Raw genomic sequence first — 144,179 nt, 5'->3', positions numbered from 1 at the left:
ATAAGAATATGTATATGTATAGGTATTCAGTATTCAAGACAGTCATTCATTTCCCTGGGACGCGCCGACTTTGGTACTGACTGGCTTACAGGAGTTGCAGCGATATGGGAAGTTGTGGCAGGCTTATCCCATAAAAAATGTATAAGTATAGGTATAAGAATTATTTAATATATTTTAGAGGTTAAGCTCAATGATATAGACGTATAAAAAACAATGAATGTTATTTCAGTTCAGTCAACACATTGTAATTAGAAAAGTTTATGTATAACGATATTATAACTTTGTTTGTTTACGAATAGTTTTCTATAGAAACTAGATAAGTTGATACAAAGCACACAAAATATTAAGTTTGACGCTCCGTATGAAATATTACTAGTTTGCTGCAACTTTGCTAGCATTTTTTGTTTTAGAAAAAAACTGTTTCTGAAAAATAAATGTAACTTTTAGACTGCATCATCAATATTCATAAAATTTCCAAATAAAAATGGTATGACGATTTTTTTTTTCATATCATATTTATAAAGAATTTGAAATATTGTATTTTAAATAAACGATTTATGTTTATTTTCATACAATATTGCTTCTATTCAAAATCAAAGTGAAAGTCACAATTATTTATTTCAAATAGACTTTTACGGTAAAGCAAATATTACAATATTAGTGAAGCTATTTGCTCATTCCAAAATGTAGATTCCTACAGAGAAGAACGAGCAAGACACTTCATAGGTTATCATCTCCAATCTTACCGACTCTCGATCGACCGTCTCAGAAAAAATTAGATAAATAGAAGTTCAGTGATATGTTACACGTGTAATGTTATTAATACATAGATACCTCCTAAATACTAAAACCAAAACAGCCCAACATTTAACTAATTGCCTTCCAATCGAATGCCATCTGATGAATCTTCATTACGAATAAGCTCATTGAGGAGGTACCTTACTCAACCCACGGCTATTAGATGGGTAAAACCCTTCTTAGTTAAGGATTATACGACCATGACAACATCACCATTTTAAGGGGGGTGGCCACGACAAAAACTGCCTTAGGCCATCTGAGATAAGGCCCTTATTTTTTTAATCCCTTTTTTGAGTGACAAATTATTCGTCGTAAAAGGATCCCCTCTAATATTAGCAGGGACGGTGTTCGAGAAATGGTCGAAAGAATATTAAAATTTAATATTTTTGGTGTATCTTACAGATATTTATAGCAGGGATTAGAAATTAGATATGAGATTAAGGAACAAAAGTTGTAGTCCAAAAATAGATGAAGATATGTACGCGCATAATCATTGAATGACTCTATTTAATTACGATTTTTTGGATAAGGTTTACTTACAAAAAAGATACCATGAAACTCCTATAATAGCACTCGACCAAAGCCAGAACCTTGTCGTTAGTCTAAATAAATATATAAATTAAAAAAAAAACAGAACATGACGTAGACGTCCATAGAAATCTTACAATGAACCGAAACCCACGCAATACTGTATACCAATTACATTGTTCATGTTCTATTTCAGTGGTTCCCAAACAGTGGTCCGTGGACTGCTAGAGGTTCGCAGAAGACATAAAATAGTCCGTGAAATGAAAAAGAACTATACAAGACTATACCTCTGTTGAATAAATGCCACGGGTAAAGCTTAAATTAAATTTATATTTAAGGAGAAAACTGAGAGGAGCAACTGATTTCATTAATTCAAATGTCACAATTTTTACGAGTCGATGAGAAAAACATGAAAATAGAGATAGTAATTAGGATCACTAACTTTACAGTAATTATAAAAGTGATCTTTGATCAGAAAAAAGGTTGGAAATCTTTGTTCTATTCCATTCCATGTGACCTATAAAGAATTCTAAAAGTCCTAACAATAGATCAGCAGTGTCTTGTTCAAACTTCAAGGCAAAAAGAAATTAGATTTTACAGAACATCCTTGTAAAAGGACTTGTTCTCTGAAAATTAGTTCTTAGAATTTAAATATAACGATGTGACAAAAAAATGTCGTTCCCCAAACTTCTAGTAGTCAGAAAGTACACTATACATTTTTTAGTTAAGAAAAATCCGTCTAATAGGGGGTGATCTTATTGTTAGTTATGGCGTAGCAATATCAATTTACCTAAACAGGCAATCAAATTTCGGGCCTCTTGGTAAGCAGCCACAAGGCTATGGTATGAGAATTCAGAACTTTATTGCACAAAAAAAAGACAGACAATTTTTATTTGTCGTAGAAAAAATAACACTAAATCAAGTCCATACTATGCGACCCGGTGACATTTCCGCGCACTGCATTTATTCACTACAGTAATGAGGGCAGGCTTCTATCAAAATACAATGTAATAGTGTTTTTTTTTTCTCAAGATATTCTTCCCCAAGACATTATTACGTAACAAAAGCCATTAAGATTCTCACAATCGTTATAATTAAAACGAGTCTTTTTACCTTTAAAAGGTAGCATTTTCGGCCGTTTTTATTACGAAGTAATATTAAAAATGCTTCCAAACGATTTATTTCAAATAGAGGGATTAAGAATCAATTAAGGGACAGTGTTTTTCCAATGTTTTCACTTTGTATTGCAAAGTATTTTGGGAATAAAATTGGGAAATAAAACCGAAGTTTTCAAGTTGTATTCATTGAATATGTTTCGATTAAATTATTGTGTACATATCTTCGTGTATGTGTATTATACAGTTAATTATGTGTACACATACATTTAATTTTATTATATTTACGAATAAATTTTATAAATATGAACTGGAATTCACATTATTTTCATGAGTTATATTGTTATTTCCATGCAATGTGGCGGACTGATTGTCGAAAAACGATATAAATCTGGACTGTGTAAAATATGCGAATGTACTATTAATCTTAAATACTTTAAATTAATATTAATTTAAGCTTTAGTATTATATTTTAATTATATGACTTCTTTACATAATGAGCTTTACCACCTGTCCTGGCCACCGGCATAATTATGATGTCAGTATTATGGTTCTTCGTACGGTTTTCATAAACATTTCACGGGCCTTCGTCCAGTTAATCTGGAGGTCTTAAAGTTGACGTCCCTATGTACATTACACATACATTTTAAAATAGTGACACCTTTACCTATACATCTTTTTTATTGTATAAGCAGGTAAACGATTGGACGGATCACCTAATGGTAAGCAATTGCCACCGACCATGGATACCTGATACACCAGAGGCGTTACAAATGCGATACTGGCTGTTTGAGGATTAAGAAATTAAGGGGTTTTGGAGAATCGGGGTTGGAAGAATTGGGTTTTCTGCTGCTGCAGGCAACTGCTGACAAAGCTAGTTGTAAGTAATAATAAGCACATTACAGTTCAATAACAGCTAATTAATTTACTAGTTTCTAGCTCAGATCATTTACCGATAAATTACTTAGCATATGTAGTACTCAATAACTTCATGTTAACTAGTATTACGTAAACTAATTTAATAGACGATAATTTGTACTTAGTTGTAGACAAGTCGCCGGATTGATCGGTGCTTGTTTGCTAGCCTAAGTACTAGATTATCAATATACTTTTGGGATTTCTTACCACCAGGTGATCCATCTACTCGTTTACTGGCTTATATCATAAAAAATACTATTTTGTTTTAACCACAAAATCTCTTGAGGGTGCTTTTTCACCAGTGATGTGCTATGTAGCAATGCTACGAAGATACAAGATGTTAGGTGGTAGGTGCAAGTAAGATGTGCTATGAAGATGCGCCGCCGTAAAGTAGCTGTGTGAGGAAGATGCGCAGCTAGAGTATGCAATGTATCGATAGTATATAGGGAAGCCATCTATAGCTCACATCCATAGCACGCATTTATGGTACGCATCTTTCTGCTGAGTCGGTTTCCATCAATGCTAAGCTATGTATGTACCAATGAATATGATTGGTGGAAGCCAAGCGCATCTACAGCAACGTAGCACAGCACATATCTGGTGGAAAAGCAACCTAAATAGCTGGATATGTAAATGAAACTACTTTACACTGAATTCAAAAGCTAGAACTTTTTGGAAAGGGAATGAGAGAGATAATATAAAACAGCCCTCAAATTGTAGCCTAAAATAAAATAGTACTAAACTTAACCAAACAGAATTTCAGCTACCGGCAAATAAACGAACAAAAAATCCGGGTTTAGAGGCACACATCTCTAAAAAAGTAATTACACATTTTTCCATGCATGAAAACAAAAGTATTTTTATTCATGTAAAATAAAATAATATTGTGTCATATATTCAGGGATTACGTAAATTGTATTGCAAATCATATTTATGGTACAAGTACGACGTTATGAGTGTTCAATTCATTTTCCATTACTGACGAAACCGTAGGGTAGACAACTGTTTTTATATTTTGAATTTATGTGGAGTTGAAATATTATAAAATTGTTTATTTGTAGACTTTGCTCTACCCATCTGAAATTAAAAAGATTTAGAGAACAGAGAGTAAAGTTCCCTAAGAAAAGGAGGATCCTCCGACCAGGCGAGGTGATCATGCCTGGCGGGCTTTCTGCCCAACTGTTGTTCGTTGGGATTTTCTATCCGAGTTAATTCGCATGTAAACTTCATATGTGCGATGCAGGATATTTGTGACGTCATCCATTGATTTGCTCGTCGATAGTCTATGTGCGACTTCTGTCATCTGTCATCTGTCACTTGTCAGTGTCGCCACATCACTCCCCCCCAAGACCGGAGGTCGATCCTGTTGAGACGGCTGTCGATGCTTGAGATGAGCGGTGCCAGAGCCAGTGTAGAATGTCCCTTAGTTCCAGTGAGTCGGAACTGTGCCGCTGAATGCCCAGTGAGTCGGGTGAGCGGTGCAGGGTGATACTCCAGTGAGTCGGAGTAGTGAGGCTCGCAGTGTCCCACGGTGAGTCGGGGAATTAATGCTGCGAGGGTAGGTGCGTAGTGGCTGGCGTCTGCGTTGACGGGAGGAAGACGTCCTCAGACCGTGTGCAGAGTGCTGTGCCTAGACGCTGATGAGGCCGTAGGGAAGAACCAGGCTGCATATCTTCGATGTAGCGTGTGGTGGTCCCAGATGAGGCCGAGGATGCTGGTTGGCTGCGACTTGATTACCGCTCAGCGGAGAAGTGATGGGTGAGGGGGAAGTGGCGATGAGGATGACGGTGCTGATCTGCTCCGTGAAGGTTGCTTTCAATCACGTCGGGGTCACCACTTTAGAGAACAGAGAGTAAAGTTCCCTAAGAAAAGGAGGATCCTCCGACCAGGCGAGGTGATCATGCCTGGCGGGCTTTCTGCCCAACTGTTGTTCGTTGGGATTTTCTATCCGAGTTAATTCGCATGTAAACTTCATATGTGCGATGCAGGATATTTGTGACGTCATCCATTGATTTGCTCGTCGATAGTCTATGTGCGACTTCTGTCATCTGTCATCTGTCACTTGTCAGTGTCGCCACAAAGACATTATGTAATGGCTGTAATAATGACATAACATGATTAATATTATTATAAACTTATGGTAGGAGAAACTAATTCATAGTTGTGGTTGATTTACATAGTATTCTTCTCCTTATACGCATTATTATTATATATACTTATGATTTTTGACATAGATTAACAGTAAAAATGATTCGTATTTTCTTACCACAAGCAATAGATAGAGTACCATCACATCTTTTATCCCCAATGAGGTAGATAGATATCCACATTATAACACGTAATACCACTGTACAACGTACAACCAATTTTCACCCGTTGTGTTATGCGCCCCATATAATATAGGGTTAGGTACCAGCCTATAAAAATTATGTTCAACTAGTTTCATCTCTAACAAATCCAACTATTGAAATTCGCTGCTTATTAACAGATAGAAAATAAAAAGAAAATGTTAACAACCCTATTGTATCGTTCACACAATAACTCTGTAAACAATAAAACAATGCAAGATTGCTACATACTCGTAGTACTGCTTGTAAATCAACTGAAATGTATGGAAACAAATGCTTTCGTTGTATAAATGTATGAATGTTATTATGTGGTACATGTATTGTGTATGTGTTTGAATTTTTACTGCGATTGATTTCTATTACGTGTGTTGCTTTATTTGATTGGAAATAATAAAAAAAATGGGTTTATGAAAATAGATGAAAATTATTATTGAGAAACTTGTTTTGTTTTATCAATGTGGTTATTTATCTTGAAGGATTGAGCCAAACTAAATCAGTTTTTACATGTGAATAAATTAATGGTTTGAGATTTTTTAACAGTAACTTACGACTATTTAATGACTACTATAAAATTGATTACAACACAGACTTATACACAGTAAAAAAATTAAACAATTTTTTTGCAAATCATTACATTTTTACCTTTTTTTTTTGAGGGGAGAAAATTATCCAATGTTTTCTCCAGCTTTGTGGGAGGCGAGAGGGAGTATCAGATTCTTACTGACTAAAAACCACCCCGTTCCTACTCCTGCTTTTTAAGCCGATGCCCTAATAACCCGTTAGGCAGTCCGCAGCTTCGGAATTTTTCCCATACATCATTAAAACTCCTTATTACTAAACCACTCCATCATATTTTTTTTTTTTTGGGACAAGCCCGCCACAACCTCCCACACCGCTGCAACTCCTGTAAGCCAGGATCTACAGTAGATACAACCATGAAAACACCGGAACATTGAAGTCCGGCGCGTCCCAGGGACATGAATGACTGTCTTGGATCCCGCAACGAAATAAATCAGAAGATATTATTAGAGGAGAAGAAAAGAAAACGATAGTTTCCACTTCCCTCGGTGAATTTAATGCAGGAGACAGAATGACTTAAGCCTTAAGGCACAAAGAGACTCCACAACTGGGAGAAGCCCAGTCGCCAAGCACCACGGAAATTTGACTTAAAACTAAGTGGGTCCTATGTGTGAGCTGTTATACTTGCTTCCAATAATAGGTATGGCAAAAACGCCTAAACGCACGGAAATTCGTTCTAGACTCCACAAGGTCCGTATAATAGACTACACCTGATGAAACAATTAAATTATCTAACATAGTGTTACGCTCAGATTGCCAGAGACCACACTCCCAGAGTATGTGATGGGCGGATTGCTCATGTTGCAACTCCGCTGTCGAACATTGGCACCATGGTGAATCAACGAGTTTAAATGAGAACAATTTGCTTTTAAAGTTGCCATGGCAAGTAAGAAACTGGGCAACACAGTGATGATGACCACTCCATCATATAATTAGCACCCAATCTAAAACCTCAAACCGTTTTTAGTGCTCAAACCGCACTATCTATTATGAATAATTAGTTCTGTCATCACATCCGATAATTAGGCTGGTTACAAACTTCCTGGGCATTATCATGACAAATGAGACTTCACTGTGCCCGACTATTGAAACGCGTGTAGCCGGTATTAGCATAATATGTGTTAATTTATGACGTCACTAATACACGTCGATCTAACGAACGGTAACTGTCCCACTTCTAATGGAAGTTGGGCATTTAGATTGGCTTGCCTTTGTTATAGTGTTACTTTGCCACTAGTCATATTCAATGGATGATTATGTTGGAACGTAATGATAGTTTTAAAAACAATTAATTGTACGAAATGGTACGTTGGGACATTATATTTTTTTGTGTGGAATAGCTTACTTATATTACTTACAGAGACATTGACAGACAAATAATTGCTAAGGTATGAATTAAATAACCATTAAATGGCTCTAAGTATAGCAGGTAAACCATTTCCCATCACCTTTTTTTTAAGCTATCGGCAATGTAAAGCTATTTTTGGATGTGTAATGTATGTGATTCCTCTACTACAAGTTTATAAATGAAAACATGCGAGTTTTAAATGAGGAAACAACTCAAATGTTTCGAGTTAGGTTAGTATTTCTTTAAACAACAACATAATGTGAAATTCCTCCATACACACGGTTAAAGAGACACATTTCTTCTACCATCGAACGAAGGTAATAAACTTAAAGCAATTTAACAGCGAGTAGGCCTTAAAAGTTTCCCAGAAATGCAAAGAAGGATGCAAAGAGTAAACTGAACAGTTCCACTAGTGAATTTAAAAGGAGTTCGTCAAGTTTTTTATCGGTAGCTCCAGTTGTAAGGCACGGGGAATGTTAGTCTTGCAGCCTTTAAAGTTTTAAGTATTCCGTGTGTACCGATAGCGTTTTAAACTTCGATTACCTTCGGAAGAGCTTTGACGACAGACAGATTTTGAAATTTTTGTTTAATTTCTTCTTACGAAGTTTTTAAGATTGGTGTGTGTAGTTTTGTTTGGTTAGAAAAGATCGGTCTTGATAGATCGATCTTGTTTGTTTCCAGGTATTCGTATTAAGACGTTTTTATAGAAGATAGTATAGAAGTGACTAGTGCAATATCGAGACTTTTGTGGCAATTGTCAACAGTGCTATTCATATATTTTCTTGAAAAATGAGTAATGTGTAGTGTGTGTGACACCTCGCCCTAATAAGTAGTGTAAATTAGTTCAATGAGACACTTAATTAAAGGCAATCTTAAGAATCAGACGTGTCCTCATTACGCTCCTTAAGTCTGAATATTATACTAGACCCTATAATTTACATACAATTTTAATCAACAAAGTTCATTGCCCCCAAAATATAACATGTCACCGTACCGTCGTTAGAATATTTAACTTGCAAATAAATATAACAAATCAATTACAGAAGTTAGTAAATTATGAACGATCGGTTTTCTAAGAAATTGTTGACTTTTAATTAACGTTAATATATCACTCGTTAACTTTTAGGGAAGGAGTCTCAGAACAAACGGTTGTAACATTGTAATTGTTTGTAAGGAAATTATGCTGTTGTCACATAATTAAACTTTGAGCAAAGGATATTTTATTTCTAGATTACTCTCAATTGAAGTGAGATTTTAATAGATATTTGTACTTACTAAATTCTCGTATAGTCAACATTTGTTGAAGATATGATTTGTAGTAAATTATGATAAATTATCTAATTAAAGAACTAATTAATAAGCATTACTCAACTTCCCATAGCTTAATTTATGATCTCGTAGCTCTTTGCTACAACGCCTACGCCGTAGCACGCGTAGGCATAGTTACTACGCTCGTAGACACGACGAAGTAGAATAATTTTGTAGATGTCTAATACTAATAATCTTCCTCAATTTGTGGATAATTTATAATATAAATGATAATTATAACATAAAGATGACTGTGATCTAATTAATGAAACGTTTCATTAATAATTAGCTTCATAATTTTAACCAAAACAGATCCCTAATGCTAGTTATAGCTGTATAATATTATTATATCTTGGCCATTTCTTTCGAGGGTGGTAAGTTACAACGTTTATATAATATTATGTGACTGTAACAAGTTTAATTCCCAGATTAGTAAGGTTTAATGGGACTTGGAGGTTAGTTTACAAAAGTTTTTATGACTTTTTTCGTCCTTTTCCTGGTACTTCTTTTACCCGGAGTTTCCCTCGAATTCAATGGGAAAAGAAAGTAGTAATTTTCTTTTAGAAACAATTATCAGATTGTTTTTCTTCTGAAGTTATTTTCGTGTTTGTAAATTCGATTTAACTGTAGTGATAATGGATTTTCTGGAATTAATTAGCAATAATTTTGTTTTAGTCGTATTTTATTGTGTGATTAATTAGTAGGATAACTGTACTATATTATATTTATATTAAAGGGCGTAAGTATTTAAGTACCGTAGTTTTCGTTTTATAACTAGGCAGCTTAAGTTTCCAATGTGATATTTTGTAGGGCAATAGAGAAAATGTACTCCTTATCCAAATTCTTGAATAACTCACAACTCAAATCTGTCTTATAACAATTCACAACTTCCACAATATTGTTGTGTCACAGTTGTAAAGTTTCAACGCAACGGTATCACGTTTTTTATTTGTCAAAAATAAGATATTCCGCTAGTGATGTCACACCAAAATAAAACTGAATAGTTCGTTCGAAAACGGTAAATAAATTCCCGGGGTGTGACTTTTTATTCCTGCAACGTGTAGTCCCGGATATGTTTGTTATTGAAACATAATCTCATTTCCCTTTTGAGTGCAAAATAAATTTTAGTGTGACCCGATACGGCTGCGGGCGAACCCGGAATACAAAGCATGTATGGAGCTGATTTTTAATACGACCGCTTTATGTAATACCTTCCATAAACTAGTTGTTTATCACGGTTCGCGGCTGTTTGCCCCTCCAATGGATAGGAAAGTCATTGTATGACGCCATTTTTCTTTATGTTTTTAATGTCAACATGGGTTTTGGGAATTGCTTAATACGTGCTGTGATGTAAGATGTTTTGTGTTGGTTGTAATATATGGTTTATGATACTTTTATGTTTTAATTTTTGATATATTTTGGAATAACATCATTTTGTTCTTTTTAAATTAGGAAAAAATCGAAACTCAAGCTTAACAAATGACTCAAATACTCGACCAACGAAGTCACCCTTACCAGCAGACCCCATACGTCTACAATTCAGTCCACGTTTAACTGAATTAAAGTAACCTTAACAAACTCTTAAAGCGACAACTCCCTATACACCAACAAGTTACAACCAGGTGTCCAAATTCCGTCCGGTGGCGCTCCTTAAGTCCCACTTAAGACAGACTGCAAACTGCAACACAAGAGTTGACTCTGACACTAATTTCTGTGCTATTCATACTTGAATTAATGAGCGAGACGGAGTATGTTAGACGTATATAGACATAAATATGTACATATGCTTGCTTGTATGCAGATGTTGTAATGTAAACTAGCTTTGTTTGCTATCGCCTAAGTATTCTCCTGTGCCGTGCAGCTCAGGGCTTCTACGTAAGTTTGTAGTGATTATTGTAAATTGGTTATACCTTGCTTTGCTTTTGAAATATACAGGTTGTTGTTTATATATTGACTTTAGAGAAAATTGGTTTGAATTTCACGGTATAACTTAACTTAATAGACCCAGAATGTAATCGATTGAAGGTTGATGTGACAAATTGATAAGCCTTCAAGTTAGTAAAAGTAATATAACCTTATAAATATGCAGCACTTGCCAAAGATTAGTAAATTATCTTTCTAAAATATCTATGCGACTTAACACAACTTGAGTAAAACCAGCCCAATCGAATGAATAAATTGCTATTTGTCGAAGTAGCTGAAAATTTCAACCAATAGACTTTAGGTAGCAGTTTCTCGAGTGATTCGAGAATTTTATGGCGGTTCTAAATTTTATGTGTCGCCTGAGGTAATTGCTTTGATGTAGATTAAAACAAAGATACTTCGATTTATACAAGAGTTTCTGAACTTTTATGCTGTGGGTTGGAATCTGAAATTAAAAAAGGGAAATTCTGTTTCTTGTTGTATGGGAACAAGACTTAAAGACTTCTCCCACTGCCCCTCTGAAGGGAAACGGCCGGATATAATTTAAAGACAAAAGTTCGGTCATTTTCCTCAGTCGAGTACTTTTTATACCCGAGGGGGAGGCACAATAGTTGTTCACAAAAAAGAATAATAAATCTATTTCCGAGTTGTAAATCTCTGTGACAAAGTGGTCCGTTGGTTCGTGTTTCACGTAAATGTTTTTACCTGTGACCAAATGAGACTGTCGTTCGTAAAGGGCGGGTGAAATTGGATTCATCATTGATTCAGAAAGGTCAACCCACCGATATCCTACCCGTGTATTTGTGGATCGAGCCGTTTATGTGCAAATACGAGTTTTTATTCAATACGGGATCTGATTGTGGGGCCGGCGCAGTATGCTAAATTTAGGTTGCTACGGATGTCCGCAAATGGTAGCGGTGTGGCACGTTTAGGGTTATGCTCGTGAATAAACTGTAACTGACGGTTTAAAATAAAAATGGGAGATTAAACCCCAACGTTTAGATTGCCACGAAATATTCGTTCCCCGCAAAATCCATATACCAATTTTTTATGCTAGAAAACAATTTTCTACGCAAGTATTTTTTATGTAAGCACAAGTGTCTTAGCCGAGAAAATATTTAGTCATTCCTACTAGTTACAGAAAAGTTTATCCGTTATTTTAATTAGTCTACAGTTGCAAACTAAATTATTCTCGTAGGTACAGGCGAAATGAGGGCGGGATACAATATCTACATATTTATGAGTATTATTTCTGCAAGGAGTAACTTACATATGAAATATTGCTCACTTTTATTTTATAGATAATGTTGCTGCAAGCAAAATATAAATTAATTTCACATAATAATATAATTTCTAAAACATATATCGCGTTCATTACTTAACCGTAGAAGATATTCATTAACTAAAATGTAATATGGTTCTTGCTGACAAATTGTTGAAATTTCAGCATATACTTAAATGTAAATAATATTTTAAATAATATTGTAAATTTGTGCAACAAAATTTACCACTTCTTGGTTTAAGAAGGTTGTAAACATGTATACGGTAAAATACGTACGAAATACTTACGTTTTCACAGTAACCTACATATGTTTGTACAACCGATTAACAGCGCAATACTCGAAAAATATGAAACCACCAACCAGTAATAATCACATCCAAACACCCAGGTCAGGTAACCATACATCTAAATGCAAACCAGATTGACCAGAAAAGATATAGAAAGTGGAATAACAATAAAATAAAACGGTACAGTTCATATTGCGTACATGGGACCATTGGGTTTTATGAGAGGCCAGACGTTAATGTGATCACGAACTTGGTACATATGTGTACATACCTACGGAACGATTGTACAATGTACAGTCAACTAAGTTGTTTCATATACAGGAAAGAAAGTAAAGTTTGATTCAGTTCAGAGACAGTTACTATTGGAAGGCTACTAAGCCGGCCAATGGCTACGAGAGTTTTAATATAACGAGAGCTACTTACTGTCTTTGTGTGTGTATTTTTTAATCTTTTTTGAGGAATATTTCAGAGTATTTTATAAAGTACTCGTCAAACGGTACCGCCTCAAACATTTTTTTCTCACCTTTTAGTCCTACCCTGGACTTCCACAAATAATTTAAGACCAAAAATTAGCCAAATCGGTCCAGCCGTTTTCAAGTTTTAGCGAGACTAACGAACAGTAATTGATTTTTATATTTACACTTAACCATGCCATCCTCATCATACAGTCTATGTACTGAATAAATCTTTATTTTCTTACCTGCATACTGCTTAGGTACCAATTAACTTTGCTGATTGTACGTAGGTACGCGGATGCACGTTTGCCAAAATCAGGACGGCCCCTAACCTGTTTTGGACTTAATAGAGCCGACATACGTGATAGTTTTGTGTAATCTCATTTTCTGATATGTGATTTGAGTATCTAATTTGATGTCTTTGATGAAACATATCCTATAAGCTATTCTTTCGTAGATTTTGTGTAATAATATAAGTGTGGGCGAACGTTTTAAATAAAGAAAAGAAGAATCATTGTTAAGGCTGTTTTCGTCACTTGCTTTTTTAATCTTGTCTAGACTGATAAATTAAATTGGAGTGTCGGTTTGTAATTTTGAGATATCCGCCTTTTACTTCATGCATACGAATATACTTACGACACATTTACCAATATAGCATTCTTTTTTATTTTTTGCCAGTCTGTCTATCTCTTTGTTCCGGCTAATTTCTGGAACGGTTGGACCGATTTGGCAGATAGCTGATGCAGTAAGGAGTAAGTTAGGCTACGTTTATTTTGGAATATTTTTTTATTATTTCGAAGGTTAGTCACAAAACTCATTATCGTGCGTATTAGCTAGTGGACTATAAGAATATGTTGTTAGAATATAAAGGTTGTTAAAAAATCCTAGTCGTTAAATTTAGATTACTAATTAGCCTTTTTCCGGCTAATCTCTGAAACGGCTGAAGACAATTCGATGTACAAGTATGTGACGAAATTGTGTTCTATTTTATGTTTATGTAAGACTTAAGCACAATTTAAATATTTTATTAACGTACATACGAGTAGTAAACAAAGAGAGGTGTTAAAAGTTAATAAATAAAATATTAAATAATTCCACAGTTTCATTTCCCAAAAGGGGTAAGCAGAGGCATAAAGAGAACCACTTTTTGCCAATTTAATGTTATTAGTCCCATATAATAGCCGGTGAGCATATTGCCGTACACCGGACAACCATTCATATGACTATTTTATAAGGAAATTCAGCCCACGGCCTCAGGTGGGCAAGACCCGTGCGTTAACTACTAACCATCGATTCACACCGTATTAATAGAAATGTGGTGACTTTATGAATCCATGCTTTCGATGAGATATACAATAGGGTTCTATAATAATGTAACGATCACAATTATCTAGTTTAAACTTTAAACTAGCCGATAATTTAGGGAGAAGCCCAAAACCTACTGAAAGTCGTTACAGTCGCAACAGACTGAATTTATTTTTTAAACCAAAGAGAATATAATAATATTATGAATTACTTGTTGTTGTCGTGTTGCCACACACGGTTTGTTTATCCAGAAACAATATTTAACTCATAATTAATAGACAAAAAATTGTATTTAAACATAATTATAATAATTAAATCCCGTTCTCGTACTAATACCATGGAAGGGTCATGTATACTTGACCAGCCACTAAGAGCCTGGCTTGTATTGAAATCTAACCATAAAAACCAATATAAAATTTTCAATTTAATCCAAAATGTTGTACATTATGACACTTTCATTGACATAAAGAAAGAAGGTAAGTGTGATATCAAAACTACGTAAAACAAACTCCGAACGAAAACAAGTGCTAATATTAAACAGAAACAGAGAGAGCAAAAAGAAGCAATTTCCTTAGGATTACTCGTTCGTACCAAAGGAAAATAAAGGAACTAATATTTATTTTTGAAATATTCCCCCAACAGTTTCTGTAAATTAAATTGAAACTGAAATTCAATTTCGACGGCTGATATACTATCGGTATTCTATAAATTGAGTAAACAGTAGTATTGTATGGTTTATTGTTTCTTAGTTTTATTTTTAAAAGGCACTATTAGAATGCCTCTAGCAATACGAAGTGCTGAACGGCTAATGTAAGATGACCTACCTCCCGTCCCCCTAAGTCGTATAGAATGTATGTGAGAGGGGTTAAAAATAAAATAAAGGGAGGTCTGTCTTCCTGGTTTCGTTGTTGTCTGATCGCATTGCGTCTGGTCGGTCGATAAGATCGCTTTGTTTGCACTTCTATCACTGTTCCAATGATATATTGTACGGTTTTGAACATGTGTGCACCAATCACAAACGACACTATTTGTGGTAGAAATGAACATTTTATCCGACATTTCTATTTTACTTTCTTAAGAAAGTTTTAATAGAAATACTCTATACATCGATATTTTAAACATTTTTCAAAATTACATATCATTTGTCTGGATTTTGTTTTACATAATTTGAATAATTCATTTACGTAAAATAACATAACCTAATTTTTAATACTTTTTAATCTAAACTAAACCTCATTACCGTAGGTAAATTGTAAAACTTCATGCAATATTGTTTTAATACTGTGTATTGCATTAAATTTAATAACAGGCGCTTTATATTAATTTAATGAGAGAAGCTTTAATAATAGTGTGCAGTTGTCAACAGCAGGCGCCGTATTCCTGGAAAATAAACATATCATTGTACAGAATTATAACATATGTTTGTCTCTTCCTCTATTCTGAATATCAAATTACTAAATCAAAATATTGGATTGTCTTCCACGTACCTACTAATAATTATGTGATGAAGTAAACTAAATGTTTCAGGCCTTCAGCAATAATAATAATATAAAGTAAGACTATCAGCATCTACTGAAATCGAGTAATATTCTTTAAAACTGGCCTTAGAGTCGAGAACAAATAGCAAATATGAAGTAATGACAATGCCTTAATATTAATAACAACATGAAGAGTTAAATAGAACTTTATTAAAAAAGAAATATACAAGTGATACAGAGGTGTTGTGTCTTACAGAAATCCTTTTCGTTCTGGCGGGAGCGGTGTGAGTGATGGTGTACTCGGCGTGATGAGCAGGGGTTCGCTTGTAATTTAAGGCGGGAAGCGCCGCGATTGGCAGATAACGCGCCAGGTGTGCCACCCGCGCGCAGGCCTACCAACTCATGAACACTAAAAACAATAATTAGTCTTTGGCCTTTGCCATAGATTATACAAAGTAAATTAGGAGGCGCCTTACAAACTTAATGAATTTAGAATGTCATCGATCAAATATTTTGACAAGTCACTTTTAAAAATAGAGTTCTACGTTCCATTACATAACTTTCAGTATTTTTTTTATTTATTCAATGGTACCTGTTGGTTTATTCAGTGGCAAATTGGAAATAAAATTATAGTCAAATAAATTGTTTGTTATTTATTAACCTCTTGTTTGTAGTGAAACCGCTTTTACCACATTGGTTATTTTAATTTATTGTTTTACTCCATTATTTTGTTGTTATACAAAAAATGTACAAAGTTTATTAATTTTACAGTGCCCCATAATATATAATGTTTTATTTACTTTTTAATAAATAGAAGTGACAATCATAATATGTATGTGGAGCGACGACAATCGTGTCTAACTTAAAGAGCATATAATTCTCTAACTGGCTCGCTGAAGCTGGAAACTTTAAAGGGTTATTTGTAAGTACAATTTTACAGTGTAACTTTTGATAATGTCCTTTTTTCTTCTTACTTTGGACTTGTTTTAAACTAGTTCTACAGAATTTCATATTAATTAATATCTTTATATGTCCAGAGCATTATGGTGATCGAGCAGGTTCCATCTCATGTGGTTTGTTACTCTGAGTATTGCACAAGCAAATAAAAACATTGCTTCTTATTTCTATAAGGAAAAAGCCATGGAAATCCTAACCATTGAATTACAATAACTTAAAAAAGAAAAGTCAGTACCCAAAAAAATGTAACCACTAATTACCACACAGAATTACCACATCGATTTGTTTTTCCATTTCTCGAAACTCATCAAACAGAATTGGCTTATACACCAGTGCTCCAATGCGTACAATTTCGTATGCCGTAACTTGAGTTCTCATCTAGTCGACTCCGAAATATTCACATTAGGGTAGGCGCTCACTGCCGGTAAGGTCACGGCATGACATGGCAACATATTTTATTTTATCAAGCTAATTTGAATTTCTTTTCAACGAGTTTAAAAGTCATATTACTTTATTTCGATGTCACGATACCACGGCATGTCATCTACTTGCGAGACGTATAGGTCACTTTGTGTGGAGGATTTAGCATTGAAATAGCTTCATGACAGAGTGGCTGGGTTACAGCAGACTGTCACGCGATACCATGGGGTGCTGCGGTAAAATTTGTCGTGTTATGCGGGCGGTGAGCGCCGACCCTTACTAGGCGCGTTGTTTCGGCACCCGTGTTAATTCTCGGCTCGAAGTAATCAAGTTAGCGAAACTTCGCGACTTATTCCCGGCTGGCTAATGAACGAACTCGTTGCAAGTGCACAGGAGACTTCGGACGTGTCTCAAATTACATATTCAAGACGCTGATGAGCAGGAATTGTATATTGTTTTTGTTGTTATGTACATATGTACCAGTATGCGTGGTTGGAGTTTTAAATTAAATGCATGTTGTTATTTATTGCTGCTTAGGTATGTAATTTGATGCTTAGGTACAAAAAAAAATATAAAAAAAAATATTTTATAATTATTTTCAGGAAAATTCTGATTGAAATTTATTGATGAACTTGAGTAGTTTTTAAAATGCCCAATTGCCCCCTGCCCAACTTTTCTAATTCCTGATTCCCCAACAACGCTTAAATTCCTGCCCAAAAAAGGCCGGTAACTCACTTGTAACGCCTCTGGTGTTTCGCATGTCCATTGGCGGCAACGATTGCTTACCATCAGGTGATCTGTCTGCTCTTTTACTTTATACTATAAAAAAGATAAATTGTTGAGAAAAAATCATCTGCGAACTTTTGTTCAAAGACCCATTGAGAGTTAGTAGAGAAGTTTGTTCTTCAACATGTTCTCAGACGATTAAGTTTTATTTGCTTTTTACAGTCGTGGTCGAATTCTATATTGTAGAAGAAAATCTACTATTTCAACTTGTCACATAAACAAAATCTTAAGTTCGAATCGGCTAGAAACTTTTTGATTCTAAGATATGTTTGGTTCTTTATGTGAACTTGTGGTACTGTTTACATAGAAATGTTTGAACATAGTTAAAATAAATTACATAATAGACAAATGTATGTTGTTTTAGGCTCCAAAAAATAAAAAATACTAATAAATAACATTGGAGTGTCTCTTTGTGATGTTGATATAACCTCTTTTTACTACTTGCATATGAATTTTTATTTTATTTTTTATTTTTAGCCGTGGTCGTCCCTCTGCAGGGTAAAGGCCTCATATGAATATACCAAAATAATATGTTTTTAAAATTTTTGTCTGTTTTTCTGTTTGTTCTAGCTTATCTCTGAAATGGCTGAACCGTACACTATAGAATAACGTTGGCTACATTTTTTAGAAAATTAATTTATTAAGTCCGTAATCCACGCGAGCCAAATCGCACATCAGCTAGTAACTAATAAAAATCAAGTTTTCATAATATAACATTTACATCTTTTCATTGAATACTAATTCTTTTTCAGGTGAACAGGTTTTGAAAAAGAAAATTCCTCGCACATCAGCTTCAATAAATGGCTCGCGATGTTCGTGTAGGAGCCCCATGCCATGCAAAGTCGCGTGCGCTACTTCTGCGGGCATCGCACATGTTGGAGTTATAAGTACCATCTGAAATAAAAAGTCCCACATGATATAATATTTATTTTGTCTACACATACATACTAATATTTATACCTATCTTTTTTAATAGAGTTGAAGAGTTCGTTTGTTCGTTTGCCTGAACGCGCTGATCTCCGGAACTGCTGGTCCACTTTGGATAATTATTTTTGTGTAGGATAGTGCATTTATCTAGAAACGCGATAAAATAGGCGTAGCTAGTTTTAGTCGTGGGTGCGTTTACAAACATACAAGTTCACATACATATCACACCCAGACCTGTATAAGCCTGTTAAACAAGCTGACGGATCACCTGATGATAAGCAAATGCGAGATAAAATTTGTATAAAACGTCTGTAATAACACATAGACTACTTTTGATCCCATGGGAACGCGGGTAAAACCGCTGGTAGAGCCTAGTAAGCTATAAATAAGACACATACCCGCCGCCCATAAGGTTTGCTAAAATAGAGCAAACAGCAACTTTCTAGCACTCCGGAAAAGTTGTAATACAAAACTGTAAAGTTACTCTGACTTGATGCGTATTTCGGATCATATTCTTTAAACTTCAAACAGGATCGATTCTCGATGTAATTGTGTCCTTTTTTCACTAAGCTTATTAGCCGTTTAACACCTGAAAGAAAAGTATTTTTTTTTATTATTACATTTTTTTTATATTTCGAAAAAATATTATTAAAGTCCCTGTGGTGGTTGGATTAGGTTGAAATAAGGAAGAGAGAATAGAGAATAGATACTTAGTTTTTACCAAATTACTCAAAGTCAAAGCCAAAGTCAAATTCAAAATAATTTTGAATTGGAACTTTTACAAGTCAAAGCAAATATTATGATATTAAAAAAAGGCCTGTCTGTCGATCAGTGCTCTCGTGAAGCTACGAGTTAATGGTTATTTTAAACCATGGAGATATTTTTTATTGAGTCAAAAAGATTAACTGACAAAGTCTACCACCCACACTTTTTTAATAGGTAAATCCAAAAAATAAAACCTATCCAACCAACCTACCTACACACGGTTTCCTATTTATACGCAAAATAACAATAGAAATTTCCTAGTATTCCCTTGGGACACTTAAAATATTCACCTAGGTACAAAAACGAATCAAACAATCGAGTAAATGTTTCACCTAACCGAACCGCTTCTAGTTTACAAGAGATACGACGTACCGCAAATCTATGGGGATTACATCTTGTTTAGATGTAAAATACGTTACGAATATAGCTTACGTAGTACACTATGTTCTGTACTTAGAAATTTAGGTTGTTTTAGGGAATATGTATGTAAAGGTAAGTGATAGAAGAAAATGTGACATGTAAAGTTTGTGTATTAAATTTTGATTGCAAACGCATCGCGATTTTCAAATGAAAATCTTAGAGTGAAGAAACGTATAAAAAGCCCTTTCAATATTAGTATAGCTACATAGTTCTTTATCAGTATATTCTTTACCAATATGTGTATATATGTATATGTGTTAAAGCGTGACGATACGTGTATCGTCACGCTTTTTATCGAAGGGGAAGGCAGAGACGCACATTACGGCACTTTCCACCATTTGTGTTATAAGTCCCATGTAATAGAGGGTAAACCTATTGCTATAGGTACCGTATACTGGCACAACTTCAGACTCCGTGCTATTACTGAGAAATTTGCGACCTAAAAAGACCCCAGTAATACTTTGCCCGACCCGAGAATCGAAACTTTTGCCTGGCAGTCGCACTTAACCGTTAGACCAACGAGGCAGTTGTTATAAATAGCTGTTGTCACAATTTTGCACCTTAAGAAACTGTATTTATCATTAAATATTACTAATAATAATCAACCTAAACTCACCAATAGAATAAAAGTTAAACACGTAAGGTATTTCTCCAGAGTTCCAATTGGAAGGCCAATTTTTCGGCAAGCGAAGTGGTGACGAACGGGTAGCTAAAAATATAATAAACACAAATTTATTTCCAAAGAATCTAAGACTATATTATCTGACAGCACGCTTTTTTATCCCTCATGGAATAAGCTATAACACCTACTTTTCACTACTTTTAAGAGAAGAACCCTAACCCTATTAAATAAAGATCACGGTTTACTCAGGTAAATTAATTTAAAAAAACTATACTAGTTTCTCTCTTTAAATTATCGTAAGCACCGTGCGCAGACGCGGCGACATCACGCAGCCTATTCTAGGCTACTAGTAGAGCTTTTCTCAATAAATTTACGTGAGTAAACCGTGATTTTTAGTTAATTTAGTATGTCTCACTATAGTTATTATAAAAGATAACCCTATTCCGACCTGCTATAAACCGACCATAATTTATTGGAATATTTTTTTAGAAATAATATTGAAAAAAAAATAAAGAATTGCTTTCACCAGTATCGTTGTTTGGATTGTAAGATTTCGAAATAATTATGTTTAAATTACAAAGTATAACACAGAGATTTATTATCCAATTTCCGTTATGGCGTCGCGTTATGTATATTCGGTCCATGCTTCGAATCCAACAATGAAAACTTATCGATCTCATTATTTTTCTACTATAAAATATGATGTCGTATATCAAGGCATGGCTATGAATCACGAATGTACACCATGAATATTGGTAATACATTTTTCGCGTGTCCCGACTTTGTGGTGGTTATGTAAAAAGGTGTATTTAAAATATTGGAGCATATTGTGAAGTGATGTGTGAATATTGTGGTGTTTTTCTGATACAAAAGATAAGAACAAAAATCAATTTTAGGTGGTGCCATGTGAAGGTTAGGGTTCTGTATCGAACTAGACCCAGTGTTCATTGAATACAATTAATGTTGGGTGGCGCAATGTGAAAGTAAGGGTCCTACAACGAACTAGAACTAGTGTCTATATGATTTACTACTTGCTAATCTCGCACGGTTTCACCCGCTCTGCTCGGCTCCTATGATCGCTGGCTTTATAGCTTATAGCCTGCTTTTATAAACGGACTATCCAACACAAAAAGAAATATTCAAATCGGACTGATAGTTTCAGAGATTAGTGCATTTAAACAAACAATCGTTTTAGCTTTATATCTTTAAACTTCAAATAGTGATTGAATCATATAATCTCAAGCTCCCAATTGTATTTCCTTTATTTATTTCCAATTCAAGAATCCCGGGTACCGAAAGAAACGCATGAATGTTTACACTCAAAGGAAGCGAATAAGTGTGAAATTTTCTACCAAATTATGACTAATAAAACAATGTTTTCGCAAAACACCAGCTACAGCTCTGGTAATTACGGAGAATATGGACGTATAGAAGGCTCGTCTCGGCTCTTTGCCGCAAAGCTAATGAATAATTTCTTGTACCAAAGAGTTCCTACTTTGACTGTACATTCTACAAAGAACGCGGTGTTTAAACTTCGCGGTCTTCACTACAACGGTTGGCGGCCATTTTAACAGAGTATTTTTTAAAAAAGGAATCTTGAATCCGCCCGCAGAAATGCAATTAGTGGCATCGGTCAAGTTCAAATTGGATCTTTACCAACTTTGCATTAAATGAAATCTCAAGAAAATCGTGTTCTAGATTTTATAAAGCTCCACATTTCAGTTTGAAACTATGCTCGGTAGTGAATCCTTTGGTAGGTACTGTTTTAATGGATTTCGGAACCGCACTCGTAATAAACCACATTCAGTAATGAATAGATAAAATGGTTGGAATAGATTTTGAGAATTATATATAATGATGTTTCTGTTTTAGTTATAAATTCCTTATTTACGGAATTACTGCAATATATTACATCAAATTTAATTTAATGTATTACCGTTATCCGGAGCTTGAAGAGCAGGAGTAGAAACGGGGTGGTTTTTTGTCAGTAAGAGTCTGGCACGCAGATGATTTTCTCCCCTTAAAAATTATTACAGTTGTCTTACTCAATATTTTGTGTAAGAGGCAAAAGAATTTTCTCTATAATAACATACTCGTACATTGATGCAGAGGTACATTAAATAATCCCTGAAACCATGAATAGAGACAAAAACTCGGATACGTTTCTCGTTTAAAAGAACAGTACAGGAAAACACACCAGTTTCACAAGTTTCGGACAAAGAAGTTTCTCTTGAAATTCGATTAAAGGGTACCGCAAGCCTTTTACCTAAAGTTCTGAGTAAAAGTGCTGTAGGTACTTATTATGGAGTAGTTCGTGCAAACGGAATACCAGCTTTTTAAGTAGAATTTGGTTAAATACTACCAAAAATATTTATAATGAATGAAAGGCTTCATTGACTTACTTCATTGAAGGAAGCCGGTTTTAAAATAATAAAAGCTCCTATACTAGAATTCATTCAAATTGGTTCAGCATTTTTGAGTATGAGTCAAATTAAACTTAATTACTGTGTTATCAACTTACTCACGTAACTGATTGACGAGGAACTCGATTAGTTTCAAGCCATGCTAGAGGCTCATATTCATGCGCAGCATTCCGCGACACACGGCGCGGTTGTCGCATTACTACGCATGTTGCTACCGCATAGCATGGCTTGAAACTAGTCGAGTTCCTCGTCATAATAATTAATTTAGTATGTCTCACGAAATTTATAATCAAATTAAAATTATTCTGACTTAGGTAATATTACTCTATTCGCAATATAGCTAATTAGTATACATTGAATATTCGTCTTGACGTAACACCAATAGCACAATTCTAATAAATAGAAATGTAATAAGAAATAATTACGAACTAATCTCGGAACAAATTAACACCTAACAAGGAACGTATCACAAAAAATACTGAGCAAGTTTTCACATTAACAGTTTTAGTTGGGGCACCGCGACAAAATGTGGTAAGAAATATCTTAGCAAAGCGCAAACCCGGTATTTATTACCCTCACTAACTTATTTCTAATCTACTAAGTTCGTTACCAAATTAAATGTGCGGAAATGTAATGGGAAAAAAGAAAATAAGTCTAGATCTGATTACTTTGGTGTTGCTTGGCTTTTCATTGAAATAGCAATTCTATTTCAATAAAATCAGAGTGTATTTTAGAGTACTCGTATGTATTCTATATAATTATGATTATGATTATAGTTTTAATTTGTATTGTTTATGTTCGAGGAAAACAGAATCATTTTATTGTTTTGCATCAACGTGGTAGTCGTGCGTGCTGCTCATCATTACGGATCCTGGGTTTGGCACGAAACCAGTCGAGAAACTTCGTCGAATAACCTGACTAAGCTTATTCATACTGAAAGACTCGTCTAGTACTTTTTTTCATATCATTTCATGACTTTTGCTTAAGTATTTGACATATATCTATACATACATATAGGTACGGTACTTAACAATTATATTAAACTACATTAACTAAATAATAATAATAGCTATCTAAGTGCACACTAACACAATACGAGTACAAAGCAAGAAACCCTTTACTCAGTTACCATAACAGAACCACAATGCACTCCTCTTTGTTACACAGAAATTACCTTTTGAAATTCAATTTTCCTATTACAAGTTCCAATTCAAAGTTGGTACGGTCCACGAATGCATAATCGTACATCAGGTTTATTACATTAGTGTCGCGAGCAATATTAAGATGATTAGAAGTGCAACTGCGGCTGTGGTCGGGCAACACGCCAAGCCTACTACTTTATTATTTGCATTCGCAAATTCACGCCATCCCGCCATTGTGACAATTTTCGAACAACTGTCTCATATATTTTACACAGCCGGACATTATTAAGTGAAACGCTTATGGAAATATTTCTTTTTTGTTTTTTTTTGAGACTGATTTATATGTTCGATTGAGCGCAGGACTTGTCAATATTTGTTTAATTTTATAGAGATAGAAAGATAAAAGTTTTTAATTTCATGCAGAAATTATTTCAGCATTTTTTAAACCATATTGATAAAACTTTTATTTCTATTATAAGTTTCGTGAGACATACTAAATTAATTCGTTGTCAACAATCGCCGCGTCGTATGTCGCGGAATACTGCTCATGAATATGAGCCTCTAGCATGGCTTGAAACTAGTCGAGTTCCTCACCAAACAGTTACGTGAGTAAGCCAATAACATAATAATTAACTTTTATTTCAATTGTAAGTCAAAGTAACTTTTTTATCCTTTTCATGTTTATTGAGTGGTCAAATTCGGTACAGTGAGAATCATCAATGAAATTTCCTTCATCATTCACAGAATCATTCGTAATTCGCTTGCCCTAATCTTTCAAAGAATATATGTTATCTTAATAATTATTTCTAAGTTGCATCCTTAAAAATGTCCGCAGGTGTACACTGCTTCGCGTGGGGTTTTCTCTAGTCTATTGTCTGGAAAATTCAAGACCTTAATCTTCTGAGCATTTCACGTACGCGAGTTTATGATGTCTACGCTCGCAAGCAGTATGTAAGCTGATCTAACGCTGTACAAAGACTGGATAAGCGTCGTGTAAGCTTCGTATTATAAACTTTACTGAGATGAAACATGATTTTTTTAAATAAATACCTTCTAGTGAAAAACTTTAAGGTATTAGCAATAAATGTTTTTTGATAAAAATGTTGTGTGATACTGATGGTATCACACAACAATTTACACGGTCGTAAACACAACTCCAAGAGAATTATTTTCGTCAATAAGGACGTCTCGCTGCTAATAAAGAAATCCAGTAATTCATTTCAAAGTTCATAAACCTCAACATCTCAATTAACTTGTCAGAAATATTAAAAAAGACAGCCTGACGTTGTAAACAACAGCGAATAAAAATACACAAAAGTAAATTATATTCCTCTGTATTTAACTTCCTCGAAATTAATTTACTGTATTCATCACTGCTTAGCGGGTAATTTAAAGCATTTTTACCGCGACTGTGTGATTAAAAAGGGAAGGTAATTTAGAAGTATTTAATTCGCAAGCAGGCCAAATCCCGACAAAAATGGGCCTTGCGACAAGGGTCGGATCGCAGGCTTGTAACGGAGTGACAGAATGTTATAGGATGATGAAAAACGGATAACCCCCGCCTTTTTTTTAATAATTGCGAGCAAGGGCATGCTATTTTGGTTAGGAACAATTTTGGCCCCTCACAATGTCATGTGGTGGCATTTTTTACACAAATGCGCCCCCAATTGTGTTTTGGGTTTAGAACCATGCCTTTTTTTGGGACCTAAAAGAGAGTAGTTTATTTTTAAATGAACGCAAGTAATGAGTTTAATTGAAATTGATATGGCAAATTTCAACCGAGATCTAAATTTGAAATACAATTAGGACGCATTTGTGTAAATAATGCGCCCACACATTATATACTGTTTTGAAACTTATAGTGAACAATTTTGTAACTTGATATTGTTAATATAATACGAAGTTTTGTCATTAAAACACAAGTTCTATTCAACAAAAATAAACCGAAAACCTAACATCAGGCTTCCAGTGTGTAAACAAAATTCTTAGCTTAGGTCTCATTTGATTAAAAAATTCCTTCGTAGGTACCCAAACTTTGAATAATGTCTGCTGGAAAACAATAGGCCCTCCCTTTATTACTTGACTCTTACAGTGTGAAATGTGGCCATAAGACCCTTGTTTCAAAATCTAACTAAAGACTAAAAAAATAGTACCTAGATAATTTTAACCCAGTTTTAAGGTCTTTATTTTTATAAGAACTATCGTGAGACATACTAAGTTAACTAAAAATACATTACACATTAACTGAGAAAAGCTCGACTACTTTCGAGTCAGAGGGACTCTTCATCATACAGCGTGTGCAGAGTCGGAGATGTCGCCGCGTCTCGATTAATGGACATAAGTAAACCGTGATTTTTAATTAATTTTTAGGACTTTATTAGGTAGTAAGTTATATCATCATCACATTTAATTTTGAACCTACCTATAAAAGTAATAAATAAAAAACTCATAAACAACACTTCAAAAGTGAAAAAGCCGTTAAATTCCACGAAAAATAATTACATTTTTTCGGTCAAATCTATCAAAATAAAGGTGTAATATTAAGGGGCATGTAAACTCAAATAAACCCTTTTAAAATGATCCACGCCCAAACGGCCTCACTGACCATTTTATCAATTCAAATGATATTCAACCGCGAAGGCCATACGACGTAATTCAATTACCATTTTTTCTCCTACCCACAAAATAAATACATTTACAGCCCCCATGATTCGCAGCTTTTTCATTTTTATGGTATTTTTTTTTTGCTTATTCATTAAGACCACCATTAATTTTAACGTATTTGCTTCAAAGAGGAGGAATTTCGCAATTTGACTTTTTGCATCTAACTTTTTTAGGGAGAGCGTTGTTTATAATTGTTTGTTGGCTTAATATTTAAGATTTATATGTTGTACAGGTACAAAAATGGTTTGTCATTAGGCACTTGCAATTTTACAACTTACTTACTTACTTAAACGTCCAATATAGTCATCTATATTAAAAACTTTGTCTACCTCTAAATAAACAAGATGCAAGAAAACGTCGATTTACCAAGAAATCTTCATTAAGTCTCAAATGCAATAGTTTTAATTAACAACATAATATCTAAAGGTATCGAGAACTTCACAGAATGTAGATAAAACAGATCCGTATCATGGTCATCGAGCTGCGATAGTTGTCAATAAAGGAAACTCCTGCCGCTTCCTATCCGATGCCAAGCTTGAGATAGAAATGGAACTATTTATACGTACATATATTTTTATGTTTATTTATCTATTAGTGGCATTGTGGGTTTCTAGTGGTCTGTGTAGTGAAGATTTTAGTTAACTACAGTTGTGGTGGTTGAGAATAGGTGGAGTTGTATTGAATACAAAATATTTGTGATAATATGTTTATATTATAACTTTCATGAGACGTTTTTCGGCTTTCTCACGTAACTCGAATCGCTAGTAGCAGCGCGACAGTTGCCACGTCGTGTGTCGCAAAATGCTAAACATGAATATGAGCCCCTAGCATGGCTTGAAACTAGTCAAGTTCTTCCTCAAATAATTACGTGAGCAATCCGAAAAACATAATAATTAATCTGTAATAATGTTAAAATATGTATTATAAAGTTACGTGATTAACTTTGTGCTTACGATTTATGATCATACATTCCATCTTAAAAAACCTACAGTATTTTTAACAAACTAGGAACAATTTACTCAGTTATTTAAACCGTGCCTTTCAACGACGCCACAAAAATGCGATATTCTTAAATTTTTCGACCATAAAAATTCCCTACACTTCGACGAATATTTTTTAAACAATTGAACAACAGAAATTGATCGCAGTTATCAGATTTTTCAATTAACAACATACCAACTTTACTATGCGTTGTTGTAAAAATATATATGAAGATAAAAAACATACTCTATTTTTTGCAGTTTATTAAAAAGTTAACGTTCACTTGTGTAATAATAATTCAACGACACACAAACACTGATAATGGCTATCAATCATCCTCGGTACACGAAGACAGTTACTATCATCAGCCAGTTTAATAAAACCATTATGCAAGTCTTGACGGAACTTCTAAACAATATTCTAACTATGATTAGTTTGTGGTAAGTCTATCGTAAAGTTAGATTGCGATGATCATCGTTAATACCAAGTGTCTACTGTTTTAAGTTGACTTAAGGACTAGTTCAAAACTTATGGATTCTGAATTTAGGATTGAGGGATTGGATACAAGTAATTTTGTTAAACTTTCCGTTTGTTTCATTGGTGTTTAAGGCTGGTAAGTGGTTTGTGGATTTGTATTGGAATGGTAGTGAATGTTTAAATGTTGAGTGTAGTATTGGAACGTAGTTCCCTATCGTGCGGCACGCTGGGTAAAGGGGCTAGGCAAGCGTTCGAAAAATTCGCACGACACTTTTCACGTTCTAAAAATTTAAATTTGAAAATTCCAAAAGTGACAGCAAGCGGCCTTATATTTATTTGCTTTTTTGGAGAGGCTGTAAGGTGATAATGTGATCCGGTTCTACCTAGATTATTATCAAATCCATTTGACAAAAACGATTATAAATATATTGAAAATAAACAGGTATTGTTTAACAGAAAAAAATAATAATAAAAAATTGTCCTACACGTGACACCTCACTTTTTTATATGATAGTATCGCATCAACAGCGCGTGACAGTTTAGTACTGGGTTATGGGCTTCCTTTAAATAATGGGAATGCGAATTTCCGTTTATTTTACGCTTCGCAGATGACTTGGAGATCGTTGCCCAGTCTCTGTTAAATGTGCAATAGCTCCCATGTCTCTCACAAAAATAGTAGGAGTTGTAAGCAAATATATGCGATTTTGCCGTCACACACACCACATAAGAACCTACTCCAATTCCTTATAAACTTTGCTAGCTCCTTGGCTATTCAATCACCTGTGCTACACCACAACACAGAATTACAAAACACAAGTATCAAAATCCTAATTTCGAACAGATTTTGATCTCAAACTGCTCTTTAAAGTACAAACAGGAATCATTTTAAGCCCTCGAAGCCGATTAAGATGCCAAGAAGTGGACAGACAGTCTTCAGTGACGACCCTCAAGCCCACTTCCTATTAGGACACCCTTCTGCATTGCGTCGAGGGTCCTTGATTCTTCACAAACCCGGATTTTTACGGGCTAGTGAATTTCAACCGAGTGCCCACTTGAGTATCAGCGTTTCGCTTGTTATCCTGTGACTTTTTATCATTTTTATGTTGCTGTTGTCGTATCGGATTAAAAATTGGTGTATAGAGGTGTTTCTGTATTTCCTTTTCTGTTATTCGAGGAATAATGACGTCTGATAATATGTTGTACGTATAGCGGTTGTGTATTATGTAAGTTTATTATAACCGACTTTAAAATAAAGGAGGTTCACAGTTTGACCAGGGGCCTTAGTCTGCTATTACAATTGTGTCAAAATGGTCGATCATTGAGCAGTGCAAGAGGAGATTTTCAGAATCAGGAAAAAGGTTTGGAGTTTGAAGTAGTATGGACAATTGAAGGCGGAACAGTCACAGTCACAATTGGTACAGTCTACGTTTATACACATAACAACTATTTGTGCTTTGAAACAGTAAACTTATGTATACGAATTACAGATTCGAGGAACAAACGTGATGATTAATGATTTTAATGTTTCACTTTTTGTGTCAATAACGTGTAAACATTAAATGTAAAGTGACATTTTGCCAACATTGTTTTTCATTAGTAAAATTATATTAATTGAATAATTTAAAAATAAAATGTTTACGTTTCCACTAATTAACCACAAATTAATAGGCTTTTACTGAATTATAAAATAGATTTATTTAAATTAATATATTAAATTGGTGTACTTAGCAGCTTAATGCAGTTACTTTATTTAGCATTAAATGTATGTTTAGTTTAGATGGAAAAGTTAAGCAGAATGAGTGTAACAAATATTAGATTTAGATTTCAACCGTGATCGTCCCATTACAAGGTAAAGGCCTCCCTACTCTCCTTCCACTCCTCTCTGTTTAAGGCTTTTTGCGGTCGCTCCTCGTCATACATGTCGAGTTGGTCCCGTCATCTCCTTCAATAATGAAGAATTAAAAAACCTATAATACTTAGCAATATTCGGTGATCGAAATTAAAGTACAGTAATAGCGGTTACAAGCAACGAGACCATTAACATCCATGTAATGTACACACAGTCACGTAGACTCATTTTGAACGACAGCTTAACCACAAACTCCCAACATTATTAAAACCAGAATAGAAACCACAAAAAAGTATCAAAGGCAAACCACACAGAGTTAACTTTGGCTCGACTTAGACACAATAATTAACATACACGCATACTTTCGTAAAACAATGACTCCGGTATATCACCAAGCAACTTTTGATTAAAGAGGTAAAACACTCGAAAATGTAGGGAAAAACAAGAGGGGTCGGAAAAAAGGTAAGGTACAAACCAACAAACTCTTTGGTAAAAACACAAATGATTTATTTGAGGCACCGTTCCAGTGTTCCCAAGTACAGTCGTACGTAAAAGTATTGTACTTTAACGGTCGGTTTTATTCTTTAGGGTTTAGGAACCGATTTTTATTGCGTCATTAGATATTTAAATGTCATCCTTTGTGTGACTGCCAGGATTGTTCCTTCTCTATGCGAGATTCGTAGTATGACGGCGATAATTGAGACTACATTTAAAATGGACTTTCTTGTCTATTTCAACGGTTATTTAATCTTACTTAGCGCCTGTTTCACAGCCTTCATAATTATAAATACCCGATAAACTTATATGACAAACAGTTCAGACAAAATGCGTTCTTAATTCAATTTGACACATAGCGGCTATAATAAATGCGAAAGTATGTGAGTTTATGTGTATGTTTGTTACTCAATCAAGTCAAATCAAAACAGCTGAAGGGATCGGGATTAAATTTGGGACAGGGGTAGATTATGGTCTAGAATAACACATAGGATATTTTTTATCCCACGGGCGAAGTCGCTGGCAGAGTTTAGTAGGCTGGTAATGGTAAAACATTTTTTTTTAAGTTTATTTTAGTTAAAGGGTTATCACTAAATCATTCATCAAATATTTTTAAATCAGTATTAACATATTTTAATCAGCCTTATGAACCGAACTGTACCTACAGGTGGGTTCGAAAAAGATTTTCCCGGGTTATAAAATAATTTTCATATTTTTTTAATACTTTTATGATCAATCCAGTGGCTGTGTTTGCCGATTATGGTCATCAATTATGTGGATTACTGTGAGCTGTATAATCGCAAACGGACAGCACAAAGAATGGGATTAAAGTAGGTACGTTTTAATTTGTATATATTTTTTCGACGGCACTTTCTATGTGTGTGCACACCTGGGATTTGCCGATGAGTTTCTATTATTATTCTGCGGAAAAAATTGTATGTTTAAAGATTATTTAGTTTCGAAAAATTCTATCGTGTGTTAAAAAAGCAAAACAACACGATTTGTAGATAAAAAATATATATAAATAAAGGAAATATATTTTTTAATCCGCTAGCTGGCTTATCGGTGCTCTGCCTCTAAAAGCAAGAGTAAGAACGGGGTGGTTTTTAGTCAGTAAAAGTCTGACACTCCCTTTCGTCTCAACCAAGGCGCAAGATGACATTGGATGAAAATTTAATTTTCCCCCCTTAAAAAAAGTCCAATACCACTATATTAGAAAATACCCCATAGAACCAATAGTATGATATAGTATACCAATGAGTCGATGAAAAAATAAAACAATATAGGCAAATGTTTACCTCTACAATTTTATGGATTCAGTTCCAGGAATGCTTAAGAATAGATCGGAATTTTTCGCTGGTAAATAAATCTTTTAATGTATTATATAGCTAGTTATTTTAAGAAACAATATCAATTAAGAGTTATTCTGAGAAAACCACGATTAGTAAACAATGCTTGAAAGTGATTCGGTTTATTTTTCTTGTAGATTGGACAAGTAAAGTGAATATAGGTACCTATATTCACTTTTAATTACTGTTTTTTAATTGTTGAAAATCATACAATGACTTCTCTCGCCTTAGGTGAGGCGAGAGGGAGTATCAGACTCTTACTGACTAAAAACCACCACGTTCCTACATCTGCTTTTCAAGCCGGAGCCCCGCTAAACCCATTAGGTAGCCCGCAGCTCCGGATCGGCATCAGCACTACTGGGCCCCATCTGTGGTGGTCTGATGGCTCTTTGAGGCGCACGCGGAACGGGTCTCGTTCTGGTCGGGTGGTAAGCTACCCTTGCTCCCCGTCCGCATACGCACATGTTTAAACGCCTATCACGGATGCCATAAATAGCATAGATTTCGTCATATTTTATTTTTATATCCATTTATATTGTATTTAGTGTATTTTCCATAAAATTTCTTCTCCACCAGAGATGTGCTATGTAGCTTTGCGAAGATGTCATAGCTAAGCTATATGCTGGTATATGAAGACACAATAGAAAATTCATTGTGTCTCGCGTAAATCTGCGCTCCCGGCATACTACGGTTTAAAAATTGCATTATTTGGTTCAACAATCTGAGCAGTATAAACATCGTATTGTAAAACAAAAATAATTAAGTATTATTAAGAAAAAGAACCATCTATAACAGCCATTTAAAAAAGTACGAGTACAAAAACTAGTTCCAAGACGTTCCTTCAGGAGGTAATACAAAGATCATTAGACGGGTCGGGCTATAAATACCAGCTTGTGCACCGTATCCGCAAAGTAAACCGCTTAAGAGCGTTTTCGCGGTATGGGTTTTCATACAAACTATTGGGCATTTTTAGAGAGGCAGGAAGACAATTTTAAGTTTCTATACAAACTTAAAATCTAGCATAACTACTAATAGTACTTAATAGTATTCCAAAAATGTCAGTTTACTTAAAATGAACAGTTTTATTTAGCTTGACCAGTTTAGGTCAAATCTAGTATGTAATTGAAATTTCTCCCTCTTCCTATCTGAGAATGGGTAAACGCACTCATTCTTGAAGACCATACACATTAATACCGTTTTATATAAATAAAATATTTTAATGTATTATTTATGGAATTAAAAATTGCCATAACAAACTATAGCTTTTCCACTCAAGGAAATTTTTCAACCTCAATTTATTGCGTATAAATACAAAGTTTCAGTAAAATCAGTTTAATACCTTCATAATTATTGACTAGAGAGTTTGTACGAAAATCCGTGCCACGTAAACTCTCACAAGACTATAAGACTAACGTGAAATTAACCCGAAACTGCTGTTGCAACACGAATACCTTCGAGAAACTTCGGTTCTAGAAGAAATAAATATCGCATTTGTGAATAATAAGGTATTTTCTTCAGAGTAATCAAGCTGGATCGTGCCGCGAAATTGGAAGTGTAGTTCGATTAGAATATAAATCGTGGCTTCGTAAATATATTCCTGATTGGTTTGTTTCTGAATAATAAGATCAATATTTCGTTTGTATTGGATAGTGCTAGTGAACATTTGCTACTGATTGGGACGTAAAAAAAACTGTTGCGATTCATGTATATACATAGCATAGAATTTATTTTAATTTATGAAATGTATAATGCTTTGGTTTGATGACTATAATGTTATACTATCTACATTCATGTCACCCATGGAGATAGGCAGAGACAATGGAACGCCAATTGCTACGAATCTTACATAATTGTATCTCTTTCGCTTCATCACCAGTCATCAGTTTTCCATGCATCCCTGAAAAGACTGATGACAACAGTAAGAGTATGCACTGTTGCGATCTTCTTGCAAATGTATTAAGTATAATCAACAGATAAAGTCAAATTATTTCAAGTGATATTATTTCGTTTTGAAATTAAACTTGTCAAATTACATTCGACATTAATTTAAATATTTTCAATTAGATACGTTATTACTCGTAATATTATAATGTTATCATTTAAATTAATTCCGAAAATATCTTAGTCTATTTCGGTATCCTCGTCGGTTTATATTAAATTCTCGTGAAAAATCGTCGTGTAAGCTCTCTGCTGGTATGATTGTAGCAACATATTAAATCGCGTCCCAAATTAAAATGTAAAACTCGGCCGAGTCACGCCCTTGTGTAAAGTGAATAAGATAAATGAACGCGGGCCCAGTGAAACGTTCATTTCACGTATCACACAAATAAATTTACCACATGAAACTGGGGTTTTTCATTTAAAATGTAATCGATAAAGCTGAGATCTTTTTCGAATGACGAAACGGTTGCGGATAAAAATCGATTAAACTTGAGTTGAAAACAATTCAAAGTCAAAATTATTTATTTCAAATAGACCAGGAAGGCGCTTTTGAACATCAAAGCAAATATTAAAAATGTATGTCTGTCTGTCCTCTAGTAAAGACATTTGCTCGTTCCAAAGTGTAGATTCCTATCAAATTATTTTCCTATCAAATCATATCACTTTAATTTGTCCAGAGTATACAGTGTGGTCTACAATAATTTTAATATAGTAATGTGTTCCAACAATCTTACCAAAATACTTTTAGCAATACAATCTCTCTACTAAAACGCTATGAATATATTAAAACTAAAATGAATAATACGAACAAATTCCACGTACCCAAATCCATTTAGTTGCGTCCATCATGAGCTCACCTTAGCCCGCGTGGGTTTGCGACAAATTTTGTGTTGCAGGGAAAAACGCTGTGATTTGTTAGCATTTCCATACTAACTCACGACCCTAGAGCCTTTACCTGACCTGCGGTGAGCGGCAGTGTCGTAACCGTAAAACATCCATATAAATTTACATTCCTCGACTCTCCTACATGTTTGTTACAATTTCAACTGCGCAGTTCTATATAAATCTTGTCAAATTGAGCTTCTGTTTCGAACATAATTATTAACATTTACTTTTTGACTCAGATTCCCCGAAGGGATAGGTTTGTGTAATTGCAAATTGTGATCATGTTTTGCAGCTGTTTCTGAATATCTAAACAGAAATTTTGGCCATTCTTAGCCTGGGTATGGAATGAGGCTGTTATAATTGAACGCAATTTTGATATAAATAGCCTGCTCTTTGGTCAGTTTATTTTCCACTAGTTTATAATATTTGTATGTGTTACCGAACTTACTGTCGTACTGAAAGTCATTTATTGGTTGCGTAATCCAGTCCTTAGCAATTGTTTTCAAAATCCTTATTAAGGAATAGTTTAAGTAATCATCATTTGTTTTCATTACTTCTTTAATCGATTCGTTACAAATGTGTTCTGTGCTTAAAGTACAGGGTTCAATTTAACTTCATGAATCAATTACATTTTGCTATTTTCAAAATCTTCAGTTTTATCATCATCTAGGTCAAGTTTATATAATTGAAGTATATAAGTTGTGTACCCGTTTGCCTATTTATAAATCAATTAACATAGTATTCTATATTATTAGATTAGTTATTTTAAGAACAAAGTGTAGCTATCACATCGTAAGACAATACTGTAATATCCTCTTACATTATATCTGAAACATTCGCACTTGTGTAATCAATTTATTGACACCTACACATTGTCGACTGAGCATCTGTAAAATATTATGTACAAAGCAAGTCCCAATTTCCACAAACTAATTATAATTAAACAGTAAGTGTAGATACCTACTTACTGAATTTAACTTTGATGAAAGATATCTCTATTCAGAGTCGAACACAATTGTGAACATTCGACGAATCTTGTTAATATTGTCAAAGATATTTCTATTTAGTTAATAATTTTGAGTTATATAGTCCCATTTTCATTTAATTAATAAAGATTTTTTTCAATTTTTTCCTCCATTACAAACACAATTACATCTTTTCCTATTTATAGTAGCTTCCATTTTCCTGTTTCTTGATAAATAAAATGTATTTTTAGGGTACGTAATAAATGATAATGGTAGTCATGGATTATTAAGAGGTGATGTTTTAAGATAATCATAAAAAATATAAAAAATTTAATGAAGAGAAAAGGAATTAAATTGGCATAAATTAATTGTAAAAAAATACACATAGCAATAATAATAACGATCATCCTCTTTACCGATAAAATTATGTTGTTACGACAAATGACATAATTTTAATTTGGTAAATTTGGTAAAAGCTATGATAATCGTTTCATGGAACTTTATTTTGTTAAAATAATTATTTAATATTTTATGTTTCATATATCATGCATTTGACAACGCAATAAATATACAAAGATAATTCAAAAACTTACATTTCATCATTAAATACTTAGTACGTAAAGGCAGCCAAAAGCGAAACTAGCGCCACGCAAAAAACAATTTATTTCCCTACAAAAACCATTTGAACGGTATCTAAAAAGGGAATCTAACACTCGTGAATATCATAAGCGGAGTCACAGTATAATAATGGAAGTAGGTAAGCGTATTGAAGTGACACCCAAGAAAATGTTGAGAGGTCGCTCGTTTATCACATGCATCTGTGACAGGGTAAAAACTTTCCTACACTGTGGCGACTAAATGATATTGCGATTTTTCTCACATTCGTGTCACATCACTTTTTGCTTTTTTCTCTCTTTTTGGGGTCTATCATTCCTTTCGTTATTGCGACTTGAGTCTCAGATGTCGCGTTTAGTTAAAGTTAGTTTTTGCGTAGTTATTTAGTGATTTACGATTAGTATTAAATTATTTCTGTGATTTGTAGTTAAGATTTCTTAAAACGTCTCTTAAAAGGTACATAAAATTTATAGCAGTAAATATACCATGGTTATTTATTCCATAGCACCTAGTCTTTTTATTATTGCCCATAACAGTGCTGTTATATATGCAATCTGTAAGAGTAAAAGATAAGAAACTAAGTACTAAGTTATCGGGCGAAGCTAATATCTTACTATCAGGTGACCCGTCTACCGGTTGCCCCCTATTCTATTATTATATATTATTCCATACTGCCGACTTATTATTAGCAAAGACTATTTTCATATATATCCGAAATAGCCATGAGGATAAGGTAGACAAAAAATAATAATCCATGTACACAGTGATTTTCCAAAAATACACATAAATGACTACACCTACAGATTTCTCTCAACCGAACACAAAAAGCTACTTAACCAGCGATCAGATTGTTTTTGACACTCCCCATAATTTGAATATCCATTTCATTTTTCGTTCGTTCAATCTCTCCTCGGTAAATGTATCAATGAATTATCGTTTTTCGTATTTCCATTAGAGGTTATATATCAGAGGCTTCCTAGAAAATTGATAGCATCCCTTAATGAAAAAGAAACACGAAGATTCACGTTTCCAAACATTATTAATTCCCATAAGTATTTTCAATGTTTTTGTGTAGACAAGAAATCTTTTTAATTAAATTTTTCATCGTAACTTATTCAAGCTCGAAAACGATGCTCCCTGCGATTTTATTAACGTTTTATTTTAGTTGTAAGCATTAAAACTGCAAACATTATTAACAATTTCCAGATATACCTTTCTCGGCACTTCGTTGTGATTCAATTAATTTCTTTATTTATTCTCAGACACAAACTCTTGATTATCTTTACTTTTGTTTAAATTAAATTTTCGTCTAGAGTTCCACTCCTTTCATTAGAGCTCCTACAGTTTGCCTTTTGTAAATTGTGGTATAAAAGTGGACGGTTGTACTGCAACTGTACCTAGACTTTAATAAAATTTAAATGAAGCAAAAAAATGTTAAGAATATCGCTTTGAATTTTGTTTTAAAATAGTATTGTTGTAATTTAAACTTGGCTCGCGTTGTGAAGGCTTTAAATCCACTTAAGTTAGTGTAGACAGGTTGTAGTCTAGACCACAGGGATATTATAAAATATATTCTAGAGAAACGTTTTACTTTACTGGGCTTTTTTCAGTTTTTCGTAAATTTCTCAGTGGTTACCACACCAATCGAGCGATGGTCGATCGATACCATCGATCGATGGTAGAATGGAATAGTCGACGTCGATCGACAGTTTTTACCACACCAATCGATCGATAGCTGATAGATACCATCAATCGATCGATTAGCCGGAATATAATAAATCTACCGACCGCTGCCATCGACTGGCAGTCGATCGATTGGTAAGTCGACCGGTATCCGTCGATCAATTAAAGCTACCACACCAATCGATCAATGTCGACCGATGTCGATCGATGGCATCGATCGACTATCGATCGATAGGTGTGGTAACACCCTCAGTAGTAGCACGGAGCCTGGAACTGCGCTCATTAATTATGGCAATTGACTCACCCTCTATTACATGGGACTTGTAACACAAATGGTAAAAAGTAGGTGTTACGCAATGTGCACCTCTGCTTACCCCTTCGAGGATAAAAGGCGTGACGATACGTTTTATTAAAGAGAGTATGAACTTAGGTTGAAATTAATATCGCAATTATTTCGTCTTTGTACTAAACATATTGTTTCCGTCATAGTAGTTAAATTAACACTTTAAGAGCTACGCTAACACTCTTGTCTTATTTGGTAAATATTAATTTCAGTTTAAATCAAATACAACAAATAATTAAGAGAGAGTTAAAGGCAATTTACTTTATTACACATTGTTTCTTTTGTACTAAAATAAAATTTAACAAAATTGATCGTTATTTAACTTAAGAGAATACCTATTTACATATTTATAATTATATGCATCCTGCCAAAAAATCGTGTTGGGCGTATTCGCTGCCAAAAAGACAATGTTTTGGGAGTGACGTAAACTTTCTGAATTTTAATTTTGATGGCGTAAACAACGTCACGGAAGCAAAGTTTGATTAGATGTTGTGAACAGAAAATAGGAGATTCAGAGGAAAGTAGGAAATGCATAAATCATAGCTGATGTTTTACTCGTAAATAATATTACTTTTCGGATAAATATAATACTTTTTTTTGGCAAGGCGAGAGAGATGATCTGACACTTTCTTATTAACTAAAACGAGGCGAGAGACCACCACTAACTGCCACTTTTCTATATCTACACTGGTATTCGTATAAAATAACACTTAGATTTCGAAAATGAATCACAACACAATTTCTGTTAGTGGTGTTTTTTTTCAATGTCTCATATTAAATCAACATAAAACCTAACAACAAAACATTAATTAACTAACTAAAACACAAACTATTTTCACAACTGCAAAAACGTACCTCGTCTTAAATCAGTCAGCTTGAGAATTTGCACTGTCAAGAACAGACACGTCTCTTAGCTCTCAGCAAACTTTAGAGCAGGGTTGCCGAGTGATTTATAAAAACTATTAAGTCGCTTTAAAAGGAATGCCTTTTGTAATAAAGTTGTAGGTAAATCTCTCAAAGCTTGGCTGCCAACGCGGTGCATTACTGCTAAAAGGCGTGGTACACTGTAACGACACGGTCACGGCACGGTTGCGGTACGGCTGCGGCACGACTGCGGCACGGCGTTTTGGGTTTTTCAAATCTGCGCACTGACAATCCTGGTTTTTTGTATTGACGTTATGAAATATGTCATATGACATACGATTTAAAGTTCCAACTTAAATAACAAGTTGTTAACTTGGTTTAAACAGTGCTGTTTCGCCTGCATAATGTAGCATGACCTTAAGAATTATGAGCATTCTGTGCACTCCAGAAATAATATGTAAATATGTACGTAATGTTCACAGTCAACTTGGCTTACATTAAACGCTTATCTAGTTTTATTATGTCTCGTAATATTTAACGAGTTGAGTTGAAATAAGTTTTATTTAAATTAATCCTTGTGCTTTTAAGTGAGTTTTGTAGTTGTTTTGTTAAGAAATGTTCTTTATAATATCTGTTGAGGGTGTTTTTTACGATTAAAGGTAAGTGTCCACTTGTCCCTATCGTACGCATCGTACGCATTCCGTATGACGTCATCAGCAATACCTAAATGCGATGCGTACTGATGACGTCAAATACGCTTACCTTTAAAAGGTTGGTTCGACTATTTTCAAGTCTTAACTGACATTTCAATTAAAGAGGTTAGACTCAGCCATTCAAGCGTGAAAGAGAAGCAAGTATCGTATATAGTGCACAACAAACCTTAAGACCTAATTCTGTTTCCTCAAACTTATAATCCCAAGAGACGGGAATCCAATATAACAGATTTGACATATACGTAAGAAATTCTAATAGATTTCAATCAACTATAGTTAAGTTCGATTTTAGAGTACTTTTCCACCAGAGATGTGCTATGTAGCTATGCTGCGAAGATGTAATAGCTAAGCTGTGAAACTATGTGACTGAATCTTTGAAACTAAGCTATGTAGCTGTGTGAGGAAGATGAACAGCTCGAGTATGCGACGTATCGATGGTAGGGAAGCTATCCATAGTATACATCAATAGCATGCATCCGTAGCACGCATCAGTGATGTCTAATAATCTTAGAGGCTTTGAAACCTTTTTTTTGAGGGGGAAAATCATCCAATGACTTCTTTCGAGGCAAGTACCTTACTGACTAAAAACCAACCCATTCCTACTCCTGTTTTTGAACTGGATCCCTGGTAAACCCGTTAAGTAATCTGCAACTCCGAGTAGTCCGCAGCCTATCAATGATAAGTACCAATGTGACTTTTTCCGAGTAATAAGGAATACATACATAATTATAATGTTTCGCTACATGTAATTGTGTTTTTATTGTGTGATAATAGTGATTACATCAGAATTCGTGTCCACTCATCGTTATGTCGTATACAATAACACTTCAACTTTAGTTTCGACCTCGTTAGCAAAATTTCACCTTTTTTTTCGGTTATCCTTTCCTCTTCAACAATTTTCGTGTAAGGAAGGGAAACTCTTTTGTAAACTGTACAGTTGTGTTATTTTCTTTTATTTACTATTCTTATAGACGGATATTTTGTCAGTGGAAATGATAAGACTACTAGTTTTTTTTGTAATTCATAACTTTATTTTTTTATTTAGAGTGTATGCTCATCATGAGTAGCGGGGAGACAGTGGATGGAGGTAGTGGCTTGTCGTTCTACGTGGAAGACTAAGGGGGAGGCCTTTGTTCAGCAGTGGACGTCTCACGGATGAAGATAATGGTGATGTATGTCTCGTTAATTGAACAAGTACGACTGCGGAGAATTTGACTTCTCGAGCCAATTTCAAAGACAGGCATGTATTATTCAGGGCTGCGGGCTGCCTAGCGGGTTACCGGGGCTCCGGCTTGAAGAGCAGGAGTAGGAACGGGGTGGTTTTTAGTCAGTAAGAGTCTGACACTCCTCCTCGCTTCGACCAAGGTGGGAGAATTCATTGGACGATTTCCCCTCTTAAAAAGGCAGGTATTATTGTTTTCTTGCAAAGGCATGACATTATGTTATGTATACTTCAATACCATTTTCTTGTAATCCAAAAGAGTAAAAGGTTAGTAACACCAAGTTTAACATACAAAATATTTGCTAACTTCACGTTGTGTCTACGCGTGTTAGTATTTTCGATAACACACATATACCAATGTTATCTGCGCAGCTGTCACCCGATCCTTGCCAAACAAAGCCACTGCGCCTAATATTGGTTTACACTATAAATGTAGGCTTTGGTGTATTAACGAATGAAAAATAATGTTATCGTTTTATATGGGTAGGAAAACTAGAGCTTGAAAATGATTTAGCTGGTGAGATCGTTACTTCTTAAAAATATTTGTTGAATTGAACTTCTTAAAGAGTTTCTGCCAGCGGCTTCGCCCACTTTTCCGTGGTATAAAAAGTATTGTATCATCTAAGTCAACTCATACCCTGTCTGTATACCAAGTTTCATCAAAATCTGTTCAGTAGTTTCAGCGTGATTGACGGACAAACATCCAAACAAACAAACTTTCACTTTTATAATATTAGTGTGAATGTGTGAATAGTGTGATACTTGAAAGTAATTAAAATATTTCTAAAATATCCAGCTAATTATGGGATTTTATGTTTACACCTTGCGAAGTAACACTTAATATACCTTTTTTTATTTTTGTAAACTATAATTTTGGTTTTGATCAAAAGTTAGTGTTATTTAAGGCCCCTTAAAAATACATACCTATGGGTAGCAATAAAAACTAAATAAAACAAAATCATAAAATCGCAACAATTAGTCCATACACCGGCGCAAACAATTTAACCAATTATCTATAGGACAAAAACGTCAACCCTCGAACAATCAATGTCACTGGACATCACACACCAACCCTTTCATGACAGCCATGACCTGTAATATTAATTCTAGAACCATTAGACACCGTGACAGTTCATCACAGAGTGGCCAGTAAATAAATTACGATACTCGGCTAACCCTCTTCAAGCCGGGGTCCAAACAAATATAACAAGTAACAAACCCCACTGTGGCAGATAGGGGGTTATTATTGACAATTAATCCGTGTCAAGGTGACTTTATTGTATGACGTTATATTGTTGTACAGTTGAATAATGTGTTGGGGTAAATAGTATGTGTTTTAAAACTTTTATTATGTTGGTAATGATATGTAATTAGGTATATTTATCCAACCTACTTATCTACCTTTGCTTACCGACAGTTATTTAAGCTATGCTATCAGATCCAACAGCGTGGCAGGCCGTAGTCACCTTCTGTGATACTGTTATGCTTCAAAAGGAAACTACAGAGAGAGACCGAGAAACGATGGACCTCAAAGATAAAGGCGTGGTATGAGTCGCCATTGGATTTCACATGGAAGATAGAACGTGGCAACATAAAATGAGTGTCACTGGTGAGTTTGTTCACTCAACTCAGTGAAGTTTTAGTAGGCAAGAGTCTGACATAACATGCTGTCTGACAAACATCGTAAGATAAAAGGTTTCATGAGGATTTCCATACGTTAAAAAAACGTATACACCTAAATTTTAATGTACAAAATATTGCAGCAGACACGCAAAGTACGGCAATGGAATACGTACATAGCTAGTCCCTAAAGTAAACGAAATTCTCTTGTCAAATACTATTAATGAAACGTAATATTCTATATTTCTTTACTGAACGAATATGTGTATCTAAAGTAATGCTCTACTTAATATCTAGTAAGTAAATTGCTAATATTTTTCTTTTGTTTTGACTATCATAATAATGTCAACATCAGCTATTGACATTAAGAAAAATATCAATTACGTAGGTAACTTTTTCTGATGTTTTTTAATAAACTCTGCGGACTACGTAGCGGGTTACCGGCGTTCTGGCTTAGAACATGAGTAGAAAGTGGGTGTTTTTAGTTAGTAAGAGTCTGACACTCGCTCTCGCCTCTGACACCTAAGGCGGGACTTCGTCCGCCAATGACTTCTCATTGGATGATTTTCCCCACTTAAAAAAAGGATGGGAGGGAATAAATATTATTCTCGTAATCTTTTTAATTAGTTTATAGCTACATACACATATATTTTTTTGCAAAATATCACTATTATAAGTGTTAATTTCATCATCAAAATAAGGCTTGACTTCGTCACTCGTCTATATTTTACTATAAACCCCAGCTGTAAACCCCTGTGTCCGTCAAGGCTGTCATTCAATCCCCTACCAAAACCCGGTGAATTACGTATAACCTCCGTTGAAACCAGCGAAAACATTTCAAAGTTAATTCTGCGTGGGTATCTAATTACAGTATCTAATTTTTGAAAGCTTCGATAACCAGTGTACTATTCGAAAAAAAAGAGCATTGTGGAACATTAAGCGTCTGTTTCACCACCTCCGTATTATAAGTACCCGATAAACTTATATGTCTGATAGTTAGACATAGCGGCTATACATTATGTAAGTCAAAGTCAAAGTCAACATTATTTTAACTTTAAAATATACTGGGAAGGCACTTTTGAACGTTAAAGCAAGCGGACATTGCGAAACAAGCCTTAAATATTATGACTACTTGTTTTAAAAATGTGAACGGTTAATTTAAAATATTTTTTTTTAATCTATTTAATGTTATTAATAGATAGAAACGGTGTAGCATCTTTTCTGTAATAACAATTAAACTCGTATAGGGATCCTTTTGACTGAAAATATCGTGTTTAACAGTCACACAACCAACTTACTGTTAAAACAGTCTGGGAAGTTTTAAATCAAAAGAGCCACTAATACCCGACCTAAAAATTTAGAAATTCGTGCTCCCGGGACCAAAAAGTCGGTCCCGTAAGCGTTTAAAACCACAAAAAAATGTCTAGCTGCGTTAATTTATGACTTAGGACTGTAAGGTAAAATTCTAAAGGCTTTAAAATATAATGCTGGCCAGTGAAAATCCGGTCTTGTTTCGTTATAAGTCCTAAGATTAATTTTTGGCGTGACTTTTCAAAACTCCTTTTTGTTCAGTTTTTTACTCACAAATTAATTTTTTTTTGGGAAATTTTGAAAGTTTTCTATTAAGAACTTGACAGTTTACATTTAGCAATTGATATCGTATCTATTATATTTCTTTTTTATAATATAAATATTACACGTGTTTGTCCTATTAAGATAGACAGTGATATAACCTTGGGTTTTGATGTGACCTTTTGTCTAACTTTTCTGTGTGGGCGACCCTATGCCGTGAATATAAGTCATGGTCAAGCCAAATTAATGCTATCGTTAAGAGGTATTCAGATTTATCTACCCTGTAGGGCAAGTAGTAATATGTAATCATATATACCTGTTCATACAAACATGCATAACTTCACGCCTGTCTCCCATGGGGGAGAGGCAAGACAATGGACTTGTTTATACCTGTTCATCTTCGGAAAATTAGATAGAAGTCATATTTATTGAGAATCTTTTCTACGAAGGATGAAGCTCTGATTTATTATTGGAGATTTCGAATGTATGATACTATGGCCATCGTTATCACCAATCTTAGAGAGATCAAAATGATAAATAATCTTGCCACAATTTTTCTTTAAAAACCAATGTTCTTACACTGGTTTTGAGTTTTATTTACATGAAGTTGGACACGATTTGTGTACGATAAAACGCAGGTTTATTCTTGTGGCAAAAGCTGATTTTTTTGGTCTCTAGAAAAATATTATTTCAATAGAGATTGAATTTTAAAATATTTGCTGATTGTAGGTAAGTTTTAGTTTTTGGAAAGCGCTTAGTACAATGAAAACAGAAAAGTTTTAGAAAAATACTGTTGATTTGTTTCCAAATCTGGAAAGCTGGAGTGAAATGTGTTCGTCATTTATAAAATTTAATAGTGAGCTGTTTGTATCATGTACTCGTAAAAAAATATGTTTAAGATATACATCTAAAATATACACACAAAAGACACTGAACAATTGCATAGAACTTAGTTCACAAGGTCCGTGCAAGAAGGTCGTAACTCCAACGAACAATATTTTACACTTACTTCTCCACTCTTGTAGTAAATCTTCCTCTAAGTCTAAGTTTAAATAGACGGTGTTTAACTTAACAACGTAAACTGATGTGCTAAAGAATGATAAAAGTTTAAGCAGATCTTCTAAGCTACGATCAATCAATAGAAACCTTACTTAGGATTGTGAAAAGCTAATCTAAGTTTGTTTTCAAGTAGATTTGGGGGTATTCGCACTTGAGAAGTTTGAGATTAGATAGATTTGATGAAAATTCTTAGTATATTTCGTTTGTTTGTTTATATGAGCATCGGTTGTTATGGCACGTAGTTTTCTGGTACACGTGTTCACTGAATATTTTCTTATGTATTGAATTACAATATGTCCTCCTTAGGATTTCATGCAGAAAGCTATCTAGTCTAGTCTAAATAAAAATTGTCCGTCAGAAATATTGAATCGCTTTTTACCACATGCATATAAATGCATGATACATACAATTTTGTCTGTCTGCCTGTTTGTTCTAGCTAATATCTGAAATGGCTCGACCAATTTTGACGAGAATTTTATTAGCATGTAGCTGATGTACTAAGGAATAACATAGGCTACTTTTATTAGTCATAAAGTCCGTAATCCACACGAACGAAGCCGCGGGCATCAGCTAGTAGGGCAATAAACATAACTAGTGAAAACAGAACATAACTGGTACACATGTACAATTACCACATCACACATTTGCTATACGAGAACATATATACATACAATATGTTCATCATTCCTCAAGCATTGTACAAACTGTTGACACAATTAGACTGTTACGGCGCGTGTTAGATTACTCAGTTAATCATATTACCTAGGCAATAATGCTCGCCAGTAATTTGCATACTTGGAATGTTATGTGAATACAGTAATATTATGTTTATATATTTCCCTACTGTTGCCCTTTAATAGGATTTTCTTCTGTGTCGTGGGTGTGTTGACATACTTACAATTTCATATACAAATGACACACAGACCCGAAGCAACAATTTGTGCATCACACAAGGAATTGCTCCGTGCGGGAATCCAACCCGCTTTTATGGGCAGGTAGCTCATATAGCAAGGAGTAACTTAATCTACTTTTACTTAAGAACAAAATATTATATTTAAGAAAAAAAAAACTTAAATTTTGTCAGAAGTCATTGTTCTAGGCGAATAAAGTCGCGGGCAATAGTAGTATAAGATACACACTACACAGTCTAGTATACTATAAAATTATATTTAAGGAACAATGTAGAAACTTCAACATTACTTTTTATTTGCTATAAGGTTTCTTGAGACAAGTTAAACATCCAAGTGCCCCTCTACGATACCCTTAGAAACCCTTAGGCCTTGTCTATTTATAATGACAAAGCCTCTTGAGTTTGATTTGAGGTACTTTACACAAGAATCTCCATACTTGTTCAAGTGCCGTTATGATGTGAAAAATTACAATAAATCTTTTTATTTCGCTATTTTCAAGGTACAAAACAATCCTTATAAAGTTAAGAAGATACACGTGTCTCGAAAAATATGAAGATTTATTTTTTTCTTTTTGTTAAAAGGTCAGTCTTTGTTTATTCAGATATAGATGAAAATCAATTATCTTTACAGAATTTGATATTGTTTCCTAGAATCAAAATCTTTAATATCATTAACATTTTACGGGACTAAAGAAACATATTTAATTTTATAGCTCATTGTAATAATTGTAGGTGTCTATTCCACTTGGGGTTACGGACAAATTTGTGGGTTACTGGTATCCCGGCTCAAAGCAGGAGTAAGAACGGGGTGGTTTTGGTCAGTAAGAGTTTGACACTCCTTCTTGCCTCATCTGAAGCAGGAGAAGTCATTTTATGATTTTTGCTCCTCAAAAAACGTACCTCCTTCGCCAAAATTTTCTTTTTCTAACAACTAAGTATTTACAGCGTCTTACACCAATTCTCTGTAATTATTCTTAATTTTCCACAACGCTAAATAAATTAACATTTAAATTGTTTTAGATCTATCATTTGCATTACAAAGATTGTGACTGCTACAGCATTAACGTCATTATAAATAATGGGATAAAGGCTATCTTCCCATGCTTATATTTTATACGCAAAGTTATGTTAATGGTACGCATTGTTTACACGAATTTTGTGGTTGGAGTGTGTGTCAGAAGGATACAGTTCATAAAAGATGAGGGTAAATAAGAAATGTAAAATTTTAAATCATTGAATTTTAGACTCTGCGGCGTTTGTATTTAAAGTCAAAATGATTCGTACGTTTTTATTTTATTTTTATTCTTTCTATCATATGATTTTGTGATCCTAAGTGCCATAAAAATCTTTAGTGTTTAGTCGAAAATTTCTTAAGAATAAAGAAAATTAAACTTAGCATTTCACATGTATTTTATTCATTGTACCCATGCCAACACCATTCCTATCCAGCAGGCTTTGTAAAAGCTTACAATGTAAAGATTTACAACGAGCTGACTCTTAGTATTATTTCACAGTTTTTTGGCAGAGCACACCAGAAAAATATATATGCGTTTAAACGTTGCATGGTCGAACGCTTCTCTATTCATATTTCAAACATTAAAACATGCTGTCGACAGTTTTATCTTTTTTAAGATTTTCATGGCACTTGAATATAAAAGTAGTTCAACAGTTTTTCAAGGGAAAGAAATGATATAAATTTAAACATTGTATTCAACATAGTATTAAATAAACAAATATTGGATTAACTATAATCCCAATGGCGTAGTTTTCGTAGCAATATTTCTCGTAGCAGCTGGCTACGAATGGCTACGGCGTAGCACCTTTTGAATATTTTCGTTGCCTTTAATTTTCCGCTATCGAGTGTCAGAGTTTATTATTTATTTAATGTCATTGAAAGTCAAGAATTATATTTAGTTCAGTGTCAAATCACACTGTTATATGAAAAATATATTTACTGGTTTTACAAAGTACCTATATACCTATTATAGATTTAAGATTTTATTACACTAGAAAACAATTTAGCTCATGAAATACTTGTACGAATTAACTTACCAGTTGCAGATTGCAGATAGATTTAGAACTCTTTTGGGAGGCCTATGTTCATCAGTGAACGTCTTGTAGCTGACAGGATGTTGATGATGAGTTAGCTAAAGGTATTGTTAAAAATAAAACAAGATATTTTAATTATAAATTGTTCGTTTAATGATATTCCTTATTTATTTACATTATTCAGTGGCAGTTGCCTATCTTTAAAACAATACCTACCTAAATACATATTAGCGATTATATTTAATTACCAGCAATATGTACATAACATTCTTCCTAAAACTAAATAACGCTTACATTAAACATAATTTAGCACTGTAAAGTCATAAGTCAAAAAACTAAAGTACATAAAGTAACCTTAATACTTAAATCATAAGATACAATTTACATCAAACTGGTATGCGATTCAAAGTAGCAATAAAAGCATTTTTTAATAAATTTGTTCTCAACTTAGCCTCTGTTTTATCATAAAAATGAGCCTCGAAGCGTTTATTAATATTTGCAGGTTTACAAAAAGGCTGTGTACGAAAAAGTCGCCTTTTTACTGGAACTATTGACCCAAATTTTATTTTATGGAGCCTACTCTACTTCATCATCTAGTCTCTTTTATTTTAATTACGTTACCTTTGATATTACAAACTGTATTTTCAATAGCGAAAGGTTAAACCTTTTTACTTTCCTAATGAAAACAATTTAAAAATAAAATTAAGCAATATTGAATTAGTCTGAAAATTAAAAAGAATTTATCTATAAGTCTATTTTTGAGTGTAAACAGAATAAAATTATCATAGGAGCTACATGTATAATCAAGTATTCTAAAAATAAAACCATTAATTTGCAAAGCAAATAAATTACAAATATAAAAATACTTGACTAGAAACAAAATCAGAGTCTAAACAATAGTATTATGTACAATATTTTCACGACTACTAATGTTAATTTTTATTATAACTTTCGTGAGACATAACTAAATTAATTATTATGTTATTGGCTTACTCATATAACTGTTTGAAGAGGAACTCGACTAGCTTCAAGGCATGCTAGAGGCTCATGACTCGGCGACGACGTTAACGCCGTCATCACGTGTGTCGTGTGTCGCAGAATGCTGCTCATTAATATAAGCCTCTAGTATGGCTTGAAACTAGTAAAGTTCCTCATCAAACAGTTACGTAAGTAAGCCGATAACGTAATAATTAACTACTAATGTTTCAGTATTAAAACAGTATACAGTAGTGGTTTGCGAAGCGAAATACATTTTCACTTCTAAAATTGTAATTTTTTTAAGTATAAATCAAATGTTCAGTTTGGTATGCATGCCTTCTTCGCTTTTATATAGAACACAATAAAAAAAAACGTTATTTTTACTTAGATTTGCACAGATTATGAATTAAGTGATTTTATACAAAAATTCAAACTCTGGACTGAGAATTCTAAAATAAATTCATACTTCGAGAACCTTCTAAAAACTTCTTTCGTTTTTTTTTATTTAGTCTAGAACTACGAATATTTACATTTTTATACAATTACTTGATATGCTTTATAATGATTATATTTCATTAGTACGTGGAAGATGTCGGTAAAACATTACGATTACTTTAGGCCCACTAGTTAATTACACGCTCACCATTAATACAAATACATACAAAATTCATCAGTCTGCCACGTTTAAACAAAGAAAATACAATTTTATTACAAACATACTAAAGTATAATTTTACAAGACAATTAAAAATGTATTCAAGTTATGACCACAATAATAACTATGAACTCTTTATAATTAATATGAAAATTCAATTTGCAAGCACTCAGATTTTATGTTTCTGAAGAATAGCAATGAAAGTATTATTGTACAAACATTTTAAATTAAAATAGAGCTTAAGTTTCAGTTTATAAAGTCAATTATTGTATGTAATGAAAGAACATATATTATAATTTCAAACTAAAAAAAAAGTACTTATAAAAATCCATTCTCCATCAGTTCTTGTGTTCAAAACACAATTGTATTCTTACTAATTTATTGTATTTGTACATTATATTTAACTACAAAGCCTACCCAAAAATATAAACTTATGAAAACAGTAACAAGCCATCACAATGTAGGACTTAACTAAGTTACTAGTAAGTTAAAAAACTTTATGAGGTCGACGAATACAGGTTTTTATGAAAAAAAGTTAAAGGTCAGAATTTAGTCACAGTCACTCTGAGTAATTATAGTCCAGGATAGGACAAAACACTTTTATTTTAGAAGAACATTTTAAATAACTTTGTGGCATTGTTTCGTTCTATTTGAATATTCGTAGTTGATGAAGCGAAAGAGGTATGTAAGATTCGTAGCAATTGGCGTCCTATTGACTTTGTCTACCTCCATGGGAGGCAGGCGTGACGTTTTGTATATGTCTAAGAATATTCTAGTAGCTGTGTCTATCTTTTAAAGTCTTTTCTTGCAGAAACCAATCACGAGAAATCCATAGGGATATCTTCGTTAAATTGGTAGATAAACTAATTATAATAGGTGACGTTAAGCGATAACTTAATTAAAATATATCAATTATATAATTTGATTAAAGTTTGATTGATATTCTGAAAATATTTAATGAAACTTTGAGTTCATGACTGGATCAAGTAAAATGTCCCTGCGTTTGAAATTGAATTGATTTTTTTACAGTAAATTATATTACATTCTAGCCATTTTACTGCGAACGTTGTATTTAATTTTGTCGTTTTATATTCTGAATCTGAATGAATAGCAAAAGATCTAAGAAAGTAAAAATGGTGTATATTTTTGAGTAGGCTTTTCTTACATAATCACTATTTTAACTTACCTACATATTTATAATGCCATCACAATTATCCCGAAACACCAACATCTTGGTAACTATTTACAGATTTAACGTTTTTACATACCCTTACAAATAACTTAAGGAAATTAACGTTGGAATATTTAGTTTTCAACTAATTTAGTTTTATGTATGTTACATAGTCATTAGTCATTATTAATACGTGCCCAATTTACTTGTTTTTTTTTCTCAAAAATCTTTTAGCCTTGTTGAATTGATTTACACTCTACTGAATATGCTATGGTACCGAAAAAAAATATTTTCTACTTTGGAAATGGAAGCCATAAAGTAAATATTAGTTTTAAAATTGTTTGAACACGGAATCCACGTAAAATATTGGTGCAAAACAAATGGCTAACTTGAAATAAAAGAAAAAGAAATCCTATCATACTAAATTGACACTGATTTTCCGTGTAAACAAGACAACTTATCATCTTGCACCCTGTGTTACAAATTGAAAATTCCTGCTAATTACAATAATCGCATAAAAACTACTACTAATAATATATTTTAGATATGGCAGCACTGAGAGTAGTGCGAGAGTGGGGATAGTAAAGGCTTGATGGTGACTCGTCGCCGCAGAATCGGCAGTCGGCAACCAGTTGTTGTCGAGAACGGACTGCTCGATCACATTCTGCATTGTGTCTACAAAACAAATATAACATTGACTTTCTTCTGTTCAAAAGAAACATTTTACGTTTCAAAAATATTAAAGGTTATTTTAAGAATCCGTTAAACATAAAATGTCCCTAATAAGGTAAAATTATAACAGATCAATACAGACTCCTCTTTGAAAAACCGTATTTACGTAAAGGAAAATTGTTTACAACAAATAATATTTAAATCAACGTTTGTCCTCAATTTATAAACGAGCAAGAAACATAAGCGATACGAGAATTCCTTTGATTCGTTACTTTGTCTGTTGATGTGGAAATTATTAAGCCGATCGTGTATTTCGAGTTATTTCTACTTACCATACGTCGTGACATCTGGCGTGTAGAACTTTTGTTCTGCTGGTTGAAGAGGTACCACGAATCCTACGGACAATAATTAGGTCATGTGAATAAATTGCAGTATTAATTGTGTTTGAATTTATTCGTATCTCGATGTTTGTTGTTAATGTAGTTTACTGTAAGTAAGGGAGAACCATACTTCGACACAAACGGGCCAGCTCGACCTCAGTGATAACACGGCCTCACAGAAAACCGACAAGAAATAACGGTTGCGTTGTGTTGGATGTATGAGTGAGGTTACCGGATGCGCCTTACCAATGCCTGATACCCCAACAACCCTTAAATTCTTACTCTCAAAAGGCCTGCAACGTACTTGTAATACCTCTATCTAGTATTTCGGTGGTCCATGGTTGGGGGCGATTGCTTATCATCAGGTGTTTAGTATGTCTGTTTGCTGGCGTATGGTTATACTGTTTATACCATAAACAATACGTTCTACTTGATTATCGAGAGGTTAATTTTGTTGCGTTGGAAACTACTGCTGGGTTTGGTACATTTCTTAATTAAATCGATATCTTAATTATATCATTAGTACACTAAAGTTCTTATCCCCCAAGAACTTCTAAGTATACAGCTGTAGATTTGTTCACTAGTAGATGAAGAAGATTATTCTTTTAAAACTTTAGTTAAGTGATACTTAGGATTAAAATGAATTACGGAAGACTGACAGAATCACGACATTGAAGATCACATATATATATCAGAACAAAGTAAAGACAGATAGATTATGTTCAGTTTTCGAGCATCGAATCATAGCAGCTAGGAAAAAATCAATGATACGAAATACGAACTCAAATCACTCTAAAAAAATTGAATCGATTTTAGGTAAGTACTTTCGTGAGGCATTCGTTTTTACTTATCGCACTCATAAATTACTGAATGGATTATGACAAATGAAACTTTTTCCGCGATTCATCTTGATGACGTGGACGAAAATTATGAAAAATCGTCAATTTGAATGCGGTGACAGAAATAAATGCATACTCCGAGCGGATTATCATAATTTATTCTTTCTTAATGATGTTTCTACGAATGGAAGACTTTTGAAATATTACTTTTGTTTGTGTTTTTGAAAAGAGAAGACGTCACATTGTTTGTTAACTACAGTTGAGAACTGAGTTTCGTTAATTGGTCTAGTGTTCACTGATTAAATTAATTAAAACTATTGTGTTTAGTAGTTAAAGTAATATAGAAATGTGGCTATATTTCACTGGTATGTCGCGGGGTACTTGTACTAATATATTCTAACAAGTATACCGCATGAGAAGCCAGACCCTGAATACAATGGGATCAGTTTGTTGGGATAGTTAGTCGAATAAGCCTAGGAAAGGTCAGATCGATGGTAAATAATTGTATTGTGTGCCTCCTGTTTTTAATATGCAAATTATTTTTATCATTGTCTTAGCTGTTAACTATTTAGTTACCATTCGTGTAAACATGTGGCTCAATTATCATCAACAGCCTATACATGGCCACTATTGACGAAAGGCCTCTTCTCGCACGAGAAGGGTTTTTTACGTTGATAAGGATGCTAAGACGGCGAAGCGAAGATGTGGCCAAAGATGGAGCACCACGCTTGCTCAAAGTGACTCAATATTACTATCTTTTCTGTTATTTTTTTAAATGTTCCTAACTATTGATTCACTCACTCACCATTAAATAAATAAATAAATGATTACAACTTACGTGGCGGTGGCTCCGTGGTTGTCGGCGCCGGAGTTGTTGTGGTCGTCGTTGTCGTTGTTGTTGTAGTTGTCGTTGTAGTTGTTGTTGTCGTTATTTTTATTTCTGTACAAAAGAGAAATTCGTTTTGATTTTTAACCGACTTCAAAAATTAAACCGACTTGTGTGTGTGTTTGTGTGTGTGTGTGTTTGTGCGCAATATCTTGTGTTTGGCTGAATCAATTTTTATGTGGTTTTCAGACTTGGAAAATACTACCTGACTGAAAAAGATGGAGGTGACAAAGAAAATTGAAAGTGGTTCCCATTTTAAAAAAATAGTTTTTATTTTACAATTAATGTTTTATGACCTTGTTTAATGGTCGATTACAAGAGCGATGACTTAGTATAGGCATTTGGTTCTGATTTGTTAATCGAGTAAAGTATTACTGAGATCTTACGAATTTCTAGAATTCTCAGTAGCAGAATTGATTTCGTCGAATTACACACATAAGAAACATTAAAAGCAGATTTCGTACGTGAAAAGGTCCCTAATGTTATTTTATGTAATTTGCTTTCACATATTTTATTCACTTAGATCTTCACGTAGATAAGTGAATAAAGTAATTTTAAAATGTTGGCCTATAAATACATACTTTCCTATATCTAGAGACAGTAAAAACTTTTCCTTTAAAAAGTTTGTATGAAAACTTTTCAGAACTCAGTCCGTTTTAAAAAAAGTAAACCGCACCGGTAAACTTCTGTGGCAGGCGGTTTAACGTTCCGCTGATTACAGTTAAATAGACTGAGCTACGGATTTACGACAAAGAATAAAGTATTAAAAAGACACTAAGATTTAAGCATTATGTATGTAAAAAATGGTAGTAAACTATTAATTAATGTATTGTTTGCTAGTTTTCCTAATAAGTAAGCAATAAAGACCAATTTAATATTCTAATTATTATACAAATAACATAATTAGTCAAACATTGCTAACGACTCATGACTATGAGTATTGACCTAGAGTCAAGTTAATAAAAAATTTGGTACGCAATATATAAAATAATGATGTACAGTACGATGTATGCAATGTAAAAACAAGATGGCTTTGATAACAATACCCACAGAATTTCCTTTAAGAATAACTAGAATAATCTCTGAACTGAGTCAATCTTTCCTTTTTTATTTACATACCAAACAATTTTTTAATTGCTAAAGCATTGTATATCTTACCATATAACCGCAGAGTTCCTTCTGCTTTGCCCATGGTGTTGGTAGCGACACAGGTGTAAGTACCAACATCCTCTGGATCAAACTGCGATATAACGAGTATCGTTCGCAGCTGATATGATGAGATACGTTCTTCAGATATTTCATGTTTGCCTCTGTAACAAAAGAAATAGATAAATATTCGCTGATATAATTATTAAATTAAAAGATTAAACCAATGCGGTTGAGAACCCAATAACGTTGATTCAATGCTTAAGTCAATGCTGCAAGCACGCTGTCAGCGCGTGGACTGCGTGCTTGCAGCCTTTTTGTATAAACGTTATGAAATATATCATACGACATAAGATTTAATGTTCAAATTTAAATGACAAGTTTATTGCTGGATTGAAGCGGTGCCGTTAAACGGTGACATGATCTTTAAGGATCCAATAAGAAAAGTGTGGCTCTTAGCAATAATTTATTAAAAAATATATTTTTTGTATTACAATTTTATTAACAAGATGCAGTTAACTTCTATTAATATGAAATCGGAAACATAATTCCAAACGTGCTATTGTAAATAGTCACCAAATTAAAATTAATTATAGTTTTTATTTATAAATAATTCATTAAAACCGAAGCAAAATTAGTTCACAGCAAAATTATAGTTTCCTAACAATATCTAAAACGAATAAAGTTTTAATCAATTTAGTTTTAGTTACCTGTGTTATTTAGACAAATTACTGAAAACTGAGTTCTGAACTTGTATTAGAACGCCTATGAGCTAAATTCTAGGTAATTTAGTACATCGAACGGAGCCATTTTGCTAACAAATATTACATTTTAAATTTAATAACAATAACATTACATTTAGATTAAGATTAAAATTGTTTAACGGGCCTCTGTGAGTTGGCTTCGGCCCCTCATACGCCTTTCAAAGGTCCGGGACCCTGTAGACCCGTGATTTTTTTTAAATAATAATATAATAACAATTATTACACATATTAGACACAAATAAATACCTTTAAAAAACATTAGTGTGTAAATTATTGTAAACCGAAACGGTATCTTGTATTATTATCCGACTTTCAAGCACTATGTATTAATCAATACACATTGTATTCCTGGAATCATTAGCTCGATAGAAACGGAATATAATTCTTAGAAGGGACTTATGAGCAAGAAATATTAATCGGAATTGATGTTGATATGTATTGTAGGTATGTGTGTACTACATATTATGTATATTACTATATGTAACTAGCATAACTAATAGACGGATTAAGCTGAAGCTATATTTGTTTTGTAGCTAACGGCCTAAGTAGAAATTGAAACAAATTAAAATCTGCCTAAAGTCTATATTCTACAGGTATAAAGTTGAAAAACTTCAACACATTTGAAAATACCTAATAAAAATATGATTTTATAAATAACATATTATTTAATACGTAATTGTTTTCATCACAGCTATAACTCATAATCTTAGAGTATCCAATGCAGTTTGATCCCATAAAATCGACAAACCTTTACTAACACAAATAGAAAAGAGATAAAACAAAGATCACTTACGAACAATAAGAAGTACTATAAAGGTCGAAAAGATCGTCGCAGACTTAGGAAATTTATGACGTCATAAACGTGAAAACGACTCAGTGATTATTATACAAAATAATGAACTAATTTGTCTAATTACTTTCTTTGGGTGTTTCAACTAATTTAATAAGGCTCTCTTGAATAACGAAAAAGATAATAAGTAATTATTTTGATTTCATTACAACAAGGCTTATTAGAGTGTTTTCATAGTAGATGTCCTATAAAAACTATTGTTTGAAAAGAAAATTCGATGAGTAAAATCATTTCTTCATGGAAAATTACAGAATACTTAATTTTGTGGTAAGTGATATTTTTTGACGTTTCTCATTAAATAATTTTGATTTATGTTTTGATATCAAAAAATTTACTTTACCTAAATTAGGTTCTGAACATTTTCAACTCAATAGCGATAGTTGGCATTAGTTTGTATAGAAATTCTCTACCTAAAAATGATCGATTCTTACATAACCAAAAGCCAAAAAAGGGCTAGCAACCAGACAATAAACGGCAATAACGTCCCTAATATACAATAATGAGTAATAAAACACCTAAATATTGGCAATTTTATTGCGTTTCGTAGTAAAACCAGGAACAGATGCGAAGGGAAATGATAATGACAAAGGAATGTTCGAGAACTTAGTCGGTATTCGTTTGTACTTTTATTGCCTGAGCAAACGGGGGACTTTTGTCCACTGAAAATAAATCAGAATTACAAAAAAACTCCATATACGACTATAAAATATAAAACATAGGATTATAAAATGACTGCATGGTTGGCGCGGTGACAAGGCAACCGGCTGTCGCGCAACGTGTAGGGTTCGATTCCCGCACGAGGAACTCGTTTTGTGTCATTTGTATGTAAACTTGTATGTTTGTAAACGCACCTACGATTCAGGAAAAACGCTAGTGTGGGGCAACATAAAAAAAAACACAAAGAAATTAACAGTATTATCATATTGCTGGATAAGGTTTGCCAAAATCGCCATACTTAATAGCCGGACTGGAGATTACAGCTTCACAGGTTCACGTTTATCAGAGAGTTTTGCTGTTCAGTCCCTATCAAATGTCCTCCAAATCCTTTGATCCGATCTTATGACGTGGGAAGAGTAGGAGTGGAAATATACGGGTCCTACTCTAATTTCTTGCAAACTATTTTAAACAACGCTCAGGTTGAGGACGATGAGGACTTAAGGTCAGCGTATACAGGCCCGCATCGTACGCATCGCCCGCAACGGATTTTAGTTTGTCTAGTATAGAAACTCATATAACTGCGTCCACTGATCCGCATCATATGGACCGCATCATCAGCAATGCCTACATGCGATGCGTACTGACGACGTCATACGAAATGCGTACGGTGCGGGCATGTGGACGCTTACCTTTAGATTACCCCGCGATACTTTTGATACAAGTCTTTTGACCAAAAATCACTCGTCTGTACAGACTTTTAACGGGAGTTTCACAGTTACGATTGATATCGGTGGCTGCTGCCCATTTTAGGTTATAATTACAGCTTTTGTATTTGTTTGTTAGAATTTTGGACCTGGTTTGTTTTAACGTTATGGTCATGAGACTGGAACGGCAAACGAGGGTTGTTTATTTGGAAATATTTAACGCGGCCATTTTGAATTGTCGAGATGACATAACAAAGGGCTTCTGCCTTGAAAAGTAGAATTAAGTATTGTGACATCTAGATTTTGGTTAATTGTTTTTTGTAACTGCGAATACGAAAATATCAGTAAGACATTATATTTGTGATTAGTAATTATCAAAAGGAAGTCTGTGCTATTGCACATAATAATTACTAACAAAGGGTCGCTAATTATCTGACGAAACATGCGTCGCGTGTTGTGGGTCACATAACGCCAGAACAGACAAACGTGTAGAGAAACAGTTGACTGTTCACACTCAACCACTCAATGTGCTTGACGCATTTTACATCAGATGAACCGACTCCAAGTCTATATAAAATCAATAAAAAGCTCTTACAAATAATATCATTAATTATCCGTCATATAAAAACATCTTCATTGCTGGTATTTCCTGCAATACATTTCTTCAAGTATATTAAGTTTCACTTACCCTGATAATATCATTTCTTCCCCGCTCTTCAGCCAGTAATGTATGGCTTGAGGGAACGCTTCCACGAAGCATTCTAGTCTGGCTTGAGATCCTGTTGGCACACCAATCACCTTGGTCGCCACCAGAGTAGATGGTGGAACTGTAGAAAAGCAATTAATTAGAATTATACTTATATACATGTTATTAAGGTTCAAGTTTCTTAGTAGAAACGAAAGCTTTTCTAATATATTGTAGTTATGTACCTATCAACTTCTTCGTTGAACTAGTATAATGTGTTAGTGTTTAAAAAATGAATCATAAGTATGTACATTATCAAAGGTAGCAAAAATATTATAAAGGGTTAAGATTTTTTTGTAATTCAGTGACAATAGGAATTTAGTAGTTACATTTATAAGGTTGCCTTCAACCTTCCAAGTGTCTTATAATCGTTGTAGATATGTAGGTAACGGAAGATTTGCCTTCAACGCTTTTCTACTGACAGTCAAAGAGATAAAAGCAGTAGTTGAAATACGAGCTGGAACTGTAACATTGACGCTACAATTATTCTATTACCTACAAAGTCGAATACTTGAGTAACATGAACAGCTATCGAAAGGTGCCAACGTAAAACGATTAGCAAAAAGGTAATAATAGAGTCAGGTTCGAATTTGTTTTACTTTAAAAAAAGGTTTAAATAAAACCGGTCACGTATAGAGAATTTAATTGGCCAATGCAGTGCTAGTAGTTAAAAACTTTTTGCATCGTTAAAACTGCGAAATAGCACACTTAACGTCCATTTTATAGAAGTTTAGTAAAATATTGAGTATTGATAAAGAATCGACTTTTAGGATGGTACTCACTTAATTATAGTAACTTTAAAATATGAATGATCTAGCTAAACTTTTTTAAACAGGTTCTTGACAAATATGCGGTAGCAGAAACAATATGTTGTTTCTATAACAATACGTCATGTGTCACGAAATGCTGCTCATGAATTTGAGCCTCTAGCACAGCTTGAAACTAGCCGAGTTGCTCGTCAAACAGTGACGTGAGTAAGCTGATAACATAATAACATTGAAGGTTATTCTACAACCACGAAGAAGTGTGAGATTGAAGCGAGGCTTGTGAGATACTGCAGTTGACTAGGTATTTTAAGAATATTGTGTAGTGGGAAATTATAAGTACCTATAGACCTATTCTGGCTACTATCAATCGTGCTAAGAAATATTGTGAAGAAGATTATGTCTAATAATGTAAAAAAAATGATACTTACAAGTAACACTAAGCATTATCCTCTTGCTGACAGAAGGCGGTACGTCATTGGACGCAATGCAGAGGTACGCGCCCATCTGCCGGCGTTCCACCTTCGACAAGTTCAGGCTTGGACCCATAAACATGTCCACTGAGAACAAAGGTAAAAGGAAATATGAATTCAATTAGCATTTTATGAATAACAAACGTAATTAATTTACTTTCTCAGATTCAAATTCTTTCTATAAGGAAGGAAAATGAAGAAATAAAAGCATTGCTAAGTATTCGTAGGGCTTTATTATAATATCTTATTCTACGGTGATTTCCTTTCTATACAGGTTAGTACCAAGGACTCAGAGAAAACCGACATAAAAAAACACTTCCGTCGTGTTTCGTTGTGTAAGTGAGGTAGAAAGGCGAGCAACGCACTTGTAACGCCTTTGGTGTTATGGGTGTCCATGGGTGGCGGCGATTGCTTACCGTTACGTGATCCGTATGCTCGTTTACCGGCTTGTACTATAAAACAATCCTATATTTATTTTTCATTTGGTCACTTGTAATCAATCTAGTATCTTGTACTAACCATTTACCTATATATGTCTTATCCTTATAAAAAACATACATAGTGTCCTTACAAATATAGGAATATACACACAGACGCCTAAAACATTTTAGTTTGACGTAAATAAATGACAATAATGGAGAAGAGCAGCAAAACATACGCGGAAATGAGACACCGACTGCGCTGACACAGAGAAATTAAAGTAATAGCAGCGAACACAAAGGGCGACGGTTCGTTGCCGCCGCAAATCGAAACGGGGCTTGTCATTCACGGTGCAAAGGAATGGGGATTATAACTTCTAAATATAAGTTATAATCTAATCTGTGGTTGAATAATTCGTTTATCACTGGTAGAATATCGACTCAAGTGTTCTTTTAAAAATATATTTTATTATATGTATAGATCACCTTTTTCAATACATATTTCAGTTACATTTCTAAGTTATATATATGTATATTTTTTCATAATATATATGGAGACTCATTTTTTTACTAGTTACGTTAACATCCAGTAAAACTTTTCAGAATAATCCGCCGATTAGTTTATCGGAGCGGAATATTAGTTCGAACGCTGGTAGTTACTAACTCCTAGAATAAAATATAGGTACTTTCGTTTAAAAAGTAAAATAGCTATAGGTATATACTATCATAGAAAAAGATTTTTGTTTAACGTTGCCTCACACTAGGATTTGCTCCTGTGTCGTGGGTGCGCTTACAAACATACAAGTTCACATACACATTACACCCAGACCCGAAACAACAATTTGTGGATCACACAAAGAGTTTCTTCGTGCGGGAATCAAACCCGCTACACGTTGCGCGACAGCCGGGCAACCGTGCAGTGACGTTACAAGTACACAAAGTATGTAATAGAAACGGGAGGATATAACCTATGATATTTTCTTGAACAAACTAAGTTGATCCACTTATACATATATATGAAGATGAAAATATATTTCTGAACATATTTGCCTAATTTCCTGAAAGTGCTTACATATTTCATGGTATTTGTTTATACCTGTTGACATACTTAGATATAAAATATTTCTCAAATGAAAGAACAAAGAGGATCCTAAATTTAGAGTTAGTAAATATAATTTCTTTTTTCTGAAGAACCGGCTTTTAATAAAAATAACTTAATCGTATCCCCTAGAAGTACCTTGTAGGAAGATTTGTTTGACTTTGGTATAAAAAGAATTCAGAAAATATAAAATCTTTTTGTTAATAACCTCTTGACACGAATACCATTTCACTTATGTTTAATTTTACAAGAAACTTAAAACCACAATAGTTCTCATTTTACCTTGAGTTTGGTTTGCATAGGATATCAAGGACTATTCATTTGACTAATAGAGCTTCTATTTTGAGGTTCTAGTAAACGGATAAGACAGAATAGATCGGTGCTAAATTTAATTACAGTGAAAACTTGGTCTGATTACAACCTTATATAATTTTTAAAAATGGGTAACAATTTTCAATAGTTGTGTGTCATGTACTTAAGTTGAGCTTCGTAAGTCAGTTGCTTTGCTAATGCAAATTATGGAGTTTTTAAAAAGGAAGGCAATGGTTATACACGAACTCTAGCTAGATTCATAGACTAAAAATCCCGATTTTTAGAACAGCTTAGAATTTAGTAACTAACGCGTTTAGTTACTAACACGTTAACATAACCACTAACTTCCACACTAAATTTTAAGATACCTTTTTCTCTTTTGCAGACTGCAAATCGAAACTATAAACCAAAAATGGCGCTCGTTTGCAAAATTACCAAACTACAGTCTTCACGTATAAAATACGGTATGAAATATTCTGAGTTCCACAAACCACACGCGGTGTGCTGTGGTGCACCGAAGTTCTTTTGTTTGCATTTTACGATACCGATTTCGCTACCGACCACGATTTTGTATCTATCTGTATGTAAAGCAGCACTGGCACTGCGGACCAAAAACGACACTAGCGACATGAAACAATGTTAGTTTCAAGTTTTGAATTGATTGTACTAAAAATATCTTTGTGTGTATTTCCAATTTAGACAAATAGGAACTTTTATGGAATGTTTTGTGAAATGTTCCATTGCTTATAATAATTTCATTATTGTGTTGTTTAATTAAACTTAGTTACAAATAAATATTGGACAGCGGAAAGATTTTGATTTGGTCTTTACATCTTTCAGAAGTTTAGTTCCAGAAGAGTGATTAAGGTGTTTGGAATTTTTGTAAATTAATAAATTATATAAATGTCGACGCATTGAAGAGAAAAGACAAATAAAAGCCCTTACAATGTATAAAAATACTAGCTTCTAGATACATGAGGTTCAAAAAACAGACGACGAAAGCTAGTAGTACCCATAAATAACCGGAGCTAAGGGCAGCCTTGGAGGTTTACCAAGTGGTTTTTTAGTCAATAAGAGTCTGAGACTCCCATTTGCCTCACCCAAAGTGAGAAAAATCATAGGCTAATTTACCCCTTAAAAAAAGGAACCGATAAGTAAGCAAATGTCACGTAACACGTCAAGTTTACAAAAAAAGTCCTTATATTAACCTATCTAAATTCCTATAACAACCGCTTAGAGGGTCTCGGATTTGCTGCCAAAGCTAAAATTGTTAACCTTTTTTCACTCAACGTTGAGAAAGTAATTTTATTAGAATTCTTTCCGTAATGCCTAACTTAAGTTCGAAGTTGGATCTTGTGTTAAAAAGTTACAAAGTTTTTTAAGGAACAAGTTTAATTGCCTCAATCGCCTAACTTGTTTTGAAGTGTCTGCAGTTTACTGTACCTTCTAGTCTTCTTTTGTCTTACGTAGTTTTTTTTTTTATGTAAACTTTAAACTGGCTAGTTAGTATTGTTAAAAACATCTACTGATGTGGAAGAATATTTTATTTATTTACGTACTAGCTTTTGCCAGCGGCTTTAGCCGCGTTTCCGCGGCCTATGTGATATTCTAGACCATAATAATACTGTTCCAAATTTCATTTTGATCCCTTCAGCCGTTTTGACGTGAATGAGTAACAAACAAACAAACATACAAACTTTCGCATTTGTAATATTAGTAGGGTGTAATGTTTTCATTATTAATTTTATCGTGTCAGAAGATTTAACAAAACGTGTCGAAGTGTGCACATATAATATTTCCTGCTAGACAGGTTCATGTTATGTTTTATAAGGAATTATCAAAATCTTCCTTTATTGGATGATTAACAAAATTACTTCCAAGAATTGTAATTACGTACAGTAAGGCTGAGAGTAAGCTGGGTTTAATTCACAGAAAATGTTAATAATTTAGAAAAAAAAAACATGATTTGTTTCTTTGAGTTGGACTGAGCTTGTTACAACTTTTTAATAGCGAACATTTCGTTTACTGATTGTTTTATCTATAAAAATATGTATAAGGAAAATGTGAAACGAAAAAATCATCGATTCAAAATTGAAGTATAATCTTTTGGGCTTAGAATTTAAAATGCCTTGAATTTTCGTATCGGAAAAAAAACAGTGCAAAGAAAATTAAACTTTCTACAATAGATATAAAATATATTTTACCTTTTCGAAGCTCACCAGCTTCGTTTCTCAGCTGAATGTTGGCTCCATCTTCTCTTCGCCAGAGAATTCTTGGCAAAGGTCTACCTTCAGCTCTGCAAGAGAGACTCACGTCTTGACCTTCTCTGGAGACCAGGTCGCCACTCGTACCTTCGTCCACTATATTTGGAGGCACTGTGAAAGAAAAGGGACGATCAGAGAAAGTAATAAAATTGTACTTTTCTGGTTTTGTATACAGATATGATAGTTTAGATATTCACTGTCATAGTATTATTAGTTTGTTTGTAAATAATAATAAACTATTATCAAATCCTTATCTATGATAAAACCCACGTTATAATTGTTAAAAAATTAAGTGGCAGGTAAAAGGGTAAACTATTATCAAATCCTTATCTATGATAAAACCCACGTTATAATATTTAAAAAATTAATTGGCAGGTAAAATGGAAACTACTATCTATTTAAGAAGATAAATATAAGAAGACACTTGTAAAGTATATTCCTAAACTCAATTGTAATTAAATGGACCTGCACACTATTAAGTAACACTGAATACAGACACCTAAAACGCTAATAAAGACGTTTAATAATCTTCCAAAAAATTTGAACAATAAAATGGAAATACAGCGTCAAATTCATTCATTCTTGGATCAGTAACAGCAGTAAGTATAAACCAAACCTAATTTCAAAGAAATTAAAAATTAAGCCTAATTAAATAAAAACTTTGTTACATTTTTCTTGAACCATAATGTTCTTTGTAATTAGCAAGCAAGCCTCGTTTGTAGAACCGCAAAAATTACAAGATATATCTTAAGTTTGAACAATTAATGAACGCGCCTTAGCAAATTTTAATTAAATGTAAGTACGTAGATAAAGCAAAAAGGAGATTTGAACAGGCAATCTTTTCAGATAGGCTATCTTATATTTTTTACTATTTTCGTAAAGAGAATTAATTATGTTATCATTCTGTGGCCTTTTCTTGTCGTCTTTGAATTCAATGTTCGTTTTTTAAAACAAGTTAAACTGTTTCTATTGCCGTATTGCTGTTTGGCTCTGAAGTAAAATTTATTAAAAATAGTTAAATGGTTCGTTATATTATGTATATACACATATAACCTCACGCCTGTCTTTCATAGGAGTAGGTAGAGACAATGAAACGCCAATTGCTTGCTTGCTTACGAATCTTACATACCACTTTCGCTTCATCAACAGTCATCAGTCTTTTTATGATTGACAATATCTTAAATACTGTATGTAATTCGGAAAATGTCACATTTTACTTTGCTGTTGGTAGGTTTCGACCCCTCATGAACGAAAAGTGGGCGTGTTAAACCTCCGAGCCACCACGACTTAATCGTAGTCCATTAGTAATTAATTTCTTATTCCTTCAAAGCAAAAATGAAATCATGATTATAACTTCCGAAAAAAATAACTGTCATATTCCAAGAAAATCAATCTCTTTCTTGTTTAAATAATGGTGCCTATCTATATAAAAAGTTGAATCGAGCGGAAAAAGGTCCCAACATTCAATTCTCAGGGGATGGAAAGAAAAAAGATTCGTTCACAGAGAAAATTATAAGTAAATCGAAGAAAATAATTGGACTTTGGTTTCGATGATTATTTTCAAAACATTTTTAAACAGACTGTTTATATTTTAATAGCTAAATATTTTTAATAGTGATTTCAAAAACTAAAATTAATTTAAAATAACGGTTAACTCACATAAATATATTGAGAAAAGTTCTAATAGTTTCAAATCACAGAAGGCCTCTTGCTCAAGGGCAGCGTGTGTGGATGCGGCGACGTCGTGGAGCTTACTTAATAGTACAGCTCTTGACTCAAAACTGTATATTATTATCTTTACTCCGTATACTTACATGAGTAAACCGTTACTTTTAAGTTAATTTAGTATGTCTCACGATAATATTTAACCCGTGGTATGCGGAACGCAGATCTACGCGAGACAAAATGTGTTTTCTATTGTGTCTCATATACCAGAGTTTAAATAAGTTATCCAAAGCTGTATTACAGACAATTAAGTTCTTAAAAACAAGATCTAAATAAAATAAACTCATAAATATTCACCGACAATTGTGAAAAAACCTTCCACCCAATCAGACAGAAGTACCTAGATGAACCATTTAATTTGAATAACATTTAGAAACTGCTATCAATAAATTTAACCAAATTGCTCTTGAACCTAAAGCACAATACGATAAAACGGGGGTAAATACCTACCTCTATATAAGATACGGAACTTATTTACTTATTCGCGAATTCGGAGGGAATATCGTAAATTGAGAAATATAGTATAGGCTTAGAACTCTTCGCGGCTTATATCCTATATGTTACGGACTTACGATGTAGGAAAGGTTTGCGCCTTATCATATTTTTGGATTCGGTTTTACATGTAAATATTGTGATTTGTTATGATTGGGATAATTTAATTTTGTTTGTGATTTTCTATTTATTGTATGAGTTATAAGTGAATACTAATGCAAATGTCATATCATGAATGTAGTATAATAAAATTGTGTATTTTAGAAAAGGTTTTTCAATATGCATATAAGTTACCCTTCCCAATCTTTCCAATCCCCGGTTCCCAAACAACCCCTAAATTACTAACTTTCAAAAAGCCGGCTTGGAGTTTCCATGGGCGGCAGCGATTGCTTACCATCAAGTGATCCGTCTGCTCGTTTATAAGGTTATACCATAAAAAAGTAAACAAAGACAAATGACGTGCTACAAAAGGCTTTGCTAAAAGTACTTATAGCCAACAATCACTTGATGAGATATAATAAGATCAAATGATAGAAGTGCTGCATAAAGAATTCTAGAATCAAGATCTTTAGCAGGAATTTTTTGCTGTTTAGTGGCATGTGTGTTATTACACAAGATCTTATGATAAATACGAAATAATATGGACAAGTTCTACTAACAAAACAAAAAGAATACATTCCACTACAACACGCAGACTTAACGCATATAAAACGTATTACAATACAGTCACGTCTCACCCAACTTCTCGAAACCACGTACGCCACTATCATCTTTATGAACTTAACATTTATAGTACAGCACTTACATAGTAAGTATGTGACTTTGATAGAGGATTATTGAGCATAATTTTGCGTGTTAAGTCACTGTGCAAACGGGCAAAGTTTTGTGTGACGTTCGTGTATTAAAGCGACCGTTATAAACAAGTTTTGATGATAACCCGCTTTATTCAGGGTCTGGAGCACGGAAAATATTTTGAGAACATCGTTCAATAACAAAGATGAAGAAAAACATGTTTTTCTGAGCTTGAAAGTGGTGCCCTGGTATAACTTGAAACGGTACCGTTTTGGGACATAGTAGCCTTTAATAAAACATCTATAAGACTGATCTAGATGTACGAGAAATTGAACAAACTGCTCTGCCATAGGAACATTTATATTTTGAACTAGTTTTCTCGAAAATAGATTTGAAATGTATATGGTAAGTCCGATTTGAACATGACAAAAATGTCTTGTCGTAATGTTGTTGATAGCAAAAAAGGCTTCTAAAATATTAGCAACATTTTTCTATTATCAAAAACAGTTTTTATAATCTCTGTTTTATTTTAGAAAATAGAAACAAGGCTACGTTATCACACAACCTTTTGTTCCACGAATGAAATGTATAGATTGTAGCCAAACCGCAAAAATAGAAAAAGGGGAACCTCAAATTGAAACTGTTTCAGGAATATTCCATACAACCGATGTAGGCTCGGTGGTAATAGCTTACGCAGTGGACTACCCGACTGACTATTCTAGTGTTTGTAAAGAGCGTTAGTCGATACTAACGGTTTCCTGTGTCTGTGGTGGAATAGAGAAACTAACACATATTATATTTAACCGACTTTATAAAAAGGAGATTCTTTATTTTACTGTATTTTATAATAGGTATCAATTTTTTTCTGAGAGTGTGTAGGTATGCAGTATACATACACCAGTTATGTTAATTAGTTACTAGTTATTCTCCAAGGCACTTCTCATCTAGTTATTTAAGAGATTGACACTTAAAAGTGTTAACTTGTAAATCTTGTAAATGCCAAAATTAATATCATTTATCGTCATGCCGTCAGCCCTTTGTGTAATCCACAAATTGTTATTCCAGGTCTTGGTATCATGTGTATGATTGATGATTGTAAACGCACCTACGACCTAGTCATTATAGTCTGGGGCCAATGTTCAAAAAAAGAGAAACAAAACCTTATTAGAGACCTCTCTATTATAACTATATTCTACAACAAAGTTCTCTACACACCCTCCTTAAGATACACACATAGAAAACCAAATCACTAGTAACCAAACAGCCTCCGGTCTATACCAGTGACGCGAGCCTCGACGCTACGTGCTATTGGCCTACGTGCTGGACCGCCGACAACCCTTACCGACCACTCGACCGTTCGTAACTTCTATCTACACACGGTTTGATTTTGGTATTCCATTGTGTTACTTTTCCGAAATAATAAAAGGCTTAGAATTGATGTTTGTTGTGAAGAAATGGGTGAAGGTTTTTATTTTATTTCATCTATGATCATGGTACTTGCAACAGTGGCGAAATATTGGAAAATCATAGAAATTAATAAACATGGTAAATATCCCGTTTCTAGTTTTAATGATATAGGTGAAATTAACTATCTGATCTACTACATCACAATATTAGTTTACTAGTTACTTATGTTAGTCTCAAAAACATTGATTGGAAATTCCATTTCGAAATAGCAATTTCCACCACTAGTAAATTATCAAAAAGTAAATTTTATTTTATTTTTCACACTCACATAAACCGCTAAAGAAACATTCACAATCCCCGCCAAATAAAAGCCAATAGCTAAGCTTGACATTCCAAAAACAACAGAACTGAAGCAATTTGTTATCACGTATGGAAACTACGTCAAAGTACGAACAACTCGTGCGGTGTCTACAAACTTCCAACAATTTCCACTTGTCTTCCATTTAGACGTCTACACGGCCACAAATCTAGGAATTGCAGTTTTCCAATCTCGTTGCCTTTTTTGCAACGTAAAATGAACATTGAGTTCAGGGACGTAGGAATTATTTTTCATTCTTCTATTGTGTCTTCTTTTAGGAATGTTTGTGATTGGATTTTTGAGATAGTAAACGTATCGGTGACAGTTGTAAACAATTCTGCTATAGAAAAAATAAGAGACTAACGGCAAGTTTTAAGTCTATGATAGAATTTAAGCCTAATTTGTATCGAATAAGTAAATCCACAAATAGATGGTACTATGGCTAGACTACCTATAGCTTAGCCATAGAAAAGTATAGTATTCAATTATTTATGTTTTATATTTTGTTCTATTTCGAAAACGAGGCAAATAAATTAATCATTACACGTATTTTGTAGCATATAACAGATTGTACATATTTACTTATTTTTTCTTTGATCGACATGTACCGATGTCTCATTTATTATTCTTCGCATGTCACTTGCCTCAGTAAGTGAACAATGAAGTTATAAAGATTTTCGCTTAAATCATTTTCGTTATACTTTTTCCCGACGAGCAAGAAGTATCCGGAAACGAATCGAAATGGTAAACAAAATAAATTAAATCTGTTATATCTCATAGAGTATTTGCAAGATATTTTCTGGATGAGCAATGTTGGAGATATTGAATTTTGTAATACGTAGATAGTAGGTATAGGTAAATTTTAATTTTCTACAGACCCACCAGTTTTGTGTTTAAAACGAATAAATTATACGTGATTTACAATCAGTTACTAAGCTTGCAAAATGCAAATAAAACACTTACAAAAGTAAAATCAGAAAATAACAAGATTCTAAACGACGAAGGAAATACAAAGTCTAAACAAAATCCGAAAAGTTCGTTCTCTCAAAACATCTTAAACACTTACTTCATTCGTATAACGATGTCTCGAATTGAGGACTTCGAAACTTTTCGGACAAAAGACGGGAAACAAAAATAAAAAGACAGCTTTCAAAACGCCTGAGGTGTCAAAACAAACCAATGATAGATCAACAAAAGTTGGTATAATACAAGGGATGGCGTAATGATCATTGCTTCCAGAAAATTCTTATCATGAAGTCCTTTTTTGCTCAGTTTTTAGGTGAAGGCCACACAATGAGTAAAGTGTTGAAATAAAAGGATAGGGAACTCAAACGAGCCGTGGAAGAATGGAGAAAACAAAGAGAAACAATTTAAGAAAACGTAGCTACGACGAATAATTTGTTCTGCACATTGTGCAATAGATGCAGATGCTTTAATTTTGTAGTCGTCTCGTAATGTCCTTTGTTTTGCTGTGATGTTTAAAGTTAAACCCATAATAATACGGATTTTCTTGAATTATTTTAAGAAACTGTATCGCAACAAAACTTGGTAGAAAACAGTAAAATGGCCAACATTAGTTTATTATTTTATTTTAGCCAACTTTTATTTGAGTATCTAAATCCCAAATCATCTATCAGACTTATCGTAGTTTGATTCATTTTGGAGAAACATTCATCAACTACAAGAGACACGTATTGGTAATGTTATAACGGACGGCCCGTAATGGCTGACCAGATGCCATTCCGAGCTCCCATTCTGTCCCAATGTTGTTTTCCTTCGGGAAAATACTCCACATTTTCTAGTACACTCCCGAAAACATATAAAAAACAAGTTGTTGAACGGACAGTATGTCATATAATTTTGTGACACCGCTTTATTCGGAAACTTTCGGTTTTAGTGCAGTTTAAGAAATTGGGTTGGTTTAGTGCTAGTTCTAATTTTTCAAGTTGTTTGCTAAAATAACATGTTTTTATATGGTGCAAGTTTTAGCTCAATTACTTGTTTAAGTTTCTCTCGGTAATGAGTTAAAGTTTGAGGAAGTTTTAGATGGTTGCACAACTTCTTTTAGTGATACCATTTAAGACCAGAAAATACGGCAAACCACTGCACGTCAATGACATCCTAAAATAACTTTTATGTTATTGACAATAAAAGTTATCTAGTGTTACGATTTCATTCGATTCGTTTTCTCACCAGTACCATTGAAGAAAATAGGAGTATGAAAATTCCGTTCGGCAAAATGGCACATGGAAACCTTACATCTAGATCGAGATAAAGGGGCCGTTTTGGAGGCTTTATTTATTCTGAGTATTGTATTTCCGAAAGACATACAAACAGATAAACTTGCTAATCATATTTTTATCACAGGACCGTTAGATGCCAATTAAATATACGAGGTGGACAGACGACTGATTAAAGTCGCAGGGAGCTACTAGACGCAGGTCACTTTCAACCAGCTCAGCTGGAAGTTATTAGGAGATGTTCAGCAGTGGACGTCCTGTGGCTGATATGATGATGATGATTGAATATACAAAATTAAGGTCATAATAATATCATGACTTACCTAAAACATCAACACATCCAATCTGTTTCTTCATGGTGCTGGTGTTAATCTGACACATATAGCACCCTCGATCCTCAACCTTCAGAGGTCTGATGTGAAGCTGCCATGACCTTGGAGAGTCATTGGTGACTGCATACCGGGAACTGTGAGTTACCAGTCTTGTGTGCAGTGTTAATATTGTTTGATCATCAGCTCGGATCCACGCCACCTGGGGAGAAAGAAAATGTGGTATTAATTGATTTTGTAGTCTTTGTTTTAAGATTGGTAATTGGCGGTCCATTGTCTCTGCTTACCCTCATGGAAGACATTGATGTTGATATATATGCTTTAAGATTAACGTTTGAGTGATTGATTTTAAAATGAAACGAAGAGTGAGTTTTTATTTAAGTGAACATGGTTGAGATCATATCTCATAGAATTTCCTATATTGTAACTTAGAATTGATGTCGGACTTTTGTTCCCTGAAAAATTTTATATAATAGTACACGTTACTGATGTTTTGCCAATTTCACTTTGTTATTTGGTCTGTTTTTTGTTCTTTGTTTGTTTCTTCTCTATTGTATTAACAAGTCTTATCAAGGAGTCAATAAATTAATTGAAAAAATAGCGATGAAATATGAAGATTCATAAAAATATAAATTCATTATAATAAAACATTAATAATATCTAACAAATATTGATAGTTAAAATCAATCTTCCGTCCCAATCGTCGTAACAACTGATTTATAATATTTGCACGAATCATTGATTTACTGACGCGGATCGGGTTCTGTTCACCCATAACAAGGGAAATCAAGGGTTCAGCCACGGGTCGGATATGTAAGAAAAGAGAAATATAACTATGATATATGTATAGGACATATTTCTTCCGTATTTACATTGACATAACATTCTATGTCATGTGACGTCATGCTGCAGATCTCTGAAAGGAAAAGCGTTGTCTCCATACTAACTATTATATTGTTCTGTATAAGATTCGTAGCATATTGGTGCATACCACTTTATGAATTATGTATTACTTCATCATCAACAGCACGCAATGGTCAACTTTTTCTATTCATAATCTTTGTACATAGGACAGGTTACGTCATTAATGTTGATTTAAAAAAGTCGATGTATATCTCAATATAATTTCGAAGATCAAACAATAATTATATTTACAAACATCAAAATAAAGACGAAAATAGCTAAACAATTTATACATAATCTGCTAACAACATATTTTAATTACATCTCAAAGAGATGGGAAGTACCACATCCTGTATAATGTTGTATAAATAGACCAAAGGCCACTGTGTATTCTGTAAGACAAGAGGCTTACATAAATATGAAGCAAATGGGAGTGTAATTAAACACACAATGTTACCGTAGAACAATGGCCATAGCTGGAGGCCTCAAACCTAATGTTCAAAAGAAAACGTGTTTTTATAAAGCGTTACAAGATTTAAATAAAAGGTATTATGCTATTGATAAAATTGGGTGGAGGTGTATTTGTATATGACCTTTGATGAGACAATTATTATATGTTTTAGGTTTTTTATGGATTAGGGGGCAAACGAGCAGACGCGTCATCTGAAGGTAAGCAGCGCCGACTATGAACACCTGCATCAGGGTTCTTGAGAAATTTTAACCAACAAATATTATTGGTAGATAATTTTGTTTAGACAATTTTGATTTTTAAAAGAAATCTTAGAGAAACTCTTGTTTAGTATTTAGGTTTCAAGTTAAAGGTCTTACCACAGATGAGTTGACGTCAAAATAATATGCTACAAACTTATAACAATACATACATCAACAGCCTATATAAGTGGCCAAAGGCCTCATCTCGTACGGGCAGGTTTGAAAAAATAATCATCACGTTTGCTCAATGCGGGTTGTCGATTTCCAACTTATAATTATAAAATTTAAGCTCAGCCTTCCTCACTTTGTTTTCCTTCACGGGTCAGTAAAATTACACATCTCATCGAAATTGAAAAACTAATTACAATACTCCACCAAATCTATAAATAGAAATCCTTTCGATTAGTAATCCTCCCAACCATTACTTCTAAACCCGTCAATAATAATGAAACGGATTTCTTTAAAAAGGTCAGAAATCAAATGAAATTACATTACCGAAGTTAAGTACAAATTCTAGAATATAAAAAGAAGACGAAAAAGGGAAATGGTTTTACAGCCACATTCTGTATTTGTTCGGCACATTTTAATCCAATATTATCTGATTTGAGGGAGCGAGGTAATGTCGGTCAGAAGCAGGAAAAGATTATTGTAATAAAAATATGCTCTGAAATTAAGTTCCCATTTCGAGTGTAATATTGTAAGTACATTTCTGTTTAGTGTTCGGTAGACAGGTTCCAAGATTAACTTGACAAATGGTATTTAAATGCTAGTCAAATGAATGTATAGCCCTTGTTTCGGATCGACACTGTCATTCGACAAATCATGTCAATCTTATACATTGTCTTTTCTATTCACTGGTTTGACTATAATATTTTTATTTTAAATACCACTTGGGACTAATTAGTAAAGTATTCATTTAAAGTCCTAATTACAAATTTTTTTTGCTTCCAACTGTTTCCACTTAGAGACATCTTCGTAGAAAATAATAAATCTAAAAATAAAATTCAAATAGAGTTAGTTTATTTTATTTATTACTTGAATAAATAATGGTACCTTTTGACTCAACTAAATGGCTAATTAACTAGGTTACTTTACTGGAAAATCAACAAACTTGAGGAGTATTTTATTTACGTTTATTTTTATGATTAGCTAGTTTTCAAATGTTTCCAAGAACTTGTTCCTTTTTATTACTTCTGTAAAGGTTGACACCCCTACAAAGGGAGGTTTATTTCAATAAATCTGAATCCGGCATCATCTTAATATCTAATCTTTATGGAACACAATTCTCTTGGAATTTAGGAAGCCATAAATAAACGTTGAATTACTTATTATGATTGAACTTTGGAAAATGTGGAGTATTAAGGAGATTTTCTATTAAAGACTTACAAACATAATATTGATGTTCGTACTCTTAGGAAAAACGAACTTTGTATTTTTAGGGAACATCGGATTTTTTAAATGTTTGGAAAGTATTTTGACTTCAATATTAGTGATAACTGATAAGTCATTATTGGTAAAGGGCTGTTTCTGCCCACTTTTTTATGATTGGGGTTGTATAGTTTTGATATTGAATAATTATTGATTATATGTGTGGATTGAAGTTGCATTCACATTGAAATTAGTTTCAAGAGTAAGCACTATGGACATAAAAATATATAATAAATGTTCATACTATTACTATTACTGAATATGCAATATCAGTGGTAATAAAATTCTATAATATTTATTAGTCTGAACTGGGTAACATTAGCGTATTTTATCTTAAAGATTGCCAAAGATAAACACGGCCCAACATATAAGATATATTATTATGTCTATCAAAATCTAGTATTTTACTATCTAAAATAGTGCATAGAAACACGGTCCAACCTCAAAGGAAAATTAATTTCTATGCCTGCAGAGGTTGTCCGGTCGATATCAATATCCAAAGATATTTGAATATTCTACGATACTCGCATGAAATCCTTGTCATACATAAGCTTATAGTGGTTTAATACAGAATGAACTATGCATTTAATAATATATATATTATAGCAATACACATACATGATTGTAATGTTGACTGTTGGGTAAATTAGACTTGTAACTAAACTTGTAGACCCCTAATCTTTCCGCGGGCCTTTTATTAACCGACAGCGGATTATACATGTACACATTTGACCGGGAAGCAGTACTTACTTACGAAACTAAACTGCGGTCACAGCAGAACTTACTAAACTGCGATCTTTAAACCACGAGCTAAATTTGGAGATTATGATAAATCTTCTTATCGTTTCTGAAATACTGTTGTATGAAAAGACTCGTTAATATTATTTCACAATTGTATTTGCAAGTGCAAATGTAGGGCAAGGGATCTGCCGTTCGGTTCCCGAGTCAGCAAAAGCATTACTGTTTCGGTATTTCGACAATTTCTCAGTAGTAGCACTGAGTCTGTAATTGTGCGCAGTATATGGGTCTTATAGCATTAACTGTGAAAAGTGGGTGTACATTGTACAGTAGACAGAGATACTGCATTTTAAAGACCTATCGAAGACCTTATCAACGTATTTATGTTTACAATCAATCAGGCAAACTTGCATTTTACAATACTGAATACACAGGCTTTTAAAAACCCGTGTAAATATAATTACGAACACATCCTGTGATGGCACATAATAAAAAAATACACTGTATTTTCACAATCCCGCCATGATTGCGAAAGTGCCTTTGGCTGAATATTCAATACGCAATTCATATAATCTCGCGAACCCTTTTTCGCCATGTGATTTATTATTTCCCTATAAATATGCATTTAATTTTCTTCTTATTTTTATTGGATAAGTGTGTATTGGGATTTTATATTGAATTTGGTTTTGGTGTTGTATTGATTTAAAGATATTTTAATTGAGTAGACCCTTTCAATTAATGTTTTGCGTTGATCTCCTTTTTATAATAATCTCGTGTCAGATTGTTATACAACTAGTTATAGCAACTAGCTCCTAGCTTCACTGACGGACAGACTGACAAACTATTGTTCTTTCTTTGTTGATGTTTCAAAAGTACCTAAGTATGTGGTTTAATTGGAATAAATGATTGGACTTCGACTTTTTCGAATTTGGATAACGAACGACAAAAGATAAGAAATTAATTAAATTAAATGTATGTCCTTTTTATATATAAAAAAAACAGGAATTTTCAATTACAGACCAAAGTTTTTGGTTTCAAAGAAATGTTATTACTACGAAAACGAAACCACAGCTATTAGTAGTGTTTACCATCGAAAGTAAAGAACTTCAAAATTAAGTTCGGAACTATTTTCTTCGCGAAACAAGTTCCGAATACAGCTATTTACAATATTAGCGACTAACAAATATAAATTCTTCGAAATTCCTTAAAATAAAGTCGTGATCCTCTGCAACGATGGGTGTTATCCGTTTTTCAATAAATAAAATTGAAAATTATATTTTTTTATTGAAACACTATTCTTCTATTACACCAGCATCTACCCGCGACTTAGTCTGCGTGAAATATAATAATGACTTCTGGCAGAATAAATTTTCTTGAATTAGTCTTTTCTAAGATATATTCTACGGCTGTAGCAAACGCTATCAAAATCGATTCAGTTAATAATTATGTATATATATTTATCTGCGGGGTTTTTAAAATAAACATATTACATTAAGAATGTACTTATTGCCCTAATTTGGTTGTATGTTCTCTCCCACTATTTATTTAAAATATTTCGGTTGCGCTCAAGAAGAAAGTAGACACAGTTGTCTATTTGAATGTGAACACTCTAAAATTATCATACATAACACACGCCTTAGCAAGGGCTTTTAATAAAATAAATTGGCGAAAATTGGCACTTGCATAATAATGTGCATTGTTCCTATCACTTAGGGGACCAAATACACATCTGTCCACATGAGACAAGTAATCCTCATTGTCCCCAATAACTCTATTAGCATCATTATCACCAACATTGTATCCATAGCAACCATATGTTATAGAGATATCGTTAGCATTACAATAGTATCTTGGCAGTCGACTAATTAATAGTTTAACCATACATTGTTCCACTAATTATAATTAATTACAAAGCGTCAGCATTCAAGGGTATTGTTGGGATAAGATAATAGCATTATAAATATTGGACTGTGTCTATGGGTGTCAATTCGGAGGGCGGATAGACGGCAACGCTAGTTGAGTTACAAGTATGCAAGTTGCCTTTTTGAGGGTGACTTAGTGTGGGTTAAGGGTCTTCTTTAGAACTAAGTTTTATAATCACATTTGATATTGAGTCTTATACAATCTTCCCATTTCACGATTCCCAAACAACCCTTAAATTCCTTACGTCCAAAAGGCCAACAACGCACTTGTAATGCTTCTGGTATTTCGGGTGTCCATGGGCGGTGGTGATTGCTTATTATCAGGTGATCCGTCTGCTGTTTTACCGGCATATAACATAAAAAAATTGCTTTAAAAAATTGAATTGGGTCAATCTTAATTATAATATCACAGCATCTATTTGTATAAATTCGTATCGCTTTTGAAGTATCTATAACTTACTAGTCGCCAAAACCTAATTATGGGTCACAATACGAATGTGGACTATCTGTTCGGCATTTATATTATTTTTTATGAAAAATTATGATAATAATAATACTGGAAGTATTAAATATCAAAACCTCATAAAATATTATCCAAATCGAAATTTAACACAATCTAAACAATTTTAGGGCGAAAAAACGTTACAAACAGCGTAAGGTCATATTCATTTATTATTTATGTGATGTAACTTATTTACTTCAAGCAAGCGTGAAATGGATACGTAAACACATAAATCATATTCCTATATTGCTTCAGCTCTTTTTGATATACCTCCATTTACATAAGTAAGTAAACAACTTTAATATATTTTGGGGTCTTTGAAAACTTAGAAATGCTATAAATATTTCCATTATTAATATATTATATATGTTTAGTTTATTGACCTTCGCAGTCTGGTGGTTTCACTCTATTGATGGACTTTTTTTGAGAGAGAGAGACGAAAATCATCAGACGGGCGGTGAAATGATATTCTAGAACGCCTCACCATTAAATATTTATTCTTCTTTGGCTTAAATCAACCTTTCTTGGAAGGGGTAAAACTCACCTACGAGAAGGGAAAGGTGAAATGATTTTCTAGAACTCTTCACCATTAAATATGGACCTTTTTTTTTGAGACGAGAGAGTGTCATACTCTTGCTGACTAAAAACCACCTCTTTTCTACTCCTGCTTTTCGGCTCAAATCAACCGTAAATTTAAATAAAAGCAGGGAAACTGCAATATAACCCAGTAGCTTACACAATGTAAAAATCAGCTTAGTTTATAGCTAGCAGGTTCTATGTAGACGTGGATTTAAATCGTGATGAGTCGGCTGTTAGCTAGCTTGTGGGAGAAATTGCAAACGCTGCCAATCTCTTTGTGAAGAAAAAGGCTGACTCCACTACCTCAGAATATGCGGATTTATTGATTCCTCGTTGACTTATGAACTTTCAAGAGGATTAGGTTGAACATGGAAAGTCGATTAACGTTTTCAAAGTACTTAGATCTTAGGGAATTATCTCATGAAAATTTAACTTGGAGCCTTAAGTCCGTTTCGTGTTTAGTAATAAACAATAGAAATGATTTTTTACTGCTACGGTGGTATTTGGTAAATACATTTGTATATATTTTTTAAATTGTTGTAAGTCTTTTAGTAAATTTTCATTTTTGTATTGTGTAAATATTTAAAAAGAAACGAAACGGATTGCTGTACTTAGAACTCAAACAGATTAAATTATTTTGTTTATGAGGAGACAATTTTATCGTGCTGTGTAAACATTTATCACTAAAGTAATCATCATTTTTACCATTTTTTCTATACCTAACTCTTTCACACAAATCACTATCAATAAAACAACCAGAAGATCAACAACAACACAGAAATCCTACACTCCACGACTTAGAAACACAACAGTACAAAGCAATGCTAGTAATGAATTCTAAACATGTACCGCTCACAGTTAGCTGGCTTCGGCAAGCAACAGATAGTGTATGACACTTGAACCATGAATATGCGACTTACTGCACTTACTGCACCTAGTTTTCATCTGAATGCTTTAGTAAACAACGGTGATATTTGTTTGGAGAGTTTGACTTTTGTTTTATGCTTTCCGTGTGCTGCATTCGTGTACGGTATATGGACATATTGTCAACTAGCTTCTGCTAGCGGTTTGGTTCGTTCCGTGGGATAAAAAGTATCCTATCACCTAAGTCAGTTCATAGCCTGTTTGGGTACTAAATTTGATCGATTTCCGTTCAGTAGTTTCATCACACAAACAAACTTTCACATTTATAATTTGAAGTGTGATATACTCAACTCTATACAGGTACCGTATGTACCGTACACATTTTGTAAAAGAAAATCAACCAAACAAAACCTCGAAATGGAAGCTGTCACTTCAATGTTTCGAATAAAAACAAAAGTACGAAAAAGTGTGTCGAAAATACTCCAGACATCTAAGCCGCCAGCCTACTAGACTTAATAAAGGATTCAAATAAAAATCTCTCTAGACTTTTTTATTTAAAAAAAGCTACTTAAGTTAATTCACCAACAGATCTGATTTCACAAACAATTCAACGAATTCGTCGCTTTAAATGTCGCATCGAATAATGGTACGAAACAGAAATTACGTTTCGCTGCGATCTTCCCTGAATTATGGATTGAGCAACGTAAATGACAGGACAAAATGGCTCATTTAATAACAAAGCTTTAAAACCTCAACAGCCTTGAAGGACCGGTAATGAATTCCATAAATATGTATTGATGCTGTCACATCAATTTTATAAATACACAATGTTTTACGGAACGCGTGAATTATTACACAGTCCACGAGTTGAAGGAATGTACAAATCGTAATGAGATAACGCTTCGGTGAAATGCAAATGAATTTGACGGTTGGCTGGGCACGGGACCAGCGAGATCCCGGGCACGGGATTGGGAACAAATTGGAGCAGACGACAAAATTTGCACTCTCATTTACGAGTATACATCCCTGCCTGATTTACAATTACCGTTTTACTTACAGTTATTACTAGGGCCTTGTAAAGTTGCAAGGTCCCTCGGAAATTAAACGGCCGTCATTCAGTTCTATTGCGTCTGTAAATTGTAATGATAACAAGGAAGGAATGGAGGTGGGAAGAAGATTGTTAGGGGAAGTGATGAGTAATGAAAGCTTTGTCACAATGTCAGTGCACCTGTGCATAAAATCAATATTTATTGTCAGATTGTACCATTATACTAGGGGTTATTCACCTTTTGTTGATCAAGGATAATTTTTAACATTTTTGTTAGGCTATTACTATCACTTTTTATACTTACTTACTTATGTTACATTTACTTGTCATTCATTGTTTTTGTAACACGAAACAAGGAAACAATATGCCTACCGTATCTTTCTTGTTAGCGAGGCTACATCAATATAAGGAGCTTAATTCAATTTATTCACAACATATAGTAAATACAAAATATATATACGCAGATACTTTTATATGTATATTTACTTAAACATTTCCTTCCTCATTTCAGATTCATACAAACCAATGATCTGGATGAATGGTTCAGAAACATCGTACATGACATCAGGGGGAAACGTGACGTCATACGGATAGTACACGATCACTAAGTAAGATTAAAAAATAGCAGCAACATTGACGCTCAGACGATGGAACGTATTATAAGAATTTTCCAATATAAGTTGACTTTACATTTTGAAGACTTTCGTCACAACGAGAGGTCAGGTGTTCTGGTTTATAGTGTGATGGTTCCGTCACCATATAAGAGGTGGCGTTTCCTTCATGCTCAACGCGTTGAATGTGTTTCGTTACCTTAAACAAAATACGTAAAAAAATATTGCATCTTGGTACAATATTTACATTTTAAGCTTGATAAACAAAAATATGTTTATCGAGGGAATTATCGAAATAAATTACATAAACATTTTTTATCATCAAAGTAAAAAAAATATTGGGCGAAGTAGACTTGAAATGTACAGCGAAGCTATTAGACGTCGTAATAAAAAAAATATTGTGGCTCGAACCAACCAGTCAGGATCAAACGTGGGTACGCTTCTGTTTAAATGACATTGCAATTGATCGATTGCTTCTAAAAGGAAAAGAGCTCGTTTTTCATGAGCGAGGACACTAAATGGATCTTCGATAAACGAGGGTTATTTACGAACCACTACTGCGCCGCAAAAACACATCATGAATGGTGATTCAGACAGATAAATGTTTCTAAGTGTTTCGGATTGAAACATCATTAATTTCCTTTTCAACAAACCGAGATTGGCCATTCATATTCCCGGAGTTTGACTTACACATCATAACTTATTTATAAAATGAAAAGAAATAATATATTTTTACTCAGACCCGTGCAACGGAGAGTTTTCCAGATATTTTCGAAACAGTAATATTTTGCATAGTCGAGTTTAATTTTGAAAGTTGTGGAACTACCGCCATCGTTTAAATTTCAAGTGAACATATTTCATTAAAGTTTTAAGAGAGTAAGTTCGGTATAAACCTCTTAAGCATAATCGGAGTGACCTTAAAGTTGACTGTGTTAAGCTCTGATTACTAAGTGGGACCTGATAATATGGATGAAGCACGCTCTTGAGAAAGACAAACTTTAGTAAGCCCCTCAAAGGTATCTGAGAGCCTTTTTCATCATCTTCTAGCAATTTCGTGTTGAATTACTTAGCGGTTTATTTGATACCAGTTTTCATACTAATTGGTGAGTAGGGATTACTTAGAAAATTAGGCCCAGAAACGTAGTCTGAACGAGTTGTAAGTTGCTAACCAAACGTCGGGTCCTTTTTCTAGTCATCGTAATAGTAGTTCAAGATTACTTTCTTCAACGAAATAATGATATGTACCGATGTTTGATCTATCCTTTTGGGATTTAAAAACATGTTTCATTCTAACCAATATCAGGAATTATACGAAACCAATATTGTTGATTTTGAGATTAGTTTCATCCCTCTTATAACAAAATCGAGAGATTTATAACGCAAAGAAATATATTAGAGTAATAATAGCTTAAACGGAAAGTGGAAAATAAAGATATCGTCAACATATAAAATATGTTTTTTGTGCGAAATCTCTTATTTTTCAACGAGGGAATATAAGACGAGGAAGATCAAATTTTATTGTCCGTTTTCGAGAAGGAATTCTGTTGATGTTTATTTTATGACTGCGAAGTGGCTTACATTATAATCTAGACTTCAGATTGTTGGATTTAGGAGCGAAGATGTTTATTTGAAGTAGGTCTTACGCTGAGATTAACTGCCCCGAGTTTTGTCGGCGTGATTGTCGGAGAAAAACAAATATGAATTTGGTTAAGTTGATTAAAATTCAGGTAAAATTTTTTGTTTTTGCAGTTTTTACCGTTTTTACTGTGCGTTGGTGAGATGATCAAGATCTTTTTTTTTATAATAATCATCCAATGACTTCTCTCGCCAGGGCAAAGCGAGAGGGAGTGTCAGACTCTTACTGACTAAAAACCACCCCGTTCCTACTCCTGCTTGTCGAGGGAGCCCTGGTAACCCCGCTAGGTAGTCCGCAGCACCGGATTAAGCATCAGCCCTACTGGGCCCCATCTGTGGTGGTCTGATGGCTCTTTGAGGCGCCGCACACACGGGTCTGGTCGGGCGGCGAGCTACCCTTGCTCGCCGTCCGCAGACCCGCACTTACGGTGGCCGGAGATCGTCGCGATCCCCGACGCCCGGAGTGTCTTTCGCGTCGGCTGGGGCGTGAGGAAGTTCGTTCCGCGTCCCGCCTCCTCCTTAACTAGCATAACTGCTTCGCAGAAGGAGGAGACGGCATCCCAGTCCCCCTCGCTCCGCACCATGGCCTGAACCAAAGCCGGACGCGAGAGGTCGCCGTCGCCGATCACTTCCCTGAGGACACGGCGGTGTTCAGCCCACGCAGGGCAGACCGCAACCGTACTGCGGGGGCGCAGTAGACGGATCTATGGTGGTTTGATGGCTCTTTGAGATGATCAAGACTAAGCTAGACTAGGTCTAGAAAATGACTAATTTCATATTTCAAGCACTTTTCATATTTTACATAGTGAAATCTCCTTAGTGTATTGACTTTAAAATCAATATAAACACTTAATCTCTATTTAACCTAATTTAGTTTGATGGCAGTATTTTCTCCTTTATTTTTCCATAGATTATGAAATTATTTTTTACTTATTAAGTAAATAGGGCAATCTTTCCTTTATTGTTGCAAATCCTTCTTCGATGTAGGTCAGAGCCATTAGCGTTATCTTGAAATAACATTGCTTCAGTGGTTATAAAAGAGTATTACCGTTCATTGAGTCTTGACGGCTAATTGACATAATTTTCATATACTTTCATATAATATTGCTTGTAATGATGAGGGTTATTACTTTATCATAATATTGTCAGTTTAATAGAGCAAAACATGTTTTTATTTGAGAGTCAGCTTTGCGTTAATGGTAGAATATTTTTCTTATTCTGTTTAAGCGTACCTGTGGATTGGCTTGTGATGGCCTTCCATTTCTCAAAACTGGCAACGATATAACGTCCTTGTAATTTTAACAAAGAATTTTAAAATACGTTTAAGTTATATGTAGGACTCCGTGCTCCTACTGAGAAATTTTCAAAAAATTGGAAATGGGCCCGGTATATGGCAATAGGCTCACCACCTATTACATGGGACTTACAACATAAATTGTAAAAAGTGGGTGTACATTGTACAGCGGCATTACGTGCCATAATGTGCACTTCTGTCTACCCCTTCGGGGATAAAAGGCGTGACAATACGATTATATGTAGGATGCTTTATACGAGGGAGAATGCCGACTCTAGTAAAGAATATAGATGGTTTTTGTATTCATTAAATAATAAGTGCTACCTTACCTTATAGTCTCCAAGGTCTGACACAGAACAGGTGAGCACAGCTTCTCTCCCAAGCGCGACGGTGACGTTCTCTATGGGTCCTATGAAGTCTGGCTCAGCATCCCTCAGTGATGCTGTGGGACCCACTTTGGTGATCGGCAGTGTTGTCTGATGCCGCATGTTGCTCTTTATAACTGTTGACAAAAATAAATATTTGCATCACAATAGTGTTGAGCAATTTTAATCTAAATATAACAATATCTAAATAATTAGCTAGGAATTGAATTCAATAGGGTCTACTAACAAGGAATTTATGTTGAAAATAGGATTAACAGTTACAATAGAACTCCAATTATCCGAATTAATGGGGACCGGGACCCATTCGGATAATCAAATATTCGGATAATTGGACTTTTTAAAAAAAAAATTGCCATTGGAGAGAATTAAAGCTACGTTTTGATATTGCACTATTTTTTATTGAATTAAATGAAAGAAACATGATATTTTCTCATGTTTTCAATGTAAATAAAATGTAGGTACTTATGTACAAGTTTAGAAATAAAAATCACACACGCGGGGGGTAGTCAGTGTAGGCACAACGGCAAGTTAAGACAAGGCAAGTCAAGACTTGACGCGCAAACACTGGCTTCGCGGGGGGGAGAATAATAGCGCACTTAGACTGTTTTTGGACAATTTTGTGATTCGGATAATCGGCGATTCGGATAGTCGGAGTTCGGATAATTGGAGTTCTACTGTATTACATTACTGTTTAGTTTTGAATTGTAATCACATTTTTTTCTGTAAACAAGCCATAAAATATTACTTAAAGACTTCAACTTCCAATCACAGAATCAAATCCATCATGGTCAGTAAGAGACATATCACGAAATGCAGAACAGTGAAATTTCGAAAGCAAGCTGTGCAGGCTTATACACATTTACCGATAACTGCGTGGCTCCTAAATCAATTGGAAAACGATGTAGCACTAAGCGATTATAGCAGGATCGTTCCTCGTCTAAATTTGGCAGCCACGTTTGAAATTTCAAGTGAAATTCTACAGAGTACGGATACCGATTTACGTAAGGATTATTAGATTTGTATCTAGACAGATATATATTTGAAATTGAATTAGTGAAATAATTTGTATTTTGTGTGTGGTAAGTACGTAAATGTATTAATGTTGGAAGTATTTAAAATAATAGCTTCTGTCAACGGCTTTTTGATAAAAGACATATTGACAGACTATTCTTTGTTTCTTTTTTTGACGTTTTAAAAGTATCTATGTTTATTTGGAATAAATGAAATTTGACTTTGACTAACAAGTTGATATGATCTACCCTACGTTAGTTGACGCAATAAACATAAAGGCAAAATACTTAAACAGCGTACATACAATATATGTACAAGCACAAAATAACTATAACATACTGAGCTCGTGGAAAATTCCAGATCTGGACCGGTTAAAATCTGGAACACAGCTCAGATTTTCATTATGTTCATGTATTAAATTACTAAAGAATCACACTTAATACATTTTATTTTAACGTTACAAAAATAAACAAACCGCGTAATGAACAACCCACACAATTAGTCTTCACCTCAAAAACTCTCAAATGTAGGATCATCAAAACAACGAAATTATGCTATTGCTATCCCTTTCCCCAGAATTTTCCTTACCTAGATATTTTTAAAGCTTTTTGGCATCGCTGAACGTAGATACAGAGTGGCCGGACATATAAAGTAGTAATTTATGTGTCATTGTCGACCCTCAGTCAAGTGAGAGAGGTCCCGACCCTCCCTATTCAAATTAGACTAGCGATATATATTTCCACTCGGATTCCCATCCTTACGCTATTTCATAACTTCAATGTGATTTCGGACACACGATTAAGCAGAAAAATATGTAAGAAAAGGATATGTACGGTCAACCGCGCGTTGGTTACACTTGAACTGCAAAAAACGGTCTTATTGTTAATGCGGTAGAGTTGGTATCAGTAACAGATTTTATTGTAGGTGCCGTATAGATAAGTTTATAAAGATTGTATAAGATTTTTAATGTAGAAGATTTTTTAGGTTTCTGCGTAATAAGTTATGTAAGTAAAGATTGGCCTAAAAAATATAAACAATATCACACTTAATTTATCCCCGCAGGGGCTGGCAGAGGTACACATTACGGCACGTAATGCTACTGTACAATGTACACCCAGTTTGCATGTTACAAGTATTTACAAGATGCAATAAACACTTGAAATACTTAAAAGTCCGACACCGAGGCAGGCGATAAAAAGAAATAACCACCCTTTAAGCTAATGTATATTAGAAAATGTAAAAGAGAACTATCATCTTTCTGTACTTGTTTTTGGTTAAAAAGAAAGAAAAGCATATCAGAAGATACAAAGAATTCTAAAAAAAACAACTGTCAGTTTACCGATCCACCACACATTTGATAGCTCAGATGCGGCTCACGTTACAAGTGCTGGAGAATGCTCTCAACTTATTTCATTTCTTCCCTTCCACCATTATTCTGGCTTTGAGCCAAAACTACCAGTTCTCGAAGGATTTAATACTTTTTTAATATAATGACACTATGCTTAGCCAAAAGGTTTTTTATTCACTGATTTGTGTAATAATTTTTATGCTTCAATTAAGAAATGTTAGTGTAATTTATGTGTTTCTTTATTTAATGAATATTCATTTTTATCGTCACGCCTTTTATCCCTGAAATAGTAAGTGGAGGTGCTCATTACGGCACGTAATGCCACTGTACAATTTACACCCATTTTTCACCATTAGTGTTATCAGTCCAATCCACCATGTAATAGATGGTGAGCCTTTTGCCATATACCGGACACAATTTCAGACTCCGCGCTATTACCGAATTACGAATGGGTTATTTTTCGTAATTTGCCCGACCCGGGAATCGAACCCGAAACCCACATCAGTCTGACAGTCGTACTTGCGAGACAGAGTTTGTAATAACAATAATTAAGTTCAATATTGGGAAACCCAACAACTATGAAGATGAAACTGCGAAACTGGTTTCATGAAATGTTTGTAAATACGCAAATTAATGGATACTATTTTGCTAGGATGGATTCGTGGAATTGAATAGTAACCCTGAAGTAAATACGATACTCTATTCTCCGTTCGTATAAAAAACCTGTGTTCAGATAAACTACGAAAAGACTAGAAAGCTTCTCATTCTTTTAAAATACAACATTATATAAACAACACCAGATCACAATCTCAAATCTTGTGCATTTTCTCTAAACCGATATCGTATTCCACTCGTATCGAAGTCAGAAGATCGCAGATTTTTCAAGGATCAAAACAGCAAATAAATCGAGGTCCCTTTATCCCAGCATACATAACCTACATAGAAGTTTAAAATAATATAGCCAAGCAAAACCTATCAAACTGACAAAGCTTTGGGTCTTTTTAATCGCAAAACGAATCATCGTGGTCGGTTGATAAATAACGTTGGACCCAAATCGTCCAACTTAGTAATGCGGGAAATCGGGTAGAAACGGCAAAGGATATACGCCGCAGACTAACGTTGCCTGGCTACTGACGGGACGTGTTTCAGTGACAAATGCTCGTCTTTTGTTGCTTCACCATTAACATTAGTCAAGAATAATACCATTGGACCGAATAAGGCATGGAATAAAGCGAGTGAAATGGTATTGTTTACACTGTATTTGTTTTCATGTTTCTTCGTCGTTCGTTGTCGTTTAATTCTTGCTTATTTTTAACTTTATTAGCAGTCTCAAGCTTGTCTCTAGTGCGTAATAGACGCACTTATAAATCTCTATAATTAGTGATAGAAAAAAGGCATTAAAATTATAAAAAAGGCGATAGTCATCGTTGGTAATATCAATTTAACTTTATTAATAAATCATGAATAAAATTTAAGCGAAATAGAAAAAAATAAGCTTTCATTATTAATTATGTTCCTAACTTGTATAGACGGTAAAGTTCCAAGGTGAAAGTCATGTTTTTCATACATAATTTTAATACTGAAACACATAGAATCCAAAAGTTAATGATTGAGTACTTTAGCTGCACAAAATAAAGCGAAAATACTATGTTATTTTAGCAACTAAAATATGAAAATGGGTTGCCTCAGCAAAACGTAGTAGTGATCGTAAAAATGCAGATATGAAAATGAAACCATTAAGCTGACGGTACCAATTATGAACATTCTAGAATATTCACATTATTTTTATTGTAGCTCCAAGTTTGGTTTTAGAATTATTTTATTTATAGTACAGTAATTCACTATTTTTATGACCTATTTTGCAAAATGATTAGAATAGGTTATTAAGATGCAAAAACTACCCGGAGCTGCGGACAACCTAACGGCTCCAGCTCTGGGCAGGAGTAGAAACGAGGTGGTTTTTAGTCAATAAGAGTCTGACAGTGACAGTGTCTGTCACGTCACCTAAGGCGGGAGAAGACATTGGATGGGTTTTTTCCCACAAAAAACGATAAAAGCACTGGTTAAAGATCTATTTAGTTGGTGCTAAAAACAAATCCTAATTCTAAAAGAAAAAGTGGCAAAACTACCTCACAAAATTACAAGTATAAATTTTTGCACTAGCGAGTGATTCCCACTCGAATTTACTAAGTCAGTAGATATCTCTTAACTTTGCTGACATAAAATGACATGACATATCCACTAAGTGACGATGCGTCAGAGTAATGATTGATGGGACCTTTCCAAAAATGTGGAGCAAAAAATGGAGTTACGAAGTGTATCTAAAAAAAGATGTTCTTGACACACGATTGGCATACGAAATATTTATAGTCGTTCCTAGTAAATATTGATATTCTATTTTCTGGGTACAAAAATATCTAGGGACTATTTGTGATAGGTGACTGTCTCATTGCAAGTTTGAGTATAAGTTGGACTGAGGTATTGATATGTTAGCAATATACCGAAACCGATGTCCATGGAAGAGTTTTTCTCTTGTTAAGCATTTTAGATTTTTTTGTCTACCTATAGGATCAAATACAATTACATGATTGAGATTTTCTACTGTCTTTTTTCTAGATTCACTTTGAGAGTAAAATCAGAGGACGCTGGCTCCCTAGTAACAGTTGCTGTTACTACCATAATATGACCAACAAAGCAAGGTCCTCACTGTTAAAATCAAATCAATATATTAAAGCGTATACGTATTATTATAAGATCCAATATTCACAAACTCAGCACACAATATTATACCGAGCAAAACTCAGAACAAACTCGCCGTAGGAAGTAATTTCCAAGTTATTGCTGGTATGAGCACTTATCAATTGTGAATTTATCTTTAATAGCTTATGTCGATCTCTTAAACTTGTTCATATACGATTAACTTACGAAATATCTCCTTAACTTTATTATGTGGGCTTGTTATTCAAACATAATTCATCATCATAACTTCACGCCTGTTATTTTATTATAACTTTCGTGAGATATTATATTATAACACGACGCGGCGATTGTCGCGTTGCTACTCTCGCGTGTATCGCGGAATGCTACTCATGAATATGAGCCTCTGGAACTGCGGACTACCTAGCGGATTTACCGGGGCTCCGGTTCAAAAAACAGGAGTAAGAACGGGGTGGTTTTTAGTCAGTAAGAGTCTGACACTCCCTCCCGCCTCGCCCAAGGCGAGAGAAGAAATTAAATGATATTCCCCCTCAAAAACAAAAAAAAGTTACGTGAGTAAGCCGATAACATAATAATTAATTCACGCCTGTTTTTCCGTGAATGAGTAGGTACACGAATAATATATTTGGAGTACGTACGTATCAGATTCCGTCTATCAGATAGGAATGCTATTGTCAAGCCTACGACCAAAGACTGGCTATTGTTTCAAACTCCAATTTTCGAAAGTGATTTTGCTTTGAATTGTATACCGAGAAATCTAGTCATAATCTGACCTATGGATTGAAACTAATACCAAAATACACGAAAACGTCTTACAAATACTAAAATACACGAAATTATAATACGCATAAAATACCTAATTGACTGCCTCGTTGGTCGAGTGGTCGCAAGTGCGACTGCCGGACGAAGGGGTCTCGGATTCGATTCCCAGGTGGGGTAGTATTACTGGACATTTTTCGGTTTTTTGAAAATTTCTTAGTGAAAAAGTGCTAGCACGGAGTCTGGAATTCTGCTCAGTATAAACTCACCTCATATTACATGGGACTTATAACACAAATGGAGTAAAGCGAGTGTACCTACATTGAATAACGGTATTAAGTGCCGTAATGTGCACCTCTGCCTACCCCTTCGGAGATAAAAGGCGTCACGTTATGACGTCAAAATACGTACAGACGAAAAAAAAAACGCAATTATAAATTCAATTCAAAAGCTTCAAAAACTTCTACAACAAAAATGAATTCTAATACCCTTATTGAAATCTTATAAGACGAATAACCGAATACGAATAAAATAACCGTAAATAAGATATTTATTTATCTGATTGAAAATAAACCAGATGGCAATGTCGCCCACGACATTAATAGGTCACAGGGCACGGCGGAAGTAATTCGTTTAGACAGTCAAAACAATAAAGTCAACTTTCTCGCAAACAATTCAAAGAAATTATAGAATTCAGACATATAGATATATATCTATATTTGTGTAATATACTGATTGTTTGTTTTATAGGTCTTACTTGTGATGCAATAATGAACTAATGATATTTTTATGATTTCTGCGAATGGTCACAAGTATGATTGTATGATATTTAGTTCAAACAGAAAAAAATCAATACATTAACTAACACATTATTTACAACTTAAAAATGCCAAAAAAAAGGAATGAAAACTAACTTAAAACTAAAATAAAGGCGTTAGGCGTGGTTAGACGTCGAAGTACTCGTCCGCATCGCTGTCACTGGGAATTATATACTATATTTAGTTACTAATCTATTTATAATCTATACATATAATAAAATCGTAGAAAAGTGCTGTCTGTACATCTATACATATAATAAAATCGTAGAAAAGTGCTGTCTGTACATTGAAAATAAAAATAAAAAAAATAGCAGGGGTTATTGTTATGTCGATGTCGAACCCAAAAATGTAATTAACTTTTTTTTTGTCTGTTTGTCTGTTTGTCTGTTTGTCTGTTTGTCTGTTTGTCTGTTCGTCTGTGCGCGCTAATCTCAGAAACGGCTGATCCGAGTTGGATGCGGTTTTCACGAATATATTGTGGGATGCTTAAATTTACATTTAGTGTTTGTTTCATGTCAATCGGTTCATAAATAAAAAAGTTATGTCAAATTAAAGAATCACGTCGAACATTCTATGCTTATACTATTAATCTCCGCAACTATTTGACGGATTTGGTTGAAATTTGGTACAGATATAGTTTAAAAATCAAAAAATAAAAATAAGAAATAAATTATTTATAAATAATTCTATGTCGATCGTTACACGACTTCGGTTCATGTTATTGTTTTAATTTATCGAAAAAAAGTAAATAAATAGTAAAAAGGTATGAAAAAAATAATATCAATATAATAAAACATTTAGTAAAAAGAAAATGCTCTAACGGAGTATAGATAATTCTATGTCGATCGTTACACGACTTCGGTTCATGTTATTGTTTTAATTCATCGAAAAAAGTAAATAAATAGTAAAAAGGTATGAAAAAAATAATATCAATATAATTAAACTTTTAGTACAAAGAAAATGCCCGAACGGAGTATAAATAAATAATCCAAGTTGTCTTTATCCTCGATAGATGGCGTTGGGATCGAAATAGATCGCGCTATGGTTTCGTTACATTCATTTGGTTGGGTATCGGCCGAGCGCTTCGGTACTATCGTAGAAAAAGTGTATTATCAGTCGTATGATTATTTGTCTGTAATGGTCCTGCTGTTTCGTATATTCTAAATTGGTTTCGTTGTATTTGTCAATTAATAAGTTTATTTGTTGGGTTTTCCTGGTTTTTTGGTTAAACTATTTAACGTAGGTTTAGTTTGATATCGATTATTAGTAGTTACTGTAGTTAGTTTTTTTAATAAAATTGTAAGTCTAATTTTTTTTTTAATTAGATTAGATTTAAGTCGTTTCTTTTAAATTATTTAGTTTAAGCTTGGTTATTATAGCATAGAGGATAGGTTGTAATATAGTTTCTTTTTTAATTGTTATAAATTCGTAATTCGTAGCTTTCTTTAGTTTTAAGTTAGTTTAAGTCCGTTTTTAAACTATTTTTTCAATGCCCTAAGTGAGTATACATCTATTAAATTCAAACGCAGAGCTCATTATGTTGATTTTTGAAGAGTTCCCTGGAATATCTTCCACATCTCATTTTTGAAGAGATCCCGCGAGATCGGGAACTATGTGGTTAAAACCAAAAATTTGCCGGAAGTCACTATTCCACGCGAACGAAGTCGCGGGCAAAAGCTAGTTGAAAATAAAAATAAAAAAAATAGCAGGGGTTATTGTTATGTCGATGTCGAACCCAAAAATGTAATTAACTTTTTTTTGTCTGTTTGTCTGTTTGTCTGTTTGTCTGTTTGTCTGTTTGTCTGTTCGTCTGTGCGCGCTAATCTCAGAAACGGCTGATCCGAGTTGGATGCGGTTTTCACGAATATATTGTGGGATGCTTAAATTTACATTTAGTGTTTGTTTCATGTCAATCGGTTCATAAATAAAAAAGTTATGTCAAATTAAAGAATCACGTCGAACATTCTATGCTTATACTATTAATCTCCGCAACTATTTGACGGATTTGGTTGAAATTTGGTACAGATATAGTTTAGAACTAGATATATTTTTATTTCAAAAATCAAAAAATAAAAATAAGAAATAAATTATTTATAAATAATTCTATGTCGATCGTTACACGACTTCGGTTCATGTTATTGTTTTAATTTATCGAAAAAAAGTAAATAAATAGTAAAAAGGTATGAAAAAAATAATATCAATATAATAAAACATTTAGTAAAAAGAAAATGCTCTAACGGAGTATAGATAATTCTATGTCGATCGTTACACGACTTCGGTTCATGTTATTGTTTTAATTCATCGAAAAAAAGTAAATAAATAGTAAAAAGGTATGAAAAAAATAATATCAATATAATTAAACTTTTAGTACAAAGAAAATGCCCGAACGGAGTATAAATAAATAATCCAAGTTGTCTTTATCCTCGATAGATGGCGTTGGGATCGAAATAGATCGCGCTATGGTTTCGTTACATTCATTTGGTTGGGTATCGGCCGAGCGCTTCGGTACTATCGTAGAAAAAGTGTATTATCAGTCGTATGATTATTTGTCTGTAATGGTCCTGCTGTTTCGTATATTCTAAATTGGTTTCGTTGTATTTGTCAATTAATAAGTTTATTTGTTGGGTTTTCCTGGTTTTTTGGTTAAACTATTTAACGTAGGTTTAGTTTGATATCGATTATTAGTAGTTACTGTAGTTAGTTTTTTTAATAAAATTGTAAGTCTAATTTTTTTTTAATTAGATTAGATTTAAGTCGTTTCTTTTAAATTATTTAGTTTAAGCTTGGTTATTATAGCATAGAGGATAGGTTGTAATATAGTTTCTTTTTTAATTGTTATAAATTCGTAATTCGTAGCTTTCTTTAGTTTTAAGTTAGTTTAAGTCCGTTTTTAAACTATTTTTTCAATGCCCTAAGTGAGTATACATCTATTAAATTCAAACGCAGAGCTCATTATGTTGATTTTTGAAGAGTTCCCTGGAATATCTTCCACATCTCATTTTTGAAGAGATCCCGCGAGATCGGGAACTATGTGGTTAAAACCAAAAATTTGCCGGAAGTCACTATTCCACGCGAACGAAGTCGCGGGCAAAAGCTAGTCTATAATATTAAAATAAGTCGTGTTTTCCTTCCTGACGCTATACTCCAGAATTTGCATTCTCCATTTGATTTCCACGGATTTGCATTCGTTTGGAAGGTCTCCGTGAGGTTTATAGCAGGAAACAAAATTCAAGAAAAAATAAAGAGAATAGCAGGAAAACAGGGAAAATCATTGGTGGCGAAACGAAGTTCGCCGGGTTTGCTAGTATATGATATAATATTATGGACGTTTTATTTTATAACAGGTATATGATATTGATACTTTTTTAACAATAATAAAACTAATTAGATAACTGATAGCATAATATTCTGTATACAATAATTAGAATGTTGTAACGTTCCATTCGAAACTACACTTTGGAACGAGCACCCAGCTTCACTGACGGACAGACTGACGGACAATTCAGTGTGACATTTCAAAAGTGCCTAATTAAGGATTACAATAAATACTTTGACTATGTAACATTGTGAAATTACTATTTCTGGTAATGGTTTCAATGATATCCTTCCAATCGCCGCGGTTTTCAAATTGGCTATAGAAGCTCGGAGGGCCAATTTCATTCGTCATCATATCCAAGTTATCCAATTCAGAAATAAATCTAGTTTTATTCTACAAAAGAATTTATCAGCAAATATTTCTGTGTCCGAAAATAAACTTTTAGCTTTGAAATAAAATTAGAAATCCACACACTACGGGCTCTCCAATATCCCTTTGCATCGTTAGCAGCGCTTTGAATCGCTGGAGGCGCCGAAAATATCTGGGCCGATGTTTCTGAAGCACCATCTAATCTCACCTCTGATTGCTGTCCGTTTCTCACTATTTTTACGACTCAATTCCACCATCGGAGCGTGTTAAATTGTGGACTCGCACTAAACCCTTGCTATTATTCGCTAACCTACTTGAATTAAAGGGTTTTATTAAATTTATAAGGGTACAGCTACCTGCGATTTTCAACGTATCGCCGTAGGACAGGATTGGTTAATTTGGTTTATCGGTGGATGGCTTTGGTCTTTCCGACTTTTGTACTTAGGGATTTTTGTTGGGAGATGTTAATGACTTCGGGGCCTAAAAGTACGGTAGCATTGGCTCGTGTGTATAAAGGTTTACGAGGAATCGTAAAGCTTTGTACACTGATTTGATCGTTTTGACACAACAGGATAAATTATTTAAACGTTTCTGGTAACGCAATTAAAAAGGGATTTATTTTGTTCTTTTAATTTCCAACATAAGTTGGTTCAAATGTTCGTCAATCAAATAGAAATGTTGTGACAGTTCGCGTGTAGAATGTGTTAGCACATCATTTGTTATCTAGGTGGAGACACTTTCGAAAACATTGGTGAAATATTTAACAGCTCAGGAATGAATGGGCAACCTCAATAGCTCTCGCCGTCGTACACGTCATCAATCAGCCACCACACTTTTCACTTCCATTCAGCTCTCTGTTGTTAGTAATGAAAGTATAGATTAATCATATTATGAGCTCTCACGAAAATACTTTTTTACCGTATTTTTTGCGCCAAGATGGTTGTTTTTCTGGATTTGTGTCTTGGTAAACACCATTACCTTACTGAGATATTAATGAAACTGTTTGTGAATTTTACAATTTGGAGTGAAAAATATATTCTATGCTTTAAAATATTAATTATTACGTTTAGCCGGATAAACTAAAATTTTCGTATTAAAGTACTAAATCTTTTCATACCAAATAATATTTTAACCCAATTTAAAAATTCAATCACTTTGAAGCACCAACTATTTAAATATCGATTTTCCATCAATAATTTTTTAATTTAAATCTAGTCAAAGCAATTTTCTCGATTTTATGAAGTCTCAGCCCAATAAAAAAGCAATTTGCTGCCATAAAACTACAAAACGTAAATCTTAACTTCGGTTCGCAGGTCCAAAAAACTGGCCCTCATTTTTCAACCTCTGCCACCATTTGACGTAGGTAAATCCACAGGTGACTAAGCTTTAGAAAAAGATGATTAAGATGAGGCCATAAATATTATTTTTATAGCTAAATAATGTTTTTATTTCCATCTCTTTCATTCAGGGTTTACATAAATATTGTATGGCGGATTATTGATAATGTATGTACTATGTGATTTTGTATAAGAGCTCATTAATGGACACTTTGGATAGACCGAGCTGCAGTGATCTCTGATAAATCAAAACTTTTTAAGTTGTAATCTCCAATCCACTTTTTTTTGATAACCGGGGATACCTTCAAAATGCGCCTGGCTTTTTGGGGAGAAAGACTAGGGAGTGCGGGATTTTTACCTCACTTAAACCACCCCGGTGGCTACCTTCACCACAGATAAAGGACACCGAGTCCTCTAATTAGTCCTGCTATGCTGATTATGGTGCAACGCCTGTTACGGCACATTCCTTCATATCGTGTGGAAATTATGATAAATCATCTTAAGCAGAGAAGGTTTATAGTCCAATTCTGGATGCTTATAATAACTCAAATTCCATAATCAATACAACTATTGAAATATTCAACAATATTCTAGCACTAGCAATAGCAATCCCGAGCACCAAAATAACCTGCTCAACAACCTACAACCTACAAGATCAATCAGACTAGGTAACCTTTATATACTCAATTCTATAGAAACAAACCTGGGCTTCTTACCTAATTATTACCTAAATCAACGAAACCTAACAAGACGTTTTAATTAAGAGGTAACTACGTAAGCATGTAAGTACCTTCGTTGTTGGTGTAAGGTAATTAATATTAACGTGCCTGCGTATAATTAGTCTTTCTTTGGTTGCCTAACCTAAGTCTGCAGACGTGGAGTCAGCAATATTTCTAGCTTTTGTTGTACTGTTTTATTTATCTATTGACTTCAAGGACGTCTGGTGTATTGTTATTTTGGATATTTGGTTCAGGCCAGGTATGTCCAGGATTTGAATATTTTAACGTATGACCACTACGAGTGTGAAAAGTCCAGATTTCCTGCTATAACTAAGAAATTGGACGAAATTTGAACATCGAAATTTTCCAAAGTTTAAAGCAACTTTCTTTTGGAAACTTTATTTGTTGAAATGTTATAAATGATATCGCGGTCTAAAGAGTAATATAGAGGTTTTTTTATTATAACCCTATTTTTTATTATTTCTGTTATTAGTATAGGTATTGTAACAAAACAAAAAATCTATCCTCACTACACAAGGCACTATGAAACGTAGTTCTAAGCAAATTAAAAAATACCAGACCGTATTCCGAATGACCCAGGAAACAAACTCACCCCACCAACTTAAGGTAAAATACCAAAAAAACATCCTTAATAACTTCAAAGGTCCGTCAGCAGTTCAAAACATAATGAACAATCTTCATTGAAGCGCATTAATTTCGTTCAAAGATCTAAAATGTTCCCTAAATTGAATTTTCAATATCAAAATCGATTCAGGTAGTAATAATTTCCCATAATACTCTTCCTGGTCCCTTTTGGATGCCCCAAATCATATCAACACCCTCAATCATGTCCATCCGTTCTGTAATTAGGTATAGTGGACTACCAAAGGTAAATGGTTTCTGAAGTAGCTTGAATGGACCATTATTCGCGCTGAACAGGTCATCTATCACGTAGCAGGGCTTTCAACGACCCATAATGAATGTAGACCTCGCTGGAACCAACGCGGCGTAAACAGTTTTCCAAAAAATACAAGTTTCAGGGTACAAGGTGGGACTTAGCTCGGAATCGATATTCGAAATTTCATTAGCTTGCTTGGCCTGACATTTAAACTTGAAACTTTTTTTTAAAGGATGACAGACATTTTTTTTTAATTCGGGCAACCGACGGGGCTTAAATGAATATTAATGAGATTTTTTTTTCTAACAATGTTAATTTATGCCCTTGAGGAAAGGTCAGTCTTTGTGTCTAATTTGATTACGTAACAAGGTATTACTTTGTTTTATAAAATGTACAGAGGAAATAAAAGTAGTACCTACCAAATGGTTAACCGAGCGGCTTACCCAGGAATAATCACCGTGCCAAGGTACTACCACGCTTGCTCAATGCGGGTTGGCGATTTGATAAATATATATATAGAGCTATTCCTTTTTATCGTTCTCTATAACTATTACTATTAGAAAAAGAGTAACCTATGGAGATTCTTGCTCGTCTATAAGGATCTATACTTTCGAACGAGCAAATAGCTTCACTAGAGGACTGACCGACAGACAAACATTTTGTTTTCTTTATATTGTAATTTTTGCTTTGACATTCAAAAGTGCCTTTCCGATCTATTTCAAATAAATAATTTTGACTTTGACTTTATTTAAAGGATTACCAAGTATAACTCAGGCCGTCAGCGCATAAGGGGCCTAAGCTTAACATAGTTAGTATGGAGATAATGAGGTTTGAAATGTTTTATGAATTTAAATTGAATATATAAGAATTATTATACTTGAATTTAGTTTACAGTTGTGTATTATTTATGTATTATGGTACATTCTTTGTGATGAAGTAGATTATTTTGAAAAACAATCACAAATAAATTTTTTTTTGTGGCATAGGCCATTTATGCATTTAGAGTAACTGTATATTTTCTCCTAAATCCAGAAGGTTAGGCCAAAAATAAAACGCAAATGTAACTGAAATCACATTTTTATTTCAAATTAACATTACTTAACACTTTTAATTAAACAGAGTATTACATGGAATTTATATTAGTCATCAATAGGTTCATCATTGAAAATAATATCAACTGCAGTATTTGATGTTTTTAACTCATTGTAAAAACAATGATTTACAGGTGGTATAAAATTTAGTAACTCCATTAAATCTTTCTTTTTTTTATCACTTATGACATGACCATCAGGATATAAAATTTCTAGGTTCTGGATAACATGTGAATTGCGTTTCTTCAGATCAACCTCATCAAAAAGTACATCATTGTTATTAGAGTACTTAAAAAAAAACTTGAATGGATGCATTTTGTGAAACTTAAGCCATTGAATTTTCAGCCATTCGACTTTTCCTTTGCTGACAGAAACTTTTCTGTTTGTTATGTTTCTTTCAAGTGACTGAGTGGAAATAAAAAGATCTTTAGTCATATTAATGATTTTGAATGGTCTTGTTTTTCGGGCAGCCAAAATCACTTGTTTCCAATCTTGAGGTACATAGATGTTTTTAAAAAAACGTTTCTGTTTTTCTACCAGACCGAAATCTTGATCACAAGTCATATACGAATGGCCACTTACCAAGAATTTGTGGTCAATTTTTATTGTAGTGAACTCAGCATTGGAAACAATGTATTGGCATAGAACAGCCATTTTAATATTGCGGTTCTGGCCGCCACATTGATCTGAGTACATAATCAAATGTTCACACTTTACAATGTTTTTAAGGAAATACATTATGCAAGAACCTATTTCCTGGGGGCCACGAGAAGCTATGCTTTCATCCCACATAAACATATACACATCATTTGTTTTCATATTATGTATACCAAGACAGTATGTCCACAGTTGACGTTTATAATAGCATATTCCTGTACTTATAACTGGAGTTGGTAGAGTCTTCATTAAATCAAATGAAATTATACATACACTTTCATCATTCTTATACATTTCTACATCCTTTTTTATACCCTCTCTTGCTGAACTTGCTTTGAGTAGATGCAACTTTTTTTCATTTTTTAATTTCAGTTCATCATTATTGTTGTCACAAACTTTTATTTTTATGTCTAATGAATCACAGTGCTTACAAGAGTCAGTAATAGGGGCATGAAAACTCAAGTTAAATTCTTCATTAAAAACTTTACTAAAAATGAACTTGGAGGTTGGGTTGCAAATTTTGGCTTTATAAAGTCCATATAAAATATTTATGTTTAAATCTGGTGCTAAAAATTTGCGGTTCATTGATGTATGCAATGAATAATGGGACTCATATGAAGGAATAGAGTTGATGAAACTTTTGATTTCATTAATCTTATCAATGGGTGTTTTATTTGCTGGTACCGAATGACCTCGACGATCCAGAGGTGGAGTTGTCTCAGAACTTTTATTTTTAAGTAATCTACTAATGCGACCATCTGAAACACATAGTGTATCTTTAAAGAACTTTTTGCATACTAAAACTTCTAGTCCTTCAGAGTCACGTAAGTAGTAATGCCTTGTCATTTGTCTTCTTGAGTTTTCATTACTGGTGTACGTACGAGACTTTGAAACTACTTTGATAAGCGAAAACAAATAAGATGTTTGCAAGTTGAAATTCGCCAAAGCATAGAATTCTTTGAATATCTTAGTTTGTTGGTCACAATTTATTTTTAAGTGACATTTGTTTGGACACGAGCACAATCCTACCTTAGGTGTCTTAGCTGGTACAGTTACCCCCTTGTAGTTGAAATATTCCTCTCCTTTATTACGTTTTGATTTCTTCACATTCCTAGCCCAATTCTCAGTTTTTCTTATTCTCTTCTTTGGTTTCCCTGTGATTCTGTCTTCTTGTAATCTTGAACTTTGAAGTCCCTCTTGTAAAACATCTTCCAAATTGGTTAAAGAGCTAGCACTATTCTGATCAGCTTCTGACGGACAATATTCTGACCCTGAATCTTGGTAATCAGAACCAAAGAGCGCTGTAACAAAACTTTCATTGAAGTAAACATTTCCACACCAAAATAAACTGAGTAATTATTAATTTTCTAGGTACTTACATAGCATATTAGTTTCCACGTCTTCTGCGCTTTCCAAATCTTCCATAGTGAATAGTTTTATAGATTTTCAATACAATCCACAAGATAAGATGCCGATCTTTGTTCATACAAGTGTCTTAAAACTTTACGCGCGGTATACGGAAAAAATTTAACATTTCGATGACAGCTGTCAACCTAACCCGCCAAAATAGGGGTGTTGCCAGGATGCAAAAATGGCCTAAGCTGGTTAGGCCACTTTTACACTGTAACGTAGGCAAAAACAATGCATGCAAAAATAATGTTAACGACGCCATCTTCTAACTAAGGGTGAAACTAGAGATAGGCCGGTTTAACATTAAAATTTATCAAGTTTCGAATGAATTGCAATAGATAAGTACGATTATGAAAAATTGTGGGTTAGGCCACTTTTGAGCTGACGGCCTTTACTATATACACATTTTTAACAATCCGAACCAACAATCGAAATAATACCCTGATTAAATTCGAAATCGAACTTTGTCAATAAATATTGGTTTACTTTGGCCGTAATTGTGATTGGCAATTCAAAAGGAAGTTTAGAAAATACGATAAGGTAGGCCGCATAGCAGTAAAACTTATTTTCCATGTGATTCGGATCGATAATGGGGGTCAACCGCTTATCCATTGTATTTTCAATGAGATTCTCTATTTCGATACCGTTTACTTGGTTAAAATTTATTCAAATTGCCATCCCTAACCCAGATTTTAATCAGAGATAAATTCAGATAGTGTAAACAAAATAAAATATAAACATGTAAATCGTGTACTATGTACTAAATTGCAATAGTTGACATTTATTATTTGTGTAAACATTGCATTTAATTATTGCGTCAATAACACCAGATTATGGTATAATAATTTGTAATTTTATATTTACTTCAAATAACATAATATTGCATTAGTTTATTAGTATCGAAGCATAAAAGTGACCATTTATTGAAATGCTTGCAAAATAAAATTGGTATTATTGCTTTCAATATTTGATTGTCTATTCTATATGTCCGAGTCCCTTTTAGACTATTGTTTATGTTATTTATCTTCTAGGAACCCAACATTGCAATTTCTGCTACAAACAACAATTGGTCAAACACATACACATAGGTATGGCTTTCATGCAGAAAAAAATAACAAGACCTCGTCATGCATTTTGTTTTATTTATCATCCTACATAACAGGAAAAATGGAAATGGGAACATTTTCATTTCGTGGCTTCCGTGCAAACTTTTCGCAAAACAGAATGGTAATCCCAGAAGATTTCGATTGTAGTACAAAATCAATATGACACATCGGGCCGCAAGGCAAAAGAAAATCGCATTCCGACCCCCGTTGAAATAGCTTGATGATAAACCCTAGGACAGAGGGGAGAAACCAAACAAATTGATTCGTTCCTTTTGTGGTGTTTTCGTGAAGACAATGTTTGTGCTGCACATCATTCGCAGATATTGTCGGAGACGTTTTAAAAATATCATTATTTTGAACAGACACTACAGTTGGTTAGGAAACGGAGTGTTAATAAACTGATTTTTAATGACATCTGTCTAAAAATGCAACTATTATGAAGACAAACTAAACACATTTTGTTTCAATACTTGCATCGGTGATTTGAACGTAATAAAAACAATAATATATTTAATCAAATAAAGGACATTTAATGTTAATATGGGTTTACAACAAAGAGCATTAAATAATAATCAAAACACGCAAAAAATATTCCTAACACTATTTGTTCACAAGCATTTCGCAATACCGTAATGCCCTTACTCGCCATACAATCTCAGCAATCACATTATTGGCTCCGAAATAGGCTGTCAATAACCGAAAGAAGCCATATTACGATTCCAACTTTCAATATAAAGGCTGGTAGCACTAGGCCGGACGTATGAGGTCAGTGGACCGGCCGTTAGGGAGAATGGACTGTTGTTAGTTCGCGACAATGAGAGCCATATATCAGCTGTGGCTCTATATTCGTGTAATGAACACAGCGATCACTGGGAGACAGATGAGCGTCCACCATCCAGCGTTAATGCCCTCATCAGCTAAATAATGAGAGCGAATAAACTTTATTGTTTACCCGTGATATTGATATTGATTTTGAGATTTGTTGGCTTTTTGACATATAGGGGGAAAATGAAATAGTATGTCGCGGGAAACTGCTCTTGAATATGAGCCTCTAGCATGGTTTGAAACTAGTCGAGTTTCTCGTCAAATAGTTACATGAGTAAGTCGATAACATAATAATTAATTGTATTGTGCGGGTCGGAGTTTGAGACACGTGACGGGCGGCTCGCTATTTTGCATTGCCGTCGTGCACTGTATGCACACACAATTAGACTCGAAAAGTAAGTATAAATTGCATGATGTTTATTTGTAACAATAATTGTCTGAAATATGAAATCTAGGGAAATCAGGTCGTAATTCTAAAATTAACGCATATTTTTTATTGTATAAACTGTTAAACGAGCAGACGTATCGCCTGATGGTAAGCTATCGCCGTCGCCCATGGACACTCAGACACCAGAGGCGTTATAAGTGTGTGGCCGGCTTATTGGGGGTTATGAATTTAAGGGTGGTTGGAAAATCGGGGATTCGGAAGATTAGGAAGGTCCTCCCTTCCTAATGGGGTAATAGGGCCTCCAGTAACCTCACTCACACAACGCAATACACACTAATACAAACCACCGTTAAAATGGCTTAATTTCTATTTCTATGTAACAATATTATCAGTAACAGTTGTAACCGATAAATAGCGTTTCTTCTTCTTGGAAGTTCTAACCAGAACACTAAGGACTCTTTCCAAAGAAACCAATTTACCAATTAGTAAATAATTATTATCTCACTAGCTCTTACGATAGAGATAACAAGAACTAGTATTCTTTGCACTATTATAAGAAATATATTTTTTTTTTTCGTCATTGGTAATTGGGTTGAATGTACTATTAGGATATAACGAAGAAGGTATTTCAAGGGTCAAGCAAAAAGCATCATTATAGCCAAAAAAATATCCAATTTGGAAAGACTCTATTGTAGCCTGAAGACTATTCTTGTAGTTACTGAATGGCCATAGACTCATTCCCAATTACATGTGACTAATAATACTTGTAGGAATATTTTCTCAGCAACACAATATAGTTATTGTCATCTTTGACTCTTCGAGAATAGGGATAATGAAACTAGAAATCTATTTAGTCTGTCACTTAGGTAATGAAAAAGTTATATATATATGTATTTTTTTTATTTTGTCATATTAGATAACAATATAATTTTATTATAACTTTCGTGAGACATACTAAATTAATTATTATGGCTTACTCACGTAACTGTTTGACAAGGACCTCGACTAGTTTCAAAACATCCTAGAGGCTCATATTCATGAGCAGTCGCGCTGCTACTGCTACAGTAATACGCGCGACACGCTAATAATTAATTAAGATAACAATACTTAGATAAAACGAATCAAAGTTTTGGAGTGGGAGCAAATACGTCATTTCTACATATAAAATGCACCTAGAAGTGAAGTCACGCGATATTTAAAATCGATATATCTCCGAAAGTATTTGTTTCCGTAGAAAAAAAATACGTGTTTAATATTTTAAAATAATCTACAAGACGGACATTAAAATTAGTCATCTACCCTATTATCCTTTATGTTTGTTTAATGCTTCAATCACCCCTTATACTAAAAAGGGTATATACACAGCTGCACACTTTAAATATTATACCCCCTTATTATTACTCTCCTTATAAGTACTACGCCATAGCGCCATTTTCAATTTCGGTGACCTGTTGTACAACGTATCTTACCTAGTGAAACGTAACACAACTACCTATATCTACGTCATCATCATTTAGGCAAAAATCATTTAGGTCATCATCATTTAGGTATAACATATATTAAATCCGGCAAACTCCGTTTCGCCACCCATGATTTTCCTTATTTTTCTGCTTTTCTCTTGAAATTTTTCTTTGCTATAGCAAACCTTACTAAGCTCGAAAACTTTCTAACGAATGCAAAACCGTGAAAATTGGTTCGTGCGTTCTGAAGTTATAGCGTCAGGAAAGAAAACCTGACTTATTCTTATATTATAGATGAGTGAACGTCACTCTATATAGATACTATTCATTACCTAAACTACTCTATATAGGTATATAGAAAGGCATGTACTCTCAGAAACAGCAAGCCTCTTAACCATCCGTTCAGGCACATTTAACACAACGTCTTCATAAACCTTTACGAGTTGAGGTCAGAATACTACCTGTATTACTGTTTACGTCTTACAAGATAGACTGAAATAAATTTCGATTTACTGTATGTTCTAAAATAAGGGTAGTAAAGGTTATTTTAGAATACAACTTGAAGTATTAAATTTAGTTCTTAAAAATTAAAAGCTACTATATTGACTGCTCGATTGTTGCGGTAGCGAGAACTGCAATATATAGAGCTTTCAATGTAATGCACGCGACCGACCTTACGATTTAACTGTGCAATTTTAACTGTAAGTGTATAGTTAAACTGTAGTTTTTTTCTATTCTTGATTTGATTCAGTTAAAACTGTACAGTTAAATCGTAAGGTGTCATTGTGTAAATCTTTGCGTATCTCCCAAATGAAAAAGGTTTTTATTTGACTAAATGTCCATTTGATATCCAAAAAAGATAGTAGGTAAAAGCCGATTAATCGCAGATAGACTTTTTTAAAGCAGTCTAATCTGTTCAAGACTACCATTAAATCAACGTATTCATACAAAAACCAGACTACTTTTGTTTCACTTGATCTTTTTTCCTGTCCATTCCATTACAAAAATTGACGAAGACACTGACAACACCAAATTCTAAATGCCTTGAACGACCCTCCTAAGTTAGCCGCCTTAATAGATATAAATGATGCCTAATATTGGACAAGTAGACTGTTTTTATTACCTGATTAAGGTGAAGCTGTGAGTTAGGGAGACTCCTAATAAAGATTTCCGTTTCTACGTAAATTTATATTATTTTTGGTGGAAAGGAACAGTTCTAATATTGTAAATGACTTTTTGATTAGAGAAATGATAATAAATTTGAATTTATTATGTTTTACTGAGTGGAACGTTCTGTACTAAAACAATGAGTTAAGTGAAAGATTTTTGTTATAGAAAGTCTTAGCAATATCATAAGTGTGGGAGAGTCATGCTTCGGCATGAATGGGCCGGCTCGACCGAAGTGATACCACGGCCTCACATAAAACCGACGTGAAACAACGCTTGCGTGTGTTTCGTTGTGTAAATGAGGTTACTAGAAGCTCAATTACCCCTTCCCAGTCCCCGATTCCCCAACAACCCTTAAATTTCTAAACTCCAACAAAAAATTCCCAACGTCTGGCAACGTAAATACGCCTCTTGTGTATAGGGTGTCCATGAGCGGTGGCAATTGCTTACCATCAGGTGATCCGTCTATTTGTTAACTGGCGTAATAAACAAAATAAAAGAATATTATACCTTTATAAATAGTTAAAACCTAAAAACTAACTCACTTTTGTAGCATCTATGACAAGAGACACGTTACGTAAATCAGAACAAATAACAAAACCAATTTTATAGTTCGTTATAATACGGTACATGAAGCTAGGTCAATAAATTCAAAAAGAGCGCCTGTCCAAATAAAATATTTAAATAACTACCTGACGAAGGATTTCTCAGTAAAATATCAGCTAAACATCAAAAATGTTTTAGTGCTGCGTCAAGAGGTAATGAACTGACAAAAAAACATTTTTAGTAACTGAAATACCTACGTAAAAGATAAAAGAAACGACCCTTTTTTAGATTTTAATAACTCTTCACGATGTCAAGAGCAGATCCACTTATTTATAAATCTTAACTTATACTTAAATATGTTCTACTATATAACGTCAAAATGATAATTCTCCGAAAAGACTGACCATATACAATATCAAGTAATTATTTAATTTTTGTAAGGCTTCGTAAAAGTTAGTAAAGTTATAGGGTGCCTTATTTTAAACAATTAGGTATATTACATAATTAGTTTCACTTAGAGAGAGGGTGCAAGGAAACCATTAATTTCAAAAACTCAATAATACCATAGAACTTAGGGTCGGAAAACGAGGAACATTTTGCAGTTGTAGTCATTTGACACTGTTGACAACTGACACAGTTGTGTTTATTGCCTTATGTGATAAAGAATGTATTGTAACTAGAAACTTTCCAATTTTAGAATTTTTGTTTTAGTTTTATTTATTTTTCTTCATTTTAGTTTTAAGTTATAGTAAGTTGTATATAGTGTTTATTTATTCATTATTTAAATTGAATTATATAGTACAACAAGTATGTATTGAAATTAATCACGTTAATAGTTCCCTCAAGCAACTGCAGTATTTTAAGGAAAACATCACATTGACCTACAAATTACTTTCCATTACCAAAACTAAAAGATTAATTAAAACACGCATTTATTTGTACCCTACGTATGTTAGTAATAAAAACACAAATTCCCCTGTAATCTAAACTTGCATAGAGCAAACACATTAACCTCAGAGTCATGTGTTTTAAGCGAAATTCGTAAATGTTATGCACGTCTGGGGAAAATTGCATCGCTTGATAAATGCGGACAATCACATGTACAAATGACCCGACTTTTGGGGTACAGCTAAATAGTTCTTTACAAAATTATGCTTTTAATTATTATGTTTGGGGCAAGCAGCACTTGTGTTAGTCGCTTCAAAATATTGGTATGCCCCGAGAATGGCATTTTTTGAGGAGGGGGGACATCATCCAATCGATTCCCACCTTGGGCGAGGCGAAAGGGAGAGTCAGACTCTTACTGACCAAAACCACCCCGTTTCTGCTTTTTGAGCCGGAGCCCCGGTAATCCGCATTTTCGGATCAGGCACCAGCCCTACTGGGCACCATCTGTGGTGGTCTCATGTACAGTAGCTGCATAATCTTGATTTGTCCGTATGTTAATAATAGTTTCATATCACTTAAAACTGTTTGTATGTAGTGTAAACTATATTTTACAATTTATATTTATATTCCACCAAACATTTACCTCAGAACTTCTACGAGAAGTTGTTGGTTAATTTATTAAAGCCTTAAAAACAGTATTTTTATTTATTACGAACCTGTGTATTTTCAATAAAATTTTCCTTGTATACATCGATATTTACATTAACTTATTCAATGGATTCCGTTAACATTTTATTTACTTTATTAAAATTTAAAGGAAAAAGAATTGAGAATAACAGTAAACTAATTAATTTATTCAAACCCTTGCTAAAAAAAAGAATAAGAAAAAATTAAATTAAAAATCATGATTCATATTTTATCCCAGTACTAATTTCACCCCAAAATCTTAAGGGACGAATAACAATAAATAATATTTTGACGAGTTCATTAGCAGTATCGATGATTTTTAATCTTGTACACTGCATGGGGTAATGACGTAATCAAGTTGTGCCTTGCACATCACTATCCCTAGGTAGGGGTAAACGCACGGTTACCCCAAATAATGGGTTCGGTAGTGTAGGGGTGTTACAGGGTGATTTATTACGCGCTAAACGTATTGGCTGTTGAGCCGAAGATTTGCTGTATCGATAGACTTGGGAATAGGGGCTCTCGCCTCGTGTTTTAAAATTGCATCTGTGTATTCCAAAGACTATTAAGTTTGAGAATGATGTATGACGATGTTCGAAGGTGATAGATTATGATGCATTCTTTTGTTTTGAACACGTAAATTATAAAATGTTGGCAAGATATTTTACGTATCATGAGGAAAAATGTTCAAGTCATTTTATATGTAGGTATGTACCTATTTGAGTATTTGCATAACATGGAGTATATTTTTTTGTAAATACTATAGGATATTTGTAACACTAGGATATAGTATGAAGTTTAAAATCGAATAAAAATTTTGTAATTAATATTTTAAATGTAATTTTTGTATAAAATTCGGAAAAATTAAGGAACTGATGTTTATTTACAAGACACAGAAAAATTTCATAACATCCGAAAAGTAGACACATTCCCAAAAAATTCAAGGAAAATAAAACGACATTTTCATTTCACATCATAACAGCTCAAACTCACAAATCCTTTCATATTTACTTATGTTTAAACTACACCCAAAACTATTTTGCGTAAAATATACACAAAAGGCCTTTGTTAGCACTGTTCTTGAGTATAACAATAACAAAGGCTACAGATGTAGTAATAGTCATATTTATAAAGTAATAGTACTCTAAGTTGTAGTAGTTAAACTTAATGTTATTATATTGTGGTTCAGTGTTAGTTAGAGTAATGTGCTAGTAACTGTTCTAATGTTGTAACTGTAATATTGCAGTGTATTAAATTAGATGTAACAACCTGTGTAGAGTGTGTATTGTTCTAGTCTTGGAGAAGATGTTGTAAATCTTTTGATTTTGAACATTTAAGACTATGCAGTATTCACTAAGATACAGGGGCTCTTTTAAATTTTGTTTGATACTATGTTTTAAGTTTATATATAAACGAGTAGAAATCAAGGTCCTCAATTCTTTATCTATCGCAATCATAATAAGAGCAATAATACGACATGGTAAATACCCATGTGACAGTTTTCACAGAGGCTCGTTTTCCAAAACACTTTGTTTTGACAACATTATTTAACTAAAGTTACTATTGAAACTTTCTATCTGACACAAGATACCGAATTCGAAACATTTCTTTAAATAAACACATTAACCTACAATAGCGTCATTAAAGTAACCTAAAATCATCTTAAGAATCACATTAAATCCAGTGAATCTGGCAATATTTAAATTCTTAAAACTAAATAAAATCCCGACATAAAGTTTAGTACTATTCGTAAAAGGACGCCGATAAAAAAGAAACACGGCGACATCGTCAAAACATTAAAACATAAGTCGTTATTATTTTAAACAATCTTAATGGCCGACGAATTTATTTTTTCAGACGCATCTTTATACCATAAAGACTGTCGTTTATTTAAATGCCTTCGTAAATCTCGAAGAGACGTTTTGATAAAGTAATCTGCGGGCCTAATGTGAGTTTGTTTTACGTTAAAACGCGATTGACACGTTTATGACGTTTGGCACTCTGATTGGCCAGCTCGTATTTACCAACCAATCAGAGCGCGGTAACGTTTCGATTGCGTTAACGTAAGAAAACTCGCAATAGGCTTGAGGGAATTGGAGTAGGGTACCAATGTACCCAAGTCGTAGGCGGTATGCGAAAAAAATGATCCAGAAATAGCCACTTGGAACAACAATGGTGATTTAAAAACACAATAGAAATGTAGGGGACTGATGGATTGACAATGTGTGCAGTGGAATAGGGCTGCAATGTGACTGATTTGCTCTTTTTCTTCCTTTGTAAATATTAGGGGTTTTTAGATAAATATTTGTGTAATATCAGCATTGTTATTAAATATTCCATTCGTATGAATGATGAATCATTTAATCATTAAAATAAATATGAAAACATCAATATTATAAGTAATTTGTTTATTAAATCACCGAATGAAGCTTTAATTTTAATGATACTCTCTACATTGAAATTTAATTAAACATTTTTTTAATTTTTATTGCTACAATAAAGCCATACGACGAATAATACAGCAATAACATACTACGTTAATATCATGCATAGCTCCAAGGACACATTAATATTAATTGTAGCGCCTAGTAATATCGACACCCCTCGGCAAGCGCGTGCGACCCATAATAGGGAGGAGCGAAATGTGCAAACAATTAGAAGGGAGTTCTTTTTTGCGCCCTGTTCTAGGGGTGACTCACAATGGCACTTTATGTCAACGACAGCTCGCCTCTATTTAAATGCGGCCGGGTCTATCTTGCACTAGACATCTGTTACATTCACACCGATCGTAAATTATATTGTAATGGCGATGGCGATAGAATAAAACTGTAATCGGATTCGTTTTAGTTTTTTAAGTTGGTTGATGAATGAATCGGATTTAGTTTTGACTTTAATTCTATGGGAAGCTAATGAGATTTAGTGGATATGTTAATTTCCTTAATTGTTTGTAAGATAATCTTCTATTTTATTTCGTGTGTGAGGATGACCCTACATGTACTTTTCTCCCTCCTATGAAATAAGGAGAAAAATATTTCACATGTATCTTTTATTGTACGATTTTTTTGCGAATGCGTAAAGAAATATTTCTATAGAAAAATACATTTATCTTAACAAACACGAGATCTAAGCAACACTATAGAGAATTAATCACATCTATCGATTCAAACAATATTGTTCGAGTCGACACAAAGGAGGGTGACACGTTCGCCCCGCGCGTATGTAAATCTATTCAAAAGATTCTTTTGATAACGGTCTTTTGTAAAAGCTGAAGTACGACCTAAAGTCCCATTTTTCTCCTAAATACATAAGCACAGGCAATCGGAAAACTCAACGCGGGATCCACTCTGCGTGAACCTATTCGATCTCATGCATTTAAATTCAGAATTAGTGGAAAGCCTTGCCGCAGACCGACTTTTTGCTAAAGGTGAGCAAGCTATTCCTCCGATTTCTCTTTAATACCATTTTCATTGAAAACGTGATTGATTTAATGGCCTTTTGTGTACTATAAAAACTTTGTAACTTGACTCCGGGTGAGAGGTATCAGAACGAAAAAAATAAATAAAGTACCGATTTTGTTTTTCAAGATTTTTTCTTTGTAGACAGTAACCACATCTTTTTATTTGGGTGGGACGTGTGACGACATAAATAATATATCTGAAGACAGCCGCGTGTGTGGCAGGCAGAAAAATGTATCTGGGACATAAAAGGATGGTGGAGGTCGGTTCGTTACGTTTTGTCGGTCCCAGGGGCGTGCCTTGCGCGGTGGGCTAGTAGCTCTGTAGGTACATGAATGTTTAATGCTAGCGTCACAATTCAGATTTGTATCCACTAGTGGAGTAAGTTTATGGCTTACTGTTGTCCCACGTCGGGCAATAAAGGGGCGTGTTTATTGTTTTTCGTATTGCGAGTTCAAGGTTTCGTCCGCTTCGGCGCAATTTTATTGCTCCTAAATTGCGCTATAAAATAATACTATGATTAAATATAGGACATTTGGTAAGGAATTGAAGATGGTTTTTATTTTATTCCATTAATGATAGAAGGTAAGGAGCTGTAAAGCCTTACTGTCAAAGCACATTTTTAACAAGCACGACTCCGCTAGCTGCCAGTGTGCTTACGATGCGTCGCCCGCGAAGTGCAAGCTTGCAATCAGCGCACCGATGGAGAGTTGCGGCGTTGTTTCGCTTGCACCGGCCCGATGTTTTCACTCCTTATCCCACCTTATCCGTACGTTGAAATCGCACGGACACCTCAACTACAACTCAAGAGGACCCTGCGCTGGACATCGGCTTTTATGTATTGACTTTTAAAGTTCAAATTTAAATGACAATTTAATTGCTAGGTTGGAGCGGTGCATGCTAAGTGTGTTATGTCCTTTACTGTCTAAGTCCTATAATAAAATAGATTTTGGATTACTAGAATTACAGTAGTGACTATTATAATCAAGTCAGGTCAGAACTAATAAACAAAGATTGTTCTCTTTGTTTTACTGAAATAGTAATCAATTAAACAGGGAGTGGTTACCGATTTATGATAATCGGAACGTAAAATATTATCTGCTTAGATATCAAATTTATAGATACAGCTGGACACAGCATGTCATCTATATTTTTGGATATTGAATAACGATTATTCCGATTCCTTATCATGTATTAATGACGTGATTATTGCCAAGCCCTTTTTTTAAGGGAGGAAAATCATCCAATGACTTTTCTTGCCAGAGCGAGGCGAGAGGGAGTGTCAGACTCTTACCGACTAAAAACCACCCCGTTCCTACTCGTGCTTATCGAGCCGGACCATCATGTGGTGGTCTGATGGCTCTTTGAGGCGCGTGCCGCAGAAAGAGGAACCTACTGAAGCTCCCATGTCGGGTAAGCACCTGCGTTAGGTGGTGGATGAGGACGCCGTGGCGCCTCTTAAGCCACTCCTCAAAGAGGGGACTTACATTGCCAAGCCCTAAGTACAATATTCTAAACTATTCCCGAGAATAACCCTACCAATAAGGTACTTTGTACACTCGACAACACTAACTTGTTAGCAGGCTACACATCGACACACATTTACAGCGTTATACAATATGTCGATGCCTGCTAACTAGACAGTGTCGTCGTGTGTACACCTTTAGCAAAAATGAATCACGTTGTTCCCCTTTAATGGGTACCTTAAACAAATTAATTAGTTTTAAGACGTGTCGGTTACAATAACTTCGTAATATACCTTCATTTCGTTTAAAATTAATTAACCCCCAAGACAAAATATAATGTTAAACCATTTAACAATTCATATTTTAATTAGATTTCGGAGCTTGTTAGTGAAGGGTTATAGATATAGGGAATTAATCCTGTGATAATAGTAACGTGTAGAGTTATACATATGTATGTATGTGTATTTCAATTTACTTATACTCAGGTGGGAGATTATCGAGTCATGTGTACGGCTTATGACTGTCTCGTTGATTAAATAATGGCTAATGTGACTGCTTAAGGAAATCAGGAACTGTAAAGTATTATACTAGAAACTAGTTTCTTTAAAAAAAACAACATCATGTCTTTAATCTAGGGGCACGATAGTACCCCCGCAAAATCGTATCCTTTTTTAAGCTGTAAGCCGGTAAATGAGCAGGCGGATCGCCTGATGGTAAGCAATCACCGCCCATGGACACCCGAAACATCAGAGGCGTTACAAGTGCGTTACCAGCCTTTTGGGGGTTAGAAATATGGAAAGATTGGGAAGGGAGGTAATTGGGTCTCCGGGAATCTCACTCACACAACTAAACAAAACAAAAGAGTTGTTTCACGTCGGTTTTCTGTGAGGCCGTGGTATCAGCCTGTCGAGTAGGCCCATCATTAAATTTGTGCCGAAGCTTGGCTCTCCCATACTTAAGTGTACAAATTATTATATTTAATATCATATTTATGTATTAAAAGCTGAAAATCGACATTGATAATACCAGGTGTATCAGGATTATAACTCCATGACCTTTCTTTGACGAGTGTGTGATACCCTCGTTATGTAGTTGACATTTTACAACACGTTTGTGAATTGTCTACATATGTACAATTAAGGTCTGTTGACATTTTGTTAGTGACCTTTGGAACAAGTTTTTGATATGGAGGTAGAAAGTTTTGTATTATTTACGTACCTACATTGAAATTGTAACTGAAAGTTTAAATAAGATATTTGTGAGTTTGCACCGGTGTTATACGAGTAATTGTGGTATATATTCAATTGTTATAAAGGTAAAACAATTTAATTGGTTTTTTCTTTGCATTGAATATTATGTTTTGAAAGTAATTGATCAATTTGAAAATAATTAGTAATAACGTAGGATACTTTTGATTGGGACCTATTCAATATTAATCTGAATTCTCTGTAAGCAAAGTCAATGTAAATCCCCAAGAATTGTCATTTGACAAAATTGGAAGCAATAAAAATCTAGTTAAAATTATATTCTGCACGGAGAATGCTACACAGAAATACCTCTAAATAATATTCAAGCTTTGTAAATATGAAGTTTCTATTTCAAAATGGAATGGGAAATACATAGTACATATACCAACGCAGTCGCACGGAAAATTGAAATTAATTAAGTCACCTTTTATTAAAACATTCTATGAAATAACTTTGCTAATGTATTTTTTGTTTTTACCTTTATGAATTTTTTATAATTAAATGTAAAATTGAAATATCAAATTAATATTTACATGTCAAGGTTTATATTTGTCGTCGGAGAAATTTATAGCAAATCCGTCTTTATCCCCTGAGCCTAAAAGGTTACATCTGTCTAACAACACTAGTAAACAAATAAAATATATCGCCGACACGTGAGACAGAAATTACTCTAAATCTGGCACTAGCTTGCGTCCCTGGCCATACATACAAAATATGAAATTTCCCCTTTATTTTGACCGTGGTATACATAAAGCACATTCGTATAAATAACGGATAGGGATTTTTTGCGGGTGTGCGGGTTAAAACATTTTGTGATATGAAGGACACCTCTACTGGTTTATGTTTCCACATACATATGTATGTGTGTATGCATATGTTAGTAGTTTGTTGCGTTACTCGCCTTGTTGTGGTCTTGTACGAACATGTTTTTGTTATACATGCAACCCTGAAAAAGTCAACAACAAAATATCGAGATGTGGTGCCGTTACTAAGAAAAGAAGAACGTGATTTAGTACCACAGTCACGTTCACAAATCTGATTGAATAAGGTTCCACGAAACTAGCCACAATACAAGTCCTTAATTCATAGAATTTCATCGGAGATCGAATGAAATTCACCAAATAAACTGTCAATTTTGTTCCCAACTTACAAATACACCTTGAATTGATTGAGCGTTCAGAACTAATCAATAGGTCCATTAGCCGCCCAAAGTCAATCGAAAGTATTTTCGTCGCCAAAAACAAAGCCGTCACGGGACGTAAACCGACGAAAACCAATTATCTTCGCTTCAGCCTTAACCTATCAAATCGAAATAAAATGTAGAAAACACCAGTCGGATGATTGGTTATTACTTTTCCTCACCGCAACCTATCGACTTCCAAATTGGAGCCACCGTAATAACTTCTCGTCGATTCGATATAAACTGTGTGACGTGTTCAGTACATTGAATATACGTGATATTACCTTTGGTGCTCTCGACGACGCAGTCTATCCTCCAGAGAAGCAGGGCCGCGTACACCGTAAGTAGCATCTTGCCACCGCGGGAGCAAAATAATTCACTTTTATGGCCCATCTTCATACACATCCAAATTTTCGGCAATGCCGCCTTTTATAGGCGAAAGTCGAAACATCACAACACCACTTTTGTAGCACGAAACAAAAGTCGTAGGGACACTGAACGTTATGCGACTGTTACGAGCGACACTTTTACTGCAGCGAATTTATACCGGGCGACAAAAGTAATTTGTGTAGTATACGATGCATTGACACTGCCTCCCGTTTTATTTCTTTGTTGTTTTATCTGAAACAAAAGAAAATGGAGTTAAGAACAGTTTGTGTGGAATTTTCACTAAAAATGATTCATTGGTTTCGACACCACGGAGTTAACGTACCGTGGCGTTTGACATAGTGGGCTCAGTTCACATGGTGGATACGATATTGGATGCGGGAAAAATATACCTATAATAACTTTGTATGGAAACTTTGGAGAGCGGACTGGCCATAGCAGTTTGATCTGTGTACGCAGTTGCTGAATGTGTGGTTCTGGGTTGATTGCTCTTGAATGTTTGTATCCGTGGTCAGTTTTATTAATAAAGTCTCAATTCCTATAACGTAGCAAAACAAGTTCCATCCCTGTTTTAGTACACAACCTACACCTTAAGGAAACATAGCTAAAAGCTTCATATCTACATCATTATGGCCATGTCTCCATAATGTAGGCAGCTTATAAGAAAATAAAACTAAGATAAAAGAAAACACAGGTGGTGGCTTAGTAACACTAAAGTAGGTTATTTTAGCTCATAATAACCGAACATCTACGGCACCGCTTCTTCGCTTATCTAGGTAAAACTAAAAATATAAACCGCAGTGTACGGAAAATGTTGACAAAACAGAAGGAAGTTTTGAAAATTTTTCGTGTGTTTTATAACAATATGCTTGTACTCTCATACGTCTAGGAAAAACCGTTTTAGGAATCTGTTTAATAACCAGTAATTCAGTTTTATTATTTATTATTGCTATAAAATACAATTTCACGATTACTTTTAAAAATAAATTTAGAAGATTTTCCATAGATTAGATTTAGATGTAGCTTTCAGCCATGATCGTCTCACTGCAGGGCCTCCTTACACTCCATCCACTATTCTGTGTTAAAGCTTCTTATAATTTCCATAAGATTATAAAAAAAGATTTTATAAATAAACAAAATACACATGTAATTCTTTCAATACACATAAAATATTACCATTAAGAATAAATAAATATAAAATAATAATTTATTCTTCAAAAATAAAAGTATAAAAACTCCGCATCCCGGTCCCCGCAGGCAATGCTTCATATTGTATTAATTTCGTACCTATTATGACATTTCCAATCTTGAATGACATTTTGGGCATTATTCCAATTCAGAATTTTACCGAAATTATTATTTATTTTAACGAAAATCCGCGCACATTTCCTTTTTCTGTTAAGTTTTATTTATTTTCAAGCACGTAGCGGTTGAAAAGATTAATTTAATTCGGAAAATACAGAAATATAAATGAAATAAAATACGCTTGTGTATGTCTTATAAATACATCACTTTTATTTCATATGGGATTAGTCAGAGCTTTACTGTCACTCCCACGTTTCCTCAGTAATATTATGTTTCCTGTGTTAGATACAAATCAGAGGATTACCTAACCTAACCTACCAGTTTTTCCGGGGAGATCATCATTTCTGGACTATGAGCCTCCTCAACATAAGAGGGATTGCTATATTCTCCACGCTTACCTACTAAGGTTCGAAGTTCGCTGTTAAACGGTCAGATTTATTAAATGACACCTACTAATACGCAATTTAAATTTAAATTATTATCGCAATTAATATTATAAATGTGTAAGTTTGTTCGTTTGGATGTTTGTCCGTCAATCACGCTGAAACTAGATACTGAACGGATTTTACTAAAATGATTTTGATATACAGACGGGGTATGAGCTGACTTGGGTGATAGGATACTTTTAGGTGATATTTTTATCCCACGGGAACGCGGACGAACTCGCTGGCAGAAGCTAGTATTAAAATAATTAATAACACAGCTAGCCAATTAAAAACCATCCGTACATAATAACATATAGAGTGTAGATTAAAAAAGCATTTTAATAGCACATGTGAACCGTTTTCTTGTTTATCAGAGGTAGGAATCTCAGGCATGGAACCGTCATTTACTGTGAGAATCTCATTTGCTACTGGAATAGCTCTACTTACGTGAACAATTTTATTTTACGGTAGCAGACTACTTTATATTTATTACTGCGTGTAATACTTGTGCTATGTTTACAATTAACCTAGCTTTTAGTTCCTAAGTGGGTTTTCATCGGACTATGTTATTTCCTACGTTTATGTACCGTACTTCTTCTATAATGTATGTTCTTGTAAACGTACTGTTATGTTGGTCGAGTTATTTGGTAAGAATTCAGTAGTGATATGCTAAGAAACACCTTTCTGGGCAATTCTCTCATTTTTAATCGGATAGGTCATATAAATAAAATAGAGAGAGGTCTACACACGATTCTAGCTACAATCCTAGCTCAAAATACGATTAAAAAGAATAAAATATAATAATGTTTATAATTAAAATAGATTTTTATTCTGTTAATAATCACCTGAAACTAAGTAAATCTACTTAAAATTAGGGATTTTGTTTTGAAAATAGACTGCCTCGTTGGTCGAGTGGTCGCAAGTGCGACTGCTAGATAAGGGGCCTCAGGTTCGATATTCGGTTCGGGCAAAGTATTACTAGGGTTTTTCGGTATTTCGTAATACTTAGTAAAAATTAAAATATCAACAAACAAACTGCTCAGCAATTTCTTCAAGTAACAAAACACGTGGCATGTGGTAAACACACAACTTTCAAGTAACATAATGACAAAATTACAAATGTGAAATTACAAAATGACACATAATACGTTCTAATTAAGGTTCTTATTTATATTTTCTTCGCTTTATGGTATAAGTAAGGGATATTAGCGTTCTCGTGAAAAGCACTTGAATTCTCAAGGGGACTTTAAGGCAGTTTCCGTAACGTGACTTCGCAGTACTCCTTCACGTTCCGTCCTCAGCCTCTTTCGACTTAATATTATGAAGTACAGATTTAATATAGTATTATAAATAAGTATTGAGTGTTTTCAACTGTAAGTTGAGCTGTTTATTTTGGTACAAGTAGTTATAGGATCTTTTTTTAAATGTGATTAGGTAACGTGTTGTTTTTTTTTTTGTTCAGTCAATTCTAGTCGTGGTGGCCTTTACAAATGTTTATAATTTATACCTATCACACTAAGATGAGTGCCCACATTAATCAAGAAGTTTATTAATATGGTTACCATTGTAGAGTTAGAATAATTAGTAGTGTAGTTGGTTGTCGTGTTTTTTTAACCTTAAAATGGTATTCATATTATGTTTATATTTTGACTTTCGTGAGTCATACTAAATTAATTATTATGTTTTCCTGCTTTCTCACGTAATTATTTAGAGGCTTATATTCATGAGCAGCATTTCGCGATATACGACAATTATATTAGTCTCAAGCATGGCTTGAAACTAGTTGAGTTCCTCGTTAAATAAATTCGTGAGTAAGCCAAATACATGTTAATCATAATATGATTTCTCCGAAAGTTTCGTTATAAAATTATTTTAATTAAATAGTCCTCTGAATATCACACTTAATTAAGGCGTAGTTTACGAACTACTTAAGCCAAAATTCGTTTAACTATTACATTCTTAGAATCGTTTTCGTCATTATCTCATTCATCACTTTATAGTTAACGGATAACTTAAATATATTAAGTAGTTCAGTAAGTAAATTAAGTAAGCAACTTTAGATTATGGAAGATCTAAAACTTTTATTAACAGTACTGAAAACTAAGTAAATCTAATTAAAATTAGGGATTCTGTTTTAAAGATATTCTTGCAAGTTTTGCTGGTAAAATATTTGACGAGAAACTTGTATAATGAGATTTATACCGAGGTAGATTTGGGACTAATTGTTAAGTTGTTGGTTCCTTTTAGTATTTTACTGACTTGTTAAATGTAATGATTTTTCGTAACTCGTGATAATTAACTGACTAATTCCACTTGACTATTTGAGTTTTAAGTGACTAGAAGTAACCATTATTAACACGTTGCAAATAAATTCATGCAGGGGTTTTTCTGCGGCATTGTAAATGGGTATGATTTAATAATGAAAATTTTAAATGCAACCTTATATTATTGTCTTTCAAACAAATTATTTTAATGAAAGAGATATAAAATCTTGTGTTTCTACCTCAGGTATCTTCATTATAAACTTATTTCTGTCAGCGGTTTCATCCGCATTTCCGTGGGATAAAAATGCTGTCACCCACGTCAGCTCACACTCTATCTGTATATACCAAATTTTATCAAAATTCGTTCAGTAGTTTCAGCGTGACGTGACGTTGACGGATAAACATCCAAACAAACGACTTAAACTTTCCCATTTATAACACTAGTGTCATAGAAATAGTTGCATAAGTGCTATCATAATCCTATACAATAATCTCGTAAATATATCTCAAAATTATAATACTTGAACAACGTTGCTTTCACGGAATACAAAAATCTAGGTTGTTTCCTTATTTCGCACTGATTCTAATTCAAAACAGCGTTTGTTTAATAAACTCAGAGAGACTGGACAGCTCAGAACAATCAAGTACTTACTCGTCTGTGGCTTTGTTTACCCATGTAGTACCTAAAATATTTCGTCAGCATTAAATACAAAGCCTTTCAGAGAATATTCTAGTTGTATCCGAGTGTTCAAACACTCTGAGATTTTTTGTGAGATTGTAAAACATCTTACTTCTTACTCTACAGTAACTCTTTTTGCGATCCACAAATTGTTGTCTTACGTGTCTGGGTGTGATTGTGTGTGAACTTGTATGATTGTAAACGCATCCACGACACGGGAGAAAATTCTAGTATGGCGCAACCTATCTTAAAAGAAAAACAATGTGTTATTGTGTTATAGGTAGACATGATGGAGATTATGCTGATAAACTAAGTAATAATAAGTAATGGATTATTTTTCTGTGGAGCAAAGGACCTAAAATAATTTATATCATAAAAATAAATGTAAAAAGCTACAGGGCTACATAATTAAAACCATATAATTTTTGTAAGACAAAACCTACGTGGGAACTGAAGACACAACAGAATAAATATCCCAACACCATTTCATTATTTTCTTTGTCTACGACAGTTATTGCTTCCACTCCCATCACGACAACACATCTCAACGAGATTTGTCAACTTTGCAAGACATAAGAGCGTGCTCAAACACTTGTGCACTTCCCTTGTTCAGCTAATATTATCTGACCCTAACCCTCAACGGGACAGCCATCTGATACGATTGGATCAAAACTTTATTTATCCAACACAAGTTCGATGCTATAACTTCTTGTGTGCAAAATTGTGATATTAAAATTGAGATAGTATCTCAATGATACAATATGGTTAAGTGTATGACGATATGAAATGAAACTTAAACAAGTTATGTAAAAAATACGGTTTTGATGTGTATGGTCATCAAGTATATAAGTGTATACCAAAAATCTGATTGATCTGTCGTCATTTGGGGTCAAATAAACAAACGGGTCTAGCTAAATTAAGCTGTTTAACAAATGATATACTTGTGTTTGCATATACGCTAGAAGACTATTCGTTCTCCTACAAATATGGCAACTATAATTAACATATTTTTTAATGATATAAACTGGTGAACGAGCCTGATGGTAAGCAGTCGCCGCCGCCCATGGAAATCCGAAAATCAGAGGCGTTACAAGTGCGTTGCCTTTTGGGAGTTACGAATTTAAGGGTTGTTGGGGAATTGGGGATTAGGAAGATTGGAAAGGGGGGTAATTGGGATTAAAATAGTATACAATATTCTATTCTAAAGCCATTTTAAACCTTGATCAATTAATCACATAATAATATTCATAAGCTATATTTTAATTATGACTCAATTAACAAGACAATTTCTCTATCACCATCAGCCTGTCAATCATAAAACAAGACATTAAAGCCCCAATGACACATGCACTTAGAGACATTATTACAATAATATGACATTATTAGTACGATGAATGATATATGAACGGTTATGACTGTTATGAGTACTCATTCAACATTTGTCATACATTCGTTGATGGAAATGCAACCCTTCAAACTGTTTTGGTCTAATCTGTCTGTCTGGTAGATATTACAAGCATATGTTCCATGTTTGTATCTAAAAAATGTAGCGCCAGTCTTTTCCTGTTTGGGATTTCATCGGTTTAAATAAGTAAGTATATTACGATTAATATTTTAAGTACCGTACATAGGACTATGTACGGACCTGAAGGCTAGACACGTGGAAACTTGAACACTTTTTCTTCAAGGGAGAAAAATCATCCAATGACTTTTCTCTCCTGGAGTGAGGCAAAACGGTGAGACTCTTACTAAATCAAATGTCAGTAAGAATTTGATGAGTCTGAGGAACGGGGTGGTCCGTTCTTACTTGTTTTTGAGCCGGATCCCCGATAAACCCGCTAGGTAGTCCGCAGCTCCAGAAACTTGCACACTTACAATTGTCATATTTGTCAATGTTTCTGACTTAAAGCAATCAATAAAATGTATTTACAAACTTTCTCACAATTTTAAACCTTTACTTAATTAGTTTCCAAATCGTATCAATCAGTAAAGTTAACCAATTACAATTCCAATTACTATAATTAAGTACTGTCAAAAATTATCTCTAAAAAGTCATTCCAATTATCTTTCCCGTTAAATTACATCGTAACTCAAACAAAATACGGAACGAGCATCCGCAGTTTCTAATATATCAAGTTTCAATGTAACTTTGTAACAAAATAAAAAGTACAAGTAGCGGGGTTCCCAAGGGATCTATTCTCGGGCCGACGCGGCTCGACGACGGCAAGGGACCGTATTCTTAGATGATAATTAACTCTTTATGGGTAGGGACATCTGTTTACGAAGCTGCTGTAGATATATTTATAACGGGCTCGACGAGACTTCTAATGTAAAATGGTTCACTGCGATATTTTAGATTCGGATTTTAATTTTTATTAGGTCGATTTCGTGATTTCTTTTTTTTTTGATCAGAGTGAAATATGTTTTGTTAAAATATTTATGTTGGTTATATATTATGTAAATAAAAATTTGAAATCATATTAGAATGTGCTAACACAATTAAACTATAAAATTTGTCTTCAAAGCATTCCAACGCTTGAAATATTCAAATTAACGTTGACCTTTAGCAAAATTGTAACTGACAAAAACAGGTGCACTATAATACAGATAGAAATGATGACGAAAAATGTATTTGTTCCGTCAGTTAGGTAATGAAAAAATATTACACACTATTTTTTATCTTATAAGAAAAAATACTTAGATAACACGAATCAAAGTTTAGAAGTGGGAGCTAAAACGTCATTTCTACGTATAAAACGTACCTAGAAGTAACGTCACACGATATTTCAAATCAATATATCGTCAAAAGTATTTGTTTCTGAGAAAACAAAAAATACGCGCCTAATGTTTAAAAATAATTCAAAGACGGACATTAAAATAAAATTAGTCATCTAACCCATTAGCCTATTCCCTCAAACAATAAGAGATGTTATATTACGATTAGTTGAAAAAACTTTGCCTTAACTTTTAACTTTTCATCTGCACGAAGCCACTAGAGACCGCTAAGACCGCTTGGCCAGTTTCAAACGTTAAAAAACACACGTTTGTAATAAATTCCAAGCATGTTCTATGTCCTGAGAGCTGGGCTGGTACCATCTGGTGCAGTATAAACTATCCATACACATTCAGTATTAAATGTACAAGAATTTGTGGGAGAAGCCAGTACATGTGCGGTTGTATCGAAATGTTTATTTACGACTTTGACTTCCTCGTGTTTTCATAGCTTTGCAGTATAAATATCCTTTTGTTTATATGTCAACTTGTTTTAATATAGTCGTCGTTTAGTGAAGTTTCTGACTGTGTTATGTCTTGTTTGATTTTTGTAGTATTTACTGTGGATCATTGAACTCGCATATTGAAGATTTGATTAGGATATTAGGATTAGTACGAGTATTATACGTATTACTCTAGATAATAAAACAAAGAAATACAGGCAGAGAGAGACTTTAAAGAGATTTCGATTTCAGACTTCATTTTATACATATAGAGAACAATTTTGAGCCATGAAGTGGATTAGTACCCATTTTCATAGGAAATCTTCAAAATCTTTTAAAAGCAGTATCATAAATGCATGCGCCTTTTGTATCGTTAGCGTAAAATGGCTTATGTTTGAAGAGGGATTACCCACCGTGCAGCTTTGTAGCATACATAATAAATCTGCTTCATTAGCTGTACTGGTAAGTTTGTCCTACAAACTAACTACTCTTGACTAATTCACTTGTGTAATGTCAACCATCCATTATCCCGCCTTTGTTACTTTCTGATTGGTGAATAATTAAATAAAAAATCTTCTAAGTGCTTGCTGGATCTTCGAATATTAGTTTGGTTCCGTATTATTTTTGTATGTAGTTTTTGCATTTTCATTGGTTATTATCATTCCAAGTAAGTGCTACGACCTGACACTCCCTCTCGCCTCGCCCAAAGCGAGAGAATGATTTTCAGATCAAAAAAAAAAAAAAAGTAAGTGCTACGATTGCCCAGATGTCATCTCTACTTTAAAGCACAGAAGTAGTAATAGTGGCTGAATATGAAGAGCCAAATATAGTTTTCAGTGTTGTGCTATTCATGACTGAGTACCTAAATACTATCATGGTAAGGTAACCAAGACTATTACAAGAATTTATTTACTTTCCCCAATTATTTAAGAAACCTCAATGTAAGAAGTCTAATAGAGAAATAAATTTCAATCATCACTTTATTCCAACTCCATGTTACTCAGTATTTCAAAACCGAAACCATAGTTAATACTTCCAAACATGATATTCCAAACAAGTCGAACTAAGACTTTATGCTTGGAAGACATAGATGTATTGTATCTGGTGTCGGAATATTATCTAGACTTGTCTTTAGAATAAGACTTTTTTCACAAACCAAAGAACCCCAAAAACCACGAACTAGTCCAAGAAACTAGTATTTAATTTATCGTGGACCCAAATAGCGTTCCTATTAGGAAAGTAATTAGTATCGGATGCGAAGGGTCCCCAAACTGATAAATATTTCAGAGGTTAATTCGCGAGTAACAGAACTTCTGCTTTAGGGAAGTACCTACTATAAGATTCATAGCTATGCGTAGGTAGGTACGTAATTTATCCCGGACAATATGTCAGGTAGGGGATATTCAGTCCCGATTTGGGATTGTTTGAATTAGATCGTGGGTTGGTAAAACAAAAGAAATTGGATACTTTCGATATTACTTTGTTTCGAACTTCTATCCGTGACACACAAGGTCGTTTTGTCATTCTTCGCTCATAAAGTTTCCGTATTATTGACCTCTTTGTCTGCAGAAACATTTTCCGTACTTTGTTGAGAATTTGATGTGACTTGCAATGTATTTTTTTACTATAATAGAGCATATTGGAGCAAGTGTAGCAAATTCAAATAAAACTGCCACCAAAAATGCCTTTCTTAGTATTTTCTACGTTAATAGACCATAAAAAGCAGTCCGTGGTGTTTTAATACTTCTCAAACCTCATAAAAACTTTAATTTTTCTCGAAAATCAACAAAACTTTGAAAGCATGAAAAACTAATTAAACCAAATGGGTTTTCGTTGATGTGGTCAGAGGATTTCCTTGAGACATCCCCTCTCCCTCCACACACACGTTTATACAGTATACCTACACGTGAGACTCCACATACCTATGTAGTATTTCACCACATCCTCCTTTATAAGTCTGAAAGGACAAGATTATGGGCGAGAATGAGATTTTAACATCGCACCACAGACGCAGTTGGCATAATATTATCTCTGGGAATCTTACTACGGAACACAGAGGTGTGTTTTGGTTTCGAAATTTGTAATTTTAATTTTGTCTGTGTCTTACCGTCCTGTAGTGGTCTTTTAATACATACATCATCATTCAGGTTTTAGATTCGGTCTTTGGATCAGACCAACATTCGTGACTAACATCATCCTTATAGGCCTACTGTCAATTCAATTTGAAGAATACGGTAAACTCTAATAATGCACAGTTTTATTACTACTATTAGGGTGTTTTTCCACCAGAGATGTGCTATGTAACTATGAAACTACGTGACTGTTTCCACTGATACTAAGCTATTTAGCTATGCGAGGAAGATACGCAGCTCGATTATGCGATGTATCGATAGTAGGGAAGCCATCCATAGCACACATCTTTCCATTTAAAAAAATATACTTGAGCTGAGTCCGTTTCCACCAGTACTTAGCTATGTGTACCAATGAATATGATTGGTGGAAGCCCAACGCATCCACAGCAACGTAGCATAGCACATCTCTGGTGAAAATGCACCCTCAAGCTCATCGACTATTAACCTCTTGTATGCCAGTATATGAGACACAATAGAAAACACATTGTGTCTCGCGTAGATCTGCGCTCCCGGTACACTATAGATTAATAAATAAATCGAAACACGAATCAAAATTCCAATGTTGTTTTATTATAACAACAATTAAAACCACAGCAACTGGCCGGCTACAGCAAAATAAACGATCGTTATTAGCAAAATGTTACACAGTTCCTATACAAACAGAACAACACCAGTACCTACCAGTACCCACGGGTCGGGAATTTCCATTCAACACAGAACATAAATTGGAGATCAAAATTGAACACAAAGGTATAATGTTGCTATTATTTACCGATATCGCAGAAACAATTCAAAAGGGTTGGAAACGACAAAAAAGGTTCGCGACCTACAGTTAATATTCAACGTGGTTCCGAATACATATCATGTATTTATATTCCTGTATTATTTACAAGTAGTGGAAACACATCACTCACTCAGATTTATATGTATTTGTTTCAGGAAAAACAATTTCAAACTGGAAATATCTACGTGAATTTAACAAAAGATTCGGTTATCATTTTTTAAGCCTTTTATGACGTTTTATTTACATAGCTACAATGGTATGTGGCTAAATCATATTATGTAACGTTACTTTTATTAATTTTATTTTCATTCGAAAAAAATACTGTGTTGTGTAAAAATAATGTGTTCAGAATGATATTGAATTTTCAATAACTAAATCTATGAACGGTATTTCAATTACGATCTATTCGAAAAGACAGAACTTTAAATTTATTAAAATATTTCGGCGACAACTTTTCCTTTTTTCACCCTTCTCTTTTAGCATAAAATTACAAAACTTTATATTCCTCAAAAGGGTTTTAATTAAAGGGCCGATATCCGATTTCCCTATCGTTGCTTCGAAACTGGAGAAATAGGTATTTTTGCTTGAGTCGTACTATATTACTTTTTGGCTGTCATTTTCATGCCTGCCCGTATTCCGAGCCATGGATTATTCTATTTGAACGACAAAGCGTGGGTCGCTAGAACAATTACATGGGACCGCATAACTATGACTATGTGAGAAACTTTATCTTTGTGTCCCAAAGTACGGCGAAGTTTGATGTGACCGTATTTTTATTTGTTCCTCTGATGGTTTTATGGCGAGAATAAATGTATGAGCGTAATACTTTTGGTATTCGTTTAGTTTTCTATATCATTTTCCTCGTGGTTACGAGACAAACACTGGATGTTTCGGTTTCACAAGCCGATTACTGTTCTCAGATTGGGTTGAAACGAATATTAGTTTGTATATACCAGATTTCTTAACACCATAACATGGCATCACATCACACCTTTTATTTCTCATGGGACTAGTATATCATACCTTTACCCAGACTTTTTGGCAGTTATATGATGGGTTAAATGTAATACGAAGTGAGGCCATGACCATAAACGAGAAAGCCATAAGGAAAATTCCTGCTCACATAGGTGTTGCTTTTTGGTGGCTTTTTAACTGACCGTGATCCCTTTACAGTTTATTTATTAACATTTGATGTACAAAAACCTGTTATCTACATATATGTAGATAATAGTTTCTTGTGATTGGAAGACAAATCAGAATCTTCGGTTAGCCAAAATCAAAAATATGTTGTACAAGTAAGTCGAATATAATTATGCAAAAAATACAATCCATGAAATAGACTGCGCATGTAATGAGTATTTTCATAGATTACATTTATCGATTCCAAATAATCATCGACTTTACAACAAAAAGCTTTGTCTTCCAACAAGCAACCGAACATAATCCTCTTAAAAACAAAAAATAATGAACAGCCGTAGCCGGCCATGATTCTAATATTTTATTTGGCCCCAGTTTAGATATTAGAACCATCTTGGCTCATTGTTTCCACAAAACGGGCTGCTAAATCGTTTGCACACGAAAACGGCGGATTAACCTCAATTTCATAATGCTCCTGTGATCCAGTTTTCAAACAAAATGGACTCTTAACGAAACAGGATTAAGAACATTCTAATAAATTGAAGTAGTTACCGCTATCGTGGTTAATATTTTTGTTTTTGGAGTGTCAGATACCAGGAACCACTTAGATTAAGTGAACTAATCACTTGTTATGATTTTTAGTAGAAAATCCTTGAAGAGTTTTAGCGTAGTGATTTCAAGAACAAATAAATGCCAGTCACCGTTACGCCCCGGAGCTGCGGACTGCCTAGCGGGTTACCAGGGCTCCGGCAAGGGGATTTAGTCAGTAAGAGTCTGCCGCACCCTCCCACCTCGCTCAAGGCGAGAGAAGACACAGGATGATTTTCTGACATCAAAAAAAAAAACAATCAAGAAAGTCACCGTTGCGATCTACATACCTAATTATACTTATCAATTTTGGGAATTTCAAATCACATTTTTTATTACATTTATTTAATACCTTATAACATTTTCTTCCTACTTGTTCAGCGATGAATTACCTAATTAATGTATTTTCGATTGTAATTTTACTGTCAAACAAAGGTGCAAAATAAAACACGGGCTTGATAAAAACCGTGTCATATTTATTTTGATAAATGTTGTACATAAATTAATTTTCGTAATTTGCCCCCGAGAGCATTGGAAGGGACACTGACAAAGATCCATAAAATTCCGGCCTCCCGATACGGGGCGTAAGCCTTCTGCGAACACGAAATTAAATTGTGAAATCATTTTGTTAATTACAGAAATTTGATTGCGTTTGATTGTTTAAATTTACATTTTGATTTGGTATTTCGTTTATTGGTATGTATATTAAGGAGTTTATGGTGGCTAATTACTTTTTTTATGTGCATTTAGGCTGTATGTTATTGTAGTTGTACAATGTACATACATTATTAAGTCATCATAATGTTTACTTTATTTTAAATAATTATTTAGTATTTTAAGTATGCTGTGTATTCTCTTGTTGTCATTTTATAAATAACACATGAATGATGGAATGAAATGAAATAAAAAAAATAAGGTAAAAATATTAACATTTCTACGACAGTTCCACATAGATACCTATATTTCCTAAATAGGAAAGGAGAAAGAACGTATATCATTACCTAATAGGTATATAATGTCTTGTAATATGATAAATGTAAAGCAATAAATAGCCATATTGTAACATATATACCTATACATTCTTCTATATATCACACAATTTTCCTTCTACTAGTGGTCGCCTAGTGGCCGAAATTCGACCATATATGATTTAATTTACAATACTACTTAACGTACGTTGAAGGATAATTTTTATTTAATTCAAACTTTTTTATAAAACTCTTTTCATATGAGACGTGAGAATATCATCGCAATGTCTATCGATTTTGACGTTTTGTCAAATACGATCAGATACTATGCATGTGTGTGTAATGTTTTATTTATTGATTTAATGTACTTTATAAGCATTATTTTTGAAAAATATTAGCGCTATGCACTTCTCCTACACATAAACTATAAGTATACCAAATTTTATGCTCCTACGTCCGCGCAATTTTCGTAAAATGTGGTCCAAAGTTTTTGCATCACGTATTAATATATAGATATACTTATCGAGCCTGCCATAACAGACGCACTCAGTTCCAATCTAATCATCCTGTACAGTTTCGTACATTTACATAATGCTTTTAACGGTCGTTTCGTTTCATGCAGTCTGCTCTCAAGTGTACGCGGAAATACCCGCAAATTTATTATTATTCGTTTTTCTGAAGTAATTTTAAACGATTTTATGGGAAAATTTTACTTTGAATACACTGTTACTGTGTATTTTAATTAGTAATTACAAAATCTTTGTCGTACAACGTATTAATTAGCTGAATAAATCTTTCTCGTACCGTACAAATTATCCAACTTATGAGCAACTTGGTATACATAAATAAGAAATTCCAGTCTTTCCCGTTCCCGTGGGACTTTAGAGAAATATTCTTTCATATCATCCCCTATACTCCTTAAAAAACATGCATTCTAAGTTTCAGCTTCCTAGGTCCAGTAGAATTAGCTGTGCGTTGTATATCAGCCAGACACTCAGTGAGTTTTATACAAAATTCTTCGATACAGAATAACAGATTTGACAAAAAAAAAAAACATAGAAACAGTAAAACAAGTTTGTCAATAAAGTCAAGTACCTTTCTTCATATATACATTCATTACATATAAAATGAATAAACCTTCTCATTCAGTCATTGACTTTAGAGTACAACCGTAAGTAATACAAATGAGTTCCCATTCCTCATTAATATTCTTATCTGACAACCTAATCCGATTTTACGGTTCACTACAATCGTACCCTAAAAATCAAATAAACAACATCAAATAAATTCATAGCGAAATATAACAGATTTCTATCAACCGACAAGGTAAATTGGATTCCGTCTTTTATATCGAACTTAACGAAATTTCTACACGTTCGGAATAGTAAGGTATATTGGGTTGTTTTATTTTTATTATCTACAGACCAAACTTTGCTCGACGTTTAATGAAATAATGGACTTATTAAATTTTCTCGCTTAGTTATTTAAATGAAGTTACGAGTTCACTAAAGCTAACATTATTTACATCGCGTATGGAATCATCCTTCAACGGATTATTTTCTGAGTACTTACTGTTACGAGTGCTATAAATGACGTCACTGTTCGTGAAAGTGAACTTCTAAAAGCAAGTAAAGGTCATACTAGGATTCATTTATTTTATTTTTAGCCGTGATCGTTCCACGGCAGGTCAAAGGCCTCCCTACCCTCCTTTCTAGGATTCATACAATACATTATTTATGTACAAGAAATTCATACATTTAAATAAGGACAGAGAGGTAACTGTACGATTTGCGTATAAAAAAAATCGAATTCCAAGTTTATGAAAAAAATGTCTTAGATGTTCACATGACAAGAGTTTTGATGATAGGGGATCATCAACCAATCATTCGTGAAGATTCACCCATCGCTGAATGATCGCAAAGGTAATTTAATATACAGGGATTTTCTCAACCGTACTCTGAATCTTCTTGAATCCCTTTCTCGACTACCATGGAAACAAAAGAGGGTGATTTATACCAACAACGATTAAACAGAAACTGCTGAGACATGGGACATAAAATCTTACCCTCACGAAATATGCATTTCAAAGAAAGGTACACTTTAAAGCTTTTAAAAATACTCGTCACCGATTGGTTGTCGGATCATATAACCCAGGACCTATTAGCGCGTCTAAAATTAGCCGCTAAAGAGACAATTTTACAAAGTAGCTGTTTAAATACATGAAAGGTATCAAATGCTTAAGCTTACAATTTATGGCGAGCATGAAACATGATTCTTGACATTTTTAAATCGGTTCAGTCTACTATTCTGGGTGCATGGCATTTTCGAATATATTAAGAGTAATAAAGAAGCGCTTAGTGGACATTTTGGCGTGCCATCATGTTCCGTATAGCATTTTAGAATCGTTTTCTTGGCGATTACATTGGCATATGGAATTTTTATTTTGAAATCATTCTCTACATTGGGGATAGATTTTTATTAGATTTTTCTATATACATACATTATTGTGTGGTCTGTAATCGTATCTTAGTAAAAAGGTTTTTTAATCATAATATTGGTGGAAAAATTACCACAACGATTTTCCGAGAATATCAAACAGCATTCACCGCACATGTTGTTAACCCAACCTAATTTTAATGAATTGGTATTTTACCACAATTTTATATTCAATTCGAACATTTTCTACGAAGAGATGGAAGCTCAATCAATATTAATATTGATAATAAATCTGGAATCTATAAACCTCATCAAATATAATAATGATTCCTAGAATCAGAAATGATAGGTCGAAATATTTATTTTTATGTATAGACTATAGCTATATTTATTAATATATAAAATATGTCTGTAGATATGTATAGCATGTTACCATACTTTAAAATCCTTCTAGCATTACAGCTCATCCGGAGCTCATGCGGACTGCCTGGCAGGTTACCGGGGCTCTTGCTTAAAAAGCAGGAGTCGGAACGGGGTGGTTTTTAGTCAGTAAGAGTCTGACACTTCCTTTGCCCAAGGCGAGAGATGATTTTCCCCCCTCAAAAAAATCATTACAGTTCATGCACCTACCATATCTCTGTACCACCCTAAGGTAGCCTGAGAAAGAATGACCTAAGCGTTAAGTCCGCTTTGTTCTATTTTATGTGCAAAGGTACTAAAGAAATATAAATAAAATAAAAACTATGATAACCTCCTCTTTATGAAGTGGTTTAAAAAAAACTAAAGTGCATTTACATTTTCGTGGATAAATAATTTCAGTTACATAATCTTTGTGTTTATTATTCTATGCTCGTGTATGTAAAAAAATTCTAGGGAAAAGTAAGCAATCATCACTAAAAGCATTGAAAACATAAAACCTTTTGAATAACACATACGAATGTTGCTTTCAACCAGTACAACTGACTTCACAAAAACAATGTCGGTCCATTTTTGCATACATGCGTAGCTTACATACTACATATTGCTGGAAATATGTACTACTATATGTACGATATTTCTAGAATTATCAAATAATATTTTATGTAAAGGTAACGTCACGTCTAGAACCCTATATCTATAAAACCAATTTTTGGTGATAATTTTAAAAGTCCTATGTAATAAAGTACAAATCTATTGCCATGGGGCATAATTCCATTCTGGATTACGTAGAAATTATCGAAAATACCCCTATATTATTAATAATTTATTTCTCATCAGAACTCGGAAGAGCATGTATAAAACGAAACTATACAATGTAAATATTAAATTCAACCAATTCCTTTAAATGAATGCCAATATAACAAAAGGTTTATCGATCGCTTGCAAAGAGGATTACTCAATTAACACACTAATCTTTTAGAGTGATTTTCCACCAGAGATGTGCTATGTAGCTATGCTACGAAGATGTAATGACTGAGTCGTGAAACTATGTGTCAGTTTCCACTGATATCAAGCCGTATTATATAGCCATAGCTGTGCGAAGAAGATGCGCAACTCGAGTATACTATGTATCGATAGTAGGGAAGAGGAATCCATAGCACGCATTATTCCATAGAAAAAACATAGCTTAGCTGAGTCCGTTTTCACCAGTGCTAAGTAATGTGTACCAATGAATATGGTTGGTGATAACCAAACGCATCCACAGCAACGTAGCATTGCACTTCTCTAGTTGAAAAACACTCTTAGACTTGGTTATTCTTTCGGATCCTGTAATGTATTTTCTTTTTTGTAACTATAAATTTACAAAAAAAAGAATTAAAAATAGTGTGGCAGGTGAACATCGTAAAGAAACCTGAGCCTCTAGGGTACCACGATAGTGCTTGTCTACACAGAGTATAGAAAACTCTGACACTGACAAATATCAAAATTTACGACAATCCCATACAATTTAGTTTTCTACTCTATAAGCTCTAAAGTGGAATTTGGCTACAGGTTCCTGAACGTATAATTTGTAATTATAAGTTTCAAGTCGCCAACTATGAGCCTTCTCTACATAAAAGGGTTGCCTATGCTATGCTCACCTCAGTCCATACCTTCGGAAATTAAAAGGCGTGGCGTTAAGTCTCGTCATTTCCGAACATCCAGCAAAAGAGGCCAGGCTAGATAATCACCCTCACTTGCCCTTCTTACCCTTACCGTGGGGAATTAAAATTGTAATAATACCCCGGTAGTCTAGTAGGAAAAATCCAAATCACATAGTATGTAGCCGCACATTTTTAGCTACCGCCTACATTATTTCATACACAATTTTATCTCGCCCTCCCATAGGATTCATGAGCAAATAACGTGAAATTATGTAAATGTTAAACATGATTCTCTTTTACTTGAATACCAGTAATATAAGGCATATTACTTATATATTATATTATATTCTTCCTATAAAGATAAGCAGGCGCGTAGGTTACTATACTGTTATTTTTTTATAAAAAGCATACTTAATAGGATCGCTGTTCCATGAAATTGTGTAATTACCGTACACCCACTTTTTCTGGTGATATTTTCAAATTCATTTAAAGAATTTTCTTGTGTTGTTTCCCCAAAAAATAGGTTTTAATAATTCTAGACTTCGTAGTCGTAGTTTTAGGACTGAAAAGAATACACATTCTATACTCCCTATGTGATTCGCTATCTTCGTTAACAACTACAAAGAGTAAAAAATTATATGTCTTATATATAGACTAACTCTAACTAACAAAAAAAAACTACAAAAATAGCAAACTTTTCTATAATAGTGACTTCAAAATTTTATTAGAAACAAATACCAAGATTCGTGGAAACTGCTACCGTAAAGTTTGTTGTAATAAACCATGTTTGTAGGTCGAGTATGTTATCTCAGAGGTATAATTGAAAAACTTCTGACAGGGGTTAAACTGAACCTGGCACATGTAGCTGCCTTTTGGTTCGGTGAGGCTGACTTTATAGGAATAGCCGTAAAATTATTGCTGTTTAATTAAACAAATTCCACAGTTGGGTATTTAGGTGGTTTTGGGTGCATTTGTGTTGTGAATTTATTTGGGAATACTGTACTGGTTTAATCATGGAGTGTTTATATAAACAAAACAGTCTGTACAGAACATTAAAAATCGGCACAGGTATACTCATTAAAAAAAACATAGATCATAATAAGGTTTGGGGTCAGAATATCTAACTGAGAAACAATGTTTGACATAAAACTAGATAGCAATTTATAGCGCATAGTAGTAAATTAAAATTTAAATATTATTCCTGTTTTGATCGGTATTCACCAGCATACCTATACCTGTTTTTAACGTACGCACCTAGTCTTATTAGACGTCACGCTGTCACGCTGTATAGCGCCAATCCACTTTAAACAAGTGTAAGCAATAATACTCAAGTATTCTTCTTGTGAGAAATAGTGGGCACTTATAAGCATGTGGTGACTATCCCTTCATTCCTTTTGAGTATCAGCAGGCCAATCAAGAGATAAACAAGGAATTAACCCTTTTAAACTGCATATCCGCATAGACAATCGATAACAAGACAATAACTTTTACTTTGATATTTGATTAAAGTACAAATTATCGTCCTAGTGATACATATCATTAACACTGTAATTATCTTGTTGACTAGATACATCATAATTACGATTGTTATCAATGACAATTACAACTATTATAATTAATTCACTGGAAAATAGCTAAACAAACAAACGCGGGAAATTACTTTGATAAAAGATTAATTGTATAAAGAATTCTTCGAATTTTAATTCCTTTGAGTAGTTTGTGTTCGTTGAAACTGGTCAGCACCAGATCTGATTCTCGTTAAAGTTGAATTAATTATAATTATGGATTTAGTGACAGATTATACTTATTTGATATTTCCCAGATTAAATTAATCGAGGTAATTACGTGGTCTACAAGACCAAATGATACAACATGGCTTTTTTACCGACTTCAAAAAAGGAGGTTGTTAGTTTGACCTATATGTATGTATGTAAGACTAACAGACAGACATAGGAATAGGTTTTAGAAAAAAATTGAGGTTCGTACTTTAACACGTACCTATTTAAACACGAGTGTTTAAGGCGGTTTTTTAAATGTAGTTTTTTCTCTTTACATATATCGAACTTAAATATTTGTTTGAAGGTAAAAATGTAGTAATAATAATTTGTAGCTAATAAATTAATCGCTAGAAAAATTTTCTTCATTTTCAAAAAACAAATTCATAAAAGTCGTCAATATCAACGAAGAGTTTTTAAATAAAATTTTGGCAGAATTTTAACAATAATTATCTTGCGATAAATTCATTTTTATGACGTCATAAAATGCATTATGCTTGAAATACTGTTTTACGGTATCATGTATGGGTGGAGTACCATAATAACGATACTGCGTTAAATATGATACTTACCTCGCTTAATTTATTATGATTTTATTTATGAGAATGTGTGTACGCAATTTTGAACTCTGTTCCACTCAAATAGAATTAAAATAAGAACAAACACACCTTGAATCTTAAAAAATATAATAGTATAGTCAAAAAATTGTCTACTAGACGTAATATTTCGAAATTATTTCGACGAGGCAAGCAATAAAGAAACGATGTTAAAAATACAACTCAAAAACCAATTTTCAAAATGCTAGGTAACTCGTATTTCGCGTACCAAATGGCGTAGAACAAGTACTATCGCACAAATCTCTTCTTAACGTATCTAATACACAAAGCAATTTAGTATAAATAAAGGGACTGTTGAACATCTTAAAATTTTACGTGATTTGAATGTGTCGGAGACATTGAGGGGCGACTAGAATGAAGTCACGTTTCGCACGGATATCTAAATATTCTGTTTCCCGTAAAATAGACCCTTTTTGTCTGAAGCAAATTTTTTGTGAACTGATTTATTACGAAGATGAGTTACAAATCTTAAAATACTTTAAGATGTCAAAACATAAGTAATATTTTATGGCAAGACTGTTATTTACTTTTTTTATGGAATAGGTGACAAACGAGCAGACGAGTCATCTGATGGTAAGCGATCAGCGCCGCGCATGGACACCGTCAACACCAGAGGAGTCTTACTTTCTTATTAAATGACAATACAAATAAATGTATCACATATTTTTCACTACAAATCAAAACCAGTAAGTCATTGGTCGTTACCAAGACTAGCCTATTACCACAAACCAGGTATGTGTCAAACTCCGTGATAGTACTAAGAATTTACAAAAATCGAAAATTCCAATACTATTTTACTTGAAAAACAACAGGAAATATGTAGAACTATGTTTAGAAAAAATACGGAAAAGGTCCAGTTGCTTTTATTTTTAGATGGGCAGGGGCGATGTGGTCATTGCGTAAGTGTCGATGATGTATGAGTAGTGAGATCGAATGAAAATCTAAATATTTAGAGACGAAGCTTAGAAGTTTTATTTGTTTCGCCTTCCATTATCCTTTACTTCCTTCTCGGTTGAAGTATGCATGTCTTTCAGTGATTGGAAAAATTGAAATGCATTGTTTGTTGATGCTTTTAAAAAATGAATATGCGCTCTGATTCCGCCGTGCACTTTCGAGTGTTTATTTTATGGTTAAGTGTTGTTTGTATTTTGTGCTGCCAAAATATTGAGAAAATTTATGTTGATTGAAAAATATCAACAAGGAATGGATGTTCCATTCAAGCAATCAATACCTATGTATAAATGACTTTTGAATTAAATAAACTAAACAATCTAAATCCTACTGCAACTAAATTGTGGGAAAGACGTAAGATATATATCTTCATATACATAAATAAAATATCCAGTGCGTAACGTAATAAAATAAATTAGGAAATTACATTGATAAAATTTAATTAAGTTGAAATTCGTCATGATTGGGTAAATTCATTGTTTTTAAGTACGTTATATTTGGTTAGCAACATAATATACGAAATACCCAAAATTTTATATCAAAAATCTGTGTTCGAAAACTGATTACTTTAAATTATGAACTCAAAAGTACAATACCTTTGAGTATAAAATTCTTTATCGTATATCAATATACCTGATAAAGAATGGGGAGGCTTATAACCAGCAGTAGGTTTATATAAGATAAAATAAACTCATTCTATTATGTATTTCAAATCTACGTACTACTTGTGTTTTAGAAAAAAATGCAATAAACATTTTGCAGAAAACTTCAAAAACTAACGTATCGGAAAATATTCAAAATGCCTTAAATTGGTACATTCAAGAATAAGAAATCGTATAAAGGTTTATAGTATTTTTAGTGCACTTAATATACCTATGTATTCTATAAAATCTGCGAATGTTAACGCATTATATTATTATCTACTACAAAATCGATTTATTTGGAAAAACCAAACGGAATCCCGAAATTTCGTATGATTAAACGTTTCGTCGAAACAATTCTTCAGATGATAAAAAATATAATCAATCTGTGAGATATATTCACATATCGTCTTCAATATCCAACGTCATAAAGATATGAATTTAATTGCCAATATTCATAAATTATCTCATCTTTCTGTTTGATCTGTAATATTTAATAGATTAGACATATTACATCCTATTCAGTTACGTGAGATTTTAATATATCTTTCGCCTTGAAGCGTATTATTAACTTGTATAATAGTTTTTTTTAAACGCGATCGTTTTGTGTCTTATAATAACTTTATAGCTACCATTTATTAGCATCACGTCATTTTAAATTTCTTATTAGACTCATCACAATTTCCGTTACATTTTCTATATAATTTGGTAATTTGATTTAATTATGTAATTACATTATTCTCAAGAAAAACTCACGGTGTAAAGGAAAAGTACTTTCAACCTTGTCACGTACAAAAACCCTATAAAGTAGCCATTAACTTCCGAAGTAACAGTCCTCAATAAAACTGTCTGAATATTCAACAAAAAGTAAATAAAGTTAAGAGACTTACAGTCACTGCTTTAAGTGAGACACTCCAGCACTTTGTTCCACAGTATAAAACTAGACGAACGAACCATCCATCACAAAACAAAACACTGTAATTAAGACATTTTTGTCACCACTCAGTCACATCGGCCGCTAACATCAGTTTATGTTCGGGCCGCGTAACAATTTCCAAAGAGTAGACGCGTAAGCGATACGTCCCAGCTTCCACGCGATCCGGAGACATCTAAAAAATCCGAGTCCTGGAAGCTTATTGCCGTACAGTCGCGCGTTAGGAACTTCACTCTGTATCGTAACCACACATTCGAAAACAAACCTTATTACTTGACGATAGAGTGGGAATTAGCTCGCCAGTTATACACATTTCGGCCGCAGAACAAACGGAGATAGGGGCTGAAGCACAGATGCTGCGCGCATGCGATTTTGGACGACGCACACATGTGAGTAGTAGTATTTTGTTGTGTATGTGTGTAAAAGCAACGTTACATTGTTTGAACCACTGCCGGACACTATTGTTGTGGATTTTCGGCCGGTCGTGATAACCGCCGGCTTACAATCAACCGTGATTAATATTTGGGTATCATATAGCAATTTGTTGTGTCACGCTAAAAGAAAAGCTTGGTAATGGGCTTACAGTATCATTTTACATGCATTTCCGTGTTTATAATATGATTGAGTATACATTTATTCGTAAATCATCAATTTTATTTTACGACACAAAGTGGGTGTATTATAAAAGTATTATGTAAATAAATAATTTAATTTTCGTCATACAAAACATCGAGTAAGTAGTCAACTCGGACCACATACCTACGGCCCATTTGGGACGAGTTGGGGAAAATAAAATAAAATAATATTTTTAGTGGTCAACTCGTCCCACGTCACTACCATAATGAGATAAGGTACAGTCAGTAGCAAAAGGGTTACTGTGGAAATAATAAAGTTCTATTACTTTGTTGAAAACAAAAGATTTTCTAGGAACTTCATTCTATCTATGTTATCATTTACTTCATAAGTGACCATAGTTTAAGCCACACATGTTTACTATTCTTAGTAATTTTGGTTAACACATGAATTTGTGCGATTGCTAAAAAAATTTAGGTAGTAAATTATTTAACCGACACTAAAAAAAGAGGTTCTTACTTCGTCAGGATTTTTTAATATGAAATAATCTATGAACAAAACGAAAGTAAAGAAAAAAACTATAAAAAAATATTTTTAATCTTGTGTTACTAACTGTACCAAACATTGATTAAGTTTAAAAATCCATACAAAAAAAATAGTGGGACGAGTTGACCACTAAAAACTTAATTTATTTTTAATTTCCCCAACTCGTCCCAAATGGGCCGTAGGCATGTGGTCCGAGTTGACTACTTACTCAAAACATCGTGTAATTTAGACAGAAAGCTAAAAAAGTATAGTATTTTAATTTAAATATACCCAAGTTGATTTACATCGATATTATATGACTAGTTTTACTTTTTAATAGGATTAAGAAAATGGCTCAAAAATACAAAATACATTTAAATACACTAGTACTTAGATAAACACATATTTAGGCATTCTTTTTTTTACTTACTTCTTTCATCATCTACACCAACAGTTTACCAGCAAAAATCTAAATAAAACAAAGCAACTACAAGTCGCACGAAAGAGGTTGGATGTCTCATTTGCCTGTAAAATTACAACGCATACGGTTTAAAACGGAACGCCAACAGCTCTTAAGGTGGAAATAAGTACCGACGCTGGTCCTATTCTAAGTAAACCTCTTGTTCAAAGAACCCTTTAACAAGAAAAGCAACCAGAAAATAATTGAACTGAAATCATAAAAGATACGCTATTATTATTTTACTCAAATTATTTTCCCTAACTAAACCTTCCTACCTGTAACAAAAGAATGAATAATGCTACGTTTAATGTTAGTATTTTGAACTAAATTATTCATCATTGTATTAACATAAAATTGTTAGAATTGCTCTGGGAGAACAATATTGTACTATTGAATACACCCACTATAACCCAGTTGCTATGCTTCTGATTTAGTTATGACTTCTACTCACAATTTTGATAGCAATAAAGATTACCTGTAACTGAGTATCTAACTCTGAACTACTTTTAACTACTTAAATGTTTAGTTGATCAGCTGCTGCGCAAATATTTCCGGAATATCAATCTGTGTAAATGTGAGAGAGCCATGCTTCGGCACGAATCGGCCGGCTCGACTGTAGTGATACCAGGCCTCAAAGAAAACCGAATTGAATCAACGCTTGCGTCGTGTTTCGTTATGTAAGTGAGGTTGCTGAAGGCCCAATTACCCCTTCCTAATCTTTCAAATCCCTAATTCCAAAAACCAGCAACCATTAAATTCCTAGTCCCCACAGGGCCGGTAACGAACTTGTAACGTCTCTGGTGTTTTGGGTGTCCATGGGCGACAGCGATTGCTTATCACCAGGTGATCTGTTTGCTCATTTACCGGCTTATACCATAAAAAACAAATGTATAATCCGAGTCTAGGTATGTGTGTTCTGTTTGTAAACGCATCCACATAACACAGGAGAAAATCCTAGTATAGAACCACCTTTAAAAGAAAGTACTAAAACACAACCACAAATCAAAATAAAATCAACCACACACGTACATATAACTAAAATAATTCGCATGAACGACAAGCAGCATTAACAAGCATGAACGACGATTCACAATAATCAGAAACCTGTCATAGTCAGCTCGAAGAATAATTGAGAGAATCGGGTTAAGATAACAGTTGTATGTGACAAGCAAATAATTTAGCAATGTTCATATTCGAAGCACGTACGATAGTGATTCAGCCACCACACTACATCCCGAAATTGCCTGCATATCTATGTATATTCTGTAGGCCTTTTCACTGAACTGGGTCTATAAAAATGGTGGGAATGTATTGAAGACTATGTCTGAATACTGATAGTTTGATACATTAGTCGATTTTGTTACTATTGTGGCTTGTACCTTCAACTTTATTGATTCGAGTATTAGTAATGATGGATGTTCTTGTAAGAAATAGTGTCCGAAATTGACCTATTTTATTAAGTTCGATATATTAATATCGTTAACTAATGGAAAGTCGTTTATTTATTATTTTAGAAACTTAAATAAGTAGTAGATAAAATAAATACAACTTATAATAAATTAAAACTAAAATAAAGAAAAATAAATAAAATAATAATCTCTCCTTTAGGTGTCGAAGTATTCGTCCGCATCACTGTCACTGGGGAACGTTCCCAGAAAACAGGCCGCATTGCCACGTTGAATGGCAATGCTTATCTTCTGACCGAAGAAATAGCAAGTCTTCTGAACACGTGTAAAGTCGATTAGGTTACGAGCAATCTTTTTAAACATAGAATGTGCATCAGGACCCATCCCATGGCTAAAGTGTTTCGACCCCAAACGACTTGGTTAGTCTGACTTTAATCTTTGAAAATATTCGAAGTTATCTTTTGTTTTCGTCTAGGTATGTATGTTAGAAATACAATATCACGTATTTTCTTACAATCATTTTATTTACTGAAGCAGCTAATCGAATCATTGAACTAGAATAACAAATAAATTGAAATAAAAATAAAGATTCAAAGTTAAAAAGTATAGAAATGTTTACGTGTCTTATATTATTGAAGTTTATTCATCACGAGGACTATAATATTTTGAGAACAACGTATGAGAAGTCTACTTGTCGCAACACTTTCATAGTTCTTTCATATTTAAGTGCAATAGCTGCTTCACATGGTTTCTGCTTTAAAATGCTTTTCTTTTCAGGCGTTTTGTTAACTTCTTTTAACTTATGATGAAAGGAAATCTTTAATAGCGTCTAAGATCAAAATTCAATTGTTGCTTTCATTTTAATTTATTGCGTTGTTTTACGTTTAGGATTTTTAAAGTCTTTTTTTAAGTTGAACCCTACATTATAAAAAAAGCACTGACTGAGAACATTGTAGGAAAACTATCATAAAATACAATATGTCATACTTTGTGATAGTTCCTGTTCTAGAATTAAAACCAAAAATAAACACTTAAAATGCAAACAATACTCAATCTAAATAAAACCATTGACATAACAACACACTAAATAAAATATCTCGTTCTTCATTCAAAACTTTTAATAACCTCAAAATCAGGAAGCAAGATATCAAAAAATTCTACCAAAGATTGATGAGAAGCGATTTTCGTTGTCAAGATCACACCTCTCCATGCAATAGTATTGTCAGTATGTCAACCCCCTTTTGGAGTCCGAATCTCCTCTCAGGTGTATTCAACGACTTCGATTATCCGTTTACAAAAGTCCCGAGCTCAATTCTCACCAAACTTGTTTAATTAAAGTTTTCGCACTCTTTTTCCCTTTAGGCGGGAAAATAATCCCTTGTTTGGAACACAGAGTGGAATAGAATGTCGTTCTCGCAAACGTTTTTAACGCGTATTTTTCATTTCGATTTTTATTGTTACTCTCTGTTTGATAGTTTGTAAAAGTGAATTTCCGTGCTACATTTAGCTTTTAAAGTTTTTTTTACGTCATTTTAAATTTTGTTATTGACGTTTTTATAGCCAGATATAAAAGTGACTAAACCAATAATTTTAACAATAAAAATTGCTGTTAAACACATTCATACTCGAGGTCAAAATTACGTTTACACTTAGGTATACGAAATTTACTCTAAACTATAGTGAAACCTCGACTCCAACTTAAACAATTGAGAAATTGCTACCACTTGAACTTTACCTAAGTCAACGCACGCTCTAAGTGCCATGTACTCCTAACAAACTGTTATGCATTATTATTGTAACAGCGTTTCCACGCCTTTTCATGTCCAGAGCACGTTGGTCGAAGTTTTTGTAGGCACTCAGTATTTGCTTTCGGGATTCGAGTTGAACTTCCAATATGGCGGAAAGTATTCGTGCATTCGCATGTTCGGCGTGTTAAACATTCAGGAATAAGTTTTACTGCGATCAGATAGTAAACTTTACCGTGGGGACCGTTCGATTCAGATGTTCGATGTATGTAAGTACTTTATTGCTTGCATTTCCATCGTCAGCGTCTAAGACTTTATATTTTTAAAATGCTTCATAATTTTCTTAGCACAAAATTTTCGAATATCCATTCCAGGTCTCAAAGGAGTTTTAGTCAGTAAGAGTTTGACACTCCCTCTCGCCTCGGCCAAGGCGAGAGAAGTCAATGGAAGATTTTTACTCCCTTAAAAAAAGGTGTCAAAGGAAAGTTAAAATATTTAAAATCTATAGGTTTTTAAAACTGTAGTATAACCATCTTTTTATATAAAGTTGAAATAAACTAGATCTCCTTAAATAATTTATTTTCAAAAACAGCTAAAAATAAACCTAAAGCCGTTGGGATTTAAATCATTTAGACATTCATTAGACTCAGAGATTTGAGGTAAATCGGAGGCCGTACGTTAAGCCTGGCGTTATGAATTTTATAAGCTTTGGTTGCCCAACTAAACCTGACTAAACAATTAAAAGCTCACCTGTTGCCTGTACTGCACATACTGTGGTACTTACTTCGTGTATATTTCCACGAAAAGTCCTCTGTTGGCCTAGTAACAAGATTGTTATAATTCCGACTGGTATTAAATTTACTAGGCATATTTTATAGAATTCTATGGTTAACATTGTCTTGTAATATTTTGGAGAGAAATGAATTACAAAACGTCTTATGTCCGAAAAATAAAAATAATTCGGTGCGTTTGGCGCTCCTGTCCCTTGATGTCCAAAAGTCGAGTGGGCCCGACGGGATTCCACCCCTTGTGTTAAAGATGTGCGCTCCGGAGTTGGCACCAGTTTTAACACGTCTTTTTCGGCTCTCTTACTTTTTAGGCGTAGTACCGAAATCCTGGAAGACGGCCTTGGTCCACCCGATCCCTAAAAAAGGCGATCGAACAAATCCGTC

General features: G+C 33.8%; 2 protein-coding genes and 1 long non-coding RNA gene across 3 annotated transcripts; 1 reads left to right on the top strand and 2 right to left on the bottom strand.

Annotated features, from left to right (window-relative positions):
- Positions 1-18,535: 18,535 nt before the first annotated feature.
- Positions 18,536-21,051, bottom strand: LOC118274119 (zinc metalloproteinase nas-26-like; the record flags this gene model as incomplete). The annotated part of the gene is made up of 4 exons (XM_050707449.1): positions 18,536-18,729; positions 19,161-19,351; positions 20,564-20,656; positions 21,018-21,051. Coding segments are annotated over 4 exons (495 nt in total), but the record flags the coding sequence as incomplete, so codon positions are not given.
- A 28,713-nt stretch (positions 21,052-49,764) lies between these two features.
- LOC118274183 (lachesin) lies at positions 49,765-138,571 on the bottom strand. Its single transcript, XM_035591614.2, has 11 exons — positions 138,255-138,571; positions 115,282-115,618; positions 84,075-84,247; positions 71,505-71,712; positions 64,108-64,278; positions 60,032-60,160; positions 58,780-58,918; positions 55,129-55,280; positions 53,923-54,024; positions 52,198-52,260; positions 49,765-51,868 (listed from the first exon to the last, which is right to left on the bottom strand). The coding sequence occupies exons 2-11, from the start codon at positions 115,400-115,402 to the stop codon at positions 51,654-51,656; spliced, it is 1,473 nt and encodes a 490-aa protein (XP_035447507.2). The 5' UTR covers positions 115,403-115,618; positions 138,255-138,571; the 3' UTR covers positions 49,765-51,653.
- LOC118274184 (uncharacterized) lies at positions 79,700-81,045 on the top strand. Its single transcript, XR_004783460.2, has 3 exons — positions 79,700-79,928; positions 80,217-80,417; positions 80,717-81,045. It is a non-coding gene; the product is annotated as an uncharacterized LOC118274184 (long non-coding RNA).
- Positions 138,572-144,179: the final 5,608 nt, after the last annotated feature.

This window comes from Spodoptera frugiperda, chromosome 3, assembly GCF_023101765.2.
Source record: "Spodoptera frugiperda isolate SF20-4 chromosome 3, AGI-APGP_CSIRO_Sfru_2.0, whole genome shotgun sequence".
Lineage (NCBI taxonomy): Eukaryota > Metazoa > Arthropoda > Insecta > Lepidoptera > Noctuidae > Spodoptera > Spodoptera frugiperda.
Note: the sequence above shows the minus strand (reverse complement) of the source record. Positions and strands in the feature narration are given on the sequence as shown.

Excerpts from the sequence above, each read along its gene's own strand:
- LOC118274183 (XM_035591614.2), bottom strand. The coding sequence starts at position 115,402 with ATGTGTATGAAGATGGGCCATAAAAGTGAATTATTTTGCTCCCGCGGT. Across the intron at positions 54,025-55,128 it reads AGGAACTCTGCGGTTATATG|AAATAAAAATAACGACAACA; the intron begins GTAAGATATACA and ends TCTTTTGTACAG. Across the intron at positions 51,869-52,197 it reads GCCAGATGTCACGACGTATG|ACACAATGCAGAATGTGATC; the intron begins GTAAGTAGAAAT and ends TTTGTTTTGTAG.